Source organism: Bufo gargarizans, chromosome 4, assembly GCF_014858855.1.
Source record: "Bufo gargarizans isolate SCDJY-AF-19 chromosome 4, ASM1485885v1, whole genome shotgun sequence".
In the NCBI taxonomy this organism is placed as follows: domain Eukaryota; kingdom Metazoa; phylum Chordata; class Amphibia; order Anura; family Bufonidae; genus Bufo; species Bufo gargarizans.
The window spans coordinates 310,762,641-310,906,819 of NC_058083.1; the positions used below are offsets into that span (position 1 = coordinate 310,762,641).

At 43.0% G+C, this 144,179-nt stretch overlaps 2 protein-coding genes across 2 annotated transcripts; both read left to right on the forward strand.

Annotated features, from left to right (window-relative positions):
* Window positions 1-1,543: 1,543 nt before the first annotated feature.
* Window positions 1,544-70,732, forward strand: SOGA3 (SOGA family member 3). Its single transcript, XM_044290467.1, has 8 exons — window positions 1,544-2,245; window positions 2,770-2,994; window positions 9,592-9,750; window positions 22,304-22,375; window positions 35,771-36,931; window positions 42,494-42,779; window positions 66,983-67,124; window positions 70,573-70,732. Exons 1-6 carry the CDS (start codon window positions 1,544-1,546, stop codon window positions 42,602-42,604), a joined length of 2,430 nt encoding a protein of 809 aa, XP_044146402.1. The 3' UTR covers window positions 42,605-42,779; window positions 66,983-67,124; window positions 70,573-70,732.
* KIAA0408 (KIAA0408 ortholog) lies at window positions 65,997-87,571 on the forward strand. Its single transcript, XM_044291169.1, has 6 exons — window positions 65,997-66,058; window positions 66,983-67,124; window positions 72,811-73,062; window positions 73,709-74,017; window positions 74,111-74,190; window positions 86,347-87,571. Exons 1-6 carry the CDS (start codon window positions 65,997-65,999, stop codon window positions 87,569-87,571), a joined length of 2,070 nt encoding a protein of 689 aa, XP_044147104.1.
* Window positions 87,572-144,179: the final 56,608 nt, after the last annotated feature.

A 144,179-nucleotide genomic window follows, 5' to 3' on the forward strand; every position in this document is an offset into this window, starting at 1 on the left:
TGATTGTCACATTTAGGACAGAAATACAGTTTTTTGGTTACTGGGGTGAAAAACCCCTCTAATATACTGCACATATGGGATTAGACGTGCATAAGTGAGTGTCACATTTAGGCTACAAAGACGGCTGTCATATAGAGTTAAAAAAAAACGAATTGAGTGCAATACCCTACATCAGGGTTTATATTGGTGGTTAATTATTTTTAACATACTTAACCACTTTTTACTTTGCTTAGTAAATGCTAACTATGATGCAAACATCTAATAAGGGACGCGGTCATGGTGGTGGTGGTGGTGGAGCCTCTGGTGCAGGGAGAGGACGTGGCCGTTCTGCCACAGCTAGACGTCCTACTGAACCTACTACCTCAGGTCCCAGTAGCCGCCAGAATCTACAGCGATATTTGGTCGGGCCTAATGCAGTTCTAAGGATGGTAAGGCCTGAGCAAGTGAGCAAGTACAGGCATTAGTCAATTGGGTGGCCGACAGTGGATCCAGCACGTTCACATTATCTCCCACCCAGTCTTCTGCAGAAAGCGCACAGATGGCGCCTGAAAACCAAGCCCATCAGTCTGTCACATCACCCCCATGCATACCAGGGAAACTGTCTCAGCCTCAAGTCATGCAGCAGTCTCTTATGCTGTTTGAAGACTCCGCTGGCAGGGTTTCCCAAGGGCATCCACCTAGCCCACCTAGCATCCACCTAGTGTGAACGTGTGTTTAGCACGGCAAAGAGCATTATCACAGGCCACAACCAATGTGGACAAGCTTACGTTTATTAAAATGAACCAGGCATGGATCCCACAGGACTTGTCCGTACCTTGTGCAGAATAGACATTTATACCAGCCTCAACCATCCAATTTAAAAATAAAAAATTACACAAATCAGTGTTGGCTACCTATTCCTCCTTCACCGCCGCTTCCACCTACACCGCCACATCCACCCATCCACCGCCTCCTCAACCTCCTACTCCTAGATCCAGATTGTTATTTTTAATTTTTCAGTATTTTGTTATTTTAAGTCATTTCCCTATCCACATTTGTTTGCAGAACAGTTGTCATGCTCTTAAGCACATTTCAATGCCTTTTGCAGCCCTCTAGCCCTTTCCAGGACTATTTTAGAGCAATTTTAGTGCCCAAATGTTCAGGTCCCTATTGACTTCAATGGGGTTCGGTTTCAAGTTCGGCCGAACCCAAACTTTTTTTTTCAAGTTCGGCCAAACCCGAACATCCAGGTGTCCGCTGAACTCTAGTAACTACCTGATAACACCCCTCACAGTTGATCATTTAATATCTAGGAGGGAAGGAGAGCTTTCAGGAACTGACTTGTTTCCATGGTAGCATCCTAATGATCTTTTACTCTTTGCTATGATTTCAGTTATTTCCATTGTGAAGCCCAGACGCATGCATCAGCAGGCATGCCAGTCTCCCCATGCAGACAGCTCCTCGCCCCTCCCCCTCTGCTCCAGTGGTCTGGGTGGAGATTGCCCTGTGGTGATGGGTTTTGCACAGCTCATCCTGTCAGCTAGGCTCAGAAGAAGGTACGACCATGAGCCGGCCAGCTGGTGGCGCTGCTGCGTCTCTTCCCACTGCAGCTGAGCCTCGCCTGCATCCGGAGGGCAGCAGCAGCAGAAAACAAGAGCGAGCGTCGTCAGCGGGCAGAGCCGGGGACATCGCGGTCAGAGCAGGGGCCAGGGCTGCGGGCGGGAAGCAGGCGGGGAGAGGCGGCCGGGCAGACACGCAGCATCCCTGGCAGAGCGCGGAGCAGGGAGCTGTCCGCAGCCACGGTGGTGCTGAACGCGCAGCAGCCAGGGCGGAGGCCGCTGCAGGAGAGCCGTCAGCAGGAGCCCTGGAGGCTCAGCGCAAAGACCCCTCCGACCCGTCACCTGCAGGCAGAGTGGCCACCCCCGAGCAGTCAGGGGACGGGTCCCCGAAGAACGTCAAGCTGAAAGGGAAAAGCTCCCCCAAAGGGGGGGATGGCGCACCAGCGTCGCAGGCTGCAGGTGCAGTGGGCAAGAGCCCCAAGAAGCAGAGCGGCGGCGGGGGCTACTGGAAGGAAGGCTGCCTGCAGTCCGAGCTCATGCAGTTCCACCTGAAGAAAGGCCTGGCTGCAGCGGCGGGGGGCTCCAAGGGCAATGGAGGCGACGCCGAGCCGGCTGGAGGGCAGCCCCCGGAGCAGCAAGCGGCACGGGCGGAGGACAAGCTGCAGGGTGAAGTGGACAAGCTGAGGGAGGAGAACGAGAGCCTGAAGGTGAGGGCTGCCATTGTCTGTGCGGGCGGTGATGTCATCGGGCCTGGCAGCCGCAGACACAAGGCCTCATCAGAGGGTCCCTGCCCATGGAGTGGGGCTGAGCTTGTCATGTGCTTACTGCATATGTGCCCAAAACGGTTGCATGACAAACCCAGATCTGCTAGGTATGAACATGTATGGTCAGTTAGAATTGGCTCTAAGGGTAAGTAGCTGTTCACATCCCTACCTCCTCCATACAGACGTTTTGTGGGTCCGCATCCGATCCTCAGTCTTTGCAGATCGCATGCGGACCCATTTATTTTAGAGTCCTCAAAAAATATGGCTAACCATCCATGTGTTGTCTTAGAGAACATGTCTTATTCCTGGACCAGAACAGCCATTTCCATAAGGAAGTTTTGGTATGCGCACGGAGGTGTCTGTATTTTAAGGATTGGTGGTTTGCGGACCACAAAACGGATGCGGTCGTGTATATGAGGCCTCAGTTGTAATCATTTCTCACTCTTCCCCCATATTCTTATGACCAGAATGAAATAGAAGAGATGAGGACGGAGATGGATGAGATGAGGGATACCTTCTTCGAGGAGGATGCTTGTCAGCTGCAGGAAATGCGCCATGAGTTGGAGAGAGCCAATAAAAACTGTAGGATTCTACAATACCGCCTCCGGAAAGCGGAGCGCAAGAAGCTTCGCTATGCTCAGACGGGGGAGATAGATGGGGAGCTGCTACGCAGCCTGGAGCAAGACTTGAAGGTGAGCGCCAATGGACCATAAACCGTATTTCCATTTCCTGTTGTAGACACTATTGTTCTATGGTATCAGCCATTTCATGCTCTGGAGCGGCTGGGTCTTATCCCACAAAGTACATTTATACTGTGTATATGGGACTAAATGTATGTTTGTATGTGTATATATGTACAGTATATGTGTGTGTATATGTATGTAGGTGTGTATATCTATGTGTGTGTGTATGTATGTAGGTGTGTATATCTATGTGTGTATATTTGTATGTACTGTATGTATATATCTACAGTATATGTGTGTGTATATATGTATGTAGGTGTGTATATCTATGTGTGTGTATATTTGTATGTACTGTATGTATATATCTACAGTATATGTGTGTGTATATATGTATGTAGGTGTGTATATCTGTGTGTATATTTGTATGTACTGTATGTATATATCTACAGTTTATGTGTGTGTATATATGTATGTAGGTGTGTATATCTATGTGTGTGTATATTTGTATGTACTGTATGTATATATCTACAGTATAGGTGTATGTATATATATATATATTAGGGCTGAAACGATTACTCAATTTAATCGAGTAATTCGACACAAAAAAATCATTGATGCAAATTTTTGGCATCGAGGATTTGTTTGTGTCATGTGACAACGGAGCGGGAGTGAAGCGCTTGCTATTACTTACCGCTCCATGGTCACTCGCCGGCCCGCGCGCTGCACTTTCTTCCTGACACATCGTCAGGTCATAGTGCACGTAAGCGTGCATTATAACCCGACGCTGTGTGACGTCAGGACGTCAGTGCAGCACGCAGAAAAGAAGATGGAGGAGCTGTGGAGCGGCGCCCCTACAGGAAAGGTAAGTACTGTCGCTGGGGACATGGCTAGGAGAGGGAGATGGTGGCACTGGGGGGTACTTGGTGGAGCAAGCTGGTGGCACTGGGGGGGCAAGCTGGTGGCATCTGGGGCGCAATCTGGTGGCATTTGGCACTGGGGGGCAAGCTGGTGGCATCTGGGGAGCAGTTGGTGGCACTGAAGGGCAAGCTGGTGGCACTGGGGGGCAGCTGATGGCACTGGGGGCAGCTGATGGCACTGGGGTGGCACTGGTAGGACTGAGGGGGCTGCTGAAGGCACTGGGGTGAGGAAGAGCTGAAGGCACTGGGGGAACGGAGCTGATGGCACTGGGGGAAACTGATGCACTTGGGCTGATCGCACAGGGGGGAACGAAGGTTGTTAGGGACTGATGGCAGGGGATCTGATGAGTTTTTATAAAGGAAAACAGTCTATTAATTCATTTTTTCTTATTAGAGTACTCGATTAATCATAAACAATAATCACTAGAATACTCGATTACTGAAATAATCGTTTACTGCAGCCCTAGTATATGTCTACAGTATAGGTGTGTGTATATGTATGTGTGTATATATGTATGTATGTGTGTGTATATATGTATGCATGTATATATCTACAGTATATGTGTGTATGTACCGGTATATGTGTGTATATGTCTACAGTATATGTGTGTATGTATGTGTGTATATTTATGTAGGTGTGTGTATGTATATGGGTGTATGTGTGTGTATATGTATGCATGTGTATATCTACAGTATATGTGTGTATATTTATGTATGTGTGTATATGTATTATGTTTGTGTGTATATATCTACAGTATAGGTGTTTGTATGTCTGTGTGTATATGTATGTGTGTGTGTATATATGTATGCGTGTATATATCTACAGTATATGTATGTGTGTATATATCTACAGTATATGTGTGTATATATACAGTATAGATGTGTGTGTGTTTGTATGTAGGTGTATATGTGCGTGTATGTGTTTGAATATGTATGCATGTATATATCTACATTATATGTATGTATATGTGTATGCGTGTATATCTACAGTATAAGTGTGTGTATGTATATGTGTGTATATGTACAGTATAGCTATGTATGTCTGTATATGTACAGTATATGTGTGTATATGTACAGTATAGGTGTATGTATGTGTATATGTACAGTATAGGTGTATGTATATATGTGTGTATGTACAGTATAGGTGTGTGTGTGTATATGTGTTTACATGTACAGTATAGATGTATGTGTATATGTACAGTATAGGTGTGTGTATGTATGTATAGGTGTATGTATGTATGTGTGTATATGTACAGTATAGGTGTATGTGTGTATATGTACAGTATATATGTGTATGTAACTGTGTATGTATAGCATAGGTGTATGTATGTTTATATGTACAGTATACACTCACCTAAAGAATTATTAGGAACACCTGTTCTATTTCTCATTAATGCGATTATCTAGTCAACAAATCACATGGCAGTTGCTTCAATGCATGTAGGGTTGTGGTCCTGGTCAAGACAATCTCCTGAACTCCAAACTGAATGTCAGAATGGGAAAGAAAGGTGGGCTACAACAGCAGAAGACCCCACCGGGTACCACTCATCTCCACTACAAATAGGAAAAAGAGGCTACAATTTGCACGAGCTCACCAAAATTGGACTGTTGAAGACTGGAAAAATGTTGCCTGGTCTGATGAGTCTCGGTTTCTGTTGAGACATTCAAACGGTAGAGTCTGAATTTGGCATAAACAGAATGAGAACATGTATCCATCATGCCTTGTTACCACTGTGCAGGCTGGTGGTGGTGGTGTAATGGTGTGGGGGATGTTTTCTGGGCACACTTTAGGCCCCTTAGTGCCAATTGGCCATCGTTTAAATGCTACGGGCTACCTGAGCATTGTTTCTGACCATGTCCATCCCTTCATGACCACCATGTACCCATCCTCTGATGGCTACTTCCAGCAGGATAATGCACCATGTCAAAAAGCTTGAATCATTTCAAAATGGTTTCTTGAACATGACAATGAGTTCACTGTACTAAAATGGCCCCCACAGTCACCAGATCTCAACCCAATAGAGCATCTTTGGGATGTGGTGGAACGGGAGCTTCGTGCCCTGGATGTGCATCCCTCAAATCTCCATCAACTGCAAGATGCTATCCTATCAATATGGGCCAACATTTCTAAAGAATGCTATCAGCACCTTGTTGAATCAATGCCACGTAGAATTAAGGCAGTTCTGAAGGCAAAAGAGGGTCCAACACCGTATTAGTATGGTGTTCCTAATAATTCTTTAGGTGAGTGTATATGTGTGTACGTATATGTACAGTATAGGTGTATGTGTATATGTACAGTATATATGTGTATATGTACAGTATATGTGTATGTGTATGTACAGTATACGTGTGCATGTATATGTGTGTATATGTACAGTATAGGTGTGTGTATGTATATGTACAGTATAGGTGTGTGTATGTGTACAGTGTATATGTACAGTATAGGTGTATATGTACAGTGTGTGTATATGTACAGTATATATGTGTATATGTGTGTATATGTACATTATAGGTGTATGTGTGTAGGAACTGTACTTTTATAAGCTACTGATTGTAGAGAAATCTGTCATATGTTGCATGTTCATTTAGTGTACATTTTTAGGGTATGGCCACATGGTGCAGAATTGCCACAGATTTTACCCTATGCATTTCACAGGGTGAATCCGCTCTGGAAAGTTAAAGCATAAATTGATGTCCTGTGGATTTTAAACCTGCACCACAGATAAGGTCAGGCATACGCTCTGTTGCTCCATTGATATCTATGGTACTGCCGGAAATAGCTGAGTACTAGCACTCTGCTATTTCTAGCAGATCCCATAGAGATGAATGGAGCGTCAGTGCGGATGCCTGACCTGCCACTTCTGGGTACAGGGACCCCATTCTCGTGATTAGTTGGGGTCACAACAGAAGCGCCTCCACTGATCTGATTGGTGTCCCCCATCTTGTGGATAACAGAAAACTTGAAATTACCAGAATATCCCATTTAAGTGTCTTCTGTTTAAAAACAACCAAACAAACATTCCTGAGAATGATAACAGCATCATTTTATTTTGGGATGTCTTATAGGTCCGGTCCTCTTCTAAGTAAGTTATCATCCAGTACTTAAAGGGGTTGTCTCATCATGGATAATGGGGGCATATCGCTAGGATATACCCCCATTGTCTTATAGGTGTGGGTCCTACCACTGGGACCCGCACCTATATCGAGAACGGAGCCCCTCAAGTGAAGGAGGGCGCACGTGCAGCCGTCCTCCATTCATTTTCTATGGGGCCGGTGAAAATAGCCGTGCGCTGGCTCGGCTAATTTCCGTCTGCCCCATAGAAATGAATGGGAGCGGGGGCCGCGCATGCGCTGTACGCTCCCATTCACTTTTACTGGGAGCCGGCTTGGTGGTGGCCGGACCGGAGTCCTCCAGCCACCACCTTGAGGGGCTCCATACTCGATATAGGACCGGCACCTATAAGACAATGGGGGCATATTCTGCCCTTATTGTCTATGATGAGACAACCCCTTTAAGAATATTGAAAAATGTTTATCCATCAAGTTCCATTAATGCAAGAATAAATATTATCAAGAATGTTTGTTTTATTATATTCTTCTTATTCCAGTGTATCTACAAGCAGGAGTCCGCGATAACTTCTACCCTGCAATCCCATCAGTAGAATTCATAGACTGGGAATAAGACATGAACTATGAAATTTTCTATAACAGCCTATGTAGGCAGACAGACGGACATGGAGACAGATGGAGTTGTATTCTAATCACACTGTCCTATTGTATTATTATTATTGAACTGCCAAAATGCCAGATAATTAGATGCTGTAATCAGAAAGTTCTGCACAGATATAACTACACAAATATATATAGTATATACAATGCATTTGAAAAGTCTTCAGGCCCTTTCACTTTTTTTTTCACATTTTGTTTGCGGCCTTGTGCTAACATAAAAATAAAAAATGCAAGTGTTCCCCCATAAATCTGCACTCAATTCCCCATAACAACAAAGTGAAAACAGAATGTTCAAAGTCTTTGCTAATTTATTGAAAAGGACAAAGTAAAACCTTGCATTGACATAAGTATTCAGACCCTTTCACTCAGTACTTAGGTGAAGCACCTTTGGCAGTGATTATAGCCTCCAGCCTTCTTGGGTATGATATCATAAGGTTTGCACATCTGGATTTGGGGATTGTCTGCAATTCTTCTCTGTAGATCCTCTCAAGCTCTGTCAGGTTGGATGGAGACCATCAGTGGACAGCCATTTTCAGGTCCCTCCAGAGATGTTTGATTGGGTTCAAGTCAGGGCTCAGGCTGGGCCACTCAAGGACACAGAGTTGTCTTGACTATGTGCTTAGGGTCATTGTCTTGTGTGAAGGTGAAAAAAGTTCAATCATTGTTTTATTAGACCAGATAATCTTGCTTCACCCAGAGTGCCAAATGCACAGGAGACCCGAAGCGGGGCAAAGCGATCCAGCACTCTAGCTTCTTGTTAAAATCCACAGACTTTATTGAAGAGATAAAATGAACCATGTAGCACAACACCACATGTCTATCCTACTCGTTTCAAACCCTGCGGTTCTTAATAATGGCCCTAATCTTGTTTCCCACAGTTTGGGAGTTCTTTAGGTGCTTTTTTTGCAAATGTTCATTTTGTCTTTTACTGAGGAGAGGCTTCTCTCTGGCCACTCTGCAGTGAAGCCCAGATTGGTGGAGTGCTGCAGAGATGGTTGACCTTCTGGAAGTTTCTCCCATGTACACACAGGATCTTTGATCTCAGCCAGAGTGACTATTGGGATCTTGGTCTCACCTCTCTTATCAAGGCCCGTCTCCGCCTATTCGTTTTGTACGGTGACTAATTCTTGGAAGAGTCCTGGTTGTTTCAAACGTCTTCCATTTAAGAATCTGCAAGGTTTTCTTTCTTCCTCATGGCTTGTTTTTTGCTCTGATATGCGTTGTCTGCTGTGAGACCTTATATAGACAACTGTGTCTTTCCAAATCATGTCTAATCAGCTGAATTTACCATAGGTGAACACCATCAAGGTGTAGAAGCATCTCAGAGATGATCAATAGAAATGGGAAGCCCCCAGAGCTAGATTTCAAGTGTCATAGTAAAGGATCTGAATACTTATGTCCATGCGAAATTTTAGTTTTTCCTTTTTACAAATTTTGCCACAGATTTTGCTGCATAAATTGACATATTGTAGATTTAGAGTCACCACAGGTCACTTTCATTGTGGTTTCCACTAAGATTTTTTACACACTGTGCAGATGAGATTTTGTAAAACCTGCTGAATTGCGGGTGGAAAATCTGCAGTGAATCTGCCCCATACTCTAATACAGTAAGGACCACCATGCACTGCTGGACATCTGCTGTAGACTCGCCAACTGCTGGACTAATAGGTTAATCTCACATTGGACCATAAAGTGCTGAATTAAAATCTAATATACGAGTGCTAATTCAGTCATGTTAATAATACAGAATATGTTTAATATCTTCTAGTTCAGGACTACATTGCAGTTACTTGTATTACCACTTTGAGTCACATCATCATATATGCCATCTATTTTTAATACCTTATGAATATTTAATCAGATTTGAGATCATTGACTGATAGATGCATAAAGTAACATAACATGCATAACATCCGCCATCGCTATAGCATTAGTGTACTCTCCAATTATCTTACTGTAGGTAGCCAAGGACGTATCAGTGAGACTTCATCACGAGCTGGAAAATGTGGAAGAAAAGCGGACTAAAACAGAGGAGGAGAATGAAACGCTCCGTCAGCAGCTGATTGAGGTCGACATAACCAAGCAGGCACTGCAGAATGAGCTGGATAAGATCAAGGAGGTCAGTGGGTTGCAGTAACAGATTTTAGAAGGTTGAGATGCCTGCTGCAGCACTTTCTTCACTTCTAGCATCTTGTATTCTGCAAAGTTCAGCAGAAATAGTTAATGGATCATTCTGCATAGTCACTGAAAAAGGTTAGTTGTCACAGAATTCCTTCTGTTAAAAGGGTTGTCCGAGTTATAATAATATAGGCCAATCAGCATTATAACATATATACTATTACCTTTGTAAATCACTCTCTTTATCTATAATGTCTTGTTTCTTCTGTGCTGATGCGGGTCACATGACCCGTGATGTCATCCAGCAAGCTCCCTGTGCTGACGTTTCCCAGTGCCGGCAGCCTTGTGAAAAGATTCACTGGACTGATGTGCCCGCTCCCTCCCTGTGATCCACCGGTGTGCCCATCCCCCTGCCTCTGGCTGCTGGCCGACTCCTGCGCGATCCTTACCAGTGCCGACAGCCTTATTAGCATTGCTCTATTCAACTGGCCATCAGAACCAAAAGCCACCCCCAGGAACAAAACAAAGTATAGCTTAGATATACTTATATATTAGATATAGAGCTATATCTAAGCTATACCTAAGTGTGGGGATTCGCTCTGGTAGTTAGGACTAGCGGATGAGGTATAGAGGCAAAGTACACAGTTCTTGAATCAAACAGCGGTGTTTATTCACACATTGGGGTATAACAAAATGCAGATAAGGTGTATCACAAAACGCAGGTGGCTTGGTGTTTGCTCACACACAAGGAAAGTCCATAAACAATAAAAGACACCTTTTCTCCTGGGTGTTAATTCACACCCTGTTAGCTGTTCAGTCTCATCAAGTCCATAAGCAGCCTGTTTGCCTTTAGAGGGGCCTGAGTCCTCCTGCCCGGCTCAAACCACAAATCCCAGCACAGCCCTCAGTTCACAGCACACAGACTCCTGAGCTCCACTGTCACAGGGAGGTAAATCCACCACACCTGGCAGTGCTGGCTGGTTTTTATGCCTGGCAAAACCCGGCCTGGAACATGGGGAGTAGTCACCCACCGAGCACTGTGACTACTACCAGTAAGAGCCTTCCCGGATCAGCTATGACAGCCATGCTAAATCTCACGGCGTCACTTAGCAATAGCTGCTGCTGACACATAAATTACCGTCTCTTACTTCACAGAGGCCAGGAACCTCGGTGACACATACCTTCCATCCACGATGATTCCAGGTACCTTCTTACACTAAGCTATATCTAAGCTATAGCTTATGTATAGTTTAGATATAGCTTAGATTACAGATAATGAATAAGTGTCACGGATGGTGTTGCAGAAAACAAGAAGTAACAAATAAAGATCCGACTGACTCGATCCCAAACTAAGGAACAAAAGGGTGAGCCCTATTAAAGCCCTAGAGCTCTCCCTGACTGCTCAGCCCATGCAAAGATCTCTGTGATAGAAAGTTGCATGTCCACGTACCTAGACTGAGTGACACCTGAAAACCCTATAATAGTGAGGGGACACGACCACCGGCTCCCTGCACTTAATACGGAGGGAGTCAGGGTCACCTAGAATCAAGCCAACAGGAAAACACAAATAAAGGGATAGACTTATCTGAGAAACCAGCAGTAGCAAACTTCTAGCACAATCCAGGAAGTAGTATAAACCGCAAAGTGAGGCAGTATGGGAGGGGATATAAAGGGAGGCAATCACTGCTAATAGATGACAGCTGAGAGAGGGAGAAGAGATGTCAAAGCGAAACCAAAACAAAAGAACATCATGCAGGAGGTACTGAAGAACGTCTGTCAGAACTTCTCAGAGATCTGGCATTGACAATAAGATATTGGGCAGCACTGCAGACAAAGAGAAACACGGAGTGCCAGCGGCCGAGGAAGCGATCCAACATCCAAATCAGATATAAAAAAGAAAGTCCATGGCACTTCCAAAAAATGATAGTGTGTTTATTACACCAGATGCAACGTTTTGGTCCTCTCAATGGAACCTTTTTCAAGCAACAATGATAATTAACATACAATGTGCAAATGTGTACAAAAAAACTATTAAAATACAAGAAAAAATTGATATTGCAATACATCAATGATAAAAAAAAAATCGACACATGATCATATATTTAGTGTAAATCCATAAGAAAAATACAAAATCATAAATAAACCCCAATAATGTATAATTAGGAAATGACATTCATATTTGCAATATTGTCTGTGATAATTAAAAACAATTCAGGATTGGTGGAATGGAATCAGAGCCCTACCTGCCCAGCATGGAGTAATACATGTGGCTTGGCGTCCTGGCAACCTGACTGCGCATGTCAGCAAGTTCGACAAGGAGAGAGCAATCACGTGATACATCCCTGATCACATGACGCCAGATCCCCCGCAACACCATAAACATAAATGCCTGGTAAGTGAGGTGAGCGGTCATATGAACAAAAAGAAGACACATGATCGCCATCACCATAGGAACCATATAAACAAAAAACAGAAGCAGAGTAGCGCATAGAGATTCAGTATGAATCGTCGCCTGCAATGCTCTGATCTCCTCGTTACTGACAACTGGGACCCCACTAAGTGCAACGGAGGAAAGGACTCACACCACACAAATGGATGCCCCACCCCTAGCGCACCATTTAGAGGTCCCCATTAGTCCAACCAGGAAAACCGCAATTGCAATATAAAAAAACGCTAAATTGGTAAATGAAAAATGGCGCAGCCGATGAGATGCAAAAAACTTCCCACTCAAAAGACTGGTAAATATACCAATTAAAAAGAAAAGGATAGGAAATATCAAAGGCCCCAACAAAATATCAGACTAACAGGCGGTAACAATGCGGCTCCTGCAACACCGCACCACTATGTAAAGCATCATCCCCCAAGGTCAATATCCCCACCAAGGGATATATAACATCCATAGAGCCCGATTGATGAATAATAAATAAAATAAAATACTGCAGTGTTGGTGTAATTAGCCGACAATTCCCCGTTAATATAATGCGGAAAAATGGAATCAGTCATCTGTAAACCACTAATGGTGTTCATGCTATATGTGCAGCACAAGAACCACCATAGTACGTTGAAAAAGTAATAAAGAAAATAAAGAAAAATATAAAAAATATAATTTTTTTTTTATATTGATGAGGCCCAAGAAAATCTCCATATCCACAAAGGAAAAACAGCATAATACATATATACATAAGTTGACACTGGTTGAAGCAACTTACCCACCCAGCACTTTGACTAAAACCAGTAAGAGCCTTCCAAGATCAGCTATGACAGCCATGCTAAATCTCACGGTGTCACTTAGCAATAGCTGCTGCTGACACTTAAAATACCGTCTCTTACTTCACCGAGGCCAGGAACCTTGGTGACACGTACCTATCATCCACGATGATTCCAGGTACCTTCTTACACTAAGCTATATCTAAGCTATAGCTTATGTATAGATTAGATATAGCTTAGATTAGAGATCGATATATATATATATATATATATATACATACATACACACTGATCTATATCTCTAAATACATATATATATATATATATATATATATATATATATATCTCATCTATAGATGTGTATATAGATCAGTAAATATATATATATATACACACACACACACAATCTATATATGTATATAGAGATATATATTTTCTGATCTATATCTGTATATACATATATATCCCATCTATATATAAGTATATGGAGATATATTTTTACCAATCGATATCTCTATATATATATATATATATATATATATATATATATATATATATATATACAGTACAGACCAAAAGTTTGGACACACCTTCGCATTCAAAGAGTTTTCTTTATTTTCATGACTATGAAAATTGTAGATTCATGCTGAAGGCATCAAAACTATGAATTAACACATGTGGAATTATATACTTATCAAAAAAGTATGAAACTGAAAATATGTCATATTCTAGGTTCTTCAAAGTAGCCACCTTTTGCTTTGATTACTGCTTTGCACACTCTTGGCATTCTCTTGATGAGCTTCAAGAGGTAGTCACCTGAAATGGTCTTCCAACAGTCTTGAAGGAGTTCCCAGAGATGCTTAGCACTTGCTGGCCCTTTTGCCTTCACTCTGCGGTCCAGCTCACCCCAAACCATCTCGATTGGGTTCAGGTCCGGTGACTGTGGAGGCCAGGTCATCTGGCGGAGCACCCCATCACTCTCCTTCATGGTCAAATAGCCCTTACACAGCCTGGAGGTGTGTTTGGGGTCATTGTCCTGTTGGAAAATAAATGATGGTCCAACTAAACGCAAACCTGATGGAATAGCATGCCGCTGCAAGATGCTGTGGTAGCCATGCTGGTTCAGTATGCCTTCAATTTTGAATAAATCCCCAACAGTGTCACCAGCAAAGCACCCCCACACCATCACACCTCCTCCTCCATGCTTCACGGTGGGAACCAGGCATGTAGAGTCCATCCGTTCACCTTTTCTGCGTCGCACAAAGAAACGGTGGTTGGAACCAAAGATCTCAAATTTGGACTCATCAGACCAAAGCACAGATTTCCACTGGTCTAATGTCCATTCATTGTGTTCTTTAGTCCAAACAAGTCTCTTCTGCTTGTTGCCTGTCCTTAGCAGTGGTTTCCTAGCAGATATTCTACCATGAAGGCCTGATTCACACAGTCTCCTCTTAACAGTTGTTCTAGAGATGTGTCTGCTGCTAGAACTCTGTGTGGCATTGACCTGGTCTCTAATCTGAGCTGCTGTTAACCTGCGATTTCTGAGGCTGGTGACTCGGATGAACTTATCCTCCACAGCAGAGGTGACTCTTGGTCTTCCTTTCCTGGGGCGGTCCGCATGTGAGCCAGTTTCTTTGTAGCGCTTGATGGTTTTTGTGACTGAACTTGGGGACACTTTCAAAGTTTTCCCAATTTTTCGGACTGACTGACCTTGGCAACTCGTTTTTCTTTACTTAGCCGCTTTTTTCTTGCCATAATACAAATTCTAATAGTCTATTCAGTAGGACTATCAGCTGTGTATCCACCTGACTTCTCCACAACGCAACTGATGGTCCCAACCCCATTTATAAGGCAAGAAATCCCACTTATTAAACCTGACAGGGCACACCTGTGAAGTGAAAACCATTTCAGGTGACTACCTCTTGAAGCTCATCAAGAAAATGCCAAGAGTGTGCAAAGCAGTAATCAAAGCAAAAGGTGGCTACTTTGAAGAATATAGAATATTACATATTTTCAAGTTGTTTCATACTTTTTTGATAAGTATATAATTCCACATGTGTTAATTCATAGTTTTGATGCCTTCAGTGTGAATCTACAATTTTCATAGTCATGAAAATAAAGAAAACTCTTTGAAAAGGTGTGTCCAAACTTTTGGTCTGTACTGTATATATATATATATATATATATATATATATATATATAGATAGAAAGAGAGAGAGAGAGAGAGAGAGAGAAAGATGTAGATTTTTCATATATGTACATAGAGAGATAGATCAGTAACTATATACATAGATGATATTTACTGATCTATATCTCTATATACATATATGATATACAGTATATGTAAGTCCTGATAAGTTTTATAAAAAATTTAACTTCCCTTTAACCCAGTTTAAGGAATCATGTGTAGGGATTTGCTCTGGTAGGCAGGGTGGGTGGACAAAATACAGAGGCAAAACCACGGTTGATAAACAAAAGTCAGTGTTTATTCACACAAAAAAGGCAGGAAAAAAAACCCACAATACTTGGCAGGGCCCTGGTGTTCACACAGCAGGAATCCTCGTGTTAATTCACACAGCAAAAGTCCACAGAAGTCAAAGAAACACGTCACCTGGCAGTCCACAGCAGGCTTTAGGGCGCCTGGCTTCCAGCTGGCAGTTCTCATGCAGCTCTCAGCCTTGTAGTATGGTAGAATTCCTCAGCTCCCCAAACACAGACCTCCACTATAACCTGAAGGTTCATTCCACACCCAGCTTGCTTGCTGGGTTTTTAAACCCCAGCCCAAAACCTGGCCTGGACGTGGGGAACAGCCACCGACCCTGCTCTTTGGCTGCTCCCAATAAGAACCGGCCCGGATCGGCTTTTCAGCCACACTAAGAAAAAATAGTGTCAGCGAGCACTAGCTGCGGCTGACACTCAAAATAACCGGTTCTTATCTCACCGAGGCCAGGAACCTCTGTGACACGTACCTTCCGTCAATGACGAACCCTTGCGCCTTCTTACATACCTCCCCATTTGTTCAACCCTGAGGGGGTGAACACACGCCAGACAGTGTACTCGGGACAGGGCATCCGCGTTTCCCTGTAACCGGCCTGCCCTGTGTTCTACTGTGAACTTCTACAGTTTTGCAGCAATAAGAACCACCTAGTGACCCGAGCATTCCTCTCTTTGGCCTGGCTCATCGACTTGAGAGGGGAGTGATCGGTCACCAGACTGAACTTCCTCCCCAACAGATAATAGCGGAGAGACTCGAGTGCCCACTTGATGGCCAGGCACTCTCTCTCCACTATACTGTACCGGGTCTCTGCTGGAGTGAGCTTACGGCTGAGGAAGACAACGTGATGCTCCACCCCATTGACTTCCTAAGACAGCACCGCACCAAGGCCCACTTTGGAGGCATCAGTCTGTACAACAAATGCCCTCTTGAAGTCGGGAGTCACCAAAACCTGGGGCCCACACAGGGCCGACTTCAAAACGGAGAAAGCCTCCTCCGTCTGGACACTGCAGCGGACCACGGACTTCCGTCCCTTTAAGAGCCCTGTCAAAAGAGCCGCTAACATGGCAAAATGGGGGACAAACCTCATGTAATAGCCCACCATTCCCAGGAACAACTTTACTTGACTAGAGGTGGCAGGTCGGGGCCAATTACGTATCACCTCTATTTTGCTCACTTGGGGTTTAATGACTCCGCGCCCAACGACATACCCAAGGTATTTAGCCTCCTCTAACTCTGTCGCATATTTCTTTGGGTTAGCTGTTAGTCCCGCCTTCTGAAGGGAGTCCACTACAGCCTGTACCTTGGACAGGTGACTTTCCCAGTCGGTACTGTGAATTATAATATCGTCCAGGTAAGCCGAGGCGTACTGCCGATGTGGACGAAGTACAATATCCATTAGACGTTGGAAAGTGGCGGGGGCGCCATGCAGGCCAAAGGGTAACACTTTATTCTGGTACAGACCCTCTGCTGTAATGAATGCAGTTTTCTCTTTGGCAGCCTCCGTCAAGAGTACCTGCCAGTACCCTTTGGTGAGGTCCAGAACAGAAAAATACCTGGCTTGACCTAATTTCATAATTAGTTCATCCACCCGAGGCATTGGATATGCATCGAACGTTGATATTTCGTTGAATTTCCGAAAATCGTTACAAAATCGTAACGACCTGTCTGGCTTGGGAATTAAGACTATAGGACTGGCCCACTCACTTTTAGACTCCTCAATGACATCCAGCCGCAACATGAGTTGCACTTCCTCCGAGATGGCTTTTCGCCGAGCCTCGGGGTACTCGGTATGGCTTTAACCAGATCTTTGCCTGAGGCTCAGTGACAATGTCATGTTGGCTTACGGAAGTGCGTCAAGGGAGGTCTGAGAACACATCCGTGTTCCGACTAACGAACTCCCAGGTTTCCTGAGCCGGTTTAGAGGAGAGGCTATCAGCAATTTTTATTGTGGCAACCTCTTCCCTTGCATCAGACATAGGAGCCGGAATCTGTTGTCCAAGAAAGCCCGGCTGCGGACTGTCTTCTGTACAGGTTTCCCTATCCTTCCAAGGTTTTAGAAAATTAACATAGTAAACCTGCTCCGGCTTTCGCCTCCCCGGCTGGTATACCTTGTAATTTACCTCTCCAATTTTTTCACGTACCTCGTAGGGCCCCTGCCACCTGGCTAGGAACTTACTGTCCACTGTCGGCACCAGAACCCAAACCCGATCACCCGGGTTAAAGTTCTGGACCCGAGCCTGCCGATTATGGATCCGACTCTGGACTCGCTGAGCGGCTTCCATATGTTCCCTGACAAGAGGCAAAACGGTCTCTATCCGCTGTTGCATCTTGGTAACATATTCAAAGAACGCTTTTATGCGGAGTGGGTTTTTGTTTCCACGCCTCTTTGACTACGTCCAACAAGCCACGAGGATGTCTGCCATATAGCAATTTGAAGGGCTAGAACCCAGTAGAGGCCTGGGGCACCTCTCGCACTGTGAACATAAGATAGGGCAGAAGAAAGTCCCAATCCTTTCCATCTTTGGTCACCACCCTTTTTAACATAGTTTTTAGAGTTTTGTTAAACCTTTCAACCAGTCCGTCCGTTTGTGGATGGTACACGGACATCCGTAACTGTTTAATACGCAGCAACTTTTAGAGTTCCCTCATGACCTTGGACATAAAAGGGGTCCCCTGGTCAGTCAGGACCTCTTTAGGTAGCCCCACTCGGGAGAACATCTCCATTAGCTCTTTAGCTATAAGGTTTGCTAATGTATGTCAGAGTGGCACTGCCTCCGGGTACTGAGTAGCGTAATCAAGGACAACCAAAATGTGTTGGTGTCCCCTAGCGGACTTCGGTACAGGAGCTACCAGGTCCATAGCGATTCGCTCAAACGGTACCTCGATGATCGGGAGGGGTACCAAGTGACTGCGAAAAAGGTGCTGGGGGCTAGTTGCCTGGCAGGTCGGGCATCACTTACAGAACTCGTCCACCTCTTTAAACACACTAGGCCAGTAAAACCGTTGTAGTATCCGGTCCTGTGTTTTCTGCATTCCCAGATGACCCCCCGAGAACATGCTGGTGGGCTAACTCTAACACGAGTTTGCGATAAGCCCGGGGCACCACCAACTGTTCAACGGATTCACCTCAAAGCTGATTTACCCTATACAACATATCCTGATGGACCACAAAACTGGGGAACACCGACTCTGCTCCTGGTTGTTGTGGTTCACTATCTATTATTAGTAAATTTTCCCAGGCTCGGGACAAGGTTGGATCTCTGTGTTGCGCGGTACCAAAATTATCCCCGGAGACATTGAGGTCTGCCAGCTCAGGCCCCGGTGGCAAGTCCTCCATGTCTCCCACCATTACACTCAGCGGGAGACATGGACACGATCACCCCTACCGCTGGACCTTCGGACTCAAGTTCCCAGGGTTCTGGTCTCCCTCCTGAGACGGGCCATTCTGCTAGGGTTACATCTGTCTCATGCGTATCAGTCACTCTCGGAACAGGCCACAGTGCCGTGAAACCCGGGAAGTCTCTCCCTACTATAAGTTCATAGTGGAGGTGGGTTGCAACAGCCACCTCGTGGATCCACCTGCCGGAAACCGTAGACAGAGACACCATAGCAGTAGGGTAGTCTTTTAAGTCCCATGGATACACATGACTCCAACCTTACGGCCGGTGTACTCAGTGGAGCGTACCAGGAAAGCCCTTACCAGGGTCACCAGACTTCCTGAGTCCAACAGAGCCTCCGCTGGAGTGTCTCCCACCTCAACCTGGCACAGGTGGTTCAGAGACTCCGGAGGACCCACTGCACACAGTTTCCTGGCATATAATGATTGACGGAAGCCATAGTTCATATCCATGGGTTCCCCCTGACGTGGACAGTCCACTCGAACATGGCCTGGCTCCCGACACCGCCATCAGATTATTGGAGCGGCGGCCACAGGAGTTATATCCCGGGCAGGTTTGGTGGGCACCGGTTGCTGGGTCCGGGGTGGAGAGTTACGGGATCTGACTGCCCCCCTCCCAACAGAACCCCCCTGTAAGTTCCGGGTAGCCTGATAGCGCTCCACCAGGTCGACCATCTCCAGTGCATTCCCTGGGAAGACCTAGCCAATCCATTGCAGGAGAGGGGGTGGCAGAGCCCTCCAGAACCTGTCTGCTAACAACCGGTCCAACATAGCAGTGGGGCTCAACACGTCAGGTTGTAGCCACTTTTGCAACAGGTTAAGCAGGTCATAATACTGGGGTCTCACGAGCTCCGCCGGGTTGAACCCCCACTGATGCACCAGCTGGGCCCGGACCAGCACATTCGCCCCCCCAGTCTTGCCAAAATTTCCCCTTTTACCTTTGGATAGTCGGCCACTTGATCGTCAGGCAAGTCGGAAAACACCTGCTGGGACTCTGACGTCAGAAATGGAGCGATGACCTCAGCCCACTGGTCTTGGGGCAGCTTTTCCCTGGTGGCCACTTTTTCATACATCGCCAGGTAGGTCTCGACGTCGTCTGCGGGGGGTCATTTTAGGGATCGCTGCACGTACTGCTTTCCGGGCATCGTGTATACTTGGGGTTGCTCCTGATGTCTGCAAAGCCATTACATGTTGTAGCAGCAACTGGTTGGTCTCCTGCTGCCGCTTATGAGCCTCGCGAGCCTGCATTTCGTCACGTGACACCGGTTTGAATCTAGCCGGTTTGATAAATGACATACAACCGTGTGTAAACCAAAAAATATTTTGGCGTTCACGCCAGCCTCACTGCGCTTGCCCGCTCCAAGCTACCAATTGTAGGGATTTGCCCTGGTAGGCAGGGTAAGCGGACGCAATACAGAGGCAAAACCACGGTTGATAAACAAAAGTCAGTGTTTATTCACACAAAAAAGGCAGGAAAAAAACAATTCACACCGCAGGAATCCTCGTGTTAATTCACAGAGCAAAAGTCCACAGAAGTCAAAGAAACACGTCACCTGGCAGTCCACAGCAGGCTTTAGGGCGCCTGGCTTCCAGCTGGCAGCTCTCATGCAGCTCTCAGCTCCCAAAACACAGAGCTCCACTATCACCTGGAGGTTCATTCCACACCCAGCTGAGCTGCTTGCTGGGTTTTTAAACCCCATCCCAAAACCTGGCCCGGACGTGGGGAACAGCCACCCACCCTGCTCTTTGGCTGCTCCCAATAAGAACCGGCCTGGATCGGCTTTTCAGCCACACTAAGAAAAAACAGTGTCAGCGAGCACTAGCTTCAGCTGACACACAAAATAACAGGTTCTTATCTCACCGAGGCCAGGAACCTTGGTGACACGTACCTTCCGTCAGTGACGGACCCTTGGGCCTTCCTACCCATGATAAATGTAATGAGTGTCCCTTAGAGTTCACCTTTTTTTTATTTTCCTTTGAAATATAAAAGAAAAGGAACATGGATTTGCCTTAAAGGGCTTGTCACACATAAGCCATAATAGGAATTATGGATGATAGAGTGGTGGTAGTCACCTTTCACAAACAGCTGATCTCCATCTGGTGGGTCCAAAGCTTCCATTGATGACATCATTTGAATGGATGGCATGTCATTTGACATTTCCTCTGCAGCAGCTGTAGCTGTATGATGAGCTCCTTTCACGCTTCGATGTGGGAGGGAAACACCACACCGAGCAAAGTAGGGAAGGGGGGGAACAGGGAATCAGGCCTGAGAACTAGGGAAGGAAAATAGACACTTCCTAGTGAAAACCCTAACCAAAATCCTGACTGACTACCAGTATGAACAGACCCCAAAGGTAGGTGAGTTCATACGCAGGAATACCTAGAGTCCTATCAAGCCCTATAGGACCCTGGTACTAATGGCAGGGACGAGATTACCTGTTCCTCTAAAAGGAAGGACGAACAGGAGTCTCCTACAAGCCTAATACAAACAATAAGGAAATGCAACACACAGAACCCAAACAAAATACAAAAGGGAAAGGAAAGACTTAACTTCAAAGACGCAATGGAAGCACCAGGAACTCAGCCAAGATCCAACCACAATCTATCCAAAAGGTCCAAAGAGAAGCTATAAACCGCACAGCATTGTGGGAGAAGCAACTATAAATAGAGAAGGTTGAATGACCATAATAGCCACACCTGGGAAAAGAAGGTGTGGAAAGCACCAGGGACAACACAGACTTCATTTGATTCAAAGGAAAACATGTCAGATCAAACCACGTGTTGCCAGTCTCACCGATCTCCTGCCACCTATCGCGAGAATGTCCGTGACAGCTTCAGCTTCTAAAGCTGGTCTACAAAGGGCTGGATTCATGAGATACTCAAGCCTTAAATGGTTTGTTCACCTTTTTGAGGAGGGAGAATGGATTAGACTGCCCACAGTCCATATCGCTCATTAAAGGGTTTGTGCACCTTTGCACCTCTTTGGCAGACCTGTGAAGGGAAGCATACCTGACTGCTTCCCAGCATTGGCTCCTGGCTCCATCTCTTCCCGGCCTCAGCTTCTCCGCTTGGAAGTTGGCATCCTGCGAGTGAAGCAGAGAAGCTTAGGCCAGAGAGAGGAGAAAGCAGGGTAGGTATGCTTCCCTTTGCACATCTGTCAAAGAGGTGCAAAGGTGCACAAACCCTTTAATGAGCGATATGGACTGTAGGCAGTCTAATCCATTCTCCCTCCTCAAAAAAAGAAGCCATCAGATGGGTGGTCCACATGGTGTCTATTGTCCACTAGCATTACAAATACGCCTCATCATGCTAATGAACACCCAATATTCTAACATGTCCATGGGATAGATGATAAATGTTAGTAGTTGGAAAACTGCATGGTTTCCTTTTAGGTTGCCATGTCTGCTTTTAGGACATCTTTGTGTAAACGTCTCCTATATTCTTTGTCCTTAGCTATCATTGAAAAGAAGAGGAAGCAAAGATGCCCAGAAGTCAGAGAAAAAGGCCGTACAGACACCAACAGAGGTATGTTGAATAGTTTAGTTTAAAAGGCTATGATCTACATGTTTTTTTAACTGCACCTTTTCTTTAGGGCCCTATTAGACCAAACTATTTTCTGACCAATCATTGTTAACAAGCCTTCATAGGAACACTCATTCCTGATTATTAGCCCATATAATCGTGTCGACAATCAGCCAATAATCGAGCACTCATTTGATGGCTGATATGCATCTTTCATCATGATGCCTGTGAAATCAGTGATGTACTGCTGATATTAATAGAACTGAATGATGGAGGAATGACTGCGGTAACAATCATTCCTCCCACATTCATTTTTCATCAGCCATTGCAAACGAGTGCCAATGGACGCGTGTATTGTCTATCAGCACTCATCCTGCCAGAACATGGGGTGGTGTAATAGGGATGGTCAAAAAGACCTAGAATCCCTTTGGGGGTCTAACTAATTGTTAAAATTAATATTTTTAATGGTATGTATTAAAAGAAGGTTATACTTCACACACAAAAGAAGAGGGAATGTTAAAATTATCAGTGTCTGATGACAAGTGAGCTGAACCCTCTTATGGTGACTACCACGGTCACTAATTAAATGTATCGGTTACCACGGACAGCATAGGGGTAAGTATCATTAGGAGTTGTGTTTATGCTTCACATATATGTCACACGTGTATCCGGGTGAACAGTACGGGTCTCATCCACCCGTCTGTCACAGCCATTCACAGACATTCAGTTGATATTTTGTGGCGATCTACAGACAGAGGTATGCCACTTGCTAAATGTGTGCCCCACTGTCAGGGCCTGTAATCTCTATTCCCTGCCAGGGATGAACGTGCTGCAACAATGTTGCCGCGTCTCGCCACTCGCTGCAATTAAGTTGGTCCTCAGCTGTACCTTCGCTGTGGACCTACCTATATTGCTATTGATAGAGGTCTGTGCAGTGGCCTGCTCCCTCAGTCTTCAACGCCCCTTTTACACTTGCTGTCCCTCGTCCTAACTATAGTCCGATCCTCACTGTCATACAACTGTCTAAAAACTTGATTGTGCTATACCACCCCTCCCGACATGTTTCGCCACGTCAAGTGGCTTCGTCAGGGGATGTGGGGTATATATGTGCGCGCGCCGCAAATGACCCTCCTATATACCATTTACTGTCCCGCCCACCTGACAGTCGCGGTCACTCACAATGCGATGCCGCCAATCAGGAGTCCCAGGGTAGCAGGAGACGTCTGCAGACGCGTATCCTGTGCGCTCCCACGTCACTTGGACTCGCCAGTAAACACCCGATAATTCTCCTATTCCATTGGTTCATCCGATCTGTCTGCAAGCTTGTCGTCATCGTAAGTATACGCCCCTCTGCCTCCGAGAGTCCTGGACCATAGTGCTGTTCATTAACCCGTTCAGGGACCTCGGTGAGAACTATCTCACCGTAATGTCACCAGTATGTGGGGTGTAGAATTAATCATAATAGATAGGGTAATAAAAAAGATCTCTATCCCTTAAGTTTTCTGGCACCAGTCAAGTGCCCGTTTGTAACTTATATTCAAAACGTCCAATTATCCAAGGGCAGAAAGATATTCTTTTCTATACACTAATGGGGGTAACGAGATATGACCGATTATGCAGGGATAGAGTGGTATCTTTTTCTACACTCCATCAACTGAGTCACGCCACTTCTTGATAAAATCAAGCAGACTGGTTAAAGTATCAGTATTAAATGAGTGCATGATGTATCTCAGACTGGATCATTACATAAAGTTGGAGACCGCAAGTTGACGCCATATTTGACAGTTTGTTAAGGGATTGTTAATTGGATTAACCTATATGTGGGTTTTTTCTAATTGGCCATCTTATATATTGTACGTGGTGCTTGTTTTTTCAGGGGGGGGGGGGGTATACAGTGGGGTCTTATTGGCCTACCCTCCTTACTTGGTATGAAGTTTTCATTCTATGAAAATTAAATTATTAAACTTTCTATTATCACTCTGTATTCAGTTTAGATAAACGCAGCATATGAGAAGCCTTCATTTAGGCCTCCTGGACTAAGAGTCTGAAGTTGATGTATCCATTTGGCCTCCTCCTGTAGAAGTTTAACATCTAAGTTACCTCTTCTGGGTCCCAGAGTTATTTTCTTCAGTCCCCAAAATTTCAGGACCTCCACATTTCCCCCATGGGCATATGTGATATGTCTGTAGAGCGATGTATCCTTGCCTGTATTGATGGCACTGATATGGCCAGATATTCTTCGTCTCAGCTCCTGTGTGGTTTTACCCACATACAGCTTCGGACAATTACAGGAGGCAATATACACAATACCACTACTACGGCAGTTAAAAAACTCTTATTGTGTACTCACGTCCATCCATGGGGTTATTGCATTTTTTAACTCTGGGGAGGTACTTACAGAAAATGCAGTTTCCACAGGGGAAGGAACCAATGATAGTAGATTTTAACCAATTTGGGTTTTTCGTCATGTTTTCAGGAAGAAAACTGTGGACAAGCTTGTCCCTTAAGTTTGGTCCCCTCCTGTATGTGACGCTGGGATATGGCGGTAGTACAGTCCTTAATTCATCATCGCTGGTAAGTAGCCTCCAGTGTTTTTTAAGAATGTTCATGACTTGTTGATTACCACAATCATAGGTCCCAATGCATCTAATCCTGTGCTCCTGTTTTTTCTGATTTTTCCTTTGGTCCTGCGAAATTAAGTCCTCCCTATTTGTACTTTTGGCACGATTGAAGGCCCTTTTCAGACACTTTCTGGGGTACCCTCTGCTTCTAAAGCGATTATAGAGCTCACCAGCCTCTTTTAAAAATGTCTCCTCTGTAGTACAATTCCTCCTAGCTCTCAAATACTGCCCCACTGGTATACCTTTTCTCAATGCCACTGGATGCCAACTGGTCCAGTGCAGGAGGCTGTTTGTAGAGGTGGGTTTTCTATAAATTTCCGTAAGGATCTGTCCATCTTCATCCTTCTGGATCAAAAGATCCAGAAAGCATATTTGTTTGGGATGAATTTCACAGGTAAAGTGCATACATATTTCATTGTGGTTCAACTGGTCAACGAAGGTGACAAATTCGCGTTCCTCCCCCTCCCAAAATAACAGAACATCATCAATAAATCTACCCCAAAATAAAATGTGACTAGTGAATTATGCCATAGTGTCAATGAAAACAATAGTGTCTTCCCACCACCCCAAAAACAAATTAGCAAAAGTCGGTGCGCAGGGAGTCCCCATCGCGGTACCCTTCATCTGTTGATAAAAGGTACCGTTACAGAGAAAATAATTGTGAGTCAAAATAAATCTTAATAGATTCAAAATAAACTCATTGTGCTCGTGGAAGTTAGTTTGATCCAGAAGGATGAAGATGGACAGATCCTTACGGAAATTTATAGAAAACCCACCTCTACAAACAGCCTCCTGCACTGGACCAGTTGGCATCCAGTGGCATTGAGAAAAGGTATACCAGTGGGGCAGTATTTGAGAGCTAGGAGGAATTGTACTACAGAGGAGACATTTTTAAAAGAGGCTGGTGAGCTCTATAATCGCTTTAGAAGCAGAGGGTACCCCAGAAAGTGTCTGAAAAGGGCCTTCAATCGTGCCAAAAGTACAAATAGGGAGGACTTAATTTCGCAGGACCAAAGGAAAAATCAGAAAAAACAGGAGCACAGGATTAGATGCATTGGGACCTATGATTGTGGTAATCAACAAGTCATGAACATTCTTAAAAAACACTGGAGGCTACTTACCAGCGATGATGAATTAAGGACTGTACTACCGCCATATCCCAGCGTCACATACAGGAGGGGACCAAACTTAAGGGACAAGCTTGTCCACAGTTTTCTTCCTGAAAACATGACGAAAAACCCAAATTGGTTAAAATCTACTATCATTGGTTCCTTCCCCTGTGGAAACTGCATTTTCTGTAAGTACCTCCCCAGAGTTAAAAAATTCAATAACCCCATGGATGGACGTGAGTACACAATAAGAGAGTTTTTTAACTGCCGTAGTAGTGGTATTGTGTATATTGCCTCCTGTAATTGTCCGAAGCTGTATGTGGGTAAAACCACACAGGAGCTGAGACGAAGAATATCTGGCCATATCAGTGCCATCAATACAGGCAAGGATACATCGCTCTACAGACATATCACATATGCCCATGGGGGAAATGTGGAGGTCCTGAAATTTTGGGGACTGAAGAAAATAACTCTGGGAGGTCCCTGAACGGGTTAATGAACAGCACTATGGTCCAGGACTCTCGGAGGCAGAGGGGCGTATACTTACGATGACGACAAGCTTGCAGACAGATCGGACGAACCAATAGAATAGGAGAATTATCGGGTGTTTACTGGCGAGTCCAAGTGACGTGGGAGCGCACAGGATACGCGTCTGCAGACGTCTCCTGCTACCCTGGGACTCCTGATTGGCGGCATCGCATTGTGAGTGACCGCGACTGACAGGTGGGCGGGACAGTAAATGGTATATAGGAGGGTCATTTGCGGCGCGCGCACATATATACCCCACATCCCCTGACGAAGCCACTTGACGCGGCGAAACATGTCGGGAGGGGTGGTATAGCACGATCAAGTTTTTAGACAGTTGTATGACAGTGAGGATCGGACTATAGTTAGGACGAGGGACAGCAAGTGTTGAAGACTGAGGGAGCAGAAGACTGAGGGAGCAGGCCACTGCACAGACCTCTATCAATAGCAATATAGGTAGGTCCACAGCGAAGGTACAGCTGAGGACCAACTTAATTGCAGCGAGTGGCGAGACGCGGCAACATTGTTGCAGCACGTTCATCCCTGGCAGGGAATAGAGATTACAGGCCCTGACAGTGGGGCACGCATTTAGCAAGTGGCATACCTCTGTCTGTAGATCGCCACAAAATATCAACTGAATGTCTGTGAATGGCTGTGACAGACGGGTGGATGAGACCCGTACTGTTCACCCGGATACACGTGTGACATATATGTGAAGCATAAACACAACTCCTAATGATACTTACCCCTATGCTGTCCGTGGTAACCGATACATTTAATTAGTGACCGTGGTAGTCACCATAAGAGGGTTCAGCTCACTTGTCATCAGACACTGATAATTTTAACATTCCCTCTTCTTTTGTGTGTGAAGTATAACCTTCTTTTAATACATACCATTAAAAATATTAATTTTAACAATTAGTTAGAGACCCCCAAAGGGATTCTAGGTCTTTTTGACCATTGGAATAGGAATATATATTGATATCCCGAGGGTCTCTAAAAGGGACTTTGTAAATCATATTGGTGTAATAGGGACCTTCATCTGTTGCTTTAGTTGTTTTCTTACAAAATAGAATTAGTAAACAAGATAATTAATCACTGCAAATAATTACTCATCTCGTTTGTCTTTTTGAGATATCGATCTTCACATTCCAGGTTTTCTGGTGGTGGTTAAACATGAAAGCGCAGTTCAAAATTGGTTGTTATAGGCTGTGTACCAATTTTGGAAAATGTGATCCTACTGCAAGGACCTATTTGTAAATTTAGGAATATTGGTTGAAAGAAGCTATTTATCGGCACTGATTTGTGTGTATTCTTTAGTAATCATAATCATACACTAAATTATGCAGATTGCCCAGACTAAAAGTTTAGGTATCCCCTCACGTTAACATTTACATTCAAAGGTATGTAACATTTTGGTCGGGGTATTGTGTGTGATTCCAGTTTGCAATTCTGTGATGATAAAAAGCTTCACCAGATTAAAATTCCTAAATGAAGAAATGGTATTTTTCAGGTTTGGTCATATTCTCGAAAACCTTTACGCAACTTACAGATTCTTTGTGGGTTATCTACGCTTCATGTTGCAGTTGTGTTTGATAAGTGTTTCTTGTAATCTGGTATATGAGCCATGTGTAGTATTCGGCAGGAAATGTGTAGACCTACACAGCTATTGTGAGTTGTTACACCTCTCATTATATAATCCCTTTATGTTACTGATGGTATGGTAAATTCATCATGTAAATAGCAGTTCTCTTTTTTACACTCCCTTTATTACTGGATATGCTGCAGGTGACATTAGCAGAATACTTGTGATGTATATGGTGCAGAAACAGGTGTGATTATCACAATATTCATACAGCCATCATGACAGCAATCTGATATCTCCATTTTTAGTGCTCTCATTAGCTAAAGTCCATTAGATTTTCTGACAGTGCTCTGCTCCATTAACCAGATTGTTCCTTCTTGTAAAAAATAGTGACTTAAGTATGAGGGATATTTAGGGATTTTTTCATGAACAATTGCCTAATAAATAATTACTGCAGTGGTATAAAAAGCACATTAATAAAAAAAAAAAAAAATATGCTGAATCGGTTGCTGGTCTATTACCCTTTATATCCAGTAATAAGTAAAACTTTGAAAACTCACTTCCCCGACTTTTTGCTGGTGGATGAATTTCATATTGAGCAAACTTATTTCTCTCAAGACTATGGAGGCTGCAATGCTTTAATGGGGTTATTCTCATTTGGGGAGCCTTTCTGCCAGACCCTCCCATGCTGCCAGGCCTGCAGAGTGAAGCGTACCTTACCTGCTCCCCGACACTGGGTTTCCAGCATCTGTAGTCCCCTGCTGCCTTGCCCTAGTCTCCACATGTCAACATCCACACGGACTGGCCACATCGGTGATTTGTTCCCCGTGTGTGTGAGGGACACGTCACTAACCCAGCGGAGAGGTTCAGGTAAGTATGTTTCCCTCCCTAAGCCCAGTGATATGGTAAGATCTGGCTGAAAGGCCCCCCAAAATGAATATGCTTCAACATGCTGCATAAAAAAATGCAAAAATGCCAGTAGCCCAAACATGCATGTGTGTTCTGCCTTCCATACATACCATAGACATTAATCTGGAGTTGGATTTTTTGCAACAAAAACTGCAAGTGCAAGAAATAATAATAATAATAAAAAAAAGCGCTACTAAAATCCATCCTTAGGCCTCTTTCACACGGCTGTGTGCGCCCCGTGGTCGTGCTGCAGCCCGCAAAATCCAGGCCGCAATGCACGAGCACAGTCCATGGGGCAGCCGCAGCAGATTGCGGACCCATTCACTTGAATGGGTCCGCGATCCGGCTGTTCCGCAAAAAGACAGGACATGTTCTATCTTTTTGCGGAATGGAAGTACGGGACGAAACCCCACGGAAGCACTCTGTAGTGCTTCCGTAGGGTTCCATTCTGTGGTTCCGTTCTGCACCATTCCGCATCTCCGGATTTGCGGATCCATTGAAGTGAATGGGCATTTCGCATCACGGATGTGGACCCACGGAACGGCGCCCGTGTATTGCGGATCTGCAAATGCGGTCCGCAATACGGCAACGGGGCGCACATGCCCGTGTGAAAGAGGCCTTAAACTGTCTTTTTTTTTTGCAAACTGCATAATCCCAAGTTTTATAATTAGAGATGGGCGAATTTCTTGAAATAAATTTCAGGTCCGATTTGCACAAATCAGTCAGATTTCTTTTAGTTCTGAATAAATTTGACCTAGATTGAAAGTGCCCCAATTTCCCCAAAAGATCATGTATAACAGTCTGGGGTCTCCTAGGGCTGTATCCAACCCCTTTCAAGCTGTTTAACACCAAGATATCATTAGTAACATATATGGCTACATATGGTAGCTGGTTGTAACAAATAGCCTGTTTATTAACAATCCCAAAAAGATTTTTTTGTGGCAGATGGCTTTTTCTCGTCTTCTGAGACCTGTTAAATCGGGCCGCCATTTTGAGAAATTTGTCCGAAATAAATCACACAGGTTTCAGATTCGCTAGAATCAGAATTTTGGGGGGGAATTCTAAATTAATTTGATTAATTTAGGATCGATTTACTCTGTTGATAATCTTTCTTTGTACTGTGGGAAGTTTTCCTTTAAAGGACTTTACTAAGCACCAGTTTTATCTATAACACCGTGCAACAATGATTTTGCTACTGAGAGAAAAACATGTGATTTATACTAAAATGTGCGCGCTGATTCCAAATATAAACTCGGAATTTGCCTGACACGTCTAGATGTTAAGTTATACATGCAAAGCCTATTCAGTTATAATATTGATGCATTATATTGGAGATATTCCAATGGACATGTCCAGACTGATGTCAGCAGTAATATATAAGGCAACATGGACAGATTTTGATAAAGTGATCTGTTATAGTGCTATCAGTTTTAAAACTTAAGATGGTGTGGGGATTTGCTCTGGTAGACAGGCTTGCGGAGGCAGTACAGAGGCAATGACAACGTCTTTAACTTAAATAGTGCACTGTTTTATTCACACAGACGTAAAGTGACAAAATAATAATTTCAAGAAAAACAGTCACCTTGAGTCTGGTGTTAGTTCACACCAGACTGCAGCACATAAGTCCTTGAAGGAAGCAGTAGTCCATGTGCTTCTGTCCATAAACAATGTAGCAGGCTTAGTCAAGGCCCAAACCCTCAAGCTCCAACACCCAGACTGCCAGCACTCCACTAGCAGATGGAGGATAATCCACACCACCTGAACATGCTGGCTGGGTTTTTATATTCCAGCCAAAACCCGGCCTGGAACCGTGGGGAACAGCCACCCACCCTGCTCTTTGGCTGCTCCCAATAAGAACCGGCCCGGATTGGCTTTACAGCCATTCTGACAGCTGAAGTGTCAGACTGCACTACAGAACTGACACTTCAGGAAAAAAATCCGGTTCTTACCTCACCGAGGCCAGGAACCTCGGTGACACGTATCTTCCGTCAATGACGGCTCCTTGTTCCTTCTTACAATGGATAAAGGCAAATGTGTTAATGATCCAGACACTTCCTGCTACATATGTGGCAAATACACTACTTATGATCAGTGCAAGAATCTGACAAAGCGAGTGCGTATTGCAGCTTGGGATGCATTTGTGCTAGTAGTGCAGAACTTCCTTGGGAACAGACGAGCTGCAAACTATGCTGAATTAGTAGACAACATGCTTATAGCATATGATCAACTTGGCTGCCGAATGTCATGGAAAGTGCATTTCTTACATTCCCATCTTGACTTTTTCCCACCCAATTTGGGACACTTAAGTGACAATCATGGAGAGCAGCTCCAAAAAGATATTTCTACAATGGAGAACCGGTATCAAGGCCGCTGGAATCCCAACATGATGGGGGACTACTGCTGGTTTTTGCAATGGGAAAATATGACCGTTCATAAACGCAAAAGCAGATGTCTGAAGCACTTTTAACACTACTGGGCCTTGCTCAAGTAAGACTTTTAAACTGAAAAACGAGACGTTTTACCATTACATTTTCATACACTGTTTAGTCTACTTTCACACTAGTGTTTTGGCTTTCCGTTTGCGAGATCCGTTCAGGGCTCTCACAAGCGATCCAAACCGGGTTGGTTTTGCCCTAATGCATTCTGAATGGAAAAGGATCCGCTCAGAATGCATCAGTTTGCCTCCGTTCCGTCTCCATTCCGCTTTGGAGGCGGACACCAAAATGCTGCTTGCAGCGTTTTGGTGTCCGTCTGATGAAGCTGAGACATACGGATCCGTTCTGACACACAATGTAAGTCAATGGGGACGGATCCGTTTTCTATGACACAATCTGGCACAATAGAAAACGGATCCGTCCTCCATTGACTTTCAATGGTGTTCAAGACGGATCCGTCTTGGCTATGTTAAAGATAATACAAATGGATCTGTTCTGAACAGATGCAGACGTTTGTATTATTTGAACGGATCCATCTGTGCAGATCCATGACGGATCCGCATCAAACTCGAGTGTGAAAGTAGCCTTACTACGCAAACTTTGATGTAGATCAGGTAATTGTTGAACTAAAACTCGTTCTGTTCAAAATTATTCAATGCTTTCCAAGTGCTTAATTAATTTAGGCATACTTATACATAGCAAAATTTTGTGACGTGTTACAACAATTCTGACTTCGAATTTGTAATCCACACACTCGATTTAGTATAGGACAAATGGTTTATGCCCAGTAGCAGACGAAAAGTTTTTTATTTGTTGCGTGGTGTTAGTGATCTGGCATCTGTCTTCCAATAGGGTTCAGTCAGTGTGGAATTATCAGTTCTTTCCCGCATTTCTTGGTTACTTCTATGACTGTTATCAAAGAATTAAAGTAAAATATGATCTCATTACCCATGGTGGGATATGGTTATGTGCAAAAAATGTCTAGTAAATGCAGAAGAATGCAAATATTTACTGTTCAGGCAAATTCTAACATGTTTGGTGTGTCTTTTCTCTTGAGATTTACATAATAACATACCACATTTTACATAAATATCTGTTCATTGCATGTCACAGCATACATGATAACACATACAGATTATATATCATAATTCCTGTGCCAATGTGAAGATATGTAAAGCCTACAAACAAATCTAGAGTAGTTTGATCCTGCAGTAAGTCCCTTCCATCTTTGCTAACCTGCTAATAATGTACATTGACAAGAACTAGGTGCAAGATGGAAGGAAGACAGGGAAACTCCCACCAGTCCTTTCATATTACTGAGTAATGTTTTGTGCAGCCACACGTTTCCAATAAAGCAACCATAAATGGTCGAGCTAGGCTGATTTGTTCTTACTTAGCCAACTCTCTATCTAACTCTTACATTAATAGTGGCCATTCCTAATAATTCATATGAACAGAGATGGATTAATGAGAATGATACATCATTAGTGTCTTAAAGAGGTTGTACAACCTTTACTAAGTTACTGCTTATTCTCAGTACAGGCCATCACTAGCAGATCATCATGGATCCTACACCCCCTGCGATTTGCTATTTGGGTGTAGTTCTGTCAATGGAAGTCGACGTTGGAACTAAACAGCACCATCAACCTTGTAGTGGAGGGAGCTCCTTACTACAGCATTGCTCCCATAAACTACACAGCACCGTCAACCTTGTAGTGGAGGGAGCTCCTTACTACAGCATTGCTCCCATACACTACACAACACCATCAACCTTGTAGTGGAGGGAGCTCCTTACTACAGCACTGCTCCCATAAACTACACAACACCATCAACCTTGTAGTGGAGGGAGCTCCTTACTACAGCACTGCTCCCATAAACTACACAACACCATCAACCTTGTAGTGGAGGGAGCTCCTTTCTACAGCACTGCTCCCATAAACTACACAACACCATCAACCGTGTAGTGGAGGGAGCTCCTTACTACAGCACTGCTCCCATAAACTACACAACACCATCAACCTTGTAGTGGAGGGAGTTCCTTACTACAGCACTACTCCCATAAACTACACAACACCATCAACCTTGTAGTGGAGGGAGTTCCTTACTACAGCACTACTCCCATAAACTACACAACACCATCAACCTTGTAGTGGAGGGAGTTCCTTACTACAGCACTACTCCCATAAACTACACAACACCATCAACCTTGTAGTGGAGGGAGTTCCTTACTACAGCACTACTCCCATAAACTACACAACACCGTCAACCTTGTAGTGGAGGGAGCTCCTTACTACAGCACTGCTCCCATAAACTACACAACACCATCAACCTTGTAGTGGAGGGAGCTCCTTACTACAGCACTGCTCCCATAAACTACACAACACCATCAACCTTGTAGTGGAGGGAGCTCCTTACTACAGCACTACTCCCATAAACTACACAACACCATCAACCTTGTAGTGGAGGGAGTTCCTTACTACAGCACTACTCCCATAAACTACACAACACCATCAACCTTGTAGTGGAGGGAGTTCCTTACTACAGCACTACTCCCATAAACTACACAACACCGTCAACCTTGTAGTGGAGGGAGCTCCTTACTACAGCACTGCTCCCATAAACTACACAACACCATCAACCTTGTAGTGGAGGGAGCTCCTTACTACAGCACTGCTCCTTTAAACTACACAACACCATCAACCTTGTAGTGGAGGGAGCTCCTTACTACAGCACTGCTCCTTTAAACTACACAGCACCGTCTACCTTGTAGTGGAGGGAGCTCCTTACTACAGCACTGCTCCCATAAACTACACAACACCATCAACCTTGTAGTGGAGAGAGCTCCTTACTACAGCACTGCTCCCATAAACTACACAACACCATCAACCTTGTAGTGGAGGGAGCTCCTTACTACAGCACTGCTCCCATAAACTACACAACACCATCAACCTTGTAGTGGAGGGAGCTCCTTACTACAGCACTGCTCCCATAAACTACACAACACCATCAACCTTGTAGTGGAGGGAGCTCCTTACTACAGCTCTGCTCCCATAAACTACACAGCACCGTCAACCTTGTAGTGGAGGGAGCTCCTTACTACAGCACTGCTCCCATAAACTACACAACACCATCAACCTTGTAGTGGAGGGAGCTCCTTACTACAGCACTGCTCCCATAAACTACACAACACTATCAACCTTGTAGTGGAGGGAGCTCCTTACTACAGCACTGCTCCCATAAACTACACAACACCATCAACCTTGTAGTGGAGGGAGCTCCTTACTACAGCACTGCTCAACCTTGTAGTGGAGGATGCTCCTTACTACAGCACTGCTCCCATAAACCACACAACACCATCAACCTTGTAGTGGAGGGAGCTCCTTACTACAGCACTGCTCAACCATGTAGTGGAGAGAGCTCCTTACTACAGCACTGCTCCTATAAACTACACAGCACTGTCAACCTTGTAGTTGAGGGAGCTCCTTACTACAGCATTGTTCCCATAAATTACACAACACCGTCAACCTTGTAGTGGAGGGAGCTCCTTACTACAGAACTGCTCCCATAAACTACACAGCACCGTCTACCTTGTAGTGGAGGGAGCTCCTTACTACAGCACTGCTCCCATAAACTACACAACACCATCAACCTTGTAGTGGAGGGAGCTCCTTACTACAGCACTGCTCCCATAAACTACACAACACCATCAACCTTGTAGTGGAGGGAACTCCTTACTACAGCACTGCTCCCATAAACTACACAACACCATCAACCTTGTAGTGGAGGGAGCTCCTTACTACAGCACTGCTCCCATAAACTACACAACACCATCAACCTTGTAGTGGAGGGAGCTCCTTACTACAGAACTGCTCCCATAAACTACACAGCACCGTCTATCTTGTAGTGGAGGGAGCTCCTTACTATATCACTGCTCCCATAAACTACATAACACCATCAACCTTGTAGTGGAGGGAGCTCCTTACTACAGTACTGCTCCCATAAACTACACAGCACCGTCAACCTTATTTGGAATATATATTTATTTGGAATTTTGTAGATACGTGTAGACATATGCTATAATGTAATGTATGCGATAAAGTGTGGGTCACCGTTGAGCACCATTTTATTAGTAGATGCAGCTGTAGACTGTCTATATAGAAAATAAATTGAGCTTTGTTCACCAGTGTAATTTTTTTGTTTCTTTTTGTGATAAGGAGGACAATGAAGATTTAAAGTGTCAATTACAATTTGTGAAAGAAGAAGCAATGCTGATGAGAAAGAAAATGGCTAAGATTGACAAAGATAAAGACAGACTTGATCATGAACTTCAGAAATACAGGTCCTTCTATGGTGACCTTGATAGTCCATTACCAAAAGGAGAGGCTAGTGGTCCACCCACAACGAGAGAAGCTGAACTGAAACTCCGGCTTCGTCTGGTTGAAGAAGAAGCTAACATACTTGGAAGAAAGATAGTAGAGTTGGAAGTAGAAAACCGAGGTTTGAAAGCTGAGCTGGATGACTTAAGAGGTGATGAATACTCTGGAGCTTCAAACTCAGTCCCAAGAGAGCAGAGTGAATCTGTCTCAGAGTTGAGGCAACATTTGCAGTTGGTGGAAGATGAAGCTGAACTCTTACGACGAAACCTCTCTGACTTAGAAGAACAGAACAAACGTATAACAGCAGAAATGAACAAATATAAATTTAAATCAGGTACACATGCTGACAATGTCAAGACTGAAGCATTGCAAGAAGAGCTGAAAACTGCACGTTTGCAGATCAATGAGTTGAGTGGGAAAGTTATGCAGCTCCAATATGAGAACAGAGTTCTTATGTCTAACATGCAACGCTATGACCTGGCCTCTCACTTAGGAATCCGAGGAAGTCCCAGAGACAGTGATGCGGAAAGTGATGCAGGAAAAAAGGAAAGCGATGATGATTCCCGGCCTCCCCATAGAAAGAGAGAAGGTCCCATTGGTGGGGAAAGTGACTCAGAAGAGGTTCGCAATATTCGCTGCCTTACTCCTACTAGATCATTCTATCCTTCCACTAGTGTCTGGCAAAAGAACTTTGCTGAGAGACAACAAATGAAAGATATTCGATCTGAAGCTGAACGATTGGGGAAGACAATTGATCGTCTTATATCAGATACAAGCACGATCATCACTGAAGCCAGGATTTATGTGGCCAATGGTGATCTGTTTGGACTCATGGATGAGGAGGATGATGGAAGCAGGATAAGGGAACATGAGCTACTCTACCGTATCAATGCACAGATGAAGGCTTTTAGAAAAGAACTTCAAACCTTTATTGATCGACTTGAGGTTCCAAAGTCTTCGGAAGACAGGAACGCTGATGATCCTCTTTCAGTTAGCCAGGTATGGTTTGATGATAACATATTATAGGCACACATTGTATATTCTAATTAGGAATGAGCGGATCGACTTCGGATGAAACATCCGAAGTCGATTCGCATAGAAGTTTGTTAGAATACTGTACGGCGCGATCACGCTGTACATTATTAGAATGTATTGGCTCCGATGAGCCTAAATTATTACTTCGCAAAGTCTCGCGAGACTTTGGGTAATAACTTCAAAAATGTATTTCTACTGTAAAAAACCTGATACTGAACTTGGGTTCGGTTCCAAGGTACCACTTGGAACCAAAACCGAGTTCGGTAAAAGGTTTTTTTTACAGTAGAAATTAGTCTCACTAGACTTTGCAACGTAATAACTTCGGCTTATCCACCCAATACATTCTAATACTGTATGGAGCTCCCGCTCCGTACAGTATTCTAACTAAGTTTTATGCAAATCGACTTTGGATGTTTCATACGAAGTCGATTCGCTCATCCCTAATTCTAATGCAGCATGTGTGTAAGACGGCAAATTTATTAAAATACAACTGTCACTGTATACTTATAAATATGCATATATTTATATAGAAAAATTTGACTCAACATATCAACACAATGATGCAGACTTAGGTCCTAGCATTGTATTTTTCATATAGCATTGCATATTAAATGCCATGACAAATAATTGTAGTTTCAGAGCTAACAAACCTATGACTAACGTTACGTTTGCATTTTTCTCACTGCTAGCACTAGAAAAGACTATTCTCATCTGCATTATGGACAAGAATAGGATTTTCTATAATTTGTGGGACAGACATGTTACACAGATAACACATGGATGACATCCATTTGCGTTCCGTATTATAATTTTTTTTGCGGACTCGTAGCAATAAATAGGTCTGTGTGGTGTCTGCATAAAATGTAGGTTGGATGTACAGTTAGGTCCATATATATATTTGGACAGAGACTACATTTTTCTAATTTTTGTTCCGTACATTACCACAATGGATTTTGAACAAAATAATTCAGATGCAGTTGAAGTTCAGACTTTCAGCTTTAATTCAGTGGGTTGAACAAAATGATTGCATAAAAATGTGAGGAACTAAGGCATTTTTTAAACCCAATCCCTTCATTTCAGGGGCTCAAAAGTAATTGGACAAATTAAATAATTGTAAATAAAATGATAATTTCTAATACTTGGTTGAAAACCCTTTGTTGGCAATGACTGCCTAAAGTCTTGAACTGATGGACATCACCAGACGCTGTGTTTCCTCCTTTTTAATGCTCTGCCAGGTCTTTCCTGCAGCGGTTTTCAGTTGCTGTTTGTTTGTGGGCCTTTCTGTTTGAAGTAAAGTCTTTAACACGTGAAATGCTCTATTGGGTTCAGATCAGGGGACTGACTTGGCCATTCAAGAATATTCCACTTCTTTGCTTTAATAAACTCCTGGGTTGCTTTGTCATTATGTTTTGGGTCATTGTCCATCTGTATTATGAAACGCTGACCAAACAGTTTGGCTGGATTTAAGCACACAGTATGTCTCTGAAAACCCCAGAATTCAGCCGGCTGCTTCTGTCCTGTGTCACATCATCAATAAACACTAGGGACCCAGTGCCACTGCCAGCCATGCATGCCCAAGCCATCACACTGCCTCTGCCATGTTTTACAGATGATGTGGTATGCTTTGGATCATGAGCTGTACCATGCCTTCACCATACTTTTTTCTTTCCATCATTCTTGTAGAGGTTGATCTTGGTTTCATCTGTCCAAAGAATGTTCTTCCAGAAGTGTGCTGGTTTTTTAAGATGTTTTTTAGTCCAATCTAGCCTTCTTATTCTTGAGGCCTATGAGTGGCTTGCACTGTGCAGTGAACCCTCTGTATTTACTTTAATGCAGTCTTCTCTTTATGGTAGATTTGGATATTGATACGCCTATATCCTGAAGAGTGTTGTTCACTTGGTTGGCTTTTGTGAAGAGGTTTCTCTTCACCATGGTAATTATTCTGCCATCATCTACCACTGTTGTCTTCCGTAGGCGTCCAGGTCTTTTTGCATTGTTGAGGTCACCAGTGCTTTCTTTCTCAGGATGTACCAAACTGTAGACTTTGCCACTTCTAATAGTGTAGCAATTTTTTTTTGTTTTCGCAGATGAATGATGGCTTGTTTCACCTGCATTGAGAGCATCTTTGACCGCATGTTTACTTTTCAGCAAAATATTCCAAATGCAAGCACCACACCTCAAATCAACTCTAGGGCTTTTATGTGCTTAATTGAGAATGAAATAATAAAGGAATTGCCCACACCTGCCCATGAAACAGCCTTTGAGTCAATTGTCCAATTACTTTTGGTCCCTTTAAAAACAGGGTGCCACATGTAAAGGAGCTGAAACTCCTAAACCCTTCATCCATTGGATACCATCAAATGAAAGCTAAAAGTCTGGACTTTATGCCCATGTCCGTTATATAACTACAACTTGAATATGTTTTAGTAAACAGGTAATAAAAACAAAATTTGTGTCAGTGTCCAAATGTATATGGACCTAACTGTAGGTGCAGAATATGGTCGTGTTCATAAGCCCTTAAGTACTACAATTCCCACATTGCCACCAAATCAAACATAAAGGGGGATCAAGACTGGCATATGGGAACACCAGGTTTGATAAATCTCCCCCCTTATGTTTGATGGGAATTATAGTACTTAAGGGCTTATGAACACACACTTTCTGGTGCGCTGTATTAACCCCTTCCCGACTGCCCACTGTGTATATATACGTCCTATCTGCACATGCCCCGTGCAGATAGCACATATATACATGTGCAGGCAGCGCTTTAATCCCAGCGCTAATCAGCGCTGGGATTAAAGCTCCTGCTCCTGCAATCTAGCAGGAGCAGGTCGAGTCCCAGATGACAGACACAGCAGGGACCCTGAGGAGAAGACAGGAGCGGTTTATTGCTGCTCTGAACTAGCACATGGTGGAGGGAACAGGAAGCAGCTCTGTTAGTCCCGGTTAGTCACGTGACCGCTGGGGGTGTCTGGAGCAGGGGCGGGAGCAGAGCTGCATGGTCTAACTAGACCCTGATCAGCCCTGACTGTGTGTTTTCCCCTGTAACTGGGGCTCCTGTGGATGCCCCAGTTGCAATAGAAACAGTGAAAAAAAAAGTAAAAAAAAAATTAAAAAGTCAATGTCCTCCAAAGGTCTTTTAATGACCTCATGGGGGACATATTGTGTGCCAAAAAGAAATTTAAATATGAGAGAAAAAAATAATAGTAAAAAAAACAAAAAAAATCGAAGAATTTAAAATGCAGTCGCTAACAGAAACCGTCACCAAAGTCGCCCTGTTCTCTCAAACCTATACATGTTATATATGAAAACGATTGTCACAAAATAGGGAACCTATTGCAAGAATTAATTTTCGTGTCAGTCTTAAAATTTAAGAAATAAAAAGCTATAATAAAAATATTTTTGAAATAATAATTAGTCGTTTTCCTACAAATTAAACCTAACAAAAAGAATAAAAATCCTCTAAAAAAACATTCTAATAAAAATTCCTAAGTGTCAAGTAAAAAAAAATCTAAAAAAATATTTTGGTAGTCAAACAAATAAAAAAGCTACGGTCATTAAACCACCACGTGCACAAAATCACTAAAGGTTGCCTGGACATTCAGGCCTTTTTGGGCCCAGTCATGAAAGGGTTAAGATGCGCCTCTGCCCTCCGTGCACCAGAATCTCAAGTCTATGCCAACCAGTTTCTGGCGTAAGTTATAGTAAATCCAGAGGGCTGTGCAAATTCCCACACTCCTCATGCTCAGTTCTGTCCCTTCGGGAAAACCTCAAAGAGTCACAAATGATGGTGCAAATATGGCATACGCCATAATTCTGCAGCTTTTTGATGCCACAATAGTGGTGTTAATAGCTTAATAAATGTCCCCCAAGGTTAATTTGTAGTTTATGTAAAAAGATTAGCTGTAAAATTTTTAAGTGTGAGCTTCTTTATTAACTTTAGAATTCTTGTCCTATGTCTGGAGACCACAGAGCACAATTGTATGTTTATGTCCCTTCACTTCTTAGAGAGGACCTATCACCACAAAATGTAATGCAATCTGAAAGCAGCATGTTATAGAGCAAGAGAAGCTGAGCAGATTGACCCCTTTGCTACCAGCGCTGTACATGTAAGTCGCTGGAGCGATCTGCAAACATGGTGCTCGCTTGTGCGTGCAGCGGGTGTCATGGCCGGCAGGTGTCCACTGTTTCATTAAAACCTTTGGATGCCGTGATCAAGTGAGATCATGGCATCTAAAGGGTGAAAAACCTGGATGCTCCTCTGCAGCCAATGAAGATGTCAGTAATTGATTTCAATACCCTAGGTCTTGCTGAAGAGACCAAGGGTATTGAAGCTGCAATTCTTATTTTGGCCAGCAGGTGGCAGGCCAACATTAATGAGCAATTCTGAACAATAAATGGATGTAAAAAATCCATGATTTTTCATAAATAAAAAAAATTTGATTTTGTAGGCTCAAATACGAGCTGTAAAATAAACAAAAAAGTAAAAAAAATACTATATAAACAAATATTTAACATTTTTAAAATATATTAAAGTTTAAATCACCCCCCTTTCCATAGAAGAAAAAAATAAATGCATAAATAACAAAAAATATAAACATCATGGGTATCACCGCAACCAAAAACACCCATACTATTAAAATACAAAAATATTTTTCCAATATGGCGAATGGCGTAATGAAAAAAAGGGTCAAAATGGCCAATTTGCCAGTTTTTCATTGCTTCTCTTTCCCAAACAATGGGTACAACCACCACTGATGGATTGCAGGGTGGTCGTAACCATGGAAATGAACAGTGTATAATGTGATAGAAAAATGAATCCAGCCAGCAAAGAAAGCAATATAGATAATGACAATACATTAGAAAGTGGCTTGTATTAACTTCTTCTACATAATAAATGCCATTTGCCAAGGTTAGACAACCCCTTTAGCTGTTCTTCTAACTGTGTGACTGGTACTTTCACTTTCACGTTATGCCGGTCATCTAATAAACCTTTCTCTAAACTACTAAGAGGTCATAAATACTGATAAGAACTGAGCTATAATGTCAGAGATAAGGAGCCCATCAGCTCCCTGTCTGACGGAAAAGACAGAAAATCCAGAGGCTATGTCTAGAGCTGAAAGATTAAAATGTTTCTAGCTTCCTTCTTTGGCAAGTTGTCCGAGCTTGAAGTTATAGGCCTAATGCCTGCAGCTTTTCTTCCCCCTAGCACCTTACGTCTTGCCTGTACTCTGGCAAGTTCATCTTGTAAATTTAGGGACAGCAAGCAACCTAGCAAAAAAATTACATTTCCATGTTTTATGTACTTTATATTAAAGCTCTGGAAGTCTTTCTTTAAATAATGATGTGACCTGTTTTATATTTCCTCTGCTCTGCTCAGGAAACTATTCAAGGAATTATCTTGCAGATTATAAAACATCCTGTGAAATGTCTGTGTGTTCTTGGTTGAGGTGCAGTCTGTTGCTTTTTCATGCTGGCAGCGCTGTGAGGGAATAACTCTTTCTGTCTTTGTATTTGCCTTCCCAGATGTTCCAGCCTATTATTTTACTTATCCTCATCCTAGTATTATTTTCTTCTCTTTCCTACACAACTATATTTAAGCTCGTCTTCCTTTTCACCCTCTTTTTTGTCCTGTAACCTTTTCCGCCATCTTCATTTTTGTTTTGTGTAGTTATTTTTTTTTCAGTTTTGCTTGTTTTGTCCACTCACCAAGATAAGAAGTAAAAGAAATATCGTTTCTGCACCAAAGAAAACACTGAAGACCGCATACTTGTATATAGAAACCATCAGACACTACTGGCAGCTACTAAAAGTAAGTGCTCTGGAACTTATGCCATCAGTGATGCCTAGTTCACCTTTTGCTGCAAATATGTATAAATATACTTCATAATAAACTATATAAAAGTACTATGGAGCAGATTATTTAGCTACATTCCAAGCACACCACATTTATTACACACTTTTTCCTCCATGCTCAACAAGGTGGAGTTGCCTAATAGGCAGTAGGTGTGACTTTGTGGGAAAGGGTCATGCATACGACATTGTGTGCCATCAAAATTCTGGCACAAATTCAGCCAATAGGTAGTATAAACTTAGATTAGATGGTCTAAGGGTTTGCCAGATTTAACCCTTTCCTGATATGTTACTTAAGTCCCATGTCAGGCCTTTAAAGATGACACCTGCTCCTGAGTGGTTTCATACAGCAGAAACCCGCGGCTAAGGTCCGCTACAGGCAGTAATGTCGTGGTTTCGCTGCATGCGAAAATGACAATACTATCAAAATATGAAAGTATTAATCCCATACAGACAAAGACCTATCCCCAGGATAGGTCATCAATATTTGATCAGTGGGGGGTATGACTCCTGGCACTCCCACAGATCAGCTGTTTGAAGCGGCTGTGGTGCTCTGGTGAGTGCTGCAGCCTCTTCCTAGTCCAGCAGCGTCACGTCATCAGTCACATGGTCTACGTGCAGTTGAGTCCTGTTTAAGTGAATGGGACTGGACTGTGTTACGATGCATAGCCGCAGTTCAGTGTATGACACTCTACTTGGCTTTGCTGTTAGGACGCCACCCAGTGGAGGTGCCAGGTGTCGGACCGCCACAATCAGATATTGATTGGGACAGATCATCAATATTTTACCCTTGGAAAACCCCTTTAATATCCATTATCAGCCGCTGGGATAAATATGACTCCTTTTTGCACTTCTAGTCCAAGTTTACACTGTGTAAATTGTAGACAGGATTAGTAAATCTACCCCATAATTTTAGCTAAAACGGCTTGCCTTAAAGAGATTTTCAGGTCTTATGCAAATTAAACTTGGAAGGGTACTCCCATCTTAAAGTTTATTAGCGTGTGCATGTAAAGAGAATCTCGGGATATAGAGATCTGTGACAGAAATCTAAGCACCAAGGCTTCTTTTTACACTTGCGGCAGCCAGTCGGAGCTCTCTGGATCTAGCATTGCTGGATGTTACTGGAATGCCTGCTGGCCCCATCGACTATAATGGGGTCCGGCGGATATGCGGCCGGTATCCAGCAGTTATGCCTGGATTTGGCTGGACATTTGTCAGTGTAGCGGCTGGATCCAGAATGCTATGGTAGGCTTTTCTCTAATGGCAGTGTGAAACAGTCCTAACACCATGAAGATACCTTATTGATGTAACCTGTATGGAATTTTGGACCTGTTAAAAAAAAAATTGTGGATCAAACTGATAACTAGGGGGATGCATGTGCCAAGAGGTGGACTACACACATGCAGCTAGCACATCACTATACCTCTTAAATATTTTGACGTCAGCCTCTAAATTTTAGCTTAGGCGGCAATACAATCCTGGCAGCTAGACATGGCATGGTGGTAGGAGACAGCTTGGAGGCTAATGATACCATCCCTGCTACTCTAGGGGGACAGTATATATTTTATGTTGGGTAGTCTACAGGAGCATACAGTAGCTAGAAAAATCTGGGTCCCATGCAAACTTTTAATGCGTCCCCCCCCACCCCCTAAAATAAGACCCCTAAATCAGATACCAGAGCAGACACCTACATCAGACCTAAAATTAATGAGACACCAGATCAGACAAACATGCATTTACTTACCTCTCCTTGCTCGTAGTCTTTTTTGTCTCTAGGACTGGAGCCCAGGGTCCTAATGTGACAGGGGGGATATGGAGGAAGGAATTCATGGTAATAACCCTGCTATGCTAAGCAAGTGAATAAGAAATCTAATCTATTTCCATCGACTCAGAAGCCTCTTTCAATAAGCTTAATAAATCTGCTATGATTCAGTATTATTCCACACTAAACATGAATACCTTCCTAGGCATTGTATATATATACATATATATATATATATATATATATATGGCTGTGCATGTATATAACATATGGTCGACTGAGGACTACATCTTTTCTGCTCTTTGGAGGGTGAGTCATGTGCACAGTTCTGGGCCACATCTGTTAAGTTTTTGGAATCACATCACATTTACTGAGTGACACACCCTGAACTTTAGACCCAGTTATGAAACAAGCCTTAAAAGAAATTCCTCAGTAAATTAATGCAAAATGGAAATGGCAAGAAAATGTTGCTCTTTGCTGTAGTACTAGAAAGGTTTCCAGCTGCTAATGAAGTGACGGAGGCAGATAGCTATATGGAATAGCTTTATCTTCCTTGGGATTCAGAGTCTTATTGCATCTTATAGCTGTAATATTAGCTGCATCACATTGCTTCTTCACTGTTTTTCTAAGGAACTTAATGGGAAGTAATGGCTTTCTCAGGTGTGTACTACAGCTCCATACTGTACAGAGCCATATAGAGTACCTATTGACCTCTGTAGGAGCATACTATGCATGGATTGTTTGGTTGCAAAATAACAGTTATTCTTCAGGAAAGGCTCAGTGCGGAGAAGAAACATGGCCCACCTATGGTGAATAAATCTACATTTGAGTTGTACCTATATACCATTAACTGCTGCTGGTTTAGGTATTCTTCAGGAGAATTTATCCTTAGGTTTCACACGAATGTATTTTTTGTCCACATCCAATCCACATTTTTTTGGAGGTCGGATGCGGACCCATTCGCTTGAATAGGGCCGCAAAAAATGTGGACAGCACACTGTTTGCTGTCCGCATCTGTATGTTCGTACCTTAGCACTTACATTACTGACAAGGATAGGACCGTTCTATTATGGCCTGAACGTTCCGCTCCATAAAATGCGGAACACACACAGCCAGGATCCATATTTTGAGGATCTGCAATTTGTGGACCGCAAAACAGATAACAGTCATGTACATGAGCCCTTACTATAGTCCTAGACAGCTACTTTATTTAGTTATGCAGCAGAATAGGACAGGTAGTATATGTCACAAGGGTGTCACTACCTATCGCTGACCCTGTTGTGCCTGGGGTCAGAAGGTCGCAGCAGGTGTCTACAATTAGTTAGATTTATCCTTCCAAGTGTCAAATTTGTAATTTTTGCTATTTACAGTATTTTCCCTATTAAAGGGGTTTTCCAGCCCCTACTTTAAATTTAGGCCACTATAATTACCTGTGGAGGGAAGAATATTAGAGGTATACTTACCCTCAGCTGCGCAGGGGTTCAATTGATCCTCTTCATGGTCACATGACCTCTCCTGTATCGTTTTGGGTCTTCCTCCATGAGGCAGGAGACTCCTGCAGGCCTTCCCGGGTGCCGACACACAACTGCGCATGCCCCGGGAACCAGCCGCCTTTTCAGTGTAAGCGCTGTGTATGTGTCACGAGAAGGGGAAAAGGGAAGGTGCAAACTGACTCCACTCCTCTGTCCCTGCCTACTTGCACTTACCCGTCCTAGGTAACGGAGCGCAACTGGGCGGCGATCCCTAACCTGCGTAAGTGCGGAGGGAAAAACAAACAGACAAAGAGAGGTCAAACTAGCAAGGTCAAAAGCAGGAAGTCAAGGCGGTACCAGGGAACAAGCAGAAGCAGCGTCAAAGTACAATCCGATTGTCAATACCTGGAGAAGCAGGTAGGACACAGGGAGTAAGCGAGAATAAGTCAAAGTCAAGCAAAAGTCAAATACCAGGAGATGTGACAGTACAAAAGGAGCAAACAAAGACGAAGTCAAGTAACAAGCCGATATACAAATACAAGGTAAATTGCCAACGAAGTATACACAAGATATAGGACCTCAATCACAGGCAACCTGTGGCCAGCAGGCTGCCTGTTAAATAGGGGAGCAAAGGAGTCATGTGACGTAGCCAGTGTCACATGACTCATCCCGGTGCTCAGACTTTTCGTCAAAACAACGGGAGCGGAGGACACTGACCACGCTAAGGAGGCGTGCGCGGGTGGGTCCTCTCCGCCCCTCGTTGCCTTGGAGACGAGGATGGCGGCCCCAAAGCGAAGGAGCGCGAAGCCGGTGCCCTGTGGCAGTATAAGTCTCAGCATAGCAACCACAGCATCCGAGCGGTGAAGATGTGAATGTCATGCACTCCCGCACATGTAAGAGCTTTCCCCGGATGAGATGGGAGCCACCGGCAGGCTCTGATTCCCATGAATTGAATATTCCAATACAGGCCACCAGGTAGCAGTGCTGTATTGGAATTCGGTGAAGGATGTATACCGTTCTGTGAAGGATGTATACCGATCACAGAAATGAATTGTCAATCTAATTATTGCTGGTTATAGTCACACAGGGTGACTTAAAAAAAAGTTTAAAAAGTTTTTAAAAATATTAAAAAAAAATAATAATAATTGAAATCCCCCCTTTCGCCAAAATAAAAAATAATTGAAAAAAAAAATATTTCATAGGCATTGCCACGTCCAAAAATGCCCATACTATTAAAATATTAAATATTATCCTACAGGTCCTTCTAAAAAAAATAGCATATTGTGATAAAGTTCATTATTTTCTGTAATGTACTGATAAACATTAGACTTTCATATATTTTAGATTCATTACACACCAACTGAAGTAGTTCAAGCCTTTTATTGTTTTAATATTGATGATTTGGGCATACAGCTCATGAAAACCCAAATTTCCTATCTAAAAAATTAGCATATTTAATCTGACCAATAAAAGAAAAGTGTTTTTAATACAAAAAAAGTCAACCTTCAAATAATTATGTTCAGTTATGCACTCAATACTTGGTCGGGAATCCTTTTACAGAAATGACTGCTTCAATGCGGCGTGGCATGGAGGCAATCAGCCTGTGGCACTGCTGAGGTGTTATGGAGGCCCAGGATGCTTCGATAGCGGCCTTAAGCTCATCCAGAGTGTTGGGTCTTGCGTCTCTCAACTTTCTCTTCCCAATATCCCACAGATTCTCTATGGGGTTCAGGTCAGGAGAGTTGGCAGGCCAATTGAGCACAGTAATACCATGGTCAGTAAACCATTTACCAGTGGTTTTGGCACTGTGAGCAGGTGCCAGGTCGTGCTGAAAAATGAAATCTTCATCTCCATAAAGCTTTTCAGCAGATGGAAGCATGAAGTGCTCCAAAATCTCCTGATAGCTAGCTGCATTGACCCTGCCCTTGATAAAACACAGTGGACCAACACCAGCAGCTGACATGGCACCCCAGACCATCACTGACTGTGGGTACTTGACACTGGACTTCAGGCATTTTGGCATTTCCCTCTCCCCAGTCTTCCTCCAGACTCTGGCACCTTGATTTCCGAATGACATGCAACAGTCCAGTGCTGCTTCTCTGTAGCCCAGGTCAGGCGCTTCTGCCGCTGTTTCTGGTTCAAAATTGGCTTGACCTGGGGAATGCGGCACCTGTAGCCCATTTCCTGCACACGCCTGTACACGGTGGCTCTGGATGATTCTACTCCAGACTCAGTCCACTGCTTCCGCTGCAACCAGGCTGGGAGTTTTTAAAAGCCTCAGGAATCTTTTGCAGGTGTTTAGAGTTAATAAGTTGATTCAGATGATTAGGTTAATAGCTCGTTTAGAGAACCTTTTCATGATATGCTAATTTTTTTAGATAGGAATTTTGGGTTTTCATGAGCTGTATGCCAAAATCATCAATATTAAAATAATAAAAGGCTTCAGTTCGTGTGTAATGAATCTAAAATATATGAAAGTCTAATGTTTATCAGTACATTACAGAAAATAATGAACTTTATCACAATATGCTAATTTATTTAGAAGGACCTGTATATTTTTTGTCACTTTACCTCCTGAAAAGAAAATATGAAATGTGATCATTGAACAATACAGATTGCCCCACAAAAAAATTTGCATTTTGTAATCGTACTGACCTGGAGAATGAAGGTAACAGGTCAGTTTTACCGAATAGGGATGGGGGTGAGGGTAAACTGTAGAGGAAGGTAACAATATCAGTAAGGCTTCAGCATGTCTGCCATAAAAGGAAATAATTTTTCCTCTGATGCTGAGGGTCAATCACACTGGATAAACAGTGGAAACGAGAATTCTATACTCGTTATGCCTCATAGCCATATCCTTGAAAAATTTATAGCTTCCTTACATGGCTGGATGATTACCCCTTCCTACTCATCACTGTACATGTACAGCACAGGGCAGGTCTTTAAAGTGGGTGCCCGCTGACAAACTCAGCGGACACCATACAGAATTGTTTGTTTTTCCGATTACACCCCATTAGGTTTTTTTTTTTTTCAGCTGCCTCAGCCTCCTGTCTGCTTTACTTGTCAGGGATTAGGATCCTTAAAGGGAATCTGTCACCTGCTTTTAGCATTTTAAGCTGTCACCATTGCCATGTTCACTAAAGTGCCTTATTTCCTGCAGTGGTCTTCTTACTTTATTTTGTTTTGTCATTTTGATAAAAAAAGCTCTTTTTCTGATTTGCTAATGAAGCTAATGAGGTTATTTCAGGATCAGGAGGCGTTCTTGGGATTCAAATTAAGGTGGGCTGGGCACTGCAGGGGGGTGTCACTGGGCTCCAGAGAGGGAAAAAACGCCCCTATGGGCACCTTGGAGCTTCATTAGCATATCAGAAAAAGAGCTTTTTTATAAAAATGACAAAACAAAATAAAGTAAGAAGACCACTGCAGGAAATAAGGTACTTTAGTGAACATGGCAATGGTGACTGCTTAAAATGCTAAAAGCAGGTGACAGATTCCCTTTAATATAGCTGATAAGATCTTCATCTGAATCTCTGTAGGAGAAGAGTTCATGAGGAGATATGAAGTACGGAGAGGATGAACAGGACAGACTGTGGTAATGGAGGCTGCATACAAGTGCTGCTGCTCATTATCCACATCCCCACCTCCTCTCTGTACTTCATGTCTCCTCATGAACTCTATTCCTACAGAGATTCAGCTGAAGATCTTATCAGCTATATTCAGGACCATAATCCCTGACAAGTAGAGCAGAGAGAATGATGAGGCAGATCTTTAGCTCAGTGTTGTGAAGTAACTTGTCCTTCCGTGTGATTAGGACAGGTTTTGTGTGGACTAATAAGATGGTGGCCATTTTGTTTCTCCTAATGATCCCCTGAGCCATTATAACTAATGAAAGGTATTTGGGAATATATTTATAATAAAGTAATATTTAAGTATTTTCATTTTCTTAATTCCCAGAAAACCCCTTTAGGGTACTTTCACACTAGCGTTTTTGTTTTCCGGTATTGAGTTCCGTCACAGGAGCTCTATACCGTAAAAAAACTGATCAGTTTTAGGCCTCATGCACACGACCGTTGTGTGCATCCGTGGCCGTTGTTCCGTTTTCTGTGATTTTCTGCGGACCCATTGACTTTCAATGGGTCCGTTGAAAACTTGGAAAATGCACCGTTGTTCATCAGCGGCCGTGATCCGTGTTTCCTGTCCGTCAAAAAAATATGACCTGTCCTATTTTTTTTGACGGACAACGGTTCACGGACCCATTCTGCCCCCTGCTGCCTGGCAGCACCTGATCTCTTATAGGGGGCTATGATATGCACAATTAACCCCCCTCAGGTGCGGCACCTGAGGGGTTAATTGTGCTGATCACATCCCCCTGTAAGAGATCGGGTGCTGCCAGGCAGCAGGGGGCAGTCATGTACACAGTTCTTAGTATATTCTAACTTGAAGCGTCCCCATCACCATGGGAACACCTCTGTGTTATAATATACTGTCGCATCGGAGTTTTACGATCTAACTCATATCCGACAGTATATTCTAACATAGAGGCGTTCCCATGGTGATGGGGAAGCTTCAAGTTAAAATATACCATCGGATTGGCGAAAACTCTGATCCGATGGTATAATAGGGACTCCTGACTTTACAGTGAAAGTCAATGGGGGACGGATCCGTTTGCAACTGCACCATATTGTGTCAACGTCAAACGGATCCGTCCCCATTGACTTGCATTGTAAGTCAGGACGGATCCGTTTGGGTCCGCACGGCCAGGCGGACACCAAAACGATTTTTTCTTCATGTCTGTGGATCCTCCAAAAATCAAGGAAGACCCACGGAAGAAAAAACGGACACGGACCTACAGACCCCGTTTTTGAGGACCTTAAAAAAAAAACGGTCGTGCATGAGGCCTTATACTAATGCATTCTGAATGGAGAGCATTCCCTTCAGGATGTGTCAGTTCAGTCCCTCTTATGTTTTTTGGATGGAGAAAATACCGCAGCATGCTGCAGTTTTCTCTCTGGCCAAAAATACTGATCCGGCATTAATCTACATTGAAGTGTATTAGTGCCAGATCCGGCATTAAGTGTTCTGGCAAAACGGATCCGGCTTTCCAGTCTGCGCATGCGCAGACCTTTAAAAATGCAAAAAATTTTTATACTGGATCCGTTTTTTCCGGATGACACCAGAGAGACGGATCCGGTATTTCAATGCATTTGTCAGACGGATCCGCATCTGCTAATTGCTTTGTCCTGAAAAATTGAGTGGGCTGAAATGCACACCAGAGACACAGGAGGGTGTGCATTTCCAAGTGCCAAGTGAGGGGAAGTCAGTCACCATGTGGATCCAGCCGGTGTAAATAAGTTTGTGCTGTAAAGACTTTTACTGAGTTTGTAATGTTAGTACCTGTCACCTCCTTGATTCTGCAAGTAAACTGTTTGTTCAAGCAAGAGCTGTCTGGTGAACGTTACTCCTGCTATGGAGTCCTGACTACAACACAATCCCCAAGGGTCTCCTATTACATGACCATGTCAGTATAAGACCTACACATATTTGTGGTATATAGATCATTGTACTGTGATTTCCTGCAAATCGGTTCTGGTGGAGGTCCAGGGCATGCACCCTGGGTGCCTTACCTTTAACCCTTTAAGGACACGGCCATATTTCACCTTAAAGACCAGGCCATTTTTTGCAAATCTGTCCAGTGTCACTTTATGTGTGAATAACTTTAAAACGCTTTTACTTATCCAGGCCATTCTACATATTGTACTTCATGACACTGGTAAAATGGAGGGGGAAAAAAATCATTTTTATTTATAAAAAAATAACAAATTTACCCAAAAATTTGGAAAAATTAGCAAATTTCCAAGTTTCAATTTCTTTACTTCTATAATACATAGTAATACCTCCAAAAATAGTTATTATTTTACATTCCCCATATCTCTACTTTATGTTTGGATCATTTTGGGAATGACATTTTATTTTCTGGGGACGTTACAAGGCTTAGAAGTTTAGAAGCAAATCAAAAAACCAAACCAAATCAACCAAATCAAAAAAACACTTTTTAAGGACCAGTTCAGGTCTGAAGTCACTTTGTCAGGCTTACATAATAGAAACCACCCCATTTTAGAAACTACACCCATCAAGGTATTTAAAACTGATTTTACAAACGTCGTTAACCTTTTAGATGTTCGACAACAGTTAATGGCAAATGGAGATAAAATTTCAGAATTTAGATTTTTTGGCAAATTTTCCATTTTAATCCATTTTTTCCAGTAACAAAGCAAGGGTTAACAGCCAAATAAAATGCTATATTTATTGCCCTGATTCTGTAGTTTGCAGAAACACCCCATGTGTGGCCGTAAACTACTGTATGGGCACACGGTAGGGCGTAGAGGGAAAGGTGCGCCGTGTGATTTTTGGAAGGCAGATTTTGCTGGACTGGTTTATTTACACCAAGTCCCATTTGAAGCCCCCTTTATGCACCCCTAGCGTAGAAACTCCATAAAAGTGACCCCATTTTGGAAACTACGGGGTAAGGTGACAGTTTTGTTGGGACGATTTTTAGGGTACATATGATTTTTGGTTGCTCTATATTATATATATATTATTCTAAAATGTAATCTCCATTTGACATAAACTGTTGAGGAACACCTAAAGGGTTAATAAAGTCTGTAAAAGTAATAAACACATAATAAAAAAAAATAAAAAAAAGTATAATCAGTTTTGAATACCTTGAGGGGTGTAGTTTCTTTTATCGAGTTTCTACTCTAGGGGTGCATCAGGGGGTCTTCAAATGGGACATGGTGCCAAAAAAAAAAAGCCATCAAAATCTGCCTTCCAGAAACAATGCGGCGTTCCTTTCCTTCTGCGCCCTGCCTTTTGGTCATACAGCAGTTTACGACCACATATGAGGTGTTTCTGTAAACTGCAGAATCACGGTAATAAATATAAAGTTTTGTTTGGCTGTTAACCCTTGCTTTGTTACTGGAAAAAAATTGATTGAAATTGATACGAAATTGTTTTGGCACCGTTTTTATTGAATTTTTTTGACCGTGTTTATCTGAGGGGTTAGGTCGTGGGGTATTTTTATAGAGCAGATTCTTACGGACGCGGCGATACCTAATATGTCTACTTTTTTTTTTCATGTATTTATTGTACTATTTTGGGGGGCATATGACTTTTTGATTGCTTACTATTACACTTTTTGTGATGTAAGGTGACAAAAAAAATACCTTTTTTTGCACCGTTTTTATTTTATTTTTTTGACTGTGTTCATCTGAGGGGTTAGGTCATGGGGTATTTTTATAGAGCAGATTCTTACGGACATGGCAATACGTAATATGTCTACTTTTTTTATTTATTTTAGTTTTACAAAATAATATTTTTGTAAAAAAAAATGTTTTTTTGTTTTAGTGTCTCAAGTCTGAGAACCATAGTTTTTTTTCCGATTTTCAGTGGCTAAATGGAATTAAAATTGGGGAAGGGGATTATAAATTTAGTTCTCCATGAAAGTGTGGAACTCCCTGAAGCAACCGTCAATGCAGAGGCCCGGATGATTGAGGCACGTGTCACACTCTGCACTTTTTTTTGGGACCGTCCCTTCTTTCCAGTATAGGGGACCACACCTTGTAAGTGTTGGCCAGGGATGATCCGGGTGCCTCCAGTTCCCGAGGTACTCCGGCCTGCTCTTTCCCGGTCAGAAAAGATCAGGGCCTTGAGGACTGCCTCATAGAACTGAAGGAATTTCCCTGTGTTGCCAGCGCTCTGGGACAGCACAAAAGAGTTGTACAAGGCAACCTGTACCAAGTAGACAGCAACTTTTTTGTACCATGCCCGAGTTTTGCGCATGGCATTATATGGCTTGAGGACTTGATCAGAGAGATCAACTCCTCCCATATACCGATTGTAGTCGACGATACAATCGGGCTTGAGGACCGTTGCCGCGGTACCTCGCGTAGGGACAGGTTAGGGATAGGTACCTGAAGGGGGTGGGTAGGGAGGCCGCGTTGATTTTTCTGCACGGTCCCACAAGCGGACGTGGATCTGGCGGCGAGGGACTGGAACAAGGGGATACTAGTATAAAAGTTATCCACGTACAGGTGGTAACCTTTATCTAGCAGTGGGTGCATAAGGTCCCACACAAGTTTCCCGCTAACACCCAGAGTGGGGGGACATTCTGGGGGTTCAATACGGGAATCTCGCCCCTCGTACACACGAAACTTGTAAGTGTACCCTGAGGTACTCTAACAAAGTTTGTACAGCTTCACGCCTGCTTAGAGGGAACATACTGGTGGAAAATGAGTCTCCCCTTGAAAGCAATGAGAAACTCATCAACCGCGACCTCCCTTCCAGGTACATAGGCCTCCAAAAATTTGGCCCCAAAGTGATCGATGACCTGCCTGATTTTGTACAGGCAGGATCACCTTGGTGAGGACATGCTGCTTTATCTGCATAATACAGGCATTTCCGGATGGCCTCAAACCGGGTACGTTTCCTGGCCGTACTGTAAAGTGGGATCTGGTAGAGGAAGTCCCCACTCCAGTAATGCCTGACACTAGGTTTTTTGACTAGGCCCATGTGCAGCACGAGGCCCCAAAATGTCCTCATCTCGGCTGCTTTGACCGGCGTCCAGCCACCGGCCCTAGCCAAAAAGGAGCCCGGGTGTTGAGCAATGAACTGTTGGGCGAACGCGTTCGTTTGCTCCACCATCAGATTCACAAAGTGGTCACTGAAAAAAATACTAAAATAGTCATATTCAGTGAAGCCCACTGTGGGAATCTGGATTCCTGGTTGGCCTACAAAATCAGGAATCGCAGGCTCAAAATGCTCTGGGGTACACCATGCAAGTTCACCGGTAGGGGGCTCAGGTGGACTTATCTGGTGGGCTGGAAAACTAGTACGAGCACCAGAGCGGCTCGTACTAGTGTGGGCCACAGGGTCCCTGGCATGGCGGTCCCCTTGCTCCGCCTGGCGGCATCTCCGCCACCTTGGGGGCTCATCATCATCGCTAGATGATGAGGAGGACGCGGATGACAAAAGGAAAGTGGGTTCATCGTCGTCCTCACTGGGGCTCTGAGTCGGAGGCAAGCTGGGCATATGCCTCCTCAGCCGAGAACATCTGGCGGGCCATAGGGGAGTGTGTGTGCGTGTGTGGAAATCTTTATTTAGTGTTCATGTGTGTGGGGGCACGAGTGTTCACGTACTTATCCCTAAAAGTAACAGAAAAAAAATAAAACATTTTTTTTTAAAAAAGGCCAAAAAATTAAAAAATTAATAAAAAATCAATTCAAACTCGCTGATCAGCCGTCCGAAGCTGATCAGTGGTGGGGTGTGCGATGCGCTAACAGTGGCCTGATGCTAAGAGTGCCGGCCACAGTCAGCGTACGCAGAAAAAAAAAAATAAAAATCCTTGCATCCCAAAAAATGTGTGTGTGTGGGGGGGGGGGGGGGGGGCAAGCTGCAGCACCACTGGGGGAGTCTAGGGTCACATAGCTGTGCTGCGGACCCCAGATACCCGATTAGGGTAGTGCAACAGTTATTTTTTCACTAAACTTTCCCTGAATATCCCTGCCTTACCTAACTTGTCCCTAAACTTTCCCTAAATACCTGTTAGTGCCAGATGGCACTGTGGAGGGTCAGAAGGGGGGTGTTGAGCAGATATGGGGGTGCTGGGTCTGGAGATCCGATGCAGCCTCCTCTCTCCTCACTCCCGGACACAGAAAGGAGGAGGAGAGGAGAGCTGCAATAATTTTAACCTCCCGGCCGCCCTGCAGCCAATCAGAGCTGATGGCAGGATGGTGATTGGTGTGTATTATCACACCACCGATCACCATCCTGTTCCAGGTTATCGGGTCACCAGAGACCCGAACAACCCGGAAACGCAGCAAAGCGCAGGTCTGAATTGACCTGCGGTTTGCTGCGATCGCCGACACGGGATGGGGGGGCCTGCAGGCACCTTGTTCCAATCGTACAGGTACGGCCTGTGTCCTTTAGAGGTTAATCTGTCCCTGTTTTTATACCGTTTGACGTAATATGTAGTGAGCATTATCTGTCACTAACCCTAAGGCCTCTTTCATACAATCGAGTTTTCCGCGTGGCTGAAATGAGTGATGTGAATGCATAGCACCCGCACTGAATCCTGACCCATTCATTTCAATCTGTGTACATGAGCATTTTTTATCACGCATCAGTTCTGTCTTGCGTGAAAAACGCAGCATGTTATATATTCAGCGTTTTTCACGCAGCCCCATAGAAATGAATGGGGCTGCATGAAAAGCGCATTGCATCCACAAGCAAGTGCGGATACAGTGCGTTTTTCACTGGTGGTTGCTAAGAGATGTTGTTTGTAAACCTTCAGTTTATCACGCGCGTGAAAAACGCATGAAAACGCATTGCAACCACGCGGAAAAAACTGAACAACTGAATGCAATCGCAGACAAAACTGACTGAACTTGCTTGCAAAATGGTGCGAGTTTCACTGAACGCATCCGGAGCCGATCCGGATGCGTGAAATGGGACATGTGAAAGAGGCCTAATGAGGACAACACTGTGTAATGACGTACAGGATTCCAGCTTAACAGCCTACTGCTTGACGCCAGGAGACATAATAACCACATAATGCCAGGAAATATATAATAAATTCCAAGTTTTTTAAAAAAAAGGTCCTGCCAACTCTTCTGTTTTATCTTCTCAATTGAGTGGCATGAGTCATGGTATACTGCCTCTCTGCTAAATGTCACAGAAAAATATACTAGAGTTCATAATAGTGAAAGAATTATAGTAAAGGGCTTTAGTGAGTGTTTTATACTGGTGATAGGTCATCATTGTGTGATTGGTGGGGGTCTGACCAGCACTCCCTTATTTCACCAGGCACCTAATTTGCATATTATGAAAGAGTATCATAACTCGGGAACACGGTCTCTGATCAACTAAACAAAATCAGCGCCTTAGGCTACTTTCACACTTGCGTTTGGTGCGGATCCGTCATGGATCTGCACAAACACATCCGTTCAGATAATACAACCGTCTGCATCCGTTCAGAACAGATCCGTTTGTATTATCTTTAACATAGCCAAAACGGATCCGTCTTGAACACCATTGAAAGTCAATGGGGAACGGATCCGTTTTCTATTGTGCCAGATTGTGTCAGTGAAAACGGATCCGTCCCCATTGACTTACATTGTGTGTCAGGACAGATCCGTTTGGCTCAGTTTTGTCAGACGGACATCAAAACGCTGCAAGCTGCTTTTTGGCGTCCGCCTCCAAAGCGGAACGGAGCCAAACTGATGCATTCTGAGCGGATCCTTATCCATTCAGAATGCATTAAGGGCAAAACTGATCCGTTTTGGACCGATTGTGAGAGACCTGAACGGATCTCACAAACGGAAACCAAAACGCCAGTGTGAAAGTAGCCTTAATCAGGTGAACTACAGCTATGTGCCTGCAAACAGATTCCCTTTAAGTACTTGATGCGCACACACTGCTTTGTTATCCCCAGTTTGTCGTATGAGTGTGCTTTCTGCATCACATGTTAGTAACTCTTCTAATAAAGGTTTGGTCATTTTTCTGTATATACTTTCCTGTGCACTATTTTGTAGGGGCTATCAGTTTTGTTTGCTAAGAGATTTAAAGAGGACCTGTGACCTCTTCTGTTTTAATAGATTCTGTAACATCTATTCTTATGGCTCTATTGTACCATTCGTTTATTATTCCTGCTAGAAGTTATGAATAAATAGCTAGCAGTTTGCAATGGAATTCCAGCAGATTTTTACCAGCTGGGGGTGTGCCCCTGCACAGTCTGACACTGCCAGCAATGGTTGGATAGTATCAGACTGGGCAGGGACACTCCCCCAGCTGGTAACAATAAGGAATGGCACATCATAGTCATAAGAAGAGATGCTCCACAATTATTATTACATGGGGAATGCAAGTAGTTACTAAAACAGACATGAGAGGTGATGGGTCCTACATTGGTTTTCTATCCTTATAAGCAAACAGCAATAAACTTGTTTCATTTTCCAGAGAGATGCTTTGGCACAGTTGGAGTTTCTCTTTCTCCCTCCTTGTTTCTATTTCTGTTTTCTTGTTGCTCCCATTAAACAGTAAACCGCCATTTAGAGGGACTCCACCAGTGTACTCTATTCCCTCTTGCCTATTAGCTTTCAGGGCCTGGGTACTAAAACAAAGTGCAACCTTTCCTTGCCACTCTTACCTCTTTCTACCACCCTGGCACATACTTACTGAGGCACATATCACCCTGGCACATACTTACTGTAGCACATATCACCCTGGCACATACTTACTATAGCAAATATCACCCAGGCACATACTTACAGTAGCACATATCACCCTGGCACATACTTACTGTAGCAAATATCACCCTGGCACATACTTACTGTAGCACATATCACCCTGGCACATACTTACTGTAGCAAATATCACCCTGGCACATACTTACTGTAGCACATATCACCCTGGCACATACTTACTGTAGCAAATATCACCCTGGCACATACTTACTGTAGCACATATCACCCTGGCACATACTTACTGAGGCACATATCACCCTAGCACATACTTACTGTAGTACATATCAACCTGGCACGTACTTACTAAGGCACATATCACCCTGGCACTTACTGTAGCACATATCACCCTGGCACATACTTACTAAGGCACATATCACCCTGGCACATACTTACTGTAGCAAATATCACCCTGGCACATACTTACTGTAGCACATATCACTCTGGCACTTACTGTAGCACATATCACCCTGGCACCTACTTACTGTAGCACATATCACCCTGGCCAGGGGTGATATTGTAGTACATATCTCCCTGGCACATACTTACTGTAGCACATATCACCCTGGCACATACTTACTGTAGCACATATCACCCTGGCACTTATTGTAGCACATATCACCCTGGCACATACTTTTTTTTTTCCCCCTTTTTTTCTTTATTCTTTTCTTTTTGAAAATGTATACACAATCACATCAATACCACAATACAAAAATCTGTATTACAACTTTAATAAATATTCTCCTTATTCCTTATCACCCAAATACCCACCCACCAAAAATGAAAAAAAGTTCCAAACCTAATATGGCAATTTTTTCCATATCTCACCCTGGCACATACTTACTGTAGCACATATTACCCTGGCACTTATTGTAGAACATATCATGCTGGCACCTACTTACTGTAGCACATATCACCCTGGCACATACTTAGTGTAGCACATATCACCCTGGCACATACTTACTGTAGCACATATCACCCTGGCACTTATTGTAGCACTTATCACCCTGGCACTTATTGTAGCACATATCACCCTGGCACTTACTGTAGCACATATCACCCTGGCACATACTTACTGAGGCACATATCACCCTGGCACATACTTACTGTAGCACATATAATCCTGGCACATACTTTCTGTAGCACATATCACCCTGGCACATACTGAGTGTAGCACATATCACCCTGGCACCTACTTACTGTAGCACATATCACCCTGGCACTTATTGTAGCACATATCACCCTGGCACCTACTTACTGTAGCACATATCACCCTGGCACATACTTACTGTAGCACATATCACCCTGGCACATACTTAGTGTAGCACATATCACCCTGGCACTTACTTACTGTAGCACATATCACCCTGGCACTTATTGTAGCACTTATCACCCTGGCACTTATTGTAGCACATATCACCCTGGCACATACTTACTGTAGCAAATATCACCCTGGCACATACTTACTGTAGCACATATCACCCTGGCACATACTTACTGTAGCAAATATCACCCTGGCACATACTTACTGAGGCACATATCACCCTGGCACATACTTACTGTAGTACATATCAACCTGGCACGTACTTACTAAGGCACATATCACCCTGGCACTTACTGTAGCACATATCACCCTGGCACATACTTACTAAGGCACATATCACCCTGGCACATACTTACTGTAGCAAATATCACCCTGGCACAAACTTACTAAGGCACATATCACCCTGGCACATACTTACTGTAGCAAATATCACCCTGGCACATACTTACTGTAGCACATATCACCCTGGCACATACTTACTGTAGCAAATATCATCCTGGCACATACTTACTGTAGCACATATCACCCTGGCACATACTTACTGAGGCACATATCACCCTGGCACATACTTACTGTAGCACATATCACCCTGGCACGTAATTACTAAGGCACATATCACCCTGGCAGATACTTACTGAGGCACATATCACCCTGGCACATACGTACTGTAGCACATATCACCCTGGCACATACTTACTATATCAGATATCACCCTGGCACATACTTACTGTAGCAAATATCACCCTGGCACATACTTACTGTAGCACATATCACCTTGGCGCTTAATTACTGTAGCACATATCAGCCTGGCACATACTTACTGTAGCACATATCACTCTGGCACTTACTTACTGTAGCACATATCACCCTGGCACCTACTTACTGTAGCACATATCACCCTGGCCAGGGGTGATATTGTAGTACATATCTCCCTGGCACATACTTAATTATCACCCTGGCACTTACTGTAGCACATATCACCCTGGCACATACTTACTAAGGCACATATCACCCTGGCACATACTTACTGAGGCACATATCACCCTGGCACATACTTTCTGTAGCACATATAACCCTGGCACATACTTACTGTAGCACATATCACCCTGGCACATACTTAGTGTAGCACATATCACCCTGGCACTTACTTACTTACTGTAGCACATATCACCCTGGCACTTACTTACTTACTTACTGTAGCACATATCACCCTGGCACTTGGAGATGAGACTCAGGTGTAGTTTACTCCTCTTACAGTCCTGTAAAATGCTGTGTGCCAGTGTTTTTAGCAATTCCTTATGTGGTTTGGACTGTCCTAAATATAAATGGAGCCTTTGTGAAAAGTCATTTTTGCAACTGCTTATACAGTTAGTTATATTTTAGACACTGGCTGCCATTTACAAATGCAAGTAATGCGTGTGTCACATTCAGACAAGGTTCGAGCAGGTGTGAACTTCTCAATCTCCTCCCTCAAAGGCCTACTTTACTCAGTGAGGTAAGGGACTTCTGTATGATAAAGTGGGTGTGATTTTCAGATTGGTAGTTAGTGGCCACGTGATTTTGCTGGTTGCACTGTGGTTTTACCTGCGATCATGTTTTTGCAGTGATAGTATTAGTAGTATCGATTGACACTTGAATGGATAATTCTGTGAGAGCGAGTGTAAACCCACAGTATGACTGCAGTGTATGAGTAGACCCTTAAAGTGGTTTTCGAGGATTACGGCCCTTTTTTAACTAGCCCCTAGAAAGTGTGGCCCCTAATAAAAATTATAATAATCATACTCACCGCTCCATTCTAGAGCCCTGGCTCCTTGCTCTGGGTCATGTGCTGCTTTGGGACACGTTACCAGTCATTGATTGCAACGTTGCAGACAGCAGGAGGAAGTTTAGTATAATTTTTTTTATTAGGTACGTACCACACGCTCTGGGTGGTAGTTAAAAAAGGCCATAATCCTGGAAAGCTCCTTTAAGGCCCCTTTCAAACGGGCGTTGTGGGAAAATGTGCAGGTGCGTTATAGGAACACCCGTGATTTTTCTGCGCGAGTGCAAAACATTGTAATGCGTTTTGCACTCGCGTGAAAAAATATCGCGCATGTTTGGTACCCGAACCTCTTCACAGAAGTTCGGGCTTGGGATCGGTGTTCTGTAGATTGTATTATTTTCCCTTATAACATGGTTATAAGGGAAAGTAATAGCATCCTGAATACAGAATGCATTGTAAAATAGGGCTGGAGGGGTTAAAAAAAAATAAAAAAACTATTTAACTCACCTAAGTCCACTTGTTCGCGTAGCCCGGCATCTCCTTCTGTCTCCTTTGCTGAACAGGACCTGGGGTGAGCATTAATTACATGAACAGGACCTGTGATGACATCACTCCAGTCATCACATGGTCCGTCACATGATCTTTTACCATGGTGATGGATCATGTGATGACTGTGACGTCACCAAAGGTCCTTGTTGCTACACAAAGCTAAGATGAAGACAGAAGGAGATGCCGGCTACGCGAACAAGTGGACTAAGGTGAGTTAAAAAAAAATAAAAATTTAACCCCTCCAGCGCTATTTTACTATGCATTCTGTATTCAGAATGCTATTATCCCGATCGTCTCCTAGCAACCGTGCATGAAAATTGCACCGCATCCGCACTTGCTTGCGGATGCTTGCGATTTTTACGCAACCCCATTCATTTCTATGGGGCCTGCGTTATGTGAAAAACGCATAATATAGAGTATGCTGCGATTTTCACGCAACGCACAAGTGATGCGTGAAAATCACTGCTCATGTGAACAGCCCCATAGAAATTAATGGGTCGGTATTCAGTGCGGGTGCAATGCGTTCAACTCGCGCATCCGCGTGGAATACTCGCCCGTGTGAAAGGGGCCTAAGACTTGCCGGTATTTACATGAGTCATTTTCATTGCAGTTTTAGTGTGATACTTGCGCCAAAACTGTAATGGTTTTGTAAAAATTCAGCATGGTTTTCCTAGGTATTTAAAAAATGTATTAACCCTTGTAAAGATAACTTTATATCCTTTGGAGATATTGACAATCAGCAGTAGTAATGCAAATTGCATTGTAGTTCAGAATAAGCTGTGGCGATTGCTACCTGCACACGTTGCGGATTACGCACAATTTTTACGTTTTGAAAACCCCAGCACAGTGTCTAAGATTTGAAATATGCTTTTTTAATTAGGTGCTGAAATTGACCTGCCGTGCGGAATTTGGAATCTGCAGCATGTCAATTGTTGCTTTTTTTGTGTGTGTGTGTGTGTGTGTGTGTATTTCACCCTTTGCAATTGGAGGGTGAGATCTGCGGCAAAACAGCATGTGCAGATACCCTAAGGCCTCATGCACACGAACGTATTTTCTTTCCGTTTATTTCAATGGGTCTACAAAAACCTGAAGTTACCTCGTGTGCATAACGTATTCCCGTTTTGCAAAAAAAATAGAACATGTCCTATTATTGTCCGCATTACGGACAAGGATAGGACTGTTGTATTAGGGGCCGGCTGTTCCGTTCCGCAAAATACTGAATGCACACAGATGTCATCCATATTTTTTGTGGATACGTTTTCTCCGGACCGCAAAATACATACGGTCGAGTGCATGAGGCCTTATACAGTACCAGCAAAAGTCAATGAGATTAAACAAATCTAATGTACGCTTTGTTTTTGTTTTTTTTAAGGTTTGGAAATTTGCCTTCTTTGCGAATTTTGAAATACAGCGTATGTCAATTGTTGTTGCTTTTTTTTGTGTGCAGATTTTAACCCTTTTTAATGGAAGGGTGAGATCAAATCTGCACAAAAAAACACTTAAAAAACACAAAAAAGCCATGATAACTAGTGTAGATTTATGTGCGTTGTTTGTGTGGTTTTGGTGCAGATTTCTTGCAGATTTTCTTCACACAAATCTACAGTGTTCAGGCCCCCTAAGTGTATGTTCACACTGCGTCTTTTGCTGTGGAACTTTGGCGCAGACACCCACATGGTTTCTGGCTCCTACTCATTTCAGTGGGAGGCAGCACTGAGAATCACGGAGTGGCGGCCAAAAGCCACGGCCGTGCCAAGAAAATATATGCCTATTCTTGCCGCCAGTGTCGGACTGGGGTACCTAGGGACCACCAGTAAAATTTATTTTGGGGGCCCACCGTACGGATACATTCAAATATAATAAATAATCTAACAAGTTTTTTATATGAACATAAGCTGGTTGAGGTGCTGTACATTGAATATATGTATGCAGTGCAGTAAATCTAATGTGTTATGTGCCACTTGTGCAGGGGGTGGGAGACTAGGGGCCCACCTTGCTCAGGGGCCCACCGGGGGATTCCCCTGTACCCCTGTGGGCCAGTCCGAGCCTGCTTGCCGCAGCTTAAAGCTGCCTCTCCACGATCCTCAGCGCTTCCTTTCATTAAAATGTATTGGAGGCAAAAAGGACACGGCTGCTGGTGGGATATTAGCAAAATTTCAGTGTGGCTGTCTGCGTCAAAATTTCATGGTAAAACCCGCCGTGTGAACGGTCCCTAAGAGTACCTGCACACAATGTGGATTACATGTGTTTTTTAAACCGGATTTTCGTGCAGAAAAACCACAACGTAATACAGTACTTGCAAAGTAAATGAGCTTTGACAAATCTCATGTAAACTTCACTTTTTTTCTTAGGTGTGGAAATTAACCTCCTGTCCGGATTGTAAGGTCTACATCATGTCACTTCTGAAGAGTGGTTGCACAAAAATCTGAAACTGTGTTTTGCGGTCCACAAATTGGGGATCTGCAAAAAAAAAAACGGATGAAGTCCGTATGGCATTCGTTTTTTTTGCAGATTCATTGTAACAATGCCTATCTTTGTCTGCAAAACGAAGACTAGGACATGTTCTATTTTTTTTTGGGGGGGGGCTGACTCATCCTCCTCTCTGCTCCGCTTGTCAGGGATTATGATACTGAATACAGATGAGGATACATGAAGTACAGAGAAGAGGTGGAAATGTGGATAATGAGCAGCAACACTTGTATGCAGTCTCCATTACCACAGCAACACATTACCATAGTATTTTTAAACATTCTCTTTTTATTGTAATAATCATCAATAAAAGCATAATATCACATATACTTTTTGAGTATTTGGGAAAAAGACATGACCAGTGCAACTGGCCTAAATAGCAGAACATTGCAAGTCACAAGTATAACCTCTATCAAAAGACAACAAGTGGTTTACAAACCTAACTTATCATGCATTGTGATATTGCAAGTTTTATACACCAGATTTCCCCCTTTGTAGCACAAAAAATAAGCCACAGACCAAAAATCTGACAAAAACAGAAAACATAATCTTAGAACAAAACTTAAGAGTCGAGTTGGTTCACTCCCTTACCCTGATCTGAAATCTGTATACTAAGTAGTGTATATTTTAAACCTATTTATCTTCCACTTGAACTTGGTAGCTTAGGCTACTTTCACACTAGCGTTCGTCGGTCCGCTCGTGAGCTCCGTTTGAAGGAGCTCACGAGCGGACCCAAACGCCTCCGTCCAGCCCTGATGCAGTCTGAATGGAGCGGATCCGCTCAGACTGCATCAGTCTGGCGGCGTTCAGCCTCCGCTCCGCTCGCCTCCGCACGGCCAGGCGGACAGCTGAACGCTGCTTGCAGCGTTCAGCTGTCCGCCTGGCCGTGCGGAGGCGAGCGGATCCGTTCAGACTTACAATGTAAGTCAATGGGAACGGATCCGCTTGAAGATGACACCATATGGCTCAATCTTCAAGCGGATCCGTCCCCCATTGACTTTACATTGAAAGTCTGAACGGATCCGCTCAGGCATCTTGCGCACTTAGAAATTTTTCTAAGTTATTAATGCAGACGGATCCGTACTGAACGGAGCCTCCGTCTGCATTAATATGATCGGATCCGTTCAGAACGGATCCGATCAAGCGCAAGTGTGAAAGTAGCCTTAGTAATGAGACACAAGTTAAGCTAGAGACCTATCCTTGCTCTCTGGCCTGTTCCCTTCAGGGTTGATAGGTACCCTATTCCTCAATCACCTTTCCAGATGGAGGGATCTCAGGACCTCTGTTCCTGTTGAGTTTCTATGTGCGACAGCCAAGGTTGCCAAATTTCCAGAAAACTTTACATTACCATAATCTGTCCTGTCCGTCCTCTCTGTACTTCATGTCTCCTCATGAGCTCCATTACTGCAGAGATTCAGCTGAAGATCTTATCAGCTGTATTCAGGATCATAATCCCTGACAAGCAGAGCATAGAGGAGGATGAGGCCGCTGTGAAGTAATGTGTCCTCCTGTGTGATTAGGACAGGATTTGTGTGTACCAATAGGATGGCGGCCATTTTATTTCTCCTAATAATTGCTCCCCAGAGAAAACGAGCCACTAATGAAAGGTATTTGTGAATAGATTAAAAATTAAGTAATATTTAGGTATTTTAATTTTCTTAATTCCTGGAGAACCCCTTTAAGGTAAAATATGGTTGGGTCCTGAAAGTGTTAAAGCTATATTACACTGGCCAATGGTTGGCCAGTTCATCATTAACAAGTGTTCACAGGAACGCTCATTAGTGATGATCTGGCAGTGTAAAACTGCCGCAAATTAATTAATTAGTTGGAATCTTTCAACAGGTTTAAAAGTCATTGTTTGCCGGCGGCAGATGGTGTTGTCTAATCACGATCTGCTGCCGGTAAACAATGATTCAGTATAAGGATGAATGATGACATTAGCTATCATTCCTCCCCATATTGAGGAGGAGATCGCTGCATCTAATCACAGCAATCTCCCCTGCTAGTAGGCAGATGATTGCCGGGAAGGAACGCTTCCCTCCCGACAATCGCCTGCAGGATCGTTTAATCTAATACAGCCTTACAGTTTACTAGATTACATTACAGCTGTCCTTTGTAAGCAGAGCATGTTAACAAAAAATCCTTGATTTATAGGGTTAATTGTCCTAATGTTTAAGTTCATATTCTTTACAGTTTTACTCCATTTAACCATAAAAAGAATGCGTGTCCTTTATAATTTGGGACTAAACTGGCAGCTAGCATAATTTTCATGTGAATCCACGTTGGTTCGATTTTGGTCTCATGAATTTCTGAGCTACACTATAAAGTCTAAAAATGTCTTGGACTTGAAGTTGTTTACACAGAATACCAGCAGATCTAAAGTTACAGAATGGGGGCTGGATGTGAAGGCTTCAAAATTGTCCACTCCCAGGTTTACGTCACTGGGGACTCATCTGCCTGGGTCATTTTTAATCTTTGCATTCAAATGTAGCTTTTTTTCTGTTTTAAACGGATTTCTCTGCACGTTACAGCTGGAGTGACTGCCTTGATTCCTTGCGTTGTAGTTGGAAAAACTTCATAGAGAATCCATACTGCTTCACAGTAAGCTTGCATCCAGCTGCCTGTGGTACCGCATTCAGCTACGTTCTGCAGATAATCACTACTCAGCAGAAGGTAAGTTCTTACAGATTTTTTCTGAACCTCAGTAACCATCAGAGTGCTGGAGTGGTTTGCTGAAATGTGCCGTGGAAGACAGGATCTTCAGACATCTCAGCTGTTCATCTGCTCTTCAGGCCAGTGATTTATTAGCAAGACAATATTGGCAGGTTGTACTGTAAGTCATATGTCACTAGGAGGAACCATAGCATTCCTTCTATGTCCGTTTTCTCTAATAGTTGTTGAGTGAAATGACAGCATTGATGTTCTTTATTTAGAGAGCTTATCAGACGTTGTCACCTGTAGTATTTTTTATGATCCTCCATGTTTATACTGTACAAATAAATTTACACAGAATGCCATACCACAAAGACAACCTGTTAAAAATAACAGCCTTGCTTTATGTCAGAAGAAACTGTACTTGGCTCATATGGTCTACCCCTCTTTTTCCAGCTTGTAGGCATTAGCTATAGCATAGGACCTCAGGCAAAAGTAAACCTTGGCTGTGTGACAGGGATAGAGACTAAAGTGAGGATGTTTATTAGTAGAAGTATGAAGGCAGTGTCCTGGTGACCTTGGAAGAGACGTCAAGAAGATGCCAAACCCGTGATCCAGAAGGAAATTATGACTACTGTTGTGGATATTTACACCTAAAGAGAAACCATGCGACAACAAGGGGGAGGGAAGAGCTAGATTTCCCATCTGTTGTGACTGATCAAGCTATGTGGAATGAAAATGAGAACACTCCAGAGTTATGTAACTGCCAGAGATACCAGGGCAGGTATGAGACTTGTCATTTGTCTGGCAGCAGCAACAAGGTAAAAGATTGAGACAGAAGTCGCAGAACTTGTAAGAACAGTGTCCCCAAGTCAGTTCTCCTGGTTGCCAAGACAAAGCATTGGGGCTTCCAAAAGAGAATCTGCAGTTAAAGAAGACGTGATGGTCTCAAGAGACGACACAGGAGGGAGCGGAAAGAGTGGATGAGGGAGAAGAAAGGACTTTTCAAGGAAGTTACAGAGTTAAAATTAAATTCTGGGTAGTAATCTTGAATAATTGAAGCTGTATATTTTTACAGAGAAACGATTATTTTATGCCACAGGTGGCAATCTGCAATCTTGTGGTAGGGGCATCAGTCATGGAAATGCAGCTCTGGAATAATGTATCACATTACTATTTTAATAGGTTAATTAGAATAGTTCCAGTCATTTTAGACATTTCCATTCTGGTTGGCAATAGTTTTATGTCAGTATTTATTACAAAGTGCTGATGTTTTATAGATATGTTTAAAAAAACTGCAGCTTAGCTGTCTTTTGTGTGGTAGGATAGCCCTTGGATTGGTAAGGACGATACTGATTCCCAAGACAAATCTTGAACGTGTTGGTCGAAACAGGTTTTTCATAGATAAAATTGTTATATACATGATTTACATGAGATTGTCATGGTGTTTAGTATGGTATGTATGAATGCATTTCTAAATGTTACTACATTTTACCTGTGATATATGGCAGATATGCCCCTGTTGAGTGGTTAAGAGGTTTCCCAGACAGTATTTTTTTATCCTATTTATGGAAGGTGTTACTCTTAAAAAAAAATGAAATCATTTCCCATATACTTTGTGAACTCTACCCCAGGTGAGTAACAATATGGACATCCAAGTTATGGAATTCTCCAGCTAGTACCAAAACTGTATTTTGGTCCTTTTTTGTATGATCTATATTACGAATTAGGAATGGATCCAGTATGATGTATTAATTATGAAGTGAAGGAAGGTAGACTTCAGATTGATTAACTGTACAATTGGTCTTGATGCATCAGGATCCCGCAGCCTCAACTGTATGGACGGTGCTTTTCAATATAACGGTATAAAAATAATGTATAATGGATAACATAAGATGTGCAGTGGCATATATTTGGTCATACTTTTGGCAAAACCAATTCAAACATAGAGTGCTGTGTGAACTTAGCCAATATCAATTGCAAATAGGTCCCTCACATAGAAAGTGAACTTTTTCAGTAGTGCCTGCACTAGCGAGATGCTTCTTTTACTCTGAAAGAGATCTGTTGCATACTTTTTTCCCTTGGAGCATTGCCAGTAAGTCTCCATACACAGCTTGTCTCCTTAAGGAAAGCCAGTACCTCCTCGAAGCCCCAATGTAGGTTCATATTCCAGTCAGCTGCTGCGGAGAAAGGCTAAGGCAAGGGATTTCATTTTTTCTATTCTTCTTTTCTAGAAATGCTATCTGACAACTTATGTAGTCGCCAATATAGCCCCACAGTGGATGTCACCCAGCTTTTTTCAAATCTAAAATGATAAATCTGCTTAGTAATGCACAGACAAGAGAGAGTATGGGCTTAACTAAACAGATTTTTGTATATTAGAAAGCCTGGAGCGGGTAGATTTTGCTCTGAAAAGAATAATTTGTAGAGTGCAAGCATAATGAATTTATTTGGCGCAGGATGCGTATTTCAGCTTTCAAAGCCCAGCAGATGAATCACTGACAGATGTTGGTTCTGAACGCAGATCAAACCTTTTAGAAGGCTCAGTGTATGTGTCATTAACTTACTCAGAAGGGCTGGGCATACAGTCAAGAGAGGGAAGAGTGACCTGTATTTTACCATTGCTGACATTGTTACTGTGTTTTACGTGTACTTGTTTACAAGGGGCCCTTTTAGTAAAGAAACCCACATAAATGTTGGGCTGAGTTCACACAGAGTTTTTTCGGCGTGGATTCAGTGCCTAAAATCCACACGAAAAATGCTTGCACTATGACTCCATTTTTTTCCATGGAAAACCACTTGTTCCTTTTTACGGTCCATTGGTAGAAACCATGCCGGGATAAAAAGAAGTGACATGTCCATTCTTTAAGGGGATTCTGCATGGAATCCGTTTTCAGAGTTTGGTTAAAAACTGTCAAAATCAAAAAGAAATAGGATTTTGACTCTGTAACAGACCATACTTTGGATCTGGGTCTCATTGAGGCGTGCACCGTTCTTTTCTGGACCCAGCAAGGGGTGCTGTATTATAATTCTTTTTTTACAGACTAAAAACGGTGCCAAAAATAGCGTTAAGACCACAGCGTCAGAAACTTGGAATGAAATCTGCAGAAATTTGAAGCAGATTTCACCTCAAAATTTTTTAGCAAATAAAAACTGTATGTGAACTCAGCCTTCCCCAAAATGGAGTCAGGACCTAGAGGAATACTGAGCAGAAAAAGGAACAGCGCTGAAATTGTATAAAAAGCATTGGTAATATTCAGGGCAGCAGTGACTATCATGTGATAACATACCAGCGCTGCATAGGGCTTCCATACAATTTGTCACACTGCTTGCCTTGTGCTTTTCTTTCTCTTGGAGGCTGGGGACTTGGCTTGTCCAAAAGTAGTAACAGATTTATTTCATCTTAGGAATGCTGTGTTCTTTGTGCGTATGGTGATATTCCATCACATAAATATCTTGCACGTTGCAGGCAGGTGAAAACAGGGGGATTTTGCTTGAGCTGAAGGCTGTTTTGGAAGCGATTCAGAGAGAACACAGGAGAGGAGAAGAAATGGACTGCTCTTCTCCCGCAGTCTCTAAATGATCAATGTGGGTGGGAAATTGGACGGACACAGCCGAAGCAGGACATCTCCAAGGTATTGTAAAAGTAACGTATTCTGCCTACAATCATTTTCTGTTCCCCTTCTCATCCATTCCCATAGAGACATGCTTTTCCTATCTGGATGTTAGCCAGTACAATTACGAACCTATTGTAAGGTAGTGACTTTACCCTCCAAACATGCAGAACTTAGTTGGGCCCCTATTAAAGGAAAATCCTTTGTTTTCTTTAGGAAGTTTCATAATCCTATAAAAACAGATGTAAACCTTAGAATAAGGGGCATGCATACAGGAGAGGGAACACCGTAGCAAAACTTAGAGGACCCGTCACCTCTCCTGAAATGTTTTAGTAACTACTTGCATTCACCATGTAATAACAACTGTGGATCACCTATTTTTATGACTGCGTTGTACCATTCCTTTATTATTCCTTATGAATTACTAGCAGTTTCCAATGAAGGTCCAGCTGGGTGATACCAGTTGAGGGTTTTTCCGTGCACTGATTGTATAGTGTCAGACTGTGCAGGGACACCTCCCCCCCACCCATCTGGACCTTTACTGCAAACTGCTAGTAATTCATTCAACTTCTAGCAGGAATAATAAAGGACTAGCACAACGTAGAGTCATAAGAACAGATGCTCCACATAAGAACAGATGCTCCATGGAGAATATAAGTAGTTATGAAAACAGATGTGTCAGAAGAGGTGACAGCAGGTCCTCTTTATAATGTCCCTTCTCCTGTCTTGTTAACCCCTTCCCACATCCTGGGACAATAGAATCCCTCCCTGTATTTTCATTATAGGAGCAAAGGTCTATGGAATTGTGTTGGGTCTCCCACCTTTGGTAGCTAACATTGCACTGCTGGTCCTGATGGAAAGGTTTCATGTTCATGTTGTCTTGAAGAATTCAGATGGAGCCAACCTAAGCTTCCTCCTGTCCATAGATCCTATAACTTCTGCCCCATCCAAGTACGGTAAATAAACTGAGGAGACTGCTAAATGGTTATTACAGCTACACAAAATACCATGAGATCCTTTAATTCCCATAATAATATTCAAGCTTTATTCAATGCAAGTTGAAACTGCACATTCACCATGGCTCCACATACTATTTTGCCACATATGCAATGTGTGTTTTGTATCGGAAGGAGATATTATACCTCCTGACAAACCGAACCGTGTCTAGGTGCTGGCGCATCTGAACCACTGTGTAGGGAGGGGTTATTAAGTACTTTTGGTTCTGTAACTGATTCTTGTATGTAGCTGCAGTGGTACATAGCAATATAGGACAGTATTATTAGGTTCATGCACTATGCATTTGTATTCCCATTGGCAGTTTAGGCCTCATGCACACAATGCAGTCCGCAAACTGAACCCCCAAAACACAGATGTGGTCCGTGTTGCATCCGCAGTTTTTGCAGACCCATGTTCTGCCTTTTTGTGGAATGGATATATGGATGCAGAAAACACATGGATTATCTGTGTGCTTTCCACATCCTTATGTCCATTCCGCAAAAGATAGACTGTGGAGGGTCATTTATCAAACTGGTGTAAAGTAGAACTGGCTTAGTTGCCCATAGCAACCAATCAGTTTGCTGAAGTGGGACAACCCCTTTAAGTGTGAGCAGCTAAGTGTTGCCAGCAGACGTGATCTGTACACATTGGTTTGGTAGGCACACTGGTAAAAATTGCAATTCTATTTTGTGGTGAGTTGATACTACAGTATATTGCTCCACTATGGTGTGCCAGACACTATGGGGGACATTTATGAAGACCTGCGATTTAGATGCCAATCTTCATCCCTCCTGTGCTGGCGGTTCACCTGCTTAAGTTATGTCAAGGCGCCGGCCTTGACATAACTTAGGCAGACCTTAAAGTTGTATACATCTACACCAGTTCCCTTACTGGCATAGATTTAGACCATTTTGTATGCCCAAAACAGGCGTAGAAAATGATAAATAAGACCGGCGGACTGCCCTTTTCCCCTTGCCCCCTTATTTAATTTTAGCATGAGCAGTGGAAAAGGGAAAAAATGGTGTATATATCAATATAAATATTCCATCAGTTTATAGTGGTTTTTAAATCAAATTCCCTTGCTCAACTTTTAATAGCTGGAAGATATCACTACCACAACATGGGCCAATCCGAGTTATCCTAACAACCAGAAGGACACAAAGACAGAGAAATCAGAGCAGAAACAGTGGCTGGAAGACAACCCTGCTGAAGCCATGGAGCTCAGGACACCGTTAGAGAATAATGAATGGAATTGGAATGTGGAAAAGATGGAGATGTTAGAAAGATTTGACAGTGAGAGGAAAGAATGGGAATGTCAGTGGAAAATGATGCAAAAAAAGATAGAAGAGGTATGTATAATAAAATCAGTGCTCAGGGTCCTAGGAGTGTAGACTGAAATTTCACACATGTGGGTGAATAAAGTATCCGTCTGTTTAGGATTGCAGATCCTGCTGTGACTGAGATATAATTAAGCAGTGGTAGATGACTGCTGGGATAATGTCTGTGTGAGGGTGCATCTGCTCTGACTACTGGTCAAGTAGTCAACAGGACGTCCACTGTGATCTTCAAACTACGAATGTTGTTTGTGTCCGTTCCGTTTTTTTTTTTTATGCTGTCCGCATCAGTATGTCCGTTCTGTAGCCCTGCAAACAAAAATAGAACATGTCCTATTCTTGTCCGTTTTAGGCATTGTTAGAATAGATCTGGAAAAAAAACAAAAACGGATGGCAAAACACATACGGTCGTGTTCATGTAGCCTAAGTAGCATAGATTACACTGATGTGATGTGCTGATTCATAATAGCCTAATGCTATGTGAGCGCTTCCCTCTCCTAGTTCTAGTGATCGGTGGAGGTCAGCACTTACATCCCCACCGATCAAAACCTTTGACAAGTTTTGTGAAAGCTCTGTGACCCTATATCAGTATATCAGAGGCAAGCATATTATGGTAGCTTTAGGTAACTTGAGGTCATTTAGTAACTTTATTTTTTTCTAGCTGTATCAGGAAGTCAAATTAAGAAGGGAGAAGAACTTGAATGGGGCTGAAGACAAACTGGAAGAAAAAATGCTGCAGTTCTCCATGCCATTTTCACAGGATGAACCTTTTAGAACAACAAATTTGGCAACACAAAATCATGTGGGCAGCATCAAACCTGACAAAGGTGACAAAATATGGCTTAATGACTATTCTCATACCAAGACAGAGCTCAAAAAACCCAACCACAATCAACATGTCTGCAGTGTTGAATCTGAAAAGAGCATTGCCCAAAAAATGTCCAAGATGGAAAATGACACCCTCAATGATGTAAGTGCATAAAAATAGGCTTGATCAGGTTGGATATGATTGTAAATTTCAATAGTCAATCCCTGCAATATGAATGATGTATTTAATCTACAGGCATTGAAAGAGATTGCCAGAGCAAGTGAAGAACTGTGTAAATACCAGGATGAAATCCGGAAAAGAACTGTCTGCAAAAAGTATGTACTCTACTGAGATCTGTCAATCACATATAAAGGTTCATAGTTCCAAGTTATTAGTACAGGATGCAAAATTGTGACTGGTCCAGTCAAACTGACAGGCAGTATAGGATACAAAAAAAAAACTATGGCTTTATTTGAAAAATAAACTCTTCTTTCATGCCAAATTTTTGTGCTTCTTCCTTCCCATGGTTAGTGCCAGCAAACAGCCCTGGGCCGATGCTGGGAACATTGCTTCCCACATTCCAAGGTTTAGGCGGGATAGTCAAGGGGCCTTGGCTGAAATTAGAGAGATTAACTACACCTGTCTGCTACATTACCTGTTTTCAAGATACACATGCTCATCTTGTGATCTTCTTAGGAGCTTGTAATACTTGGATTCCTGGGTGTCCATGTTTTAAAGAATGCTCGAGAGAAGGGAAGGCATAGGGGTATTGTTTTGAGCATAGGCGTTTCTATCATAGGAAATAAACTGCTTTTCATAAACTAACTCCACGAGAAGCTATACTGCCATGAATTGCAGTGGGGCAGAGTTACTAATCCTGTAGACAGTGTAAACCTAGATGGGCAGTCTAAAGATCGGCCAAATATGATGCATTTGTTGCAAGACTAGAAACTTCTTGTCTAACTTTATACCGCCTCTTATAAGCTTACTTCGCAACAAAGTTTTGTGCTAAAATTGTGGTGCAATTTAGGAATAGTATACTACACCTCCTTCCAAATATGCGACACATGTTTCCCCAGTAAGTCACACCTCCTTGGTGAGCTAGGTGAAGATGATTTTTCTCATGTAAAATAGGTCAAAACAGCACCATATTTCACCAAATTTTCACACATTTTACAACAAGTTTACATTAGTAAATGTGGGCCAGTATATGCTTGTGCATGTCTAATGGAATATATGGAAGAGGGTTGTTCAGATGAGTCCACCCTGTAAATCTAGGAAAGAAGGACAGTGCACTGTACTAACAAAATGCCTTTATTGTAATATATTACAAAAAGGAATTTCAAAGTACATTCCCCAAAACAGATGCACTGAAGTGTCATCATTTTATGCCATATTCAACCACCTCCCTGCAGAGACAGACTGGGGTTCCTTGGGCCCACCAGAGGGAATTATTCTCGGGGCTCAACTCCATATCAACAATGAGGTTTAATAGCTTTTGAAAAAATGGGAGAGCGAGCACTCACTCTAGGGCAAAATACTCAGATTTATTATTAAAATAGAATGATAATCAATGTTAAAATAATACAATATCAATAACACAATAAATAATGAATAAAATATAATTGGTCGACCAAATTCACACCATAGAATAGTATCGCATTCCAACCTGGTAGAAGGGCATGTGTCAATGGTGTTGTAGCGGTGTCCTGAATAAAAGTAAACGTGATACTATACAGTGGGTTGAATTAAATATAAATACAATAAATAAATCCTCCGTGTGAAGTATAATACGAAATACAATAAGAATCAGTGTTTCAAACGTGCTAAAGTAAAATTGTAAGTATACAATAGACAAATGATTGCAAAATGTATTGCAAATAAGTGAACCAAGTGAACAGAGTAATGGGACACCTAGTAATGGCCCTATGCACCGAACAATTGATACAAAAGTTCCTCCTGTAGTGTTGAGTGAACACACCAAGTAGTGGCCAGATCAGCCGTTATAATGTCTCAGCCTGATGGCTGTATTACGTTCAATGATGGCAATTCAATGACTGTTTTTACTTTGAAAGATAAATCTTCCTGGAAAAGGAGTCTTACCTCCTATGATGGTATACTTCTGCTGTACACGTGCGCTAACATCCACGCACTTACTGTTTGGAAATGCCAGCAGTCCGCTGTACGAGATGCGCTGACGTCCACGCTCTCGTTAGTACTGCTTGTGAGGCAATCACGTCTGGTCTCGCGGTGTTTCGAGTGAGACTTCTGTCCGATCTCTATATCCGCTACGACGTTGTACAGCAGTATGATTGTCCCAGCGAAGTAATTTTTCAAGAATGTCTCTTAACGCATGGCCATGTGAAAAATCTTTCTCTTGGAGGTTATAACAGAGTATCGTCCAGACGCGTTTCGGGACTGTTCCGGTCCCTTCCTCAGTGGTAATGGCAGACACTACTAAACCTCCTCCTTTTTAACCACTTCAGCCCCGCTAGCTGAAACCCCCTTCATGACCAGAGCACTTTTTACACTTCGGCACTACACTACTTTCACCGTTTCTCGCTCGGTCTTGCAACTTACCACCCAAATGAATTTTACCTCCTTTTCTTCTCACTAATGGAGCTTTCATTTGGTGGTATTTTATTGCTGCTGACATTTTTACTTTTTTTGTTATTAATCAAAATGTAACGATTTTTTTGCCAAAAAATGACATTTTTCACTTTCAGCTGTAAAATTTTGCAAAAAAACGACATCCATATATAAATTTTTCGCCAAATTTATTGTTCTACATGTCTTTGATAAAAAAAAAATGTTTGGGCAAAAAAAAAAAATGGTTTGGGTAAAAGTTATAGCGTTTACACACTATGGTACAAAAATGTGAATTTCCGCTTTTTGAAGCAGCTCTGACTTTCTGAGCACCTGTCATGATTCCTGAGGTTCTACAATGCCCAGACAGTAGAAAAACCCCACAAATGACCCCATTTCGGAAAGTAGACACCCTAAGGTATTCGCTGATGGGCATAGTGAGTTCATAGAACTTTTTATTTTTTGTCACAAGTTAGCGGAAAATGATGATGATTTTTTTTTTTTTTTTTTTCTTACAAAGTCTCATATTCCACTAACTTGCGACAAAAAATAAAAAATTCTAGGAACTCACCATGCCCCTCACAGAATACCTTGGAGTGTCTTCTTTCCAAAATGGGGTCACTTGTGGCGTAGTTATACTGCCCTGGCAATTTAGGGGCCCAAATGTGTGAGAAGAACTTTGCAATCAAAATGTGTAAAAAATGACCGGTGAAATCCGAAAGGTGCACTTTGGAATATGTGCCCCTTTGCCCACCTTGGCAGCAAAAAAGTGTCACACATCTGGTATCGCCGTACTCAGGAGAAGTTGGAGAATGTGTTTTGGGGTGTCATTTTACATATAACCATGCTGGGTGAGAGAAATATCTTGGCAAAAGACAACTTTTCCCATTTTTTTATACAAAGTTGGCATTTGACCAAGATATTTTTCTCACCCAGCATGGGTATATGTAAAATGACACCCCAAAACACATTCCCCAACTTCTCCTGAGTACGGCGATATCAGATGTGTCACACTTTTTTGCTGCCAAGGTGGGCAAAGGGGCACATATTCCAAAGTGCACCTTTCGGATTTTGCAGGCCATTTTTTACACATTTTGATTGCAAGGTACTTCTCACACATTTGGGCCCCTAAATTGCCAGGGCAGTATAACTACGCCACAAGTGACCCCATTTTGGAAAGAAGACACCCCAAGGTATTCCGTGAGGGGCATGGCGAGTTCCTAGAATTTTTTATTTTTTGTCGCAAGTTTGCGGAAAATGATGATTTTTTTTTATTTTCTCTTTTTTCCTAACAAAGTCTCATATTCCACTAACTTGCGACAAAAAAAAAAAAATCTAGGAACTCGCCATGCCCCTCACGGAATACCTTGGGGTGTCTTCTTTCCAAAATGGGGTCACTTGTGGCGTAGTTATACTGCCCTGGCAATTTAGGGGCCCAAATGTGTGAGAAGTACTTTGCAATCAAAATGTGTAAAAAATGGCCTGCGAAATCCGAAAGGTGCACTTTGGAATATGTGCCCCTTTGCCCACCTTGGCATCAAAAAAGTGTCACACATCTGGTATCGCCGTACTCAGGAGAAGTTGGGGAATGTGTTTTGAGGTGTCATTTTACATATACCCATGCTGGGTGAGAGAAATATCCTGGCAAAAGACAACTTTTCCAATTTTTTTATACAAAGTTGGCATTTGATCAAGATATTTATCTCACCCAGCATGGGTATATGTAAAATGACACCCCAAAACACATTCCCCAGCTTCTCCTGAGTACGGCAATACCAGATGTGTGACACTTTTGCGCATCTAGGCTGCAAAAGTGCCCAAATTCCTTTTAGGAGGGCATTTTTAGACATTTGGATCCCAGACTTCTTCTCACGCTTTAGGGCCCCTAAAAAGCCAGGGCAGTATAAATACCCCACATGTGACCCCACTTCGGAAAGAAGACACCCCAAGGTATCCAATGAGGGGCCTGGCAAGTTCATAGAATTTTTTGTTTTTCCGCATAAGTTAGCGGAAATTGATTTTTATTTTATTTTTTCTCACAAAGTCTCACTTTCCGCTAACTTAGGACAAAAATTTAAATCTTTCATGGACTCAATATGCCCCTCAGCAAATACCTTGGGGTGTCTTCTTTCCAAAATGGGGTCAGTTGTGGGGTGTTTGTACTGCCCTGGCATTTGAGGGTCTCCGCAATCATTACATGTATGGCCAGCATTAGGAGTTTCTGCTATTCTCCTTATATTGAGCATACAGGTAATGAGATTTTTTTTTCCGTTCAGCCTCTGGGCTGAAAGAAAGAAAAAAATGAACGGCACAGATTTCTTCATTCGCATTGATCAATGTGGATGAAAAAATCTCTGCCAAAAAAAAAAAAATGGAGGGGAAAGGCGTCTGCCAGGACATAGGAGCTTCGCCCTACATCCATACCCACTTAGCTCGTATGCCCTGGCAAACCAGATTTTTCCATTCACATCAATCGATGTGGATGAATAAATCATTGCCGGGATTTTTTATTTATTTTTATATATATACAAAGTGTTTGCCAAAGCATAGGAACGCCGCCTCCTCCTCAGCTCGTATGCTTCGGCAAATGTATCTGTTACTGCAGAGTAGAAATCTCGTCTTGCAGCGCCGCATACACCGACTTGCGTGTAATCTGACAGCAGCGCAATGCTTCTGTCAGAAGGTAAAAAAACAAAAAAGAAAAAACCAGGCCGCAACGCAATAATTTTATTAACTTTGCAACAGAACATATAACTTTAACTTTTTTAACTGAACATTAACTTTTTTGCTTACTGGTGTTTTTTTTTTTTTGTTTTTTTACCTTTATAGAACAAACCTCTCCTTCCCCATGGGTCAATGTGCAAAGCGCAAATCGCCCAAAGATGTGGCGAAGTGCGTTATGCACTTTGTCCCATGTGAAAGGAGACGTTTGCAGCAGCTGTGAGTGAATGGGCCCTAATAGCCCTGTGTGCCTGTCCTGGTGAGATGATCCCTATGCTAATAGTGTACCTGTGAGTGGTACTTCCGGAAACACTCTCCAAAGCATAGGGCAGGGTGGTCAGGACAGTCAGGACAGAAATAGCGGGTGTCACGCCTTATTCCACTCCTGCTACAGACACAACATCTTTTTCGGGGTGACGGTTGGGTTGAGGTACCAGGAACGACATTGGGGAAATGTCGCTCGTGTAGACGGCTAACTACACTGGTGGATGGGGCCACGGAACCTCCTGGGTACAGGAGGTTCTCGATGATCTCTTCCTGAAATTTGAGGAAGGATCCAGTTCTCCCAGCCTTACTGTAGAGAACAAAACTATTGTACAGAGCCAATTGAATTAAATATACAGACACCTTCTTATACCAGCGTCTGGTTCTGCGGGAAACTAAATACGGAGACAACATCTGGTCATTGAAGTCCACCGCTCCCATGTGGAGGTTATAGTCGTGGACTGAGAGGGGCTTTTCAATGACACGGGTTGCTCGCTCAATTTGTATTGTCGTGTCTGCGTGAATGGAGGAGAGCATGTAAACGTCACGCTTGTCTCTCCATTTCACCGCGGCCCTCTGCCCCCTTGCAAGACGGGTGGTAACGAGCCGTTGGGGGAAGCCCGCGCGACTAGTTCGTGCGGTACCACAGGCGCCAATCCGTTCTAGAAACAAATGCCTAAAGAGGGCCACACTTGTGTAAAAATTGTCCACATAAAGATGGTACCCCTTGCCGAATAAGGGTGACACCAAGTCCCAAACTGTCTTCCCACTGCTCCCCAGGTAGTCAGGGCAACCGACCGGCTCCAGGGTCTGATCCTTTCCCTCATAGACACGAAATTTGTGGGTATAGCCTGTGGCCCTTTCACAGAGCTTATACAATTTGACCCCATACCGGGCGCGCTTGCTTGGGATGTATTGTTTGAAGCCAAGGCGCCCGGTAAAATGTATTAGGGACTCGTCTATGCAGATGTTTTGCTCTGGGGTATAAATATCTGCAAATTTCAGGTTGAAATGGTCTATGAGGGGCCGAATTTTGTGGAGCCGGTCAAAAGCAGGGTGGCCCCTGGGACGGGAGGCGGTGTTGTCACTAAAGTGCAGGAAACGCAGGATGACCTCAAATCGTGTCCTGGACATAGCAGCAGAGAACATGGGCATGTGATGAATCGGGTTCGTGGACCAATATGACCGCAATTCATGCTTTTTTGTCAAGCCCATGTTGAGGAGAAGGCCCAGAAAAGTTTTAATTTCGGAAACTTGGACTGGTTTCCACCGGAAAGGCTGGGCATAATAGCTTCCCGGGTTAGCGGTTATAAATTGTGTGGCATACCGATTTGTTTCTGCCACAACTAAGTCTAAGAGCTCCGCAGTCAAGAACAGCTCAAAAAATCCCAGGGCCGAACCGATCTGAGCTGTCTCAACCCGAACTCCAGACTGGGCGGTGAAAGGGAAAACTACAGGAGCGGCTGAAGTTGGGGACTGCCAATCAGGGTTTGCCAGCACCTCTGGGATTCTAGGGGCTCTACGGGCACGTCTTTGCGGTGGCTGCGACGGGGTCACTCTGCACGTGCCACCGTACCAGCTTCAACTGCCCTTCTGGTGCTCGCTACTTCACCAGGTTGTACGGCAGTGCTGGTACTAGGTCCAGGAAGGGCTGGTCTGCTGGTGTATGCCTCACCACGTAATCCGACAGCACCAGCCCCACTCTGCTGCTCTTGAAGCGGATCCTGCGCAACCTGCGGTCTAGCGACACGGGGCCGGGTACGCCTGGTGCTATCAGGGACCTCAGCCTCCTCGTCCGAACTTTGGGTCAGAGAACCACTGCTTTCTACAGGTTCGTATTCTGACCCGCTGGATTCATCAGATGAGGGTTCCCACTCCTCATCCGACTGGGTCAGAAGCCTGTAGGCCTCTTCAGAGGAATACCCCCTGTTAGACATGTGGGCAACTAAATTTAGGGGTATTCCCTGAGACTACCCAAGAAAAAAAAGCAAGCCTGTCTTACAAAGGGGAGGCTAGCGAAGTACCGGAGGCCGCTGCGGTTGATAAAAAATATCAAAACTGATTTTTTTATCGCCGCAGCGCGTGTAAAGTGAATGTGCAGCGATCAAAAAAAAATATTTTTTTGGTCACTGCGGTGGGGCGGGTGTGGGCGAACGCACGTGTGGGCGAGCGATCAGGCCTGATCGGGCAAACACTGCGTTTTGGGTGGAGGGAGAACTAAAGTGACACTAGTACAATTATAGATCTGACCGTGATCAGTTTTGATCACTTCCAGATACTATAAAAGTACAAATGCTGATTAGCGATACGCTAATCAGCGAATAACGGACTGCGGTGCGGTGGGCTGGGCGCTAACCGATCCCTAAACTACCTAACCAAGGGGCCTAAACTATACCTAAAACCTAACGGTCAATACCAGTGGAAAAAAAAAGTGACAGTTTGCACTGATCAGTTTTTTCTTTTCACTTGTGATTGACAGGGGCGATCAAAGGGGTGATCAAAGGGTTAATTGGGGTTCAGGGGGGGTGATCTGGGGCTAAAGTGTAGTGTTTGGTGTACTCACTGTGAAGCCTGCTCCTCTGCTGGATCCAACCGACGAAAAGAACCAGCAGAGGAGCAGGCAGCCATATAACAGATCATATTTACAAATATGATCTGTTATCTGGCTTCTGGTTGGATTTTTTAAAAATCAGCAACCTGCCAGCCAATGATCACGGCTGGCAGGTTGCTGACGAAATACTCCTGTGCGAAATGCCGGCCCGAACTGCGCATGCGCGCGAGACGCGAGATGACGCGTATATGCGTGACTCTGCGCAGCGCTGCCACCTCCGGACCGCACATCTGCGTTAGGCGGTCCGGAGGTGGTTAAGCAATTCCTTGGTGAACGGCAAATCCTGGTTGTATAATCCAGACCAGGAATAACAATATATGATTATCGCCATATTGCGATTCGGTTGCGTTTTTTGGTTGCGTTTTTCTTGCGTTTTTTTTCAGTTGATGCGTTTTTTGTAAAATTATGTTCAGTCAATTGCGATACATCTATATTCATGGTTAAAAACTATTAACTCAATAAAATTATATCATAAATGAATAAAATAGATAAAATATGGACAAAATGGATAAAACAGTTAAATTCATATGATAATTTGAGGTCCTAGATCATCATCATAATCAGTGGTTAGCATACTTTCACATAATTGTGGTAGAATTGGTGTTGATATGGAGAAGGTCGGATTGGGTGAGGGACCTTCTCCATATCAACACCAATTCTACCACAATTATGTGAAAGTATGCTAACCACTGATTATGATGATGATCTAGGACCTCAAATTATCATATGAATTTAACTGTTTTATCCATTTTATTCATATTTTATCTATTTTATTCATTTATGATATAATTTTATTGAGTTAATAGTTTTTAACCATGAATATAGATGTATCGCAATTGACTGAACATAATTTTACAAAAAGCGCATCAACTGAAAAAAACCGCAAGAAAAACGCAACCAAAAACGCAACCGAATCGCAATATGGCGATAATCATATATTGTTATTCCTGGTCTGGATTATACAACCAGGATTTGCCGTTCACCAAGGAATTGCTTAAAAAGGAGGAGGTTTAGTAGTGTCTGCCATTACCACTAAGGAAGGGACCGGAACAGTCCCGAAACGCGTCTGGGCGATACTCTGTTATAACCTCCAAGAGAAAGATTTTTCGCATGGCCATGCGTTAAGAGACATTCTTGAAAAATTACTTCGCTGGGACAATCATACTGCTGTACAACGTCGGAGCAGATATAGAGATCGGACAGAAGTCTTACTCGAAACACCGCGAGACCAGACGTGATTGCCTCACAAGCAGTACTAACGAGAGCGTGGACGTCAGCGCATCTCGTACAGCGGACTGCTGGCATTTCCAAACAGTAAGTGCGTGGATGTTAGCGCACGTGTACAGCAGAAGTATACCATCATAGGAGGTAAGACTCCTTTTCCAGGAAGATTTATCTTTCAAAGTAAAAACAGTCATTGAATTGCCATCATTGAACGTAATACAGCCATCAGGCTGAGACATTATAACGGCTGATCTGGCCACTACTTGGTGTGTTCACTCAACACTACAGGAGGAACTTTTGTATCAATTGTTCGGTGCATAGGGTCATTACTAGGTGTCCCATTACTCTGTTCACTTGGTTCACTTATTTGCAATACATTTTGCAATCATTTGTCTATTGTATACTTACAATTTTACTTTAGCACGTTTGAAACACTGATTCTTATTGTATTTCGTATTATACTTCACACGGAGGATTTATTTATTGTATTTATATTTAATTCAACCCACTGTATAGTATCACGTTTACTTTTATTCAGGACACCGCTACAACACCATTGACACATGCCCTTCTACCAGGTTGGAATGCGATACTATTCTATGGTGTGAATTTGGTCGACCAATTATATTTTATTCATTATTTATTGTGTTATTGATATTGTATTATTTTAACATTGATTATCATTCTATTTTAATAATAAATCTGAGTATTTTGCCCTAGAGTGAGTGCTCGCTCTCCCATTTTTTCAGTTTATCTTTACATTGAGGTGAGGCGTCCTCAATTTAAGCTCGAAGCACCACACCACCCACTAACAGTAGTGAGCCGCGCCATTTTTTCAATTAATAGCTTTTGATTTAAAGAAATTACCCTAGTTACAAGTTATTTGCTCTAAAGGAAGCGCTAAATGATTTTTTTCTCCTGGACCTTTGGGGCCCACTATGGTATGAGATCCTGTGGTGGGCCAGTGCAACACAGCCTCCCTGTATTTTAATTAAGGTGTTAGAAGATGTTTAACATACCTCACCTTCTTTTACCAAATATTTCATTTTAAAGTATGATCTGGAGCTAAAAATTATACAGATAAGCAATATGCGTTACACAAATCATTGCTGCTACTTAAACAATGGTTGGTCTCCAAAAGGTTCAAGAAATGCTCTCAAGAATTATGGTTTTGGACTCATATCAGGATTCACATTTCTCATGAGGCTCTAACAATGTTGGCAAATACATTTTTATCCCTGAGCTTTACTTGATGGCAGAAACTGGCAAAGATTCAATGTAGTTTAAGAAAGAGGCCTTTATATCTACAAATTGATTTTATCCTCATGACAGTAATGTCTTCTTCACATAAGAAGGGGCTTTACTGTATTTCCTCCAACTTGGAAGTAGATGAGACACAGTAATGGGGTTTTGGTATCTGTTGTAGCAGGTCAGCTTAACTGAATAAACTTGTTTTTGGTAGGACTATAAATTTAAGACAACTTTGTACTGACAAATCTCAGTGAGGTGGGAGAGACAATAGGTTCCTTCTTCAAAAATGATAAGCATTGGCTAGAGGAATAGACTTCCGTTTTGCAGCTCAGCAGCTTGCAGATTGTATATTGCTTGAGAAACACATGCCTAGTTTTTGATGACTCCTTATAGACATATTACTATACAATAGAACTGAACTGTATACCCAGTTACAGCTGACTTTGTTATTTGTACAGTATATGCTTGATAAGGAGTAGGTCAATTATTGACTGGCTTTTGTCGCAAAAATATTCAAATTGCCAATGCAGATACCTATACATTAGTAAATTAGTGGTTGCAAAGAGCTCCCACTGTGCAGTTACTAGAACCAGAATTTAAAAGGGGTTTTCCGGGTTCAGAGCCGAACCCGGACATACCCAGAATTTCACCTAGGCAGCCCCCCTGACAAGAGCATCAGAGCATTTGGTGCTCCAATGCTCTCCTTTGCCCTGTGCTAAATCGCGCAGGCAAAGGCATTTTGTGGAGTTACAGTGACGTACCGGCACTGCTGGGCAAGCTTTAGTGCTGCCCTAGCCTGTAAAACGGCTAGGGCAGCGCTAAAGCCTGCACATCAGAGTTTGTGACATCACCGAACACACTGCTGGGAGGAAGCCTCCACCCGGCAGTGTGTTATTATAAATAAAAGAGCCCTTGCCCTGCACGATCCTGCGCAGGGCAAGGGAGAGCATCGGAGCATGAACTGCTCCAATGCTCAAGTCAGGGGGGGCTGCCTGGCTGAAATTATGGGTATGTCCAGGTTCAGCTCTGAACCCGGACAACCGCTTTAAGTGGCTTTATACTTAGGCTAGTTTTACACTTGCATGTAATGGATCTGGCAGGCTATTCCAGCAGCTATTCCGGAATTCATTGGATCTGGCTAGCCTGATACTGCCGTTCGCTGCAGGTGCATACATCGTTTTTTGTCAGGCCAAAAGCCCTCCTGAGTGTCGGAAACTGTCCGGATCCCATTATAGTCAATGGGGTCCGCACGGGAACAGCAGTATCCGGTAAGTTAAGATCCGGTGAACTCCAGCAAACTGTTCTCTGCTGGGACAGCCTGCTGGATTTGTCAAATGCAGGTGTGAAACTAGCCTTAGCCTAGTATCCTCAGGGCCCCTAGGGCCCCCAAAATGCCCATTAGGCTATTGTTGGCCGAACAGTGTAATGTGTATTGAGGTCCTGGAATCTCTCCCAACACTTGATATCGGCATTGGGTGCCAATCCTTTTGTTCTCTCTGGAGTTTAGCCACCACCAGAATTGTCTGGTAACAACCTTCTCCTCTAAGTATAACTTTATAGATGTTATATACCATTAGTCAAAAGAACAGTTTGGGTTGATAGAATTTCAATTACTGCTGCAGCTAGAGGTGCATTGCTACAGCAGTAATGGCGGCCTGGGGGAACACATGACAAAGTGGTACTTAAAATGTCTTATTTTTTGTTGTTGAACACGTTGCCATTTTTTTTATAACCTTTTAGAATGTGAATTGCCGCATGGTGTATAGATTTTGTATTATGTGCTTACTTTAGGCCAATAGATGGTTAGTATAAATGTTTGATTATTCTTGCACAGAGCTGTATCAGATTCAGTATTTGGAGAATGCGAGAGAAATCTTCACATGAAAAGAGACAGAAATCACACATCTTGCCCTAAAGTGTCTACACACAAACAAAAGGACTGTGTAAGAAGCAGCAAAACCTCACAAGTCTCCTTTTCATCTACTGAACCATCACAACAGCAAGAAAAAGTTGACCGGTCTCAAGGCATTGGATTTTCTTCCTTCAATTTTTCATGGCCTTTATCAGACTCCCTGTTTCAGGATAAGATTCCAGTCATAAATGAAAATGTAGTTCCCATCACAAGCAAGAAAGTCACTAATGACATTGAACTAAACAGCAATGATGGGGAGCATTGCCACCTGGAATGGTTATGTGGTATCGGAGGGCTTGAAGATGGGAATTTTACAGAGTCTTTGTTTAATAGTTTTACAGATATTAACAGTTTTACCCCAGAAATGAACAAACAAAATGTTTCGGTGTCGCAAAATCACATTTTCAACTCGGATAGTGTATATCCTGATGTGATAATGTTAGGACATTCCACTGTAGGCTCTGCATATAGCTATGGAAATACAATAAAGAATGGAAAATTAGCAGCAAAGATTGATGAGTTCAACAGAGTAGTATTTAAAACTGGCAAAGGAAATGCATTAAGCCATGATGAAATGTCAATGGATGTGGCACTGGATACAGATGAAGAACATTTGAGTCCCCCAGTGTCCCACCATTCAACTACTGGAAAAGGTACAAAGCCACTTATTGTAACTGAGATCCGAGAACCACTTTGTACAGTTAACCCATCTAATAATGGTACCACAGTGGAGAAACCTACAGCTCAAGTATGTCAGCAGACAAACGTACCTCATACTGCGAGTAGTTATAAGAGCACACTACAAAAACACAACTGGAAATATATCAATTTGTCCGGACGTCCACGGTCAGCGGACTCTAGATCCAACTATGGGGTTGTCGAAAAGCTTCTGAAAAGCTATGAGACCAAAGTTGCTGCTCCTACTTTTAATTGTCAGCCATCAGTAAGCAAATGGACCCAGTCAGACTTCTTGCTGCCTGATAACAGCTCTGAAACATTGACTCAGTGTTTAGAGGTGCTTCAGCTTGAACAAACAGCAAAAGTTATACCGAATGACATTCACTGGTTTCCACATCAAGACTCCTTAAGCCTAAAGCTGCCTGAGGTAAGAATACAAGTTGTTACTAAAGTCTATCATGCCACTTAAGATACCTAACCTGACATAAAATCAGCATTGCAGACTTTACGACTTATATCATTCCACTTAATACAATAACTATTCTTTACTTAAAGAGGACCTTTCACCGGTCCTGAAGTTACAATATGTTTACCTGGCAGTGTAGGGCATATTGAGTAGATGTGATATTGTTTTTTCTTTTTTTTCTTCGATGGGCTGCTCCATTCCCCTGCTGTGCCCCCCGTTCTGGTTTCCCGCCCAGTACGCTAATCTATACAATGGATACAGGGAGGAGGAGACGGAGGATACAGGGAATCGCAGAGGAGAACGTCACAGCCAGAGAGGAAAAAAAGCTCACCTTCTCCCTGTCTGTGACGCGGTCCACTGCGATTGGCCGGCTCACAGCCAGGGAGAAGGAGACGCCCCCTGAGAAACATGGCCGTCTCCTCCTCCCTATACCAATGGTATGTATTAGCAACAGGGCGGGAAAACAGAACGGGGGGCACAGCGGGGAACGGAGCAGCCCATCGGAAAAAATATGCAATATTACATCTCAATAATCCCTAAACTGTGGACCGGTGAAAGGTCCTCTTTAAAGTGACGCTTCAGTTCCAGGAAAATAAATAAATCACATTAACTAGGGAATAAACAGATAGTGACCTCCTTTTCATATTCTTTAGCTGTAGATCCGCTTATTTCCGGGCTCCTCTTCTGCCATTTGCCATTCAAGATGACCACACTGCTTCTCAGACTACCAGATGCACTTTGATAGCTGAAGATACTTTCTACTTGTCCAGCCCTGCTCACTGATTGGCCAGTACTTTTTTCACATGAGCAGTATTGGCCAATCCAAGGACAGCAGGACATATCTTAGGCTACCAAATGCACAGTATGCATCAGATCAGTTTGAAAAACAGGATGTCTATCTTGATTGACAAAAGAGGAGCTTGGGAATCGGCACATCTGCAGCTAAAATCACGAAAAAGAGGTCATCGTGTAAGTGTTCTCTTAGTATCACAGTCAATATGATTTTTTTTCCCTTGAACTGGAGGGTTGCTTTAAATCATACATCCAGTGTAATAAAACTTCTGCTATATCATGAACTATAAAAGCCTTTTGCAGTAGAGGGAGCTGACAGGTTACATGGAGGAGAGAAAAAACATCCTCACTTCCTGTTCACAATCCTGGGTGGGTTAACATGTACTTCTGTGCATGTTACATATACTCTTCTCCTTCATCAGAGACCATACATGCTCTCTCAAACTATATATATAAAATAAAAGTCTCCAGATACGTTGCTTTAACAGACTATCACTGCAGGTCCCAAATGTGAAGTGGTCTCGATTCACAATCAGTGAGATGCGTTTTCTGGGACCGCGTGACAATGGTAACAGAGGTAACCTCTTTAAATCAGGGTCATCCACTCTTGTATATATGGAAGAGCATCGGGTTTCACCAATATCCTCCTGCATATGGAAGGTCCTATGAAATATCAAAGGTCGCACCAATAGTGAAGTACTTTCATCACCATTCACATGCACATGTATTGCTATACTCAAAAGCACAAGTGAAAATTGACTTATAGAGTCGCTACCCCCAATATGTGTTACTAGAGGAACAGTATGCCACTTGACATACCCTTGTCCAGAAGCACACATACTTGACCACTGCCCTATAGACAGCTGCTGTACAATAAAACATATTTTCTCATCTAGGTATCAAGAGCAACTTCAAGTGAGAAAGGATTTTCACGTCCTGCGCGGCCATCAAATCAACGTCCACCTTCTAGATGGGCTTCAGCAAAATCTCCCTCAATGCCTGCAGTGGCTTGGAGAGCCACTGACTAGTATCTACCGTATGCTGTTGACAGACCACATTATAAATTAATGTGTGGCTTCCATTGTATACAGCTGATTCCAACATGGGACTTATGAATCAAAGAGGCTTACGTGGCACTTTTCATGGTGGATTATATATAGTATGATATGCCGAAAAGACGCTGATGGAAGGCAGCTGTGTCGTAGACAAATAGGTCACTGGAAATAATACCACACTTGTAATATTACATTTGCAGCACACTTGTTAAAGGAGCCATCATACATAAATGTCATGGAATTAACCCAAAAGGGAATATGTGATGTCATCATGTATTCTTTTAACAATTGTGCTGGCGTAAAGCTATGATAGTATGCATAGTATTTCATACTGCCATGTCCTCAGTACCTGACTTCAGTGTTTATGACTAGCAGAAACATATTTCTGTACTTTTTATATGTCTTTGTTTTTTAGATATTTTATTTTATGACTTTTATTATGAAATCTTTAGTAGACTTTTGTACAGTTCCATTTTGTTGAATGCGTTCACCATCAGTTGTTATCCTATGCATGTAACATGTTCATAATGCATGTTTCTAAATGCAGGGTGTACTGTGTTTAGACATTGTTGACGTGATATACACATACAAACCACGTATACACATCAGAACATACACTCATTAGTTCATCTACTCCATCCTTCATGTGTAAAAATATCCAATACTGTATGGATTCTAGATTCATTTTCTACTCACCTAAAGGTATGCTTTCTATTGTATAAAGCATCATTGCGTATGAAAAGTCTGGTTATAAAAGGCATGTATCTCTGTTGATATACTTGCTGTATGATCTGCAGTTCCTCTGATGGAAGGTCCACTATGGATATAGAGGAACTTCTGTATACATCCTAAAAGGCTTTTCAGTAGCTAATATCTATATTTCAGCCTGGATCCTTTACAAATCCTTTAGGAGATGTTTTGATAGGCAGGATGATCAATTCTGGTGTCTGATTCTTTAAAGAATCTGGAAAATGCACACCGGTTTACCCTTGTGCTGCACCAGAAGAGCTAATTCTGTTAAAAGGCTTGTTTTTATAATGATGGCTTTTTATGTGCAGAGCCATTCCAAAAATGTATTTATCTCATGACAGGACCATTATGTTTTAATTGCCATACGGTAGTCTCTTAGTAGTCCTAGTTCTGTTGTGTGGATCCATGGTTTTCCAGTGAAAGTAAAGATATGAGGATTTCCTGATAATTATGGGATGCTTGATATGGAGTTTCTTTTAATGTGTTTGTGTGTACAGTAAAGAGGAGGAAGGACTAGAACTTCTGTTACTAGCATCAATACACGGTTAGCATGTTTCTCAATATCTTTCAGCCAATGCCAACCTGTGTTGACTGATATATTAGACGTACAGTTATAAACTTATCCTGGATTTTGGCATCAGCTTGCTTACAAACATATTGCATCAGTAGCTCCAAGGAATATGATACTTTGGTGCCAAGGATCCTACTATGCACCTCCAAAAGTTTTTTGTTTTTTTTAATCATCTTCAGTTACATTTCCTGTTAAAGTGAAGCAGCATCTTACTTATGCTCTGATGCTATAATATGTACTAATATTTCCTTTCAGGTACATATGAAACTGATTTAATTTGTAACATCTAGCACCAGAGATTTTACTGAGAACCTGACACCTCAATATACAGTGCAGGGACATGCTATAGCTGAGCAGATTTATATATATAGTTTGGAGGGAAAAGATTCTGTAAAATGTGTAATTTATACATTTATATCTCTACTCTTTCTGACTTTAGTTGTACACGGGGAGGAGTTATCAGTGATTGACAGCATTCGCTGTAAGTGTGTATACACAGATAGCTGTCAGTCACTGATGGCTGTACAAGGTTAGGTATAATCAGTGATTTTTTTGCATTACCTGTGTAAGACTGTATACAGAGATAGCTGTCAGTCACTGATAGTTGTACAAGGTTAGGTAAAATCTGTGATTGATAGCATTGCCTGTGTGTATACAGAGATGGCTGTTAGTCCCTGATAGTTGTACACAGGGACAGACTTAAGTGTAGAAAAAGCAGAGGTTAAAATATGAAATTACAAGTTTTCCTGAATCTTTTTCCACAAAGCTATATATCAATCTGTTCTGCATCTCCTGCTATATAACACATTGTCTACAGATATCTTTGCATTTTGTATTAAGAAACTTTACATATACAAGATTTTAAGCCTTTAAAGGGGTTCTTCAGGATTTTCATATTGACAGCCTATCCTTTGGATAAGTCCTAGGGTAGGTCATCAATATAAGATTGGTGAGGTCAATATTCAGGCACTCCCACCGTGGTGTAAAGGATCAGTGCTGCAGTAACCAGCGCCATCCATTACACAGTGTTATAGGTTGATATTTCTTGGCGAATACAAGTATTTACTAAACTACACATGTCAGAAGAAAGATAAATGATATTTTGAATGATATACATAACATATAAAAGGCATTATAGTTGGAAATGAGATGAAAAGAAAATCATGAGAATTAAATATTATACACATTTAAAATTTATACTATTGTTGGGCACTTCACAGTTGATCCTATATATTCTGCTTTTTAAAATCTGAGTAGCATTTTGTGTTTAGGTCTCATATTGGTATGGTCAAATTAAAATGTAGAGGGGAAAAAATGAAAGAGAAAAAAGCCAAGTTGTACTTTACCAATTGAAATAAACCAAGGACAAAGAATATTCTACAAATAGTACTAGTGTAGCTATTTCCTGGAGCCTTTTCTATTCCCCATCACAAATACATCAACAACATAGAGATGACAATTTATATACACTTTCCCTTCATCAAGTTTATGTGATATCTACAGCTCTAAAAAAAATAAAAACAACATGTCCCTGAAGTTTTCATTCGAGGTTTTGGAGGTCGGCGTGCCTAAAGAATGTTTTCCAGGAGGATTGAACATCTCCCCTAAGTTTTATTCCAGAGTATTAGATGTTGCTACTGCACTAGATTATTCACTGAATATATTTATTACTTTCTATGTAAAATATGGGTGGTTGAATCGTTAAATCCCAAAGCTTTGGTGCCTTTAATTCTATGTGATCTGCATTAAGTTTTATATGGCTGTATGAATAAAGTGTTCTCTAAAACAATACATCAGTGTCTGCAGATAATGGGGAATGATCCTTTTCTTCAAGCACTTTTTCAAATCTTATTGGCTATTTGTAGAATTGATTTAGAGTGTGGTAATAAATATGATTCAATAATTTGCATTGTCATTGTTTTAATTACAGTTAAATCCAGTAACTGACAGTTGACATCTTTTATGATTGTAGTCATTCACTTTATTAGATTTTTCCAACTAAAATGAAGATGTCTAATAATAATCTTTATTTATATAGCGTCAACATATTCCACAGCGCTTTACAATCAGAGGGTTCATGTACAAATAAAAACATACATAGCAAAAAAAACAATTAAGGAATAAGGGCCCTGTTTGCAAGAGCTTACAATCTATAAAGATGTAGGGTAACGCTTAAGGTAAAAAGGTTTTTTTTTGTACAATTTTTACAATTACTAGAACCAATAGGACCTCTCAGCACATGTAAGACGTATACATACGCAATCTCTATTTAGCAGTTGGTCTTTTGACCATATCTTGTCTTTTTTTAATGTACTGCTAATTAAAACTCCACTTTTTTTTAAATCTTCTTAAAATCTACCTTTTTAAACTTACTATTTTCTAGGATACTGTGTACTATTAAAACTCTCAGTGTTTCAAGCAGGAAGGTAGATTGAATGGTAGCTAGTGTGAGTAATATGTTTCTGCTGTTATTGTTTTTCACAGCAGCACTAAGGCTACTTTCACACTTGCGTTAGGTGCGGATCCGTCTGGTATCTGCACAGACGGATCCGCACCTATACGTGCAAACGATGGTATCCGTCTGCATAACAGCTTTTTCAGATCTGAGTTTTCACGATCGTGAAAACTCAGATCCGACAGTATATTCTAACACAGAGGCGTTCCCATGGTGATGGGGACACTTCAAGTTAGAATATACTAAGAACTGTGTACATAACTGCCCCCTGCTGCCTGGCACCACCCGATCTCTTACAGGGGGCTGTGATCCGCACAATTAACTTCTTACCTGAGGGGTTAATTGTGCGGATCTCAGCCCCCTGATCGGGGGCTGCCAGGCAGCAGGGGCCAGACCCCCCTCCCTCCCCAGTATTAAAAGCATTGGTGGCCAGTGCAGCCCCCCTCCCTCCCCAGTATTAAAAGCATTGGTGGCCAGTGTTGCCCCCCTTCCCTCCCTCCCCAGTATTAAAAGCATTGGTGGCAGTGGCAACAGGCTAACAACCCCCCTCCCCCCCCCCCATCATTGGTGGCAGCGGAGTGGCATTTCCGATCGGAGTCCCAGTTTAATCGCTGGGGCTCCGATCGGTTACCATGGCAGCCAGGACGCTACTGCGCCACACAGACCTGTCACTTACCAGAAGGCGGAGCGCTGACCGGCCACAGACAGCGCAGGTAAGTATAAGCTAAGTAACCATGGCAGCCAGGACTGCAGTAGCGTCCTGGCTGCCATGGTAACCGATCAGAGCCCCAGCGATTAAACTGGGACTCCGATCGGAAATGCTTCTCCGCTGCCACCAATGATGGGGGGAGGGGGGTTGTTAGCCTCTGGCCACTGCCACCAATGCTTTTAATACTGGGGAGGGAGGGGGGTCTGGCCCCTGCTGCCTGGCAGCACCCGATCAGGGGGCTGAGATCCGCACAATTAACCCCTCAGGTGCGGCACCTGAGGGGTTAATTGTGCGGATCACAACCCCTAAGAGATCAGGTGGTGCCAGGCAGCAGGGGGCAGTTATGTACACAGTTCTTAGTATATTCTAACTTGAAGCGTCCCCATCACTATGGGAACGCCTCTGTGTTAGAATATACTGTCGGATCTGAGTTTTCACGATCTAACTCAAATCCGGTATATTCTAACATAGAGGCGTTCCTATGGTGATGGGGACGCTTCAAGTTAAAATATACCATCGGATTGGAGAAAACTCAGATCCGATGGTATATTAATAGGGACTCCTGACTTTACATTGAAAGTCAATGGGGGATGGATCTGTTTGCAATTGCACCATATTGTGTCAACGTCAAACGGATCCGTCCCCATTGACCTACATTGTAAGTCAGGACGGATCCGTTTGGCTCCGCACGGCCAGGCGGACACCAAAACGCTGCAAGCTGCGTTTTGGTGTCCGTCTCCTGAGCGGAATGGAGGCGGAACGGAGCCAAACTGATCCATTCTGAACGGATCCTTATCCATTCAGAATGCATTGGGGATGAACGGATCCGTTCGGGGCCGCTTGTGACAGCCCTTAAACGGATCTCACAAGCGGAACCCCAAACGCAAGTGTGAAAGTAGCCTTAGTCATTTGAAACATTGTAGCTATACAGCCTTAAAGCTCTCTGGCTTGCTACATTTTGTTCCGTTCAGATTCTAATTCTTTTTCTTCTTACTAGTTCTATTTCCTGCTCGCCCTGAACTTAAAAGCACACACATTGGCCAATAGGTTATCGAAGGTGGTTAAAGGTGTAATAAATGAAGATCAAACAGGTTTTATACCGGGTAGAACGATATATTCAAATATAAGAAGGTTGTTTCTAAATATTTAAGCTAATAGTACAGAAGTGGGGGAGAAAGCGGTGCTTTCATTGGATGCCCAAAAGGCATTCGACTGTATTGAATGGGAATATCTATGGATAGTATTAAAAAGGGTCGGTATAGGGGAAGGATTTATAAGGTGGATACAGTTAATATACCATAATCCTCGGGCTAGAGTGATGGTGGATGGGAGCTTGTCCCTGCCCCTTGCCCTATATCGGGGCACTAGGCAGGGATGCCCTCTCTCCCCACTATTATTCGCTATGGCGATTGAACCTCTGGCATGCATAATAAGAAATGATAGGGAGATTAAAGGTTTTCATTATGAGGGTGGGGAGGAAAAATTGTTAATGTATGCGGATGACATTTTGTTATTTATGCACAATATTGGGGATCAGTTTAATAGAGTTATAGATCTAATAGACAAGTTTGGTTGTTTTTCTGGACTAAATATTAATTGGGGGAAATCACACATGTTGATGTTGGGAGATGCACAATCACAGGGGGATTTAAAGGTGCAGGTGCTTGGAAAACAAGAAAACTCTAAATACTTAGGGATACAAATTTCTGGAAATATAGAAGAATATGAAAAATTAAATGTACTACCAATCTCAATACAGGGTCGTGTAAATTTAATAAAAATGGTTTTCCTCCCTAAAATACTGTACGTTCTTCAAAATGCCCCAGTCAGGCTGCCGCAGGGTACTTTTAGACTACTCGATAGCTTAATGGGAGATTTTCTCTGGAAAGGTACGATTCCCAGAATAAAGAGAGAGATACTTCAGCTCCCAGTGAGAGAAGGTGGATTAGCGGTTCAGAACTGGATTTTTATTATATAATTACACAATATGGCCACATAAAAAGTAGTTTAGACGGTTTAGTGGGTAGGCAGGTAGTAAATAGATTGGGGTGGAAAGAAGAATGGAATTACTTAGAGGTGCTGGAGTCAGGTACACTGGGGAGAAATAATATCGGAAATAGAGTCTTAAACTTATTGGAGTATATATGGGTGGAAATTAAAAAGATATTAGAGATTAAAGGGTTTTTACACTATACACCTATTTGGAAAAATATTAACCTTATGGAATTGCAAGGGATCAAGACGTATATAGACTGGGAAAAAAAGGGATGAAATACTTAAACCAGATATTTGAACAGGGTAAACTGAAAGATTTCAATACAATGGTTAGAGAGTTCGGTATACCGCAAAAGGATATATATAAATATTTCCAGCTTAGGAATGCATTGCGGACAGTTATGCAAGAGGATAAATATAAGATGGAAAGATCTGAGTTATTGCATAAATTTACCAACATGGGTGAAAGACGAGGAACAACGGCAAAAAGATACAAGATATTGATGGAGGGAAAAAAGAAACAGGTTACAATACTTGCCAGGAAAAAATGGGAAAATGAACTCCAATTTTTTACGGAAGAAAAATGGAACGATGCCTTAAAAAACTATTCTGGAGTCTCTAATAGGGGCTCACATAAGATCTCACAATTTTTTGTAGTCCATAGGCTGCATCGATCCCCACGGATATTGAAAAGAATGGGTGTTAGAGTTTCGGATAATTGTACAAAATGTGGGGGAGAGAATGCTGATTTAATACATTGTTTCTGGAGATGTCCTAGACTGTTTAGATACTGGACAGAAATAACAGATACTGTATACCTAATTTTGAAGGTTCAAATAGCAGAAGATCCTGTGACTTGTATTTTGGGGCAACCGAACATTTGAGCCTAAATAGAGATACACGAATGGTCTTGAGTAAAGTGCTATTCCAAGCTAGACTCCTAATACTTAAGAAATGGGTAGGGGCGGACCCTCCAACAGTTCGACAGTGGAGAAAAGCAGTCGACAACCTGATTAAAGAAGAACGAGTGATGGAGGGCCATAGTAGAAAAGTAAAAAGCGTTGATGAAATATGGAAGAAATGATTACTTTAGGACTGGATAGATTGAGGAATTATTAATTATTTATTTATTTTCTTTGTTATTTACTACACGTCTCCCTCTCCCTCCCCACAAGGGTGGTAGGAGGGTGGGTAAATGGGGATTGAAAATATTTGTCTATGTATAGAAAGTACCAGTAGGTTTTTGATAGATTAAAAATGTAATTTATTTTATTGATGATCAAATCTCAGATGATGAAAATAAAGAGATATTTAAAAAAAAAAAGCACACACAGACACCCTGCCTCCCGACATGTTTCGCTGGAAAGCCAGCATCTTCAGGGGATCGTGCAGATATGTGTGTTGGGGGCAGGGACCAGGTTTTATAAGTTAGGTATATGATGTCATAATGTTGCAGCGTGTCATGTTGCCTCTTGCTCCCTCTGTGCTCCTGAATTTTATAAACATTCTCCCATATTGGTCACTCTTACTTGTAACTAAGTTGGTGATAAATGGAAGAAACGTCTAAATTATGCAATTAATAAAATATTTATGAAGGCTGAGGGCCTACATAAATGACAGCCTAGTCTTAGCTAGTTGTTTATAATATTACAAAAAAAAATCTTTTTGACATAATTAGATGTAGAGACACTGATCATGTGTAGTCATACATGATTATATGGAGAGACATTAAGTCATTTAAATACATCATATACAGTTGTGGTCAAAATTATTCAACCCCCAATGCTGTAAAGGGTTTTAGGGAATTTAGTGTACATTTGTAATTGTGTTCAGAATGAAATATTACAAGGACTTTCTAAAGAACCAAATGCAACTAAAATGACATCAATTGTTTTTGTAATACAGTATTAAATGTTTTTTTTTGTGATTTCTTCATTGACACAATTTTTCAACCGCTTAAAGACTACCACTCTTAAGAACAGAGGTTCATTCAAGTGTTTTCGATCAGGTATTGAAAACACTTGTGGATGTCAAGGAGCAGCAATCAAGCATAATAAGCACCAATTAGGCAGATTTAAAAGGACTGTGATACTCAGCTCCTTCTAGACATTTACTGGTGTGTTTACAAACATGGTGAAGTCAAGAGAATGGTCCAGGAAGACAAGAGAAGAGGTGATTTCTCTTCACAGGAAGGGCAATGGCTATAAGAAGATTGCAAAGATGTTAAACATACCAAGAGACACCATAGGAAGCATCATTCGCAAATTCAAGGCAAAGGGCACTGTTGAAACGCTACCTGGTAGAAAGAAGATGCTGACTTTGACTGCTGTGCGCTACCTGAAGCGCAAAGTGGAGAAAAGTCCCCGTGTGACTGCTGAGGAACTGAAAAAAGATTTGTCAGATGTGGGTACTGAAGTTTCAGCTCAGACAATAAGGCGCACACTGCGTAATGAAGGCCTCCATGCCAGAACTCCCAGGCGCACCCCCTTGCTGTCTCCAAAGAATAAGAAGAGTCAACTGCAGTATGCCAAAAGTCATGTGGACAAACCACAAAAGTTTTGGGATAGTGTTCTGTGGACTGATGAAACAAAATTAGAACTGTTTGGGCCCATGGATCAACGCTATGTTTGGAGGAGGAAGAACAAGGCTTATGAAGAAAAGAACACCTTGCCTACTGTGAAGCATGGCGGGGGGGTCAATCATGCTTTGGGGCTGTTTTGCTTCTACAGGTACAGGGAAGCTTCAGCGTGTGCAATGTACCATGAATTCTCTTCAGTACCAGGAGATATTGGATGAAAATGTGATGCAGTCCGTCACAAACCTGAGGCTTGGGAGACGTTGGACCTTTCAACAGGACAATGATCCCAAGCATACCTCCAAGTCCACTAGAGCATGGTTGCAGATTAAAGGCTGGAACATTTTGAAGTGGCTATCGCAGTCACCAGACTTAAATCCGATTGAGAACCTCTGGTGGGACTTAAAGAAAGCAGTTGCAGCGCGCAAGCCTAAGAATGTGACTGAACTGGAGGGTTTTGCCCATGAAGAATGGGCGAAGATACCCGTAGATCGCTGCAAGACACTTGTGTCAAGCTATGCTTCACGTTTAAAAGCTGTTATAACTGGAAAAGGATGTTGTACTAAGTACTAAGATTGAATGTCACTTGGGGGTTGAATAAAACTGATAATGATGTGAGCACATAAATGTTATGTTATATTTGTCTGACTTACAAGTGCCTCTTTGATTTAATTGTAAACAAGATGACTGAAATGATCAAAATCAATGTCAAACTGGCCAAAACACTATTTCAGTGGGGGTTGAATAATTTTGAACACAACTGTATGTTTAAAATGATGGTCTATAGTCAATTTTCGATTGACATAGAAAGGAACACAATGGTTATATAAATCCATATTATTTACAACTAACTGCATGTGAGTAAATAGCAATAAGAGATAAAAGTAGAGTGAAGGACAATTATGGGTGAAGGAGAACCAGCATGATAAATACAAGTTTCTCATAAACAATAGTTATAGAATAGTGATGAGGATGATCGATATTCCTAGAGAAGAAGAAGATGCTCTCAGGCTAAGTCTCTTCACATGCACACTGCAGATCAGAGGAGGAAAACTGTCTTAAGTTTGCGCGCATGCACAAACTCCCCGTACGAGCAAGACAGCTGGGGTAAGTATAGTGACACTCAACTATCAGGCGGCGCATACTGTTTATATGATTGTTTATAAGATTCAGGAGCACAGAGGGAGCAAGAGGCAGCACGATACGCTGCAACTTATGACATCATATACTTAACTTCTAAAAGCTGGTCCCCGCCCCCAACACACACACCTGCACGATCCCCTGAAGACGGTGGCTTTCCAGCGAAACATGTCGGGAGGCAGGGTGTCTGTGTGTGCTTTTAAGTTCAGTGGCGAGCAGGAAATAGAACTAGAAAGAAGAAATTAATTAGAATCTGAACGGAACAAAATGTAGCCAGCCTGTAAGATCCTCACCTGTCTCGCACTCTGGTGTGACCAAAAAGGGTCCTCAGGGAGCTGCAGGACAGGTTATGCGTGTCTCCATTGATACACCAGCTCCGACCCCTTTGCGAACCGACGCGGGGATGCGTGCGCCTGAGGGGAAGACCGCATGGCTTTCGGGGACAGCTTGGCCGGGCTAGTGGCAGTATGCTGTGGCCGAGCTTGTCCCTGGTGCCTGTTGCGGATTCCATTCCGGTGTCCATGTCGATGCGCTCGCACACTCTCGCAGAGCCTGTCGTACAACCGCATTTACGTTCGAAAACGGGTTTGCAAGGGGATACGCGGTTGTGTGTACACGCTTATGCGCTTCGCCGACCAGCGAAGTGAATAGCACCTGGCTGCAAGTTCAAAGCAGATTAGGGGGTCGGCATTGGTCTAGTTGACTAATGACCGACCAAAGCCTTGTACACAGGTGTAGGGCAGGATCATGATCTATGGGGAGTGGACACTTGGAGCCCTGGGATTTGTTAGCAGGCACATAAAAGGTGGCCTCCCAGGTCGGTCAGTGCCCACTGTTATCCTTCCTTATCCAGGTGCAGTTCAGTATTGCTAGCTACTGACTGAAGTTTGCTGGATACTCCGTCTGTTCCAGTGGGACCCAGGACCTGGGATTTTCCGTGACGCATCCGTTTATCTGGCAAGTTGCACAGAGACTTATGCACGGATCAGGGCTACTCCTGGCTTTCCTTCGGTTTTTGTTTGCCCAGTGAAGTTTACCTGGACTTTGTTTATTTTGTTAATAAATACCTTTTCCTTCACCCTCACTGGTCTGTTTCATTGGTGCCTTGCATTACACAGCCAGAGCGCCTTAAGACTGTATAGCTACAATCTTTTAAATGACTAAGTGCTGCTGTGAAAAACTAACAGCAGAAACATTACTCAGACTAGCTACCATTTAGTCTACCTTCCTGCTTGAAACACTGTTACATTTTTAAATTCTCAGCATAAATTTGTGAAAGAGGAAATCTAGTGTATGATTTTTGTCTCCATAGGCATTCAGCACTCCTGAAGCATCGCTGGAGACAGCAATTTTGGGGTGTTTGCCAGAGTTGCTTTCGTCTGTGTGGAGGTGCTGAGTGTAAGGGGCATTACTTCATCCACGATGCTTCTGAGGGTATTGTAGTAGTGTTTTCCACCTAGATCCTAACAGGAGAGGGAAGAGATTGGGGATGAGGATGACTCCCAGCAATGAGGATGTTCACTGCCCCATTACCTCACTTTTACACCACCACTTACTTTCTAGGACAGCCACATATCGCTCCCATGGCAGTTACATTGTTCTTTATGTATATACGAAAAAGAAGAAGCACTTCATAGGTAAGAAGTCTGCACAAATTGGGTCCAAGTATTATAGCAGAGTTGCAAATTTTTTTCTCTACAATATCTTTGTATGTCTCAAGATATATAATAGCTCTTGTCGTGCTAGAGGATCATCTGTCATAGTGAGAATGGTTGAATGTTAATGATAAAATGTGTAGGTGAATGGTGTTGCTTTCCAATAAATAGTGAAATGTAAAACATAGGTATAATTGAAAATTTGCGCAGAGTAAGGGTGCATTCACATGACCGTAAGTGTTTTGCGGTCCGCAAATTGCGGTTCCACAAAACACGGATACTGGTGCTATACAGATGGCCAGCACTATATAGAGAATGCCTTTGCAGAGAAGAATAGGACATGCTCTATCTTTTTGCGGGGTCACGGAACGGAACAACGGATGCGGACAGCAACGGTGTGCTGTCCGCATATTTTTCGGCCCCATTGAAATGAATAGGTCCGCACCCGTTCCGCAAATTTGCGGAACGGATGCGGATCCATTTATACGGTTGTGTGAATGCACCCTAATAAGTGCACAGGAATCAATGCATTTGGGGACTGGACTGGTCCCTGTCTGGGAAGCTCTGGAAAACCTTCTGAATTTCAGGAGAGTAAGTGCATTCCCCACATTCTGCATCCTCTCTAAATACCTCTCTTTGTGAGATGTCTGTACTCCTAGGTGTCTCTGCAGATTGTTTCCCAGTGGCAGTCCTGTTTGCTGCAGCTCCTAGGAGTGAAGAGGATTGAGAAGAGTCTGGTCTGTGGCCTGTTATACTTTAGGATGTTTGAGGTCTGCATTCATTTAGGCATTTTGGTCTGGCATATGTATTTATTAAGTGGGTTTGCATTTGTGCAGGGGTTCTGGTCTTGGATTTGTGTTACAGATCAGTAAGTGTGAACCCACTGTTCCAACTTACCGGTGTGGCTTTGGACTAAATCCTAATGGTGTTATTCTGGCGGTCCCCTGGTATTCACCTTTCACACCTTATATAGACACAAACAGATCACTATCTCCTGGAATACTCCTGGTGTAGTTGGCAGCTGACCCACTGGGCACAGGGACTCTAGTGCAAGCCTTAGAAGCTTAGGGTACAGCACCAAAAAAAGAGGAAAACTGCAGGTATACTAAGTCTAGAATGCTGGTTTTTAGAGATCCAGGAAGGTTACAGTTTAATGCAGACACAAAAAAACTTGCAGGCGGAGTAGTTAAGAGGCAAACATGAGGAAAGCAGACAGAGTACAGACAGAGTAGACAGACTAACGTAAACATGAACTGAACTTAGACTTGAAAGTGCAGGGACACACAGGCATGAAGGCACACATTTGAAACAGCAGGCATACAGGGAGGAGATAAGAAAGGATAAATGCAGGTAAATTGCAATAGCACTAGACTGACACCTTTGCTGGTCACTAGGGAACCTAAAGCTCAAGCACCCTCCTGCTGGAGAGGATGCCTTAAATACCCAGGGACCTCAGACACTGGCTGTGAAGGTATTTGGGAATGTATGGACTGGCCCTATAAGAGGCTGACTATGAGCGCACACTTTCTAAGGGAGCAGGAGCATGGAAAGGACGTTAGTGAATAGGTCACCAGATGATATAGTAAAATGCGTAGTGTCCGAGTCCACAGGGGAGGGCAGCGGGCAATGACCACAGACCCATGAACAGAACAATTTGTTTAGGTGGTCTGGTATGTAGTCTGTATTATCTATGGTGTGCATTAGTTTAGGGCTGTGATGGCTAACCTCCAGCACTCCAGCTGTGGTAAAACTACAACTCCCAAGATGTACACTTGGTTTGCTTTTGCAAGCAGTGGGGGGATCAATTACATCACTTCTGATTCATCAGACTTAGGCCTCATGCACACGACCGTTGTGTGCACCCGTGGCCGTTGTGCCGTTTTCCGTTTTTTTTCTGCGGCTCCATTGACTTTCAATGGGGCCGTAGAAAACTCGGCTTGTGCACCGTTTTTACACCGCGCCCGTGACCCGTGTTTCGAGGCCGTGAAAAAAATATAACCTGTCCTATTTTTTTCACGGCCAACGGTTCACGTGCCCATTCAAGTCAATGGGTCCGTGAAAATCACGGATGCACACAAGATTGTCATCCGTGTCCGTGATCCGTGTCCGTGATCCGTGTCCGTTTTTTCCTATCATTTCAATGGCAAACTTGACTTAGATTTTTTTTTCATCTTTCATGTCCGTGGATCCTCCAAAAATCACGGCAGACCCACGGAAGAAAAAACGGGCACGGATCACGGTACAACGGAACCACGTTTTGCGGGACGTTAAAAAATACGTTCGTGTGCATGAGGCCTTAGGCTACATTCACACGTCAGTATTTTTCTATATCCCGAATTTCGGTCTGTTTTTTGCGGATCCGTTGTTCCTGAAAATGTTTCCGTATGTCATCCGTTTTTTGTGGATCCACAAAAAACGGAAACATGTATAAATTTCACAAAGCAAATAAAGTTGTTTGGATTTCTTTGAAAAAAAAAAGAAAAGTTAATAAGTGATTTCTGTGGGCAGGATTAAATTTCCAGGAACGGATTCCGCAAAAAACGGATGACATACGTAATGACATACGAATGTCATCCGTTTTTTGCGGAACCATTGACTTTGTATTGTACCAGGATCCGATTTTTGCGGAAAAGAATAGGACAAGTTTTATATTTAATCAGACATGCGGAACGGAACAACGGAAACGGACAGCACACATTGTGTTATCCGTTTTTTTTCAGGACCCATTGAAAATGAATGGGTCCTAAACTGGTCCTGATCTGTTCCGCAAAAAACGGAACAGATCAGGAAAGAAACAACGGACGTGTGAATGGCCCCTTGGGTTGAGTGTATATTTGTTTAAAAAAAATTATAATAGTTATGTGTATAATAATAGTTATGTGTATTAAATAATAGTTTGTTTCTCAGAATCTCCTTAATTAAATTGTCAAGTATTACTTGCATCTTTCTTGTCAATGGAAGTGTTTAATGTAAACAAGCAAAGATCAAGTGGAAGCTCTGCTGCCATGAACCACATGGCTTCATTTGATACTCCTTGAATCCTCATTTAAAGGGTTTGTCTGATTTCTGATATTGATGAGCTATCCTCATCGGCTCCTGTGAGCGCTGCTTTCTCCACTGTTGCTGGTCTTCGGCATTGCAGCGGGGAGCAGGTGTAATTACATCTCCTCCATCCTATTCACTTCAGTAGGACGGAGTGTAACTACAACTGCTTCTTCCTATTCAAGTGAATGGGACAGAGGAGCTATAATTACACCTGATCACCGATGAAAGGGTTATTAGATGACCAGCACAAAGTTAAAGTGAAAGTACCATTCACACAGCTAGAATAACGATTAACCCTTTGTGACAGATAGAGATAGTTATAGAAATATAATAATACCCCAATAAAAAGCTGGCTCATATCCAGCAATAGAACCTACATAAAAAGACAGTCACTGAAGCTCAAAAATATGAAGTGAAATACTTTATTGAGACACAATACATACAAACTTAAAAAGATGAATCACTACAGAAACAAAAAAAAAAAAAAAAGCGGTTTTCCAGAGGTATAGTAACAAGGAGTATATGGCATATGGGACACGAATATTACAGTAACTGGTAGTTAGTAAACAAAAGTTACCCACATTGGTAAAAATATGAAATAATACACTGCAGTTAAGATGAATGAGGACAAGTACCATACGTAACCTTACCCATAGTCAGTGTTCACACCTCAGGAGAACCGCACACCCCAACTCACGTTTTGGCACACCATCCTCTGGGGACACTTTTGTTTACTAAGTACCATTGCCCTGCAGAATCGGTAACTGTCTTGTTGGTTTTACGATAAGCCATTTGTATTGTACCTATGGCCATTACTGTTTTGCTTAGCCAATTTTTACAATTCATTTATGACTATTTCGTGTACAGTTACTGTAATATTCATGTCCCATATGCCATATACTGCTTGTTACCATCCCTCAGGAAAACCGCACTTTTATGTAGTGATTCATTTTTCTTATTTTTAAGTTGTTATGTATTGTGTCTCAATAAAGTATTGTGCTTCATTCATATTTGTGAGCTTCAGTGACTCCCTTTTTATGTAAGTTCCCTTTGTGACAGAACAGCTCAATATTTGTAATAAAGACCAATTGAAAAAAAGATTTTTATCTCAAAATGAGTAAAATACAATCATAAAAAAATTGTCCCCAAAGGTGTAAATAGCCTTTAATTCAGCAAATGACTGTATTTTTCGCCCTATAAGACTCACCTGCTCATAAGGCGCACCTAGATTTTAGAGGAGGAAAAGAAAAATATATATTTTATCAGACCTCAGCTCAGAGCCCCAGTGTTAATCAGACCACAGCTTAGGGCCCCAATCAGATCCTCAGTGTTAGGCTACACGCACACGACCGTATGTGTTTTGCGGTCCGCCAATTGCGGATCCGCAAAAAAAGGGTGACGTCCTGTATGGCATCCGTTTTTTTTTGCGGATCCATTGTAATAATGCCTATCCTTGTCCGCAAACTAGAAAAAAATAGGACATGCACTATTTTTTTTATGGGGCAACAGAACGGACATACTGATGCGGACAGTTTTTTGCGGACCCATTGAAATGAATGGGTCCGCATCCTATCCGCAATAAAAAAAATGGAACAGACACGGAAACAAACAACGTTCGTGTGCATGTAGCCTTAATGAGACCTCACCTTAGACCTTAATCAGACCTCAGCTCAGATGTTCATAAGACCCCCAATCAGATGTCAAATTACAGCGCCAATGTGAATATGAACCCCCATTCAGACACCCAATGTGAATGACCCCCAACTAGACCTCATATCAGAGCCTGATGTAAATGACCCCCAGCAGACCTCTGATCAGACCCCCAGGTTCAGAGACAATTAAAAATTAACTTACCTCTACTTCCTCGGATGCAGCTGCTGCGGCTTCTCACATTCACACTCTTCTAGTTCAGCCTGCCAACGTCCTCACGCTGCACAGCACAGCGAGCGGCCAAGGAAGACCAGGGAGCAGTGAGTACAAAGTCTGGGGAGTACAGAGTCCTCCTGTACTAATAAGCGCTTCCATAGTATTCACCCCATAAGACGCACTGACATTTTCCGTCCACTTTGAGGCAAAAGTACTTCTTATAGGGCGAAAAATACGGTAGATAATGGGAACATTATAGTGAACTGCCCTTCACAGTCTTGGGGTAGGCATTAAGTGGGCTCAAATACTATATTAAAAATCACAGAAATATTAATAGCATGGACTTGACATCTGTTTTAACTGGAAGTAAAATAAAAGGATGGGTTCGGCCCTTGTACAGTAAACCCTATAAAGGAATTATAAAGAATGATGAGTCATCTGTATATTCCTCTATGAACCAAACTTAATTGAACATCCTGTATGCCCAGCTTTTTATCGCTTTTTTGTTTATCAACCTCGTGCTGGACCTGTGGAGACAAGCATACATACCTGCTCAACACCACTCTATGCTGGCTCCTTCAGTTTGCAGCGGCCTCTGCACTCCATTCTCCACTTGTAACCTTCTGGACTGGCCAGATGTGATGCATGTGACCCAGTGACATGCTTAGGGGACACATCACTGCTGTGACCAGTCATTGACAGGTAAGTATGCTTTCTTCCACAGGTAGAATGGAGGTGGGCTAAACAAAAAAAGCGCAAACAAGCTGTACAACCCCTTTTAGGGTCTATTCACACGTCCGTAGAATGTGTCCGCACCAGTTCCGCAATTTCCGGAATGGGTGTGGACCCATTCATTCTCAATGGGGCTATTCTCCGCAGCTCCAAAAAAAATAGAACATGTCCTAGTCTTGTCCGCAATTGCGGACAAGAATAGGCAGTTTTATAGGGGTGCCGACCGGGTGTATTGCGCAATTTGCAGATCCGAAATACACTACGGACGTGTGAATGGACCTTAATGGTGGGTGTCCCACAAAAAAGTAGCCCGCCTCCAATATCTCCAAATCAAACTGCTTAATAATAAATCTGTCTCAATTGTCCATAGCAATCAGAGCTCAGCTTTCATTTTTTATACCCCTGTAGGAACTAAAAGCTGAGCGCTGATTGGTTGCTATTGGCAACTAAGACTGATTGATTATTCAGTTTGATAAAAGTGGGCTATTGTGTCAGAAAGATGGTGTTTTCCCTGGAACAGCGAATAGTTATTGTGGAAGGCTGTGTGTGAAGCAGATCGATTAAGAAAACGCAACAGACCTTTGCCAACAAGTATCCAGGAAGAAAACCACCAGCTAAACGTTGTATTCAGAGTCTGAATAGTATTATAATAATGTATTCACTTGCTTGTTCATCTTGTCATACTATTGCTGGAGGTGGCAGTAGTCTCAGCAAAGCACAGTTTGCTGAGACAGTTTTGTTTATTAATTCTGAGCTGGATTTCATTTGGATTGGCAGATAGGACTAGACGTGGGATCTGCCAATCCACACCCTTCCAGGATGGGTTTTCCCTTCTACCTGAGGTGATCGCAGGTGAGGCCTGCTGTAGGCCCCCCCCCCCCCCCCAGTATCAATAGAGAGTTGTCTCAAGAGATTAGAAAGAAAATTATAAACAAACATGTTAAAGGTAAAGGTTATAACACCATCTCCAAACAGCTTGGTGTTCCTGTTACTACAGTTGCACAGATTATTCAGATGTTTATGGTTTACGGGACTGTATCCCACCTCGCTGGAGGTGGGCATAAGAGGAAAATTGATGACAAATTGAAGAAACCGATAATAGGAATGGTAACCAAAGAGCCCAGAACAACTTCCAAAGAGATTAGAGGTGAACTCCAAGGTCAAGGTACATCAGTGTAAGATTGCACCTTCTTTAGTTGACTTAGCCAAAGTGGACATAATAGAAGATGACCAAGCAAATCATAAAAAGCAAATCATAAAAAGACAAGACTGGAATTTGCCAAAATGCATATTGACAAGCTACAAAGCTTCTGGGAGGATGTCACATCAGCTCTATGTTCATAGATAGAAAAATAAAGCCAGCTGTGCAACATGGAGGAGGCTCAGTTATGTTTTGTGGCTGCTTTGCTGCATCTTGCACAGGGTGTCTTAAATCTGTGCAGAGTACAATGAAATCACAAGACTATCAAGGCATTCTGGAGCGAAATGTGCTGCCCAGTGTCAGAAAGCTTGGTCTCAGTCATGGGTCCTCCAACAGAATAATGACCCAAAACACACAACTAAAAGGGCAAAGCACCTGACTATTCTGAAGTGGCCTTCTTTGAGCCCTGATCTAAATCATATTGAATATCTGTAGAAGGAGCTGAAGCATGCAGTCTGGAGAAGCAGCCTTCAAATCTAAGACAGCTTTAGCAGTTTGCTCATGTGGTGTGGGCTGTGGACAGGTGCAGAAGTCTCATTGAAAGTTACAGAAATTGCTTGATTGCAGTGATTGCCTCAAAAGGCAAATATTAAGTTAAAGAGGACCTTTCACTAGTTTAAAAACTAACTATATCAGTGGGCAGAGCGGCGCCCAGGGGTCCCCCTGCACTTACTAGTATGTCTGGGCGGCGCTCCGTTCGCCCGGTATAGGCTCCGGTGTCTGCAGCTCCTTCTTTTGTACTGGGCAGAGTTTTTGTATTAGGGTTGTCCCTTGCTGCAGCGCTGGCCAATCGTAACGCACAGCTCATAGCCTGGGACTGATCTTTTAAAGTGAACGGCGCTCAATAGCGGTATCAATGTAGGTTGTTGCCTTTTCCATAATTCGGCACCTGCATGATAAAACATCAGTAGCAGATATGCCACAAAACATTGCAACAAACAGAGAACCAATAACTGAGTGAGGCAAATAGTTACAGAAGTCTCACCGATATTTCAAGATACAAATTTGCCAGGGACCCACTGGAGAAGACGTGGGGAAATATCTTCACACACAACTAAAAGGGCAAAGCACCTGACTATTCTGAAGTGGCCTTCTTTGAGCCCTGATCTAAATCATATTGAACATCTGTAGAAGGAGCTGAAGCATGCAGTCTGGAGAAGCAGCCTTCAAATCTAAGACAGCTTTAGCAGTTTGCTCATGTGGTGTGGGCTGTGGACAGGTGCAGAAGTCTCATTGAAAGTTACAGAAATTGCTTGATTGCAGTGATTGCCTCAAAAGGCAAATATTAAGTTAAAGAGGACCTTTCACTAGTTTAAAAACTAACTATATCAGTGGGCAGAGCGGTGCCCAGGGGTCCCCCTGCACTTACTAGTATGTCTGGGCGGCGCTCCGTTCGCCCGGTATAGGCTCCGGTGTCTGCAGCTCCTTCTTTTGTACTGGGCAGAGTTTTTGTATTAGGGTTGTCCCTTGCTGCAGCGCTGGCCAATCGTAACGCACAGCTCATAGCCTGGGACTGATCTTTTAAAGTGAACGGCGCTCAATAGCGGTATCAATGTAGGTTGTTGCCTTTTCCATAATTCGGCACCTGCATGATAAAACATCAGTAGCAGATATGCCACAAAACATTGCAACAAACAGAGAACCAATAACTGAGTGAGGCAAATAGTTACAGAAGTCTCACCGATATTTCAAGATACAAATTTGCCAGGGACCCACTGGAGAAGACGTGGGGAAATATCTTCACACACAACTAAAAGGGCAAAGCACCTGACTATTCTGAAGTGGCCTTCTTTGAGCCCTGATCTAAATCATATTGAACATCTGTAGAAGGAGCTGAAGCATGCAGTCTGGAGAAGCAGCCTTCAAATCTAAGACAGCTTTAGCAGTTTGCTCATGTGGTGTGGGCTGTGGACAGGTGCAGAAGTCTCATTGAAAGTTACAGAAATTGCTTGATTGCAGTGATTGCCTCAAAAGGCAAATATTAAGTTAAAGAGGACCTTTCACTAGTTTAAAAACTAACTATATCAGTGGGCAGAGCGGTGCCCAGGGGTCCCCCTGCACTTACTAGTATGTCTGGGCGGCGCTCCGTTCGCCCGGTATAGGCTCCGGTGTCTGCAGCTCCTTCTTTTGTACTGGGCAGAGTTTTTGTATTAGGGTTGTCCCTTGCTGCAGCGCTGGCCAATCGTAACGCACAGCTCATAGCCTGGGACTGATCTTTTAAAGTGAACGGCGCTCAATAGCGGTATCAATGTAGGTTGTTGCCTTTTCCATAATTCGGCACCTGCATGATAAAACATCAGTAGCAGATATGCCACAAAACATTGCAACAAACAGAGAACCAATAACTGAGTGAGGCAAATAGTTACAGAAGTCTCACCGATATTTCAAGATACAAATTTGCCAGGGACCCACTGGAGAAGACGTGGGGAAATATCCTTTTTAAAAAGTAACTTTTATAAGATATGCAATAAAAAATACACCAGAGGATGCATCAACATTACAGACATACATACAAATAGGGGGTTCAATGATAGATACCCCAATGCTGGTAAGGCAAAGGTAAATGAAGGAACTGCTGCGCCTAAATAGACGCAAGCAGTCTTACCTGACCAACCAAGTAGCTAGGATCAGATTAGCAGACGTGATGCCTGGGTTAGACGGAGTCCTGTGTAGGCGTGCAGTCAGGGAAGATGTCCTGTGCCCTATCTCACCCTATACTTGGGGGAAGGGGTCTGCTCCTATACTGCCTGTCTACACAGAGCACTCGCCCTAGAAAGGGCGACCCCGTCAGGATACCTGTCCCTAGTTAAGGACCTGATCACTAGCACTAAAAATATTCAATTACTACAGACCTCCCGACGTGGCACGTTTCTGTCGTGTCGACTCCTCAGGGGAAAAAAAGTACATGTAGGAAAAAACACAGTATGAACCATATGTACCCACAGGTAAAAAGATGCAAACACTGCAGTCTTATGGTAACAGAAAAAAAAAAAAAAAAAAAAAAAAAAATCGGGCTCAGTTAATTAAAATGAGAGCCTAGAAGAATGACATCCATGGTGCAGGACTGCCATACTGCAGAAGGAGAGATGTTCCTCTGCTCTTTGGTGTGTGAGGATATGGTGGTCCTCGCTAAAGGTAATGTCCCTATGGTTCAGGGTGTTCCTCAACCAATACCAGCCACACTGATACATACCTTCATGGAGTTTAAATAGAGCCCATACGCGCCTCTTCCTCGAGGCCCGCCCCGTCAGCATCTGCGCCGGCGTCCGAAAACTGCAGATAAAGGGGGCAACATTGTGGTCATGGACTCGGTGCAATACAAGAATATGTGTAGGAATATATTGTCAGACACCGGGACGTATGAGATTCTGTATTGTGACCCCACCGAGGGCTATAGGCGAGAATTGAAAACCATATTGGATGAGGCTAAGGCCTCCAATATCATCACAGCGGAGGAATTTGCCTTCCTCTTCCCTATGCATCCCCGCAAATCGACATTTTACAGTCTCCCCAAGGAGGTAACCCCTCTGAAGGGAAGACCCATCGTTTCGGGGGTGGATAACCTCAACCAAAAGTTAGGCATCTACATTGATCGGATATTGGCACCTTTTGTTATGGCTCTCCCCCTCCCATGTCAGAGATACCACTGACCTCCTAAACCGACTGGAGGGTCTGACATTGGAGGAGACATGTCTCCTTTCTAGTATTGATGTGGAGGCCCTCTACTCATCTATACCACATAATTTAGGCCTCATTGCGGTAGAACATTTCCTCCGTTCACGGGGATGTCAGTATCGCGCCCACAGCCAATTTGTCCTGAGTCTCCCCGAGTTCACTCTAACGCGCAATTTCTTCACCTTTGACGGGAGGACCTACCACCAGCTCAGGGGTACGGCGATGGGGAGTCCCTGTGCCCCGTCGTACTTGAATTTATTCCTGGGCTGGTGGGAGGAGACCCTCGTCTTTAGGGAAGATGAAGCGTTGGACACCTATGAAATTGGTCTGTGGGCGCGATACATTGACGACATCTTTATTCTCTGGAATGGAGACCAAGGGGGCTTCGAAGACTTTGTCCAGCAACTTAACCGGAATCAGATAGGTATGCATTTTACCTGCGAATCGCATCCTACCACTCTACCATTCTTCCTGGACATAAAAATTTCCAGGAATGATAAGGGGGAACTAGACACTTCCATCTATAGGAAGGCTAGCTCCACTAATTCCCTCCTGAGGTGGGAGAGCAACCACCCTCTCCCACTCAGGAGAGGAATTCCTAGAGGCCAATATCTGCGACTCAGACGCAACTGTTCAGACAAGCACGATTTCATAAATTAGGCAGCCGACCTGAGGATGAGATTTCTATCTAGGGGCTACCCTGATCATGTCTTGAGATCGGCCTATCAGACAGCTTTGTCCCGACCTAGATCTTCCTTGCTCACTCCGAACCAACCATCCACCCCACAAACTAAAATCTTCAGAATTATCACTAATTTTGACAGGGGGTCCAAACAAGTTAAGCACATGATAGAACGTCATTGGGAGATCCTAAAAATGGACCCGACCTGAAAGATGTGCTGGGTGATCAACCTCAAATCACCTACCGTAGGGTACCCAACTTACGGTGCTGACGGGGCGGGCCTCCAGGAAGAGGCGCGTATGGGCTCTATTTAAACTCCATGAAGGTATGTATCAGTGTGGCTGGTATTGGTCGAGAAACACCCTGAACCATAGGGACATTACCTTTAGCGAGGACCACCATATCCTCACACACCAAAGAGCAGAGGAACATCTCTCCTTCTGCAGTATGGCAGTCCTGCACCATGGATGTCATTCTTCTAGGCTCTCATTTTAATTAACTGAGCCCGATTTTTTCTGTTACCATATGACTGCAGTGTTTGCATCTTTTTACCTGCGGGTACATATGGTACATACTGTGTTTTTTCCTACATGTACTTTTTTTCCCCTGAGTAGTCGACATGACAGAAACGTGCCACGTCGGGAGTGCGAGTGCTCTGTGTAGACAGGCAGTATGGGAGCAGACCCCTTCCCCCAAGTATAGGGTGAGATAGGGCACAGGACATGTTCCCTGACTGCACGCCTACACAGGACTCCGTCTAACCCAGGCATCACGTCTGCTAATCTGATCCTAGCTACTTGGTTGGTCAGGTAAGACTGCTTGCGTCTATTTAGGCACAGCAGTTCCTTCATTTACCTTTGCCTTACCAGCATTGGGGTATCTATCATTGAACCCCCTATTTGTATGTACAGTCATGTGAAAAAATTAGGACACCCTTTGAAAGCATGTGGTTTTTTGTAACATTTTTAATAAAAGGTTATTTCATCTCCGTTTCAACAATACAGAGAGATTAAAGTAATCCAACTAAACAAAGAAAACTGAAGAAAAGTCTTTTCAAGATCTTCTGTAAATGTCATTCTACAAAAATGCCTATTCTAACTGAGGAAAAAGATAGGACACCCTCACATGTATTCCCTCTTAAATTGGCTCAGATCTCACACAGGTATATCACACCAGGTGCACATAATTAGTAGATCGTTACTCTGCATGTTGAATGAGGCTTGCCCTATTTAAACCTCAGACATTTAGTTTGGTGTGCTCCTGACTGTTGAAGTGAGAGTGAGCACCATGGTGAGAGCAAAAGAGCTGTCAGAGGACTTCAGAAAAAAGATTGTAGCAGCCTATGAGTCTGGGAAGGGATTTAAAAAGATCTCAAAAGATTTTGAAATCAGCCATTCCACTGTCCGGAAGATAGTCTACAAGTGGAGGGCTTTCAAAACAACTGCCAACATGCCCAGGACTGGTCGCCCCAGCAAGTTCACCCCAAGAGCAGACCGCAAGATGCTAAAAGAGGTCTCCAAAAACCCTAAAGTGTCATCTCGAGAACTACAGCAGGCTCTGGCTACTGTTGATGTAGAAGTACATACCTCTACAATCAGAAAGAGACTGTACAAGTTTAACTTGCATGGGAGGTGTGCAAGGAGGAAACCTTTGCTTTCCAAGAGAAACATCGAGGCCAGACTGACATTTGCCAGAGATAAAGTTGACAAAGACCAGGACTTCTGGAATAATGTTCTTTGGACAGATGAGTCCAAAATTGAATTATTTGGACACAACAGCAGAGGACATGTTTGGCGTAAACCAAACACAGCATTCCAAGAAAAGAACCTCATACCAACTGTGAAGCATGGAGGTGGAAGTGTCATGGTTTGGGGCTGCTTTGCTGCAGCAGGACCTGGTCAGCTCACCATCATAGAATCCACTATGAATTCTACTGTGTATCAGAAGGTGCTTGAAGAAAATGTGAGACCATCAGTTAGAAAATTAAAGCTGAAGCGGAACTGGACCATGCAACATGACAATGACCCAAAACATACTAGTAAATCAACCAAAGATTGGCTGAAAAAGAAGAAATGGAGAGTCCTGGAATGGCCAAGTCAAAGTCCAGATTTGAATTCCATTGAGATGCTGTGGGGTGACTTGAAAAGGGCTGTACGTGCAAGAAACCCCTCAAACATCTCACAGCTGAAAAAGTTCTGCATTGAGGAGTGGGGTAAAATTTCCTCAGACCGATGTCGAAGACTGGTAGATGGCTACAAGAACCGTCTCACTGCAGTTATTTCAGCCAAAGGAGGTAACACTCGCTATTAGGGGCAAGGGTGTCCTATCTTTTTCCTCAGTTAGAATAGGCATTTTTGTAGAATGACATTTACAGAAGATCTTGAAAAGACTTTTCTTCAGTTTTCTTTGTTTAGTCGGATTACTTTAATCTCTCTGTATTGTTGAAACGGAGATGAAATAACCTTTTATTAAAAATGTTACAAAAAAACACATGCTTTCAAAGGGTGTCCTAATTTTTTCACATGACTGTATGTCTGTAATGTTGATGCATCCTCTGGTGTATTTTTTATTGCATATCTTATAAAAGTTACTTTTTAAAAAGGATATTTCCCCACGTCTTCTCCAACAAACAGAGAAGCCTGTAGGTGCAGTAAAGAGGTCATCTGCAACTTCTAAGGCTGACTTTCCACTTAAAAATATTGTTGGAGATCAGCCTAAGATGAGAAAATATTTACACCCTCCTTTGGCTGGGTATTAAAGGCAAGGGACACTGCAGCTGGAGGCTAGACAATCCTCCTTGGATGAAGATGGTGAGGTAGCAGAGTTTCTGCTATTGTCTTCATCATGTGCTGGTAAAGTCTACCCTCATTTGTTGAGATTAAAGATGCGCAAGCACCAAGTAATTCAATTCTGAATGAGATTCTAGCAGCAGCAATTAAATCTAATGTGGCTCTTGGCACACTGTCCTCCCAGATCTTAAAAGTTTAGGTTGATATATCATTACTTAGAGCTAATATGACTTAATTTAGGGAGAGGCTGGACGCCACAGAGACTTGCTCCAGTGATGATAAGATGTCAAATGTATTGCGTTCCTCTAGATACAAAATGTGTAGTTAGGGCACGTGTCCATGGTCAGGAACTGGGATGGTGGCAAGGGGCAGCTGGAAACCTCTGGATGTTACACACAACACTCAGCAGAACTGAAGACTGAAGACAGACTCTCCTTAGCAATGCTCAGTTAGATCTTTGCTAAGAAGACTCTTTATACCCTAAGGCCCCTTTTACATGGGCGAGATTTCCGCACTGGTGCAATACGTGAGGTGAACGCATTGCACCCGCACTGGATCCAGACCCATTTATTTCAATGGGGCTGTGCACATGATCGGTGATTTTCGTGCATCACTTGTGCGTTGCGTGAAAATCGCAGCATGCTCTATTTTGTGCGATTTTCACGCACGGTTGCTAGGAGACGACCGGGATGGGGACCCGATCATTATTATTTTCCCTTATAACATGGTTATAAAGGAAAATAATAGCATTCTTAATACAGAATGCATAGTACAATAGGGCTGGAGGGGTTAAAAATAATAATATAACTTACCTTAATCCACTTGTTCGCGCAGCCCGGCTTCTCTTCTGTCTTCATCGTTGCTGTGGTGATGTCACTGCGCTCATCACATGGTCCGTCACATGATCCATCACCATGGTGATGAATCATGTGATGGATCATGTGATGAGCGCAGTGACGTCATCACCTATTTCTACTGCACAGCAAAGATGAAGACAGAAGAGAAGCCGGGCTGCGCAAACAAGTGGACTTAGGTGAGTTACATTTTTTTAATTTTTTTTTTAAACAATGTTTTGCACTCGCACAGAAAAATAACGCATTTTCCCGCAATGCACCCGCATCTTATCCGGCCCAAAAACATGGCGCCCGTGTAAAAGAGGCCTAAGAAGAAGTATCTTTCCCTAATACAGTATTACAAAAAAATGTAATATTGCAGTCCCTACACTATAATAAACATAAACTGAAATGACATAATGTTTCATGAAAAATAGCCAACTGATGATTCACAAGACTCTGTGTGGGCCTAATATTAATTTCAAGTGAATTATGACATCTTTCATTGCAAATGCACATTAAAAGTACTGATGTAGCTGTCCCATTATTTCTTCATAGCCTCTACTGAAAAACAACAAGAGTAAATGCAAAGGAGGTGTTCTTGAAGAGTAGATGTCTATAGTGCTCAGGGTCATAGTAAACATATGGAAACACTTAATGAAGTAAGGATAAACCGCCCAATGCTTCTCTCTGGAATTTAATCATAATTTACCTTAATTACGTCACTCTCCTTCAATTTCCACATTAATAACGGTCATTGCTTTTGGGAAATACATAGGGGCCCATTTTTGTAATTAAGTGACACAAGTGTTATTTTTCTGTACGACTATATTGCTAATGTTATTAAATGAACCACAGATAAAAGCTAATATAAACAGTGAAAAATAGTTACCTGAAAAAAGACACTACAGAAACTACAGTAGAGTATTGAGAGTAAATATCCATCCATGAAGTGCAATATTCTGTACCGATTTTTGTCCTATCCTTATTGCAGTCAGAGCTCCCTTATTTTCCTGATATAGAGAGGAATAAATGTAAAGCTAAATGATCAAATGTTAGCTTTGCACACTTTGCTATGGTGTAAGAAAAAGCCTAGGATCAACCAATGGAAGGCCACAGAGGAGAGGGGGAAGCATTGGATTATTTCATAGAAGATTTGGGATAAGTTCACACTGGTTGTATACATTGCAGATTTCGCCAACTGAATTGTAGGCTGAAAATCTGCAGCATGTTTCAGTGGCACCAGTAGATGAGATTTAAAGGGGTTTTGCCACTTCAGCAAATAGCATTCATTATGCAGAGAAAGTTTCCATGGTTACGACCACCCTGCAGTCCAGCAGTGGTGGCTGTGCTTGTACACTATAGATAAAAGTACCAGCTTACGTGAGCTCCCACAGTCCCGGCCACCAGAGAGGCTGGCATTTTTTCTTATAGTGTGCAAGCACGGCCACCACTGATGGATTACAAGGTGGTCGTAACCATGGAAACTACCAGTGTATAATGTGATAGAAAAAGGAAACAAGTCAGCAAAGGAGGCAATATAGACAATCAATACATTGGTAGGTGCCTTGTATTAACTTTCTCTACATGATAAAATGTCACTTGCTGAAGTAAGACAACCCCTTAAGACCACCCCCGGTCAACTATCAGTGACTGAGAGCTACAGTACAGACCAAAAATTTGGACACACCTTCTCATTCAAAGAGTTTTCTTTATTTTCATGACTATGAAAATTGTAGATTCACACTGAAGGCATCAAAACTATGAATTAACCCATGTGGAATTATATACATAACAAAAAAGTGTGAAACAACTGAAAATATGTCATATTCTAGGTTCTTCAAAGTAGCCACCTTTTGCTTTGATTACTGCTTTGCACACTCTTGGCATTCTCTTGATGAGCTTCAAGAGGTAGTCACCTGAAATGGTCTTCCAACAGTCTTGAAGGAGTTCCCAGAGATGCTTAGCACTTGTTGGCCCTTTTGCCTTCACTCTGCAGTCCAGCTCACCCCAAACCATCTCGATTGGGTTCAGGTCCAGTGACTGTGGAGACCAGGTCATCTGGCGCAGCACCCCATCACTCTCCTTCATGGTTAAATAGCCCTTACACAGCCTGGAGGTGTGTTTGGGGTCATTGTCCTGTTCAAAAATAAATGATGGTCCAACTAAACGCAAACCGGATGGAATAGCATCTGCTGCAGTGAAGGGGACCCAATGGCAGAGAAGGCAGCCTGATGTATTCCATAGGCATGGGGGCTTGCCATCTATGGAAGCCTGTGAGATCCAGCCCCTTAGGCTGGATCTCACAGGCAGTCTGTCAGCATAAAAGCTGGATGTATTATAATACAGGATGAATTGTAATGCATTGCAGAGGGGATCAGAAACCAGAAGTTGAAGTCCCAACTGGACAAAAAAATAAAAAAAGTTTTTTTTTATGATAACAAAAACAGCGTTTTAAGTAAATATAAAAGACCCTTTCCCAAAATAAAACATAAAAATAGAAAAAAAAAGAAAAAAGAAAAAAACAGACATATTGGGTATTGCCACATCCATCACATGATCCACTCACTCACCTTTTTCAGAAAAAATCTAATAAAAACTGTGCTAAAACAACCATTTTTTTGTCACCTTATATCACAAAAAGTGCAACACCGAATGATAAAAAAAAGTGTGCCCCCCCAATATAGTACTAATCAAACCGTCACCTCATCCGCTAAAAATTAGCCCCTACATATAACAATCTGGCAAAAAAAAAAAAAACTATGGCTCTCAGAATATGGAGACACTAAAACATGATTTTCTTTGTTTCAAAAATGTTTTTGTTAAAAGTGAAAAAAAAAATAAGTATACATATTAGGTATTTTCACTTCTGTAATGTATAAAAATATCAAATGATCTAACCTTTCAGGTGAACACCGAAAAAAATAATATAAAAACTGTGTCAAAAAAATCATTTTTAGTCACCTTGCATCACAAAATGTGTAATACCATGCAATCAAAAAGTCATATGCACCCCAAAATAGTACCAATCAAACCTCCATCTCATCCCAAAAAAAATTAGCCCCTACATAAGACAGTCGCCCAAAAAATAAAAAAAACTATAGCTATCAGAATATGGGGATTTTTTTCAAAAATGCTTTAATATGTAAAACTGAAACAAACAACCAAAAAAGTCATATTTGGTATTGTCGCTTCCATAACAACCTGCTCTTTAAAAAATAGCACATGATCTAACCTCTCAGATGAACATTGTATAAAAAAAAAGTTGTCAAAAGTGCCAAAACAGCTATTTTTTGTTACCTTGCCTCACAAAAAGTGTAATAGAGCAGCCAAAAATCATATGAACCCTAAAATTGTACCAACAAAACTGCCACCTTATTCTGTAGTTTCCACAATGGGGTCACTTTTTTGGAGTTTCTACTCTAGGGGTGCATCAGGGGGTCTTCAAATGTGACATGGCAACTTAAAATTATCCCAGTGAAATCTGCCCTCCAAAAATCATATGGCATTCCTTTCCTTCTGCGCCCTGCCGTGTGCCCATACAGCAGTATACGGTCACAAATGGGGGTGTGTCTGTAAACTACAGAATCAGTGTAATAAATTTTGAGTTTTGTTTGGCTGTTACCCCTTGCTTTGTTACTGGAATTTTTTTTATTAAAATGGAAAATCTTCCAAAAAAAGTGAAATTCTGAAATGTCATCTACATTTTCCTTTAATTCTTGTGGAACACCTAAAGGGTTAACAAAGTTTGTAAAATCAGTTTTAAGTACCTTGAGGGGTGTAGTTTCCATATATGGATGGTTTATATTATGTAAGCCCCACAGTGACTTCATAACTGAACTGGTCCTTAAGGCCGAATGCACATGGCCGTGTTCCGCGGCCGAGAGCGGTCCGTGGTATCCCGGGCTGGATTTCTGTTCAGAGCAGGAGCGCACGGCGTCATTGGTTGCTATGCCTCCGTGCACTTCAAGCCGCTGCTGCACTACAGTAATACACTCGTATAGTGTATTACTATAGTGCAGCGGCGACATAAAGCGCACGGCGTCATAGCAACCAATGACGCCGTGCTCTCCTGCTCTGAAAAGGAATCCAGCCCGGCATACCACGGACCGCTCTTGGCCGCGGAACACAGCCGTGTGCATTCGGCCTAACAAAGTGGGTTTTGTAAATTTTCTGAAAAATTTCAAGATTTTCTTCTAAAATTCTAAGCTTTCTAAAGTCCCCAAAAAATAAAATGACATTCACAAAATGATCCAAACATGAAGTAGACATATGGGAAATGTAAAGTAATAACTATTATATGAGGTATCACTATCTGTTTTAAAGAAGAGAAATTGTAATTTGGAAAGTTGCAAATTTTTCGTATTATTTTTTTAAATAAAAAATGAAAAATATTGACTGAAATTTACCACTATAATGAAGTACAATGTGTCACGAGAGAACAATCTCAGAATGGCTTGAATAAGTAAAAGCGTTCCAAAGCTATTACCACATAAACGGCCTGGTCATTAAGGTGAAATATGGCAGGGTTCTGAAAGGGTTAAGGTAATCTTATCAGCATAAAACTGCACAAAAATTTACATGTGGTGCAGATTTTAAATCTAAAGCATGCCAATTTATGCTGCTCATCAGCCACACCCAGTGGTGTATCTTGGTTTTGTGCTGCCCTAGGCGAAACTAAACTCGGGCACCCCCCTAACGTGCGGTTGCAAAAGGCAGGGGAGGTCGGGAGGAAGTCAGGAGGAGGAGGAAGTAAGTCTTTCAACTCCTTCACTATGTGGCGCCGGCAATGCCGCTCGCATAGTGAAGGATCGGATCGGACAAGGGGCAAAAAATATATTTAGCATATTGTGTAACAATCACTAAGCAAACAAGGCATTTTGCTGCCCCATTGGCAAGTGCCGCCCTAGGCAAATGCCTTGTTTGCCTTGTGATAGATACACCCCTGGCCACACCCCCACCTCCTCTCTGTACTTCATGTCTCCTTATACCAGGGGTGCACAACCTGCAGCCCGGGGGCCACATGCGGCCCTCGATACCATTCTTTGTGGCCCCCAACCATCTGGTAACAGATTTGTATGCCTATGTCTAGTGTCTGCTCACATGTATCTTTCATGTATTTTCCCATTAGATTTGAGTACCAGAAGTGTAACCAGACATTAATGATATATACTGTATGTTTAATATGCCAAAAATACAGTATTTCAGTTGGTAATATCTCCTTTAAGTTTTATTTTCGGCCCTTGGAATTGGTTCAGGCTGACAATGTGGCCCCCAACCAGAAAAGGTTGGGCACCCCTGCCTTATACACTCCCTTCCTACAGATATTTACAGTATATGAAGATCATATTAAACTGCATTCAGGATCATAATCCCTGACAACTAAGAGAGGAAGATGGCGCAGCTCTTTAACTTGTCCTGCTGTGTGATTAGGACAGGTTATGTGTGGACTAGTAGGATGGCGGCCATTTTATTTTTTCCAATGATTGCTCCCCGGACAAAACAAGCCATTATAACTAATGAAAGGTATTTGGTAATATATTTATAATGAAGTAATATTTAAGTATTTTCATTTTTTTAATTCCCGGAGAACCCCTTTAAGAAGCCCCTCTCATAAGCCAGAGTAGAGAGCTGAAGCATCCTTCACTTTTGTGGACTTGAGCCACACATATACCCTATATTACATACTATGCACACTCATTGTCAAAAAAATAATGCACCCAGATAGAAATGTCAGATTGCTGTAAAACTCGGTATGCAGTTATGTTTCAAGCAGATATGTAAATGATTACAGGTGCACATGCAGGACATCCTGTGACCACATGTGTTGCCTCTCATGCTGGGCTTCCAACTAGCATTATTTAGCAGGATAATGCTCACGCACACACAGAAAGGGTTTTCCAGGAAAGTCTCCACCATATTACAACACTCCCTTGGCCTTCTCGGACACCATATTTATTGCCAGTGGAGTATTTGTAGGACCAGCTTGGATGCCAGCTTTGGCAGCCTATGAGTGTGCAGGATCTATAGACCCAGCTGCAACATCTGTGGGCAAATTTTCTTCAGGACACCATATAGAACCTGTATGTCTCCATGCCCAACTGTATCTCATCCTGGATCAGGCTAGAGGCGGCCAAACAGGGTACAATTCTACAGCATTCCCAAAATAATATTATAATCACTTACATGTAAAGTTTCATTCGAGTCCAACAATTCCTTCTTGGTGCTGTATTTTTTTTTGTGTCGTAGAGTGTATTACATTGTATTATGTAGAGAGAATCTAAATCGCACCTCCTCATTCCTATACTTCTGATACAACAACTGTTTGCAATTTGCAGCATTTCTTTTGATACAACATTGCTGTTCAGCACTAGTATCAATCATTTGCTGTGCACTATTAGGCGGCATTAGTATACAGTTTGATCAAAGAGCATAGAGTGTATTACATTTTGGAGCCGCAGTGACTGTGTGTTTCTTTATGTTTGCTAAGTGTTCAGTGATTTATGTCTTGACATATTTTTTTGAAGCTGCTGAATGGAGAAGCCGCAACAAAATTTGTCACCTCCTAAAACTATAATTAAAGCCAATTAGCAGACAAAGCTAAATGTTAGGCATGGTGCATCTGTCTTCACACATTCTTGCTGAGGAGAGAAGTATACAAAACGTATTTGGGATCACCCAAACTATCCCCCTGACTTTTATTTACCATAAACCTAAGGCTACTTTCACACTAGCGTTGTTTGAATCCGGCGTTCAATTCCGACACCGGAACTGCCCGCCGGATCCGGAAAAACGTGTGAAAACGGATTACATTTGAATCCTGATCAGGCTTTCGATCACAATGGAAAAATGCATTGGAAAAAACGGATCCGCCATTTATGGACTTGAACTTTTTTTTCCTATTTTTCGGGTTTAACATGCAAAAGCCGGATCCGTTTTGACTGAACACACGGCGCCAGATCCGGCGTTAATGCAAGTCAATGGGAAAAAGGACGGTGTTCAGTCAAAGTGTTCAGGATTTTTGGCCGGAGGTAAAAAATACTGCATGCTACGTTTTTCTGAAAAGCCTGATCAGTCAAAAAGACTGAACAGAAGACATCCTGATGCATCCTGAGGGACGGACTCTCCATTCAGAATGCATTAGGATAAAACTGATCAGTTCTTTTCCGGATTTGAGCCCCTAGGACGGAACTCAGCGCCGGAAAAGAAAAACGCTAGTGTGAAAGTACCCTAAACTCTATTGGGCAAAGTTCAGGAGAACCATTCATGATAAAAATGTTAATTAGTATTGAGTATTAATATTGAGGATAGGCGATGGTTGTGTGCCCTGCTTCGATCACTAGAATGGGACCCCAAACCCTCCATTCCTCCTCACTGCTATGGTATATACAGTATGCCCAGCCAGTTCATTCAATAACTATGGGGCTTAGAAAGATATCACAGTACAGTGCTGTTTTCATCAGCCCCATAGACTTTGAATGGAGCAGCATCACACATGTTTTACCATTGCTTCATTTGAAATCCCACGGTGAGAAGGAATGGGGACTCGGGACCCCATTCTAGTGATCATTGGAGCCACCAGCCATGGGGCTCCCAGCAATCATACATTTATCAAGTATCCTGTGGATAGGTGATGAATTTTTTTGGGGTGTATCATCATGGTAATGAGAAGCTGCCACTATAGGGGAAGCTAGCTTACATCTTTGGCTTGACATGTAACGCAATGTACCCGTTACACCCTATCATAAAAATAGACCCAAAGTCGTCACGAGCGGCAGCAGTTTCTGTAATGCACTAAACTGCCTCTTTTACTAGCTGGTCTTACTATGTTTAGGACCTGTGTGACTGTCACCAAGTTCATTCCTAGCCTATTAGAAAATGCTTCTTCTTGGAAGCTTCTGTGTAACTTTAGTGCATGTCTTTTGTCTAGACTGTCAAGTTTACACATGATACACACCACGCCAACCTCTTGAGAATGTGTCTGATGAAACTGATACCGACTCTTCTCAAATGAACAAGGAGGACAGAATAGCCCTGTGATTGCTCCCTGGTCGTGATCACACAAGCTGGTCTGTATGGATGAACTGTAGTAGTATAGCGGGTCTAAACTTTTCATAAGAGAAAAGATGTAACTTTGTGATATGGGCCTTATGTTTAGTGTGTACTTCTAATATCAGCAATGAATATATTGTGTATACCATGGTTAGACTCAAGGACCTGTATTTAAACTGAAGGTTTAAATTACAGATCAGTCTATAAATCTAAAATGTATAAAATGTATAAAATTCAGTAGCACCAAGAGGTGTACAGTACACTGCCAACTGCCTTGCTGGAGGCGATAAATTCAATATACATGTATTGTCTAGTATGCAGTGGTATGTATGATGGGGCAAGGGAGGCTTACTGTGGGGACAATGGTTGACACAGGCATTCTTGCCACACTACAATAGTTAGGCACTGTGGCCATTAATGAAGACAAAGTGGAGGTTACTGGAGTACCTATGGTAGGCACTATAGGCATTGTGGCTGTTACTAGGAGCATTGGCATTGTAGGGTACTGCAGCAAGCACTGATGAAACTGGCACTGGGCTGCCATAGCTGATACTGGGGGGCACTGCTACTATTGTTGCCTTCGCTGCACTTACTCAGGCTGCAGCTCTTTTGCCTGGGTCTTGACCTGATGTCTTTCTTTCTTTTCCTGTTCGGCTACATTATAGTAAATGGCACACATCTGGTCAGCACCCTAGCGGAAGAGCCAGCAGCCTGTGTGCAGTGTGCAGTGGAGATGGCGGCATGGGTGGAGCAATGGAGGGGAACGTACAAACTAAACTGTCTTTCTTACATAGGTTAGAAGAAAGCATTGATGTGTAAAAAGCCCAGAGAACCCATGTAATATTAACAAACCACTCCCCACTTAATCTACTTATGGAAGACGAGATTCAAAAGTGTTGGAAGCAGCTTCACTGCTCTGTTTCCTGCACTTTTACAGAATATCATCTCAGATTTGATAAAAGTGTGCAGGGTGTGTCTAAGGTGTTTGGCACCCGGGGCAGGTCCTTTCTCTAGCAGCCCCCAAATACTTTAAAAAATAGTGCCCCCTTACAGTAGTATTGCCCTCTTTGTACAACCTTCACATTAGTTATATCCAAATATGTGCCTCCCTTAAAGTATGTATCCCTTCATTGTGCCCCATTCACAGTAGTTATGCCCTCATTGTGCCCTCACAGTAGTTATGCCCTCTCTGTGCCCTTTTAACAGTAGTAATGCCCTCTGCACCATCCTCACAGTAGTTATGCCCTCTCAATGTCCCCTTTACAGTAGTAATGCCCATTGTGCCCCCTTCAATAGTAGTAATGCCCATTGTGCCCCCTTCATAGTAGTAATGCCCACTGTGCCCCTTCACAGAAGTAATGCCCAGTCTGTGCCCCATAAGTTATGTCCCTTCACAGTAGTAAACCCTCTGTGTCCCCTTCATAGTAGCAATGCCCTCTGTGCTCCCTTCATAGCAATAATGCCCCTCTGTGCCCCTTCACAGTAGTAAAGCCCTTTGTGCCCTATTCACAGTAGTAATGCCCTCTCTTTGCGCTTCATAGTAGCAATGCCCTCTGTGCCTCCTTCTTAGTAGTAATTCCCACTGTACCCCCTTTAAAATAGTGATGCCCACTCTGTGCCCCATAACAGTTATGCTCCTTCACAGTAGTAAAGCCCACTGTGCCCCCTTCACAGTAGTAATGCTCTCTGTGTCACCTTCATAATAATAATGCTCTCTGTGCCCCTTTCACAGTAGTAATGCCCTCTGTGCCCCTTCACAGTAGTAATTCCCTCTGTGCCCCCTTCATAGTAGTCATGCTCCGTGTGCCCCTTCACAGTAGTAATGCCCATTGTGCCCCTTCATAGAAAAAAATGCCCTCTGTGCCCCCTTCATAGTAATAATGCCCTCTGTGCCCCCTTTACAGTACTAAGCCCTCTGTGCCCCTTCACAGTAGTAAAGCCCTCGGTGCCCCCTTCATAGTAGGAATTCCTTCTGTGCCACCTTCATAGTAATAATGCCCTCTGTGCCCCTTTCATAGTAGTAAAGCCCTTTGTGCCCCCTTCATAGTGGTAATGCCCTCTCTGTGCCCCTTCATAGTAGTAATTCCCACTGTGTCACTTTCAAAGTAGTGATGCCCACTCTGTGCCCCATAACAGTTATCCTCCACAGTAGTAAAGCCCACTGTGCCCCCTTCATAGTAGCAATGCCCTCTGTGCCCCCTTCATAGTAATAATTCCCCCTATTGTGCCCCCTTCATAGAATTAATGCCCTCTCAGCCCCATTCTTAGTAATAATGCCCTCTGTGCCCCTTCACAGTAGTAATGCCCATTGTGCCCCCTTCATAGAAGCAATGCCCTCTGTGCCCCTTCATAGTAATAATACCCTCTGTGCCCCCTTCACAGTACTAAAGCCTCTGTGCCCCCATCACAGTAGTAAAACCCTCTGTGCCCCTTCATAGTAGTAATGCCCTCTGTGCCTCCTTCATAGTAGGAATGCCCTCTGTGTCCCCTTCACAGTAGTAATGCCCTCTGTGCCCCCTTTATAGAAGCAATGCCCTCTGTTCCCACTTCATATTTGTACTGCCCTCTGTGCCCCTTCATAGTGATGCCCATTGTGCTCCCTTCATAGTAGTAATCCCCTCTGTGCCCTCTCCTTTGTAATAATGCCCATTCATAGAAGTAATTCCATCTGCACACCCTTCATAGTAATAATGCCTATGGTGCCCCCTTCATAGTAGTAATGCCCATTGTGCCCCCTTCATAGTAGTGGTTCCTCTGTGCCCCCTCTGTGTTAATTTAAAAAAAAAACTGTAACTACTCACCTTGCCTTGTTCCTGATGCTCAGATCCAGCTCTCCCCTGCAGACACAGATCACTCTGCTGCACTGTGTGGGAGGAGCTTAGGCAGATTCCCAGGCTGTAGGCTCCACCCACACAGGCCCACAGCGCGATCTGTGCCTGCAGACTGAATGGTTGAGCAGGGAGAAGTCTTCCTGCTTCATCATTCTGTGCACTGCTGGCCTGAAGGAGGGGAAGAGCGTGGGCATGGGCAACTGAGCAGTCAGTGAGTGACAGGACCGCAGCTCCCAGCATTCCAGCAATGAGCGCTTCTATCTGTATTTTCTTATTTCCTGTAATGTTATGTCCATGGGCGTGTCAAAGCAGCAACAGGTGCAATGATAGGGGAGTGTCTATGTAACTAGCTGGTGGGAGGAGCTATAAACTAGCTGGGTGTTAGGGGCAGTGATAGGGGAGTGTCTATGTAACTACCTGGTGGGAGGAGCTATAAACTAGCTGGGCGGTGTTAGGGGCAGCGATAGGGGAGTGTCTATGTAACTAGCTGGTGGGAGGAGCTATAAACTAGCTGGGTGTTAGGGGCAGTGATAGGGGAGTGTCTATGTAACTACCTGGTGGGAGGAGCTATAAACTAGCTGGGCACTTTGTCTTCATGGTAAAAGCAGGTCAGGAGAGTCCAAACTGAAAATAGAAAGAGCATAGGGAAGATGTACATTCTGTTAGCAACCACTTGAGCATATCTGTTAAAAACTATAGTAATCCCAGAAAACCCCTTTAAATTATCAGCATATATAAAATGCCAAAGCGAATCTCATAGATATCCATTCTTACTCAATTGCACGGTGTACAACTAATGAATAAACTGAAAGCAGGTGTACACATTTCTGCTTAGGCTACTTTCACACTGGCGTTTTTGGGTCTGCTTGTGAGATCCGTTTCAGGGCTCTTACAAGCGGCCCAAAACTAATCAGTTTTGCCCTAATGCATTCTGAATGGATAGGGATCCGCTCAGAATGCATCAGTTTGACTCCGTTCAGCCTCCATTCCACTCTGGAGGCGTACACCAAAACGCAGTGTTTTGGTGTCCTCATGACGGCGCGGAGCCAAACGGGTTTTCACTGACACAATACAGTGCAATTGAAAACGGATCCGTCTCCCATCAGGACGGATCCGTTTTCACTTAGACTTTTTATGAAAGAATAATGCAAACGGATCCGTTCTGAACAGATACAAGCGTTTGCAATATCAGTGCGGATCCGTCTGTGCAGATAGAAGATGGATCCGCACCGAACACAGGTGTGAAAGTAGCCTTAGATTGCAGACTTGCATTAACAATCACATTTCCTCAAGATATATAAGTATGAATTAACCCTTAAAAATTTGAAAGCACATTTTTATATGGCAGGACACAGAGCATGTGGGACTTTAGTCAGAAAGGTTAAAAATTGAAAATCAAGGGAAAAAGTAACTCACTACTATCAGCAGTTATACAATTTAAAAATCGGTGTCTGACAACAACCTATCTGCATAGCTTACATCTCCCTCATTTATCGGATTCAGGGCCGATGCAAGGATTTTTGCCGCCCTAGGCAAGATAAAAGTTGCCGCCCCCCCCCCCCCTTATCAGATGATCTGCCCATATCATGACATCACATATGTTCCACCCCTTTCTCAGCATTTAAATGAAAAGAACTGCTATGTTTCCAATAGGGTTAATCAAGCTTCTTGTAGCTGCCTCCCTGACAGCCGCTAGAGGTGCTTCCGCGATTCTCACTGTGAAAATGACAGTGGGAAGACGCGGAACATAGTTTTGAATGCGTGCACATGCGCATTCGCAGCTGAGAGGAGGATCGGGGAGAAGCTAGAGAAAGGTAAGTGGCTGAAGGAGTTTTAACCCCTTCAGCCCAGTGGGAGGGGGACACGAGGGTGCCCCACTCCTAACAACTATATAGTGCCAGGAAAATGGGTTTGTTTTCCTGGCACTATAGTGCTCCTTTACCACCAGTACTGCACAGTGTCTTTTCTCTGCAGGAACAGGCTATAGACACCAGTACCACTACATTAACTGTAGTGGTTCTGGGACTATAGTGTCCTTTTAATGTGAGGTAAATTAGTTTCCAATGTAGTATTAATAATTAAACAAATAATAAACATATTGCATTGTCTACTGCAGTCTGGCTCTGGGGACTCCCTTGTCACCCTCTTCTCCCCCCTCCCTCCCTTTCACTCTATTCTCCCCCCTCCCTCCCTTGTCACTCCCTTCCCCCCCCTCCCTTGTCACTCTCTTCTCCCTCCTCCCTCCCTTTCACTCTATTCTCCCCCCTCCCTCCCTTGTCACTCCCTTCTCCCCTCCTCCCTTGTCACTCTCTTCTCCCCCCTCCCTTGTCACTCTCTTCTCCCCCCTCCCTTGTCACTCTCTTCTCCCCCCTCCCTTGTCACTCTCATTCCCCCCTCCCTTGTCACTCTCATTCCTCCCTCCCTTGTCACTCTCATTCCCCCCCACTCCCTTGTCACTCTCATTCCCCCCCCTTGTCACTCTCATCCCCCCTTCCTTGTCACTCTCATTCCCCCACTCCCTTGTCACTCTCATTCCCCCACTCCCTTGTCACTCTTATTCCCCCCTCCTTTGTCACTCATCCCCCCCTTCCTTGTCACTCTCATTCCCCCACTCCCTTGTCACTCTTATTCCCCCCTCCCTTGTCACTCTCATTCCCCCCCTCCTTTGTCACTCTCATCCCCCCTCCCTTGTCACTCTCATTCCCCCCCTCCTTTGTCACTCTCATTCCCCCCCTCTTGTCACTCTTACCCCCCCCTCCCTTGTCACTCTCATTCCCCCCCCACCTCTAGTGTAGCGTGACCAAGCTCTGTTCGGTCTGCAGTACAGGAGTATTTGTTTCCTGTACCCGGCCGGACTGAAAGGAAGTGCACACTAAGTGAGCACTTCCTGTCAGTCCGGCCGGGTACAGGAAACAAAAGCTCCTGTACCGCGGACCAAACAGAGCTCGGCCACGCTACATTAGAGGCTCTTTCCTCCTGTCAGTCCCTCTCTTCAGGCTGCGCCTGGGTGGTGCACAATCATAGACACGCCAGCCCGGGCAGGGCGGCAGCCGCCCGGTGCGGGGGTGGGCCCGCCGCCGTACTCTAAAAAAAAATTGCAGCCTACCCGGCGCCACTTGACCAACACTTTTTTTTTAAACCGCACGGGGCCGGCTGCCTAGGTCGCCTTACAGGTGGCTCCAGCCCTGATCGGATTTACTCTACATAAAGGACACAATTAATACCCCCATTTCAGAATTGCTAAAACCAATAATTTAAATCTTCAAAAGCCCCTGGCCCAGATGGGCTTCCTAACAAGCACTTTTATAGAACTTTTCAGAACACTCTTGTAGGTCCATTTACTAATTTTTTCAGTACAGTAGTGAAAACTGGTAACCATTGTGTGCCCTGGGGGATACAGGTGTGCAATCACTTCACTTTGCACCACCCAGGGGTGCACAACCAATGAGGCCAGGTGAGGTGATCGTCTTGGGCAGCACCAGGTATAGGCAAGAGAGGGGCAGCCGATGGGGCATGCGCTGAAGGGAAGGTGTTAGGTTAAGAAGTTGGCATTGGGAAGGGGAGGCGCCGTTTCAGTTTTCGCCTCAGGCAGCAGAAAGGCTAGGTGCACCCCTGGCACCACCCCAGAGGAGAAGTGAAGCAGGACCACCATAAGTGTGCGTAGTCCCATCATCTGCGAATACTACCACTCCCATCCCACTCCTCTCCACCATGTGTCTTCCTCCTCTGGGACTGCTGCATTATTGCATTTAACTGTCCAGATAAACACTTACGGTATTTGGTTATCAATCTAAATTTAAAGCTAAAAGAGCTTATACTGTAGTAACAAACTTATCCAAGCTTACCAGGATCTTAAATGCAAGATTCTACTGATGCTTTTCTATCATGGAAAGATACATTTGGTCCCAATGTGGTTACTGCCCAAAATACTGTACTATTTTCAAACACTTCCTCCGCATATCCCATAGGTATTCATCACAGAACTTGTTGGTCATTTTGTACGAACCAATAGAGAATCTACATTTCCTAACTCCACATCTCCATTTCAGATATTTGTAGATTCACCAAAGACTACGTTAAGGGACATGTCCACTGCACATATATTTTTTGCATTACACAAGGCTTCAACTAAACTGAAGTTGATAACTGAATGGGGAAGTTAGGCCAGACCTTTTCTAAGGAGGAGTGGTTGGAAATTTTTGGTACCTCCACACAGATCTCTAAGTGTGCAAACCATATGGAGGCACTTAGGGGTGAAAGGGGGTGTAACTCCACTGAAAGGAGCATGGCCTCAGAGGAGGCATTCTGCAACAAAAATGTGCTACAATTCTGGTGTAGAGTCTTATCTCAAGGTAATTCAATCAATAGTACTATAGAGTATAGATTTAGACAAAATTATCCATAAATCTGATGCAGGTCTAGACAGTCAGGGGCATTTATCAAGCGTGGTGTTAAAAGGTTGCAAATTATGGTGCATGCCATATTGGCACCATCATTTTCAACTTTTTGAGCTTCTTTCTTCGAGGAAAGGGGAATGGCTTAGTGAGAGAAGTAGAGCCTACCACGGCCAGCCGGGTTTACTATAACTTACGACAGAAACTGGTGTAAATAATAGCCCAAGCCTACGCCAGCTCCTAGCTGGTGTAAATTTCAGTTTCTGGCGCACGGAACTGCCGGAGATTCTTTTAATTCCTTTCATTTTAATTAGTTATTTTTATTAAGAGGCATCTGCCTCTTAATAAATTAGGTGCATTTCATTTCAGCACATACCGTAGGTGTTTAAGACTGGCATATGAGAATGCCAGTCTTAATAAATGTCTCCCTCTCTGTTTAAATGTATGCCATTTATAGGATTAGTACATCTAGGTCTGTGTGTTCAGTCCAAACTTACAGTAAAATGAGTGTATAATATGTATGTTTAGCAAAATTTGTCACCCGGCATTTCATTCAGCTGTATCTTGAATAAAATTGTGACTATTTGAGTTAATTAATGTTTGTAACCAGTAATTCAAAGTGATAGCCATGTGCTGCACAAAGGATTTATTGGGCATGTATATTTTTTCTTTGTGTGAGGATTATCATTGTGACTTCACTTGTATAGTTTCATATTTTGAGGTAAGAAATGTGTGTGTAATGATGACATTTCTAATAATAAAGGCCTAGTGCAATGCCTGTGACTACGGGTCAAACAGTCCTCCATCAGTACAGTACTGAATACATGTGGAGATTGCTGTGTATGAGGGGCAAGGAGAGATTTAGGCTCCATTCACACGTCCGCAGAATGGGTCCGCATCCGTTCCGCAATTTTGCGGAACGGGTGCAGACCCATTCATTCTCTATGGGGACGGAATGGATGCGGACAGCACACAGTGTGCTGTCCGCATCAGCATTTGCGGTGCGTGGCCCCGATCTTTAGGTCCGCAAAAAGATAGAGCATGTCCTATTCTTGTCCGCAGCTTGCGGACAAGAATAGGCATTTCTATGGGGGTGACGGGCTGGTGTGTTGCGGACCCGCAATTTGTGGGCGTGTGAATGCAGCCTTAACATGAGGGGAATTTTTAAAGTACGTTTGCAGGAGTCTGGGTTGTGGTGTTTGGCATATTTGTAAAGGAGCTTTCCAGGATTACTATGTCTTTAACATATATATTCATGTAGTTACTTATCTCATGTACATTTTCCCTTCACATGCTTCTTAATAAATTAGGCGCCTCTCCTCCTCTGTGTGTCAGAAACTGAAACTAGCTGGCATATACTTGAGCTATAATATACGCCAGTTTCTGACGTACGTTATAGTAAATCCAGTGACCAGAGGGAAAAATCGCCCCTCTCACTCAGCCCACCCCTTTTTTTGGCTACTTTAGAAAAGTGTCGAGAAGCTCAAAAAGTTACGAATTGTGGTGCAAATCTGTCGTGCAGCAAAAATTTTTCACTTTTTTTTTATACCACCATAGTGGAGTAATAGCCTTGATAAATGCCCCTATTGTGTCTTAGTTTTTTCGTTGACCCTGACTGACCCTGAAATCTGTGTTCCAGTTTTTTGTCAGTATAATAGTGTTCATATTTTTATTTGCAAGTAAAGTAGGTTAGGAAAAGGAAATTCAAACATGTCATTGTGTAACGGCAGAGAAATGGTAACCTTACTTTGAAGTAGGTTATCAGCCAGCAGAGAGGGGTGCATGGAATATTTAGAGAACCGTGCAATCAACAAGTGTTGTTGATTCTATTAATGGGACATTGGTGTCAAGGAACATAAGAGTCCATACTGTCTGAAGTAAGTAACGGTATACTCCGGAAGGGCAAAAGGAGAGGATTAGTTCTATTAGTTCCTTGTGTTATACTCTTATAGGGAGATCAGTGACATGGGGATGAGAAATCATTTAGAACAAGCTTATTGACAAATGAACAATGCATAGACTTCACCATTATTACTCTGTGTATCTTTATTGTATTAAAATATTAGTCCATACAGAAATTACATAAGTGGGCAAGTAGGTTAAATAAAGTATCAAAGGGGTTTTCCAACAGTTCTTTACTGAGGATACGTCATCAGTATCTGATCTGGAACCCCCCCCCCCCCCAATCAGCTGTTTGAGAAGGCAGCGCTGCTCGCAATAGCTTTGCCTAGGCCATGTGACATCATGCTCATTGGTCACGTGGCCTAGGAGCAGCTCAGCCCCTTAGAAGTAAATGGGGCTGAATTGCGATACCAAGAACAGCCGCTATACAATGTAAAGTGTTGTGCTTGGTAAGTAGAGAGTAGACCAATGCAGTACGGTGAGAACCACTGCCTTCTCAAACAGCTGATTGGCGGGGGTCCCGAGTGACAGACCACCACCGATCAGATGATCCAGAGGATAAGTCAGCAGTAAAATACTGTTGGAAAACCCCTTTAAATATGGTATTAGAAGATAACTAGATGGAATGCCAGTGATGTAAGGGATAATCTATGTTTTAAATGATTATACAAGAAGAAGAGAGGAAGCATGTAAGGAGGGAATAGAGAAAGGAGGCATGGACAATTGGAAGGATAAAAGAAGGGAGGGAAAGTAAAGGGAAGAATGAGGGAAGAAAAGAAGTAAGGAAGAGAGTGAAAATCGAAGGAAATAAAGAAAGATGGAAAGAAGGAGTAGAAAGGAGGATCAAAGGAACAGAAGAAAAGGTTTTGAGCTGGTTATGCACTTTGAGTCTTATGGTAACTTGGCTTCATATGTAATGCACAGCAGAGTTGCTTAGTGGTCAGCACTGGCGCCTTACAGAGCTGTGGCCTTGGATTTAAATCTGGACAAAGAAAGCATCTGCATAGAGTTTGTATAAACTCTCCATGCTTTGGTTTCCTCCAACACTTCAAAAATGTTTACCGGTTAAATGGCTTATGAAACTGGTCAGTGTGCGTCTGATATACAGTATATGATAGTGAGCCTCACTGAGGAAAGGGATTGAGGTGTATAATGCCTATATACTGTATGTACTGCAGTGGCGGAACTCAAGACCTCTAGCAAATTTGCTGTTAGCTGATAATTTAAAAGAGTATTACATTGTAGCCATTTAGATGAATGTAACATAGAGATAGCTGAAGTAATAGTGTCATGTTCTGACCCCTAGAACATCTCACCACAAAGAATACACCAAAGCAAGCATACAAAGAGAAATATCAGTGAGTTGGAAACTGGATCAGCAAGTAAGGAACCAGTGGCAAGAAATACCACTGGACCAAGTGCATTGGTTTTACTTGGGGCCAAACCCAAAGAGCAAAAACCCAGTGAGCCCCGTTCTTCACAGAGCCCCAGATGGTGGGATAAACTTGGTCGAAGCTCACTGGTTGCACCTCCAGGATGGTCCCGATGCACTTGGCCGCTTACCTGCAGAGACTGCTGGAGAAGGTACAAGCAGTCCACACAAACAATGACTGCAACCCAGGCACATGTACTGGAACCCGAACACCGCACAGGACACAGTACAGAATACACACTCGAACCAGCACACAAAAAGACCTTGATGTCCTACAAGGTGGCCACACAGACTGGGCAGAAGGAAACCCAGGTAAGGTGTAAAGCTCCAGTACCAAACAAGGGCTGGAGAACAACTAACTCTCTGGCAAACCACAACAGGATTAAATAGCACCTAGAGACCAGACCCAGATCAAGACCTTAACTCAACAAGAACCAGACAGGGAAAGGAGCAAGCATTCAAGGAGCAGTGCACACACAGGCTACCAAAACTATGCATCGCCATCGCCCCTGGCAACCAGCATACACAGCAATATCTGCAGCCAGTACGTCAGAGCACAAAAGTGAGCAACATGAAACCCATGTCACAGTGAACCACACTGAGACCGTGACAAATAGAAGGAGTTGCAAAAGCAAGGCTGTCTCCACAGCCAGTGCTTTATCATTTCTTTCTACAACTACCTGGGATAGTAAAATTAGGAAGACTAGGTTTTTATGAAAACCAAGTTGTAGGGTGTGAAATACTAAAGTTAATACAGGTTTCATTATATTGTGTTGGCTTACCACTGGTTCGGTTATAAGTGTGAAATGTTCTGCAAGACTCCCTATTCCAACTTGGTGGTCTCCACAATTTAATTAAGACCCATGTCGAAGGCCTCTCACCCAGCCAAACCAGTGCGCTGCTATGCACTGACAAGCGGAAAGAAACCCAAAACAGCTGTCTGCAGATGAGTTTTAAGGAAAAGTTTCTGGTTTTGCAGTGGTCTTTTTCCAAGTGTTTTATGGAAAGCATGCCTATAGTAATTAATTAGGTTTGAATGTGGATGAATAATAAAAATGTTATTTTCATTTATCACATGTCAAAAAACTATGATCTTAAGACTAAGTATGCTGTCAGTGTTTCCATTTGCAGTCTATGTATTTTGTTACACATTCCCCAGCATAGCATGTATACCATAAGACACAAGCCTCTCAGGTCAAATATCTCTCAGTGGCTAAGAGTTAGTTCAAAAGGACTAAGCGTCCTGAGAAGACGCCAAAATACCCTTTGTCATGTTGCTGTCAATTCATATTCGGGCCTGAACACCTACCTGATGTACTTCCATCACATTTTAATGTCATAGTTGAAGAATTGACTTGGCCTGTTGATGGCCTTGTCAAATCTAATTCAGAGACCGCTGGCGCTTAAGACACATATGAATAACTTTTACTATTTACAGAAGCTATTGGTCTACAGCCAGACTGAGCGGAAGAACCTGACACTCTTCTCAAACTCCCTGGACTGCATGTTTATTTTTTGCCATTGTGTTGACATGCATTGGCGCCAAAATTCATTATATTAAACTATTAATATTGCAAGAAGATGAGATCCAAATCTTTAGGCTACATTCACGCAACAGAGAAAAACTGCCCTGTGGCGGCCATTTTTTTTAACCAATTAACCCCTTCCCCATGTAAATTTACGTCGGCGGTCGGGCATTTAAAAATGGCTCCTGCATGGCAGGCACCCAGGACTAATGTAAGCGAGCAACGATAACGTTGATCACAGACATTTAACCCCTCAGATGCTGTGGCCAGCTCCCGCTAGCAAGATTTGGGGTAGCTAGAATCAGTTTGCAGCAGTCTTTGTACTCAGGAGTGGTACGAGGCTACTGCACGTTAGTTCCTGTGGTGTAAGTCATTAGCGTTGGAGTCTATGAGAAAACTAATCTAATGGTTTCTTGTTATAGTTCCCTAGGGAAACTATTAAAAGTATAAAAAAAAAAAAGTTTTGGAAAATATAAAAATTCAAATCACCCCCCCCCCCCCCCGGTGAAAATAAAAATATATAAATCATAAAAAAATATATAACATTGCGGGCATATCAATTAAAAGTACAGAATATGGCAATACAAAGATTTTTATTTTTTTTCGAAAGTTAAAAAAAAGTATTAAATCCAAGAAAAACTACACATACAGTATGTGGTATTGTTGTAATCATACTGACCTGGAGAATAAAAGTAACAGGTCAGTTTTACCGCATAGGAAATGGTGCCATTAGAAAGAAGTGCACCCATCTAACAACTGGTAAAACGGTATACTGTGGCCTTCCAGGGATGAAAAGAAAAAAAACAATACTCACTTCCACTTGCTGGAGGATACTATCTCCTTACAGGATGCAGTGCAGTGACTGGGTTTCGGGTGGCCCCAATGCTATGCTGGATCCCCCGGACACCGTTGAGGTGTCACCACGTGTTGCTGCTCTCCGAAAGGGATGGTAAGGCATTGTGGACCCCAATGGGACATAAAGTTCAGAGAGTCAGGGTCTACAGTAAACCAGTGTGCTTCTTTACTGGAGGAATTTAGGTGCAAAACAATACAGGCGAGGCATAGGGCTGGCTTCTCCAGTATCCTCTGTGGCAGAAGAAGGGTTTGATGCTGAGGAAAAGCCTGAGCTACAGTAGTTGTCCATCTCTCTCTCAGAAGGCTGGTACACTGGCCAAAGGAGACCCACAGTCTGTAGCTCAGTAGTCCGGGTGGCTCCTTGGTCACAGGGCTGGTGATCCAGGGTCTGTGGCAGAGTTTCCCCATCTCAGCATCTTCTTCTGGTCATTCAATAGTCTGGAAGAGTCCCCTCTTCTCAGCACCATTCCCTAACTGCAGAGCACTAGGGGTTCTGACTGCTCTCCTTATATACACTTTCTAGCTAGACTAGAATCTTCTAGTGGGAGGGGTGGAGTGGAGAATCTCAACACAAACAGATACAATGTAACACTTTCCGTCTCTCATAGACTTACATAAAAGTTTCAATGATACTCAATGGCAATGACACAGCAGTTTTTCCAGACAAAAACGAGTTTCCAGACATAACAGAGCAAAAACTAGACATTCAAAGGGTCAGACTGTCTGGATTTGGTGGTAAACAACGTCTGGCTTTTTCCCTCCAAAACATGGTCTTGGACCTGTCACCACGCTGGGAGCGTCAGTTCCTGCTGTCTCCAGTGAAGAGCTCCTACTAAAGGGCACAAAGGGGGGCACTATGGGGGTCATTAATCATTTTGGGGGAACTGTGGGGGACATTTAATGTTGAGGGAGCACTATGGAGGGCATTATGTATACTGTGAGGGCACTGCAGGGGATGTTAAAAAAATAAATATGAAATTCATCTAAAAACGAATGCAAAATGGCCATTCAAATCGGATAGATGGCAGGAAAATGGATGCACACACAAAATGGCCATGAGAAAGTGACATTCTATCCGTTTCTAATGGCCATTTTTGGTCACTGTTGTGTGAATTTAGACTTAAGCAATAAGCTAGCTAGGGAGATGGTTTCATCATTCTAGTGTGTTTCCCCTCAAGTAGTGTAACAATAATCACACAGTGCAGTGGAAGAAACCGTTCCAATAGAACTTTTGATATCTATAAAGTGATAGCGTTTTATATATAGGTTCTTCATATTTTTACACTTATCCTACACTTACTGTAGGTGTTCTTATTTTTTTTATTTCCTCCTATCAATACAAGTCAAGAACTTGCCCTTTGGGCTTCATGCACATGGACGTTTAGACAAATTTGCAGTCCCCAAGGCACGGGCAACATCTGTGCGGCTGCCGCAGATAGATCCAGACCCATTCAACTTGAATGGATCCATGATCTGTTTCATGAACAACAAAATAGAACAAAATAGAACAAGTTAAATTTTTTTGCGATTCTCCTGATATAGTATTTTATTCTGCACTGTGGTATTTGGTTCTGCTGGGGCAGTATACTGTGCTGTATTGTGGTATTTGATTCTGCTGGGACATTATATTGTGCTGCACTTTGGTATTTGGTTCTACTGCAAAACCAAATGCCACAGTGCAGCAGAAAATAATGCCCCAGCTGAACAAATACCAAAATGCAGCACAAAATATCTCTAGAAGCTGTACCTCTGTGGTGGCCAGCACCAGCTGCCACGTTTTCTCCTCCTTCACCTCCAGTTGTCTCTAATTAAGAAACAAAGAAGGGGGCTGAGGAAATGAGATGTGGGTCACAGCAGCAAAACATCTGTAACAACTGCATACTGCCTGCCAGCACTACCAAACATACAGGAGAATACAGTACAAAATATCCCCAGTAGTAGTAATGCCCCTTTAAAATGCTGTCATTAATAATAATGGCTGTATAGTGCCACCAGTAGCAATAATGCCCCTGCAGTGCCTCTAGCAATAATAATGTCCCCTAAAATGCCCCCAATAATAATAATACCCCCCATTGTGCTCAAAGTAATGAATTCTGTTTAGTGCCCCCAGTAATAATGTCCCCTAAAATTCCCCTAGTAATAGAAATGTTCCTATAGTGCCTCTTGCAATAATACCCCCTATTGTACCCCAGGATTGGCCATATAGTACCTTTAGCAATAATAACACTCCCTATTGAATCCCCAGTAATAAGAATGACTCCAGTGATAAAATCCCCTTATAGTGCCACAGTATTAAAATGCCCACAGTGCCTCCAGTCATGCCACATACAGTGTCCTCATATAAAATAATAGCCCCAATAATGCCCTTATAGTACCCCAGTATTAAACGTACCCAGTGACTCCAATAATGCTACTTATACTTTCCCAGTATTAACAATTTCCTCATTGTGCCCTGTGAGGCAGTGACAGGCCTCATATATGAAGGAAGGTATGTGTCTCCTAGAATGATGCAGGAAACCTATTAAGGAGATGCATATCATGGTTTCCTGTGGTTCACCTGAGACGTGCCACCGAGGTACCCAGCTCTGGTGGAGTGGAACCTGGTATCTAGTGTGTCCACTAGGATAGATAGTGGACATTGTTGCTACCTAGTATAGCTGGTATCAGCTAATCTGGGCCTGGCTTTTACTGGGAATAAGCAAAGTGCTGGGTGGGTGCTTATTCCCCATGATCCACCCTGGGTTTTATACATAGCTCATGTCCACGGTTGTGTTTAAAAAGTCAGCAGCATAAAGCAAAAGCAGGGTATGTCTTCTAGAGTGAGAGGCTACAGACCACCAAGTGCAAGGCACGTGTGGAGCAACACTGGCCTGTGGATGGATCTAAAGGAGACCTGAGCCTGCATTACTTATTTTGGTTGTTATGTACTGACTACCTGACCCTGCTGTAATCCGGCTTTACTGAACTGTAAGTTAGCTGGAACAATTAATAAACTGTATTGAAGTGACTTTGTTGTGTCCCCGCCTTTTTTCAACACTGGTTGTAGGAGCCCATGTCATTACATATGGTGGAGGATGCGGGCAAACCAGGAAGGCAAACACAGTATTTGAATGTCCTGAATTAAACCAGCAAAGTTCCAACCTAAGCCAGCAGCCAAGATGGAGGAACTACTGAAAGCTGGTGCTGGCCAATGCGCATCAACAACAGGCCAATTGCTGCAGCAGATTGTAGCCCTGAGAAAGACACCACCAGCGGTGACCCAGCTCTAGCCAGCAGCCCTGGATAAAGTCTGTTCAGCATTGAGGAAAGTGACTCCGGAAGACGACATGGAGGCCTTTCTAACTGTTTTTGAAAGAACAGCAGAGCGGGAGAATATGCCTTCCGACCAGTGGGCTGAAGTGGTGGCTCAGTTTCTGGTGGGGGACGCACAGAAGGCCTATTTTGACCTCAGCCGTAAGGATGCCTTCAACTATGGGAAGCTTAAAGGTAAGGTCCTGGCCCGCATGGTGGTCAATACATATGTGCAGGCTCAGCGAGTATACCAGTGGGCATTTGTAGAGTCTCATCCTGCCAAGTCGCAGGCTTATGATCTGTTGCACCTCGTGAAGAAATGGCTCCAGCCTGAGACTTTGGGCCCAGCCCAGATGATAGAGCAGGTGGTGGTGGATCAGTTTGTGCGTACTCTGCCAGTGGCCATCCAGCGTTGGGTGGGTCAGGCGAACTCGGGCAACCTTGACCAGTTTGTCAGCCTGGTCGAGCCGTACATGGCCACCCAGGATTTGGTGCGGGACACCCCGACCCCCGGCCCCTCTTACAGAGATCCTGATCTGAAACAGGGGATAGTGAAACCCAAAGGCCCATTAAGCGTGCCCCGTGAGCTCATGAGGACACATATAGTATCCGAAGGCGATGGTTGTCATTGCCACGCCGGGCAGGGAGGTGCTTTACGTGGTGGGAGTGGTAAAGAATCTAAGAAAAGTAAGAGCGTGTCGAGGATCAGACGCGCTCTAACTTTTCTTCCCGCTCCGAACTTTGACAGAAATAAGCCGGTTGTAGAGACAGAGTCGGAGCAGGGAGTGCGCCAGTGGCAGGGGCAGACTGGGCATGCGCTGCTCTTATTAGGAAAAGCAGCGCATGTGCAGTTAGAATAAAGCCGTGGACGAGCTTTCTCTAAAGCTCCTCCATGTCGCATGTAGCCATGGACGAACTGGCTGTACGCAGAGCGAGGCTGAGGGGGCGGGGCTTATTTTAAAAACATTACCATTGGGATTTTTTTTATAAAGTATATTAGGAAACTCTTTTTTACCCTACCTCCCACTATATAGTGGCCAACCCCTTTAAGACACTCCCTAGCAGGCATTTTGTGGAGTTTCATGTGAGAGAGAGAGGAGCTTGAAATACTATGCTGTGCTTTTTCAAATGCAATCCTAAATCGCATATAAACATTCCAGATAGTTAGTGTTAGATAGTAATAGGGAATTGTGTAGCTGAATAGCTTATAGGCTCCAGTGCACTGTGTAATGTAGGTTATAGAGTTAGTTATTTTAAAAATATAATCCACATAGTTAGTGTTAGATAGTGTAGGTTATAGTGTGTGGCAGGAAAATAAATCTGCAATGTGCATGTGAGAGAGATTTCTCTGCTGTCCATACATACATGCTACAGAAATAGTGCTATGATGTCACAACAATACTAAGGCTACTTTCACACTTGCGGCAGTGGATCCGCCGATCTGCTGCTGACTGAAAGCATTTGTGAGACGGATGCGGATCCGTCTCACGAATGCATTGCAAGGACGGATCCGTCTCTCCGCTTGTCATGTGGACCGACGGATCCGTCTTGTACATTTTTCTCATTTTTACCGATCTGCGCATGCCGGATCCGGCATTCCGGTATTTTGAATGCCGGATCCGGCGCTAATACATTCCTATGGGAAAAAATGCCGGATCCGGCGTTCAGGCATGTCTCCAGTTTTTTTCGCCGGAGAGAAAACCGTAGCATGCTACGGTTTTCTCTTTTGCCTGATCAGTCAAAACGACTGAACTGAAGACATCCTGATGCAAACTGAACGGATTGCTCTCCATTCAGAATGCATGGGGATAAAACTGATCAGTTATTTTCCGGTATAGAGCCCCTGTGACGGAACTCTATGCCGGAAAAGATAAACGCTAGTGTGAAAGTACCCTAAGTTCAACAATCAGTATTATATTGTCAGACCTGATTAAAGGTGAAGTTGTATGTATTGTGCTAAAATATTTGAATCAATAGTGACGATTTGTGCGATCTCGAATACTTTGAAAAACTCTATCTGCATATAAAGCTATTGTTATGACATGCATGGAATTTTAATCTAAAACAGTGCTGTAATGTACAAGTACTTACCGTGATCAGGAGTTCTTCCTCACTATCTCGAAAGTTGCTGCCAACCATTTTCATCACTTATGTAGCTAATAGTGCGTGCGTACGTGCGCGTGCACATAATAGCGCAATCGAAAAGAATATCACAAAATCACTAATATTTGGCGAATATTCACCTAAATATTCTTGAAATATTGTGAATTTGAATATTGCCTCTGCCGCTCATCACTTGTGCTGTATTGTACTGTTTATTTTGTTTCACACATATTTGTTTTACGGTAGGGTTGGGAGGTGGATTGAGAATATGGCCCCCCTGCTGCATTCTGGCCCCAGACTTCAGGTCACACTGTGCGTGTTCTGAATTCTGGGGCCTCAAACCCATCTACTACATTATCTGTACTCAGAGAATTATCACTGTGTTATCTGTGGTGTTACATAGAACTGCTACATTATCTGTAAAAATGGGCATGTCCACAGGTTGGGGGGGGCGAAATACATGGCTTGCCCCGGGTGACGCTAAGCCACTGGTTAGAGGTGTCCTGGGACATGTTCGGGTACGCCCAACTCCAGGACCCCACTCTGGTACGGGCCTGAGAGAGAGTGACTGTAATCAATGGAGTAGCCCAACAACCAGTCGCAGAAGCAGTGTTTCCCCATATGCCTGTTTCCCAGGACTTATTTTACAGCGTTGACAAGGTCCGATAGGAGGTAGTGGAGCAGTTAGTAGTACCACAGCCAGACCGCCGGGCAGTATTAGACTTGGCTCACACACATGTAATGGGAGGTCATCTTGGGGTCAAAAAGACAGTAGAGCGTGTACTCCAGCTGTTATTTTGGCCTGGTGTCTATGAAGAGGTTAAGAAGTTTTGTGAGTCGTGTCCAGTCGTGTCAGATTACTGTTCCCGCAGCAAATTTCCATAGTCCACTGGTACTTCTTCCCATTATAGAGGTACCTTTTGAGCGGATCGCTATGGATCTAGTGGGGCCCATGGTAAAGTCGGCCTGGGGCTACAAACACATATTAGTGGTAGTGGACTATGCGACTCGGTATCCGGAGTCCATTCCTTTCCGACATAACTCAGCCGAACTTATTGCCAGGGAGCTATTTGCCATGTTTTGCCGCATTAGGTTTCCAAAGAGATCCTTACGGATCAAGGTACTCCTTTTATGTCCAAAGTGACAAAGGAGTTGTGCAAGCTGCTTCGAATCAAGCAGTTATGCACCTCAGTGTAACACCCCCAAACAGATGGGTTGGTGGAAAGGTTTAATAAAACCCTAAAAAGTATGTTAAAAAAGGTAGTATCTCAAGACGGGAAGGACTGGGATATGTTGCTGCCATATTTGATGTTAGACATCCGAGAGGTACCCCAGTCCCCGTTTGAACTGCTATATGGCAGACATCCCAGAGGCCTGCTGGACATTGCCAAAGAGACATGGGAGCAAGAGCCTACTACCCATAAGAGTGTAATAGAATATATTGCAGATATGCAGGTTCGGATTACATCAGTGAAGCCCATTGTGAGAGAATATCCAGTAGAGGCTCAGTCAGCTGAGAGCCGTGGGTATAATAGAAAAGCCACAGTCAGGACCTTTTGCCCAGGAGATAGAGTACTCGTGATTGTACCCACTGCTGAGAGTAAGTTTTTGGTCAAGTGGCAAGGGCCCTATGAAGTTCAGGAAAAAGTTGGCGAAGTTAACTATAAAATATATCAGCCTGGAACAAATATATCATGTGAACTTG

Bases quoted from the DNA above. Each gene is read 5' to 3' on its own strand.
- SOGA3 (XM_044290467.1), top strand. From the start codon at position 1,544: ATGAGCCGGCCAGCTGGTGGCGCTGCTGCGTCTCTTCCCACTGCAGCT. The intron at 2,246-2,769 runs GTGAGGGCTGCC...TCTTATGACCAG, and splicing joins AGGAGAACGAGAGCCTGAAG to AATGAAATAGAAGAGATGAG. The intron at 36,932-42,493 runs GTATGGTTTGAT...TTGCCTTCCCAG, and splicing joins ATCCTCTTTCAGTTAGCCAG to ATGTTCCAGCCTATTATTTT.
- KIAA0408 (XM_044291169.1), top strand. From the start codon at position 65,997: ATGGCGGCCATTTTATTTCTCCTAATAATTGCTCCCCAGAGAAAACGA. The intron at 66,059-66,982 runs GTATTTGTGAAT...TGCACGTTACAG, and splicing joins AAACGAGCCACTAATGAAAG to CTGGAGTGACTGCCTTGATT. The intron at 73,063-73,708 runs GTATGTATAATA...ATTTTTTTCTAG, and splicing joins TGCAAAAAAAGATAGAAGAG to CTGTATCAGGAAGTCAAATT.